This window comes from Amphibalanus amphitrite, unplaced genomic scaffold, assembly GCF_019059575.1.
Source record: "Amphibalanus amphitrite isolate SeventyFive unplaced genomic scaffold, NRLGWU_Aamphi_draft 000427F_arrow, whole genome shotgun sequence".
NCBI lineage: Eukaryota > Metazoa > Arthropoda > Thecostraca > Balanomorpha > Balanidae > Amphibalanus > Amphibalanus amphitrite.
Genome location: NW_024881921.1, coordinates 1 through 143,090, shown reverse-complemented (window position 1 = coordinate 143,090; position 143,090 = coordinate 1). Strand labels below are relative to the sequence as shown.

The 143,090-nt window shown below is 48.0% G+C and overlaps 8 protein-coding genes and 1 long non-coding RNA gene across 64 annotated transcripts; 4 read left to right on the top strand and 5 right to left on the bottom strand.

Annotated features, from left to right (window-relative positions):
• The first annotated feature begins 18,047 nt into the window (after positions 1 to 18,047).
• Positions 18,048 to 20,909, top strand: LOC122391235. The gene is made up of 2 exons (XM_043384976.1): positions 18,048 to 19,468; positions 19,849 to 20,909. Exon 1 carries the CDS (start codon positions 18,415 to 18,417, stop codon positions 19,213 to 19,215), a length of 801 nt encoding a protein of 266 aa, XP_043240911.1. The 5' UTR covers positions 18,048 to 18,414; the 3' UTR covers positions 19,216 to 19,468; positions 19,849 to 20,909.
• A 22,836-nt stretch (positions 20,910 to 43,745) lies between these two features.
• Positions 43,746 to 51,044, bottom strand: LOC122391233 (putative glycerol kinase 5). Of its 3 annotated transcripts, none has more exons than XM_043384973.1 (5): positions 51,016 to 51,044; positions 47,702 to 48,306; positions 47,216 to 47,346; positions 46,713 to 46,818; positions 43,746 to 46,270 (listed from the first exon to the last, which is right to left on the bottom strand). In XM_043384973.1, the coding sequence occupies exons 2-5, from the start codon at positions 48,239 to 48,241 to the stop codon at positions 45,170 to 45,172; spliced, it is 1,878 nt and encodes a 625-aa protein (XP_043240908.1). In that variant the 5' UTR covers positions 48,242 to 48,306; positions 51,016 to 51,044; the 3' UTR covers positions 43,746 to 45,169. The 3 variants fall into 3 exon arrangements, with proteins under 3 accessions (XP_043240908.1, XP_043240909.1, XP_043240907.1); XM_043384974.1 differs by lacking the exon at positions 51,016 to 51,044 and adding an exon at positions 48,563 to 49,031; XM_043384972.1 differs by lacking the exon at positions 51,016 to 51,044 and adding an exon at positions 48,575 to 48,810.
• An 863-nt stretch (positions 51,045 to 51,907) lies between these two features.
• Positions 51,908 to 63,467, bottom strand: LOC122391255. 5 transcript variants are annotated; one of them, XM_043385005.1, is made up of 3 exons: positions 63,447 to 63,467; positions 61,349 to 61,473; positions 51,908 to 53,752 (listed from the first exon to the last, which is right to left on the bottom strand). In XM_043385005.1, the coding sequence occupies exons 2-3, from the start codon at positions 61,405 to 61,407 to the stop codon at positions 52,588 to 52,590; spliced, it is 1,224 nt and encodes a 407-aa protein (XP_043240940.1). In that variant the 5' UTR covers positions 61,408 to 61,473; positions 63,447 to 63,467; the 3' UTR covers positions 51,908 to 52,587. The 5 variants fall into 5 exon arrangements, with proteins under 5 accessions (XP_043240940.1, XP_043240938.1, XP_043240939.1 ...); XM_043385003.1 differs by lacking the exon at positions 63,447 to 63,467 and adding an exon at positions 62,765 to 62,805; XM_043385004.1 differs by lacking the exon at positions 63,447 to 63,467 and adding an exon at positions 62,738 to 62,748.
• A 243-nt stretch (positions 63,468 to 63,710) lies between these two features.
• Positions 63,711 to 73,629, top strand: LOC122391253 (spermatogenesis-defective protein 39 homolog). Its single transcript, XM_043385001.1, has 10 exons — positions 63,711 to 63,735; positions 66,614 to 66,768; positions 66,992 to 67,067; positions 67,279 to 67,434; positions 67,853 to 68,085; positions 70,953 to 71,117; positions 71,428 to 71,826; positions 72,102 to 72,278; positions 72,520 to 72,624; positions 72,912 to 73,629. Exons 2-10 carry the CDS (start codon positions 66,643 to 66,645, stop codon positions 72,930 to 72,932), a joined length of 1,458 nt encoding a protein of 485 aa, XP_043240936.1. The 5' UTR covers positions 63,711 to 63,735; positions 66,614 to 66,642; the 3' UTR covers positions 72,933 to 73,629.
• Positions 73,630 to 73,876: 247 nt separating this feature from the next.
• Positions 73,877 to 127,772, bottom strand: LOC122391227 (broad-complex core protein isoforms 1/2/3/4/5-like). 50 transcript variants are annotated; one of them, XR_006258311.1, is made up of 9 exons: positions 127,528 to 127,767; positions 125,575 to 125,769; positions 125,035 to 125,211; positions 124,034 to 124,700; positions 123,695 to 123,754; positions 96,139 to 96,358; positions 95,336 to 95,586; positions 93,863 to 94,176; positions 92,337 to 93,316 (listed from the first exon to the last, which is right to left on the bottom strand). XR_006258311.1 is itself a non-coding variant. In XM_043384968.1 (7 exons), the coding sequence occupies exons 2-6, from the start codon at positions 125,761 to 125,763 to the stop codon at positions 79,893 to 79,895; spliced, it is 1,260 nt and encodes a 419-aa protein (XP_043240903.1). In that variant the 5' UTR covers positions 125,764 to 125,769; positions 127,528 to 127,766; the 3' UTR covers positions 73,877 to 74,200; positions 79,884 to 79,892. The 50 variants fall into 50 exon arrangements, 42 of the variants coding, with proteins under 42 accessions (XP_043240903.1, XP_043240902.1, XP_043240862.1 ...); XR_006258310.1 differs by having other exon boundaries at positions 95,340 to 95,586; XR_006258309.1 differs by having other exon boundaries at positions 95,340 to 95,586; positions 127,538 to 127,767.
• A 344-nt stretch (positions 127,773 to 128,116) lies between these two features.
• LOC122391246 (SNW domain-containing protein 1-like) lies at positions 128,117 to 141,367 on the bottom strand. Its single transcript, XM_043384991.1, has 6 exons — positions 141,345 to 141,367; positions 141,010 to 141,145; positions 139,143 to 139,259; positions 131,142 to 131,286; positions 130,042 to 130,414; positions 128,117 to 129,722 (listed from the first exon to the last, which is right to left on the bottom strand). Exons 1-6 carry the CDS (start codon positions 141,350 to 141,352, stop codon positions 129,530 to 129,532), a joined length of 972 nt encoding a protein of 323 aa, XP_043240926.1. The 5' UTR covers positions 141,353 to 141,367; the 3' UTR covers positions 128,117 to 129,529.
• On the top strand, positions 132,720 to 138,774 carry LOC122391248. The gene is made up of 4 exons (XR_006258318.1): positions 132,720 to 132,812; positions 133,012 to 133,204; positions 133,483 to 133,582; positions 138,098 to 138,774. It is a non-coding gene; the product is annotated as an uncharacterized LOC122391248 (long non-coding RNA).
• On the top strand, positions 133,589 to 138,054 carry LOC122391247. The gene has a single exon (XM_043384992.1). It carries the CDS (start codon positions 137,371 to 137,373, stop codon positions 137,929 to 137,931), a length of 561 nt encoding a protein of 186 aa, XP_043240927.1. The 5' UTR covers positions 133,589 to 137,370; the 3' UTR covers positions 137,932 to 138,054.
• Positions 141,368 to 142,085: 718 nt separating the features above from the next.
• LOC122391244 (neuronal acetylcholine receptor subunit alpha-7-like) lies at positions 142,086 to 142,889 on the bottom strand. Its single transcript, XM_043384990.1, has one exon. It carries the CDS (start codon positions 142,887 to 142,889, stop codon positions 142,086 to 142,088), a length of 804 nt encoding a protein of 267 aa, XP_043240925.1.
• Positions 142,890 to 143,090: the final 201 nt, after the last annotated feature.

Below are 143,090 nucleotides of genomic sequence, written 5' to 3'. Positions count from 1 at the left end.
ATTTGTTTTCCGCCGCACTGCCGTTCGATTTTCCCGGTGGCGATGTAAAAAGGCAGGGCACCAGGTCTGCGCACTCCTGACCTTATCAGGCAGAGGGGCTGGCCACCATCAGTCGTGGGTGTGCCGCCACGGGACGGGCCCTGCGGCGGATGACAGATGGGTTACCGGAGAGCTGTCACCGTAATGACCGCCATATCTGACAGCCGCTGTCATATGTCACCGGAACTCCGCCTGTTGCGGGCGTCACATATGTAATATCGAGCAGTGCACTGGCACGAATGAGCAAAAGGGAAAAAGAAACAGAATAGCATACACATAAGGAATGTCTCAAGGAAACTCAGGGTCTACGACAAAGAGAAAGAGCTTAATTCGGCTTGCCGTGTCAATGAAATCGTTTGGTCTTATCTTGAAGATGAATATGAGTTAGCTTGTCTCGAACCGATAAAAGGGTACCTCCAGTCCGGTCCACCACTCCGATTCCGTTAGATTCTAGTCCTATCACGTTTAGATTACGATTTGGCAAAATGTAGCGTGCTGGAGCATTCACCAATGAAACATTTACTGCATGCTGAGACAGTCAGCTCTCAGGTTTTCCATGTCAGCTCAGTCTCACAATGTTAGTAAAGTCTACTCACGTTTCATCTAGTTAACTTCGTCACCCAATTGAAGGAAGGCAGGACGGGAAACTCTGAGGCCTTCTGACGACCAGCTCGGGGCCGGTGAATATAACATCAGCTCCTGACATGTCGAGGGCAAGAGGAACATAATTGGTGCGACATTCCGCCGAATCGAGTTGATACAGTATTCTCACGACGCGACAGCGGCCCCAGAAAGCATGCAAGAATAATCAGCTCACCGCGCTTGGTTCGATACTTTGACATAAGTGGGCTAACTTGTGGGGGATCGTGTTAAAAGTTTAGACAAGTCACGCTCTCGGTTTCACAGGAAGGCGACCTTACATTAACTACATGGTTCTTAGATGACGTCCTTCCTTGAAATATAGTATCATTCGCCAATTCAATATGATTTCTTACGATCGGTGACTTCAATTCTCGGAGGCTAAATTGCTGATTTATAAGTCAAATCCAAAACCAAGGTCAAACGACAGCATATTCAAAATGACTAAATCGACAAGCTCATTCACTTGGTAAGCTTTTACTACAAATAGAGACGCTAGTATGTAAGGAATTCATGAACAAAAAGCCACCACCTTTATTTTAGGACATTGGACATATCGCCAGTTCGACTCTGTGACATTTTCAGCAGTCGGCCGGTGCAGGTGGAATCCGTTGTTTGCTCGGAGGTGTCCGTGGCTGATTAAGTGGCGTGCAGTGAGGCGTTCCGGCCCGTTAGCTCCACCCACAGTTTGTCAGTTACTCTCGGTAGCAACAGGTGAAGATGGAGGCGGAAAAACAACACCCGGCCCGAGCGGCCGAGCTACTGCCGACACAATCAGACACCGCCGAGCCGAGGCGGCCGGGTGGAAAATGAACGCATTTGTCACACGGTGACACGGTCTCGCGAGTGAGCTTCACCCGCCGAGGTTTGAAGATACGCCTTTGTTTCTTGGGGCAGACGATAAGCGGTTATCACGATTATAAATGCACAAAAGATTGCTTCTTCACTTCACATAATACGAGTAGAGCACGGATATCATTCAAACTGACAACGGAAGGAACAAGTTGAGGTCATATCCGTTTAGCGATTTTTGTTTGAGAGGCGACTCAAGCGAAACTGATTGTTCTTCGATAGTTGAATTACGGTGTATCTTCGAAGCTAATTCCAGAGCAATCGAGACCAAATAATTCCCGGCCAATGCATCTGGTAGCACCAATAGGCTGTCATTCAACAGCTGAGAGTCATCGTGAAGGAAATGATGACTAACGGCGAAGGGATTCCAAGCTTCCGGAACGCGGCTGCAGCTGGAATCTGTGCGTCTCCTGGTCCGAGGATGTTTATCGGTCGACCAAACAGAGACGGGCTCCGGCACGGGTCATGGGCGTGGCAGTGAGCTTACAGAGGAGGTGGCCCCCGTGGAAAATGTACAAACAATCCCCCAGTGCCAGCTGAACGCACCACGGTGTGACATCAGCTGGTAGCAAGACCTTGGTTTGTAGGAGTCGGAGAGGAGTCAGTTTAAGTCAGGAGAAGAGTTGTATGCCACATCAAAGTAAGGTCAGAGTCTCTCAGAGAAATTACGGAAGTTATGAAGCCACGGATGTTATGAAGGCACATGGTAATTTCACAAGTCACCGCATTATTTGGCCATATGCGTATTATAAGACCTGCTCCTGCTCCATTATGGCGTTCAGCAAACACATGTTATCACATCCTGATTCCTGAACCTGCCAGCACGGTGCCACAAATGTGCAGAAGCGATGCATGCCCGTGGCGGTGGCCGTGCCAAGTCGCAGTCATGGTTGTAGCGTGCCATAACCGAGGCCATGGATCCGTCAATCCATGCTTGTGCCGTACAGAACTCTTGGATCACCTGCACCAGTGGCAATTCCTTGGTCATTGGCGAATCAGCTGTATCCTACTGAAATCGTGCTGGAGTCCAGCCACGATCGCGTATTTACAAATTGCAACCGAGCTCCGCCGTAGGGTGTTTTATTTCCGCCGTAGTGTATTTCACTTGGGGGATTTTCTACCATACATCTGCCTGAGCTTAGGGTAATTACAATTTGTCGGCGACGTTAAAAAATGATGCACTTTTTTCGCAGTATAGGATATCGCATGTGCATATTTCTGCCTTTTTGGGTGCGCTTTATCGGTTTTTCGTGAGTAACTCACGTAAAAACCGTCCGATCGCGACGAAACTTTCAGTGCCCCCGATTTTATCAATTTTACACCTACCCTGAAAATTTCACGACCCTGACCCAAATGACCTTTGACCTGTGACCTATTTCTCGAGACCATGTTTGGCCCGAATCGCGATTCGGCGTATGTCGGCTCGCATTAGCCGCGCGGTTGCAGTCTTCACGTGGTTTCAAGCGTTGAAACATGTGATATGATGCTGGTCCCATGCATTAGGGTAGGTGTCAAGGTCACCTGAAGGTCTTATAATTATACGGACACCTTTCTTCCCGCTGTAATTAAAAAGCAAAACAATCTGGTACTTGTTCTTTTAACTGAGCTTGTAGCCACCTTTCATAAAAACACAGTGGTGATTTGTTCTGGAGCATTTCAGCCAATGAATTCTCCAGCACACTGGCTTTGATGCGGACCAACGCCGTCTAAAGTAACCTGTGCCTGCGGTTGAGCAGTGCTTATGGCGGGTGGCTCTTCGAGTCTTCATACACCTCCTGCTGAACAAGAACCCACAGGTTTTCGATTGAATTGGGATCGCGACTTTTTCCAAGTCATAAGCGTTAGCCCAGAATGATTGAAGAAGGTTCTATCGGCATCACTTCCCGTTCTTTTAGGGACTTTTACGTAGCGCGCCGCCCCGCATGAAGACAGCGTGGCTTGAATCAGGCATCAGTGCGCGTTCAGAAATCGTGCCCTCCTATGCCGTCTGGTTGAGCGCCTCCAATCATGCTCCACCACCTTCCCTGAAAAGACTCCACCCTTGCCTATGGGGCAAAATACCTATAAGGGACAAAAACACAAAACAAGACAGATAAAAACAAAGCAAAATTAACTCAATACCTAATGAAATTCAGGCTGGAGCAAAAACATAGGTAATAGGTATCTATGTCAAATTAGAATGAAAGATTAAAATCAACCTGACCAGGCCTTACGGTCTGACCTGGTTCTAACCACCTTACTTCGCCTAACTTAACCCAATTCAACCTAGCCTACCACCGTCCACCACAACACCTGCAGAGGTACCTTGCTGGAAAAATGACGCCCAAGGAGGTGACTGTCCAACTTATTGGAATTACTGCCATGATTGCTTGTCAAAATGTGTGTCATCATCAATCATGCTCTTGTTTGACAAGTGATGTATAATAAATGTGATATTCAAAAATTATCTCCTGACTGTTGACTGTTGAGTGGTCAAAATATTCAAATAATCAGGGTACAATGCTGTGCTTAGTGCACACTAATCATGTTGTTTTTGTGTAGGTCCTGTGCACATTGTTGTGTGCACTGCTATGTGTACCTTAAGTAAAAAAGTGACTGGTGGTACATGACAAAAGGTTGTGCAACTGTGAAGTTCATGCCCTTGGTCAAGCTGGTGCCAAATGCCTATAGCTATAGCAGGATCAGTGAGGGTTGTAGAAATGCTACATACATTGTGCATTGAAGATATTGGCACAAAGTTCATCCGTAATTACTATGCTTAACACCTAATGTAAGAAGCGACATAAATGCCCAGATGATAAAACTCTCTGGTTAACATCACACAAATTTATTGACATTCTTTGCAGGTAGGTACATATTTACATTCATGGCAAATACTTTCGATTTGATTCAGAAACTAGTTGCTAGTAAGCGTGCATTTTAGTAGGTACAACAACAACCATATATTAAATCATAAAAACCTCATGGCATTCATCACATACCTTTTTACCGAACAAGTACCTAGCTACCATGCAATGATTCTAATTTTTTTCTGCAATCCATCTATATCTCAACTGACACAATGAATTTGAAATACCCTAACAAAACCTATAACTGTACAGTGTGTCTAAAAAGAATGTACCGTCGCCACTACGTGGCGCTGGTGTCGCGAGCCGGTAGTTGGCTGAATCCGCACCAGACCACACATTCCCAGGCGCTAGGTGACAGCTGCGCAGCGGCCGGTAGTAGCGTAAGCCCGAACCTTCGTGACACGACCCCGGGGGGGGGGGGAGGGAGGGGAGCGGGCGGGGCAGCGCGTGTAGGGAGGGGTGCTCCAGCAAGCTGGCAGTTGTCGAGGCCAAAGGTCAAGGGGTCACACACCAAGCGAACGGACGCTGATGTGGGTTCGTGGGGATCATGAACTTGTGTGTGGTAGGTGCGTCTTGCGATGCACGGGTGATACGCCAGGTCTAAGCCAAAGGATTCAGGGGAGAGCTGAAGAAAACACCTGGTCAACTACGGCGAATAATAGTGCTGAAAAATGGAAAGTATGGGTCAATGCAAGCCTTCATGACTATAACCCGCGCACCGACGGGGGGGGGGCGGATATCCGCCCCCCCCTGAGGTTTTTCGCGAATAGCGGGAAAACCGCGGCGCGTAGCGCCGCGAAATTTGGTATGACTATAACCTCATCAATTTTACACATGGTGTGCAAGTTTGAACTTCCTACCTTTCAAGGTCAGGTCACCAGGTCACTTTGAATGACCCAACCTCAAGTCACTTTTTTGCAACTTTGTCACCGTGCCAGAGCTACAGTAGATGTCGGAGGCCTTTGAAAGTCGCAGGATATTATTAGGTCATTAGTAGCTACAATTTGTATATCTCGGAATTTTGATATCGGTGACCTAAGGTCAGGTCAATTTCGCGACCTCCCCATTATAAGTCAATGGGGGAAAAATCAACTCCCTGTTTTTACCACTAAAACGGGTCGGAATGGCCCCATATACCATACATGACTTCATATACGATCAACCTTCACTACCTTGAGGTCTGTTTTGCTGTTGGGCAGCTGTGAGGTCATGTGACGTCATCAAAGGTCACCAAAGGTTTTTGGCCAATAACTCCGTACAGGAACAAGATACAGACGCGTGGATGGTCTCATTCTGTTCAGCTCGTCAAGACGCATCGAATGATATACAAGATGACCTCGAGGTCACGTGACCTGAGGTCAACATTTGACCTTGACCTTTCGAGGTCAAAATATATATCATTCGATGCGGATTGACGAGAGGATCACGATGATGCCCTTAGTTTGTTCCTATCTTGACTAATTCGAAAGTTATTCGAGAAAAACTCTCTCCATATCTAGCGCCGCCATTTTGACTTTTTCGACCCCTGTGACGTCATCTTTGACCTGACCTGAAAATGACCTTAGTAAAAATTGTAGATCTTGGCCGTGCGTATCCGATGCCGTTTACCGCTTGTCGCTATCTTGCTTCGTTCTCGAGATCTCAGGGGGGGCGGTCATCCGCCCCCCCCCCCCCGTCGGTGCGAAGTTGGCGCGGACCCCCGTCGGTGCGCGGGATAAACAACTTTCTGAGGACGCAAAGGCCAGCATTGAATAACGATATCCGGATCGAAATTAGCAATGATTTATAATTAAATGCCGAACTGCGCTGCGCTGCAAAACCCTCCTAGTAAATTGTCAAGTCGGATTATACCCACTTGAATTAAACTATCCTAAATAAAATTGTTAATTAACTTTCTAACACTGACGTTCTTTATCATACGATAAGTATGGGGTTAACCAAGATTCAGCATCTTCCGCGTTCAAACAATCACCTGTAAGGCTAGAACATTAATGGCCAGGTAAAAACATGGTCGGGATTTGATTAACCCGCGAGTTGCTGGGGGGGGGGGCGTTAAACGCCCCCACTTTTTTCGCCGGGCCATAGCATAAAAACGGCGCGCCGCAGGCGCGCCAAATTTTGGGTACCTGTAGGGAATTGATTGAAGCTTATTGTGACAAAGTTTCAAAAAAATCGGTCAGAAAATTTTTGAGATATCGAGGTTTTAGTGACGTCATGATTTCTGAGTTTTCGACCAAAAACGGCATATGTTCAAAAAATCATATAAAATCACAGAATAAACATACAGACATTCCGTAAACGCCATTAGACTGCCAATACCATGATCAATCAAATGGCTATCTTCGATTATTGATTATCGTTCCGCATTTTCCATAATCTTGAACTGAACCTTGGCAATTTTTCGTGACTACTTCACGACCATGATACATGAATTTATTAAATTGAACTTTTTGAGCCAAACACGTACACATATGATAAAATGAATGTCACCATCGTGTTCTACGCCCCAAATTACCTATAAAACATGTGTCACAGGCTGCGAATATCAGTTTTGATTTTCGGGGATATGTGCCTACCCGGTTGACCTGACCTTGACCCTGACCTATGCTTGACTGACCCCTACATGGAGCTGACACTCTTGTAGGCCTTATAAGATGGATTGTGCACCGTTCTGACAGAGTTTATGGCGAGAGGCGCCCATTGCGAAGTCCTGAAGTCCATGCTACTGAAAGCCCGATTTTGGGTGTTTGACCTGACCTTGACCCGACCTGTGACCTCAAAATTCAACTTTAAAGTACTCATCTGAAGCGTCTCGTCGCGCTCTTTCGTTTGCCGCCTCGTGCGTTTCGCTGCGCCTATTGGTTCTCGAGTTATCGGCTGGGGGCGTTTAACGCCCCCCCCCCAGCAAACGGTGGGTGGCGAAATACCCCAGCAACTGCCGGGTTAACCGGATTATAAGTTGATTTTTTTAGTCGGGATTTGATAAGTCAGATTTTTTTACACCAACCGCATTTTTAAGTCAAGTCAGGTCACTGATCTATGACGTCATAAATGAGCAGTCCTAAAATGAACTGTGTGAAACTGTCCTAAACTGTCCTCAACATTTTAGGACTGTGTGCACACTCCTAAAATGTTCAACTTCGCTACACCCTCAGTGCAGAGCTTTCATAGGGAGATGAAACTTACAGGATCTTATAGTATGATCGAGAGTCTCACAACTTGTATAAATGTATATCTCGGATTTTCTGAAGGGTCACCTGAGATCAGGTCAGTCTCTCACCATTAAAAGTCAGGGAAATATGGAAATTGCTAGTTTGGTCCGGAAATGATATACAACTATCTCAAATTCTCAAGCACACGGAATCGTGATTTCATGCGCTCCTTGCAAGGTCTGATGCTTTAATTTTGCTTTGTTGATCTTGCGTGACGTCATTTATCACGTAACCAAGGGTATCAGTTTTTCGTCAATAACTCCCGATCAACTAAAGCTACCGAGTCGATAAAGCCACTAATGGACATGAAAAGACCTGCCGAATCGATTGATATGCAATATGACCTCCTTTGACCAGCTTCGTGACCTGACGGGCTGTGACCTGACCTTGACCCGAGGTTAACACCTTAACTCTCGCCCATATTGGTGTTTTTTTTTTCCAGCCGCAAACGTATAAGGGGGGGGGGGTCCGTTGGACCCTCCCTTGCCGTTTCGCCCCTGATCGAGCTAGAGCTTCGCGGAAAAAACGAGCGTGTTGGCCGTGACGAGAGGAAGTCGATGATACCCAATTTTAAGGTCCTAGGTCATCGGTTGACTTTCCAGGTCAGGTCAATGACCCAAAAGTCGGGAAAATCGGGCCTGTTAGAAAGTCGTAAAGCGTGGCTGCTATGGGGTTTTCGGGGTGCTGATCACGAATATCATGGTAGTTTTGATCACAGATGATGTCTTCATGCATTTAGGCCAGGTCGAGTCAGGTCAGGTCAGGTCAACCAGTAAGGGTATTCGTAGTAGGTGGCAACCGCCTCTGACAGCTTCGCAACATGTTACGAGGGCACCAAAACTACTTCGTAAATGTTCATATGACTGCTAAATTCGAATTCAGCTCCTAAAACTGGCCTAGAAACATGTAAAACTCGAAAAAGTGAACCGAGGTCATCAAAGGTCAATGACCTGACCTGACTTTCCGGTGACCTTGACACCCACCCTAATGCATGGAAGCAACATCATATCCCATGTTTGAACGCTTAAAACCACGAAAAGACTGCAAACGCGCCGCTAATGCGAGCCGACATACGCCGAATCGCGATTCCGGCCAAACATGGTCTCGAAAAGTAGGTCGCAGGTCAAAGGTCATTAAGGTCAGGGTCATGACAATTTCAGGGTAGGTGTAAAATTGATTAACGCGAGGGTAACGAAAGTTTCGTCGCGATCGGCCGCTTTTTGCGCGAGTTATTCGCGAAAAACCGAGGGAGGGGGTCCGTTCGACCCCCCTCTATACGGGCGAGGGTTAAGTTGATCTCACCCGAAGAAAAAGTATACCATTCGACACGCCTGAGCTAGACAAACACGATGCTGCTAAAATCGCGGATCTGCGATCATTTTTAGCGAAGTTATTTACCAAAAACCGAACCTGTGCCTTGGGCCACTTGACCTGACCTCCGAAGTCATCGGCTGTCCCTGGTCCTTAAATCGGAGACCAATCGCTGCATTTCGTAACGACGCACACGATCGTTTCTTTCGTGAGGCTCTAGCTCAATTAGGGGCGAATCGGCGAAGGGGGTTGCTTCCTCACTTCCAACCCCCAACGTCCCTCGGTATTCAGAAAACCTGAAGGTCCGGTGAGGGTTAAAACGTTTCTCATGAACGAGGAAGAAATGTAAAAGTCAAAGCTCTATAGACGTCCTGTAAAAGTGGCCATAGTAATAAATTCGTTAGAAATAAGATGCTTTTTAAACGACTTCCTCATATAAAATCGGGTGCTGGGACCAATCTTATAAACGCTTTAGAATGGACAGGGCGTCACTGGCTAAAGTTTGGGTGCAGAAAACGGCTATTACCTAAATGCAAAATGGTTTTCATGCATTTCAGTCAATTGTAGGTATATTGTCGGTCCCAGTGGCCGAGCTAAAAAAAATCGGTAGTGTTTTGCATCTTTTACGCCCTAAGAAACTACACCATCTATAGAAGTGGGCGGGCTTATTTGAATGGGAGGGCGCATTATGCACGAATCGAGTGCTTTCGTTTATTTTGGACTGTATTTTACCACATCCACTGCTGGTATCACTATTAATATTATCTAATGCCGTGAATACGACAGCATTCCATTTATAAGATTGGGCCAATGGAGTCGCGCCCCGCGAGCTCGGTTTTCCGCTGGGCCGCTACAAGCCAGGAAGTCGGTCTTCGCCTGAGGGCAGGACAAAGGTCAGCGAGGGAGCGCGGGGTCAGCCAGGTATCGCCAAGTGCCGAGCGGATGCCGCTCCCTCCCCTCTCTTCCCCTCTTCTCCCCTCCCCACCTCGGTATAGATGGGGAGGGACCGAACTGCCAATGACATGCGAGCGGTCAAGGCCGCTCGCGCGGCAGCGACCCTGGCGGCCGGATGCCGCAACTGGGATTCAGCCAAGTTACCGATTCGCCTCCTGTGGGAGAGCCAAACCAGGGGACATACTTTTTAGATATACTGTACATAAGAAGAATGCAATACTACAAGAACTATGAATTTCTGAAGTTATTCTCACATGCTGGAATGTTGAAACTCTACTTTTGTCGTCAATTTCCACGTTTGATTGAGCCATCATATCAACTGTTTTCGTTCTTCAGTCACAAGCTTTCGCACAAATCTTGAATTTTTACGCATCATCTTGAACCATGCTCCAGTCTTTCCAACAAGGTACTATGTAACATCAAAGCAATTTTGATTTGTTACAACAGCTTCAGATCATGATAGGCTTGGTGTATCAATTCCCAAACTAAGTAATTGATCATATCAGTATTATGTTTATATAAAGAAACTCAAATAATCCACAAATTGTTATTGAAACACTCCGACTTCAACTTCAAGAATAGAATTCACAGCAATAACAGTACAAGTTGCAAACAAACATTGCGCCAGATTTCGTATGAAATGCGCCATCATCCTGAAGTTTCTACCACAGACGGTAGTTCCCCAAGTTCAACCGCAGCCGTAGTGCGAAAACCCCTGCCCATCTTACCCCACGGCGGAGCTCGGTTGCAATTTGTAAATACGCGCCACGATCGTGGCACAGACAGCCGCGCTCAAGGTGCAGCCTAACCGCGCTCTCAGTCGATCGGTGATGCATGAGTCGTAGCCGTGCACGGCCGTAGCATGGCACGGCCGTGGCCAACTACGTCCGCACCGCGCCGTGCCGTGGCCGGCGGGCCAGGTGCGGTCACGGTCAGCGTCGGCGGGCGCCGGGAGGCCGCGCTGCGCTCCAAACAGTTGGCCCGTTTGTTTACCGGAGCTGGTCGAGGCAGCCGACACAGCCGGCCTCAACGGCGCCGACGGGCTGAGCGGGCCGACGGGCTGAGAGCGCGCCGGGCCACTCCAAGACGAGCGGCCGACCGGACCGAGCTGCTGCGAGTCAGCAGGGGATGAAATACACGGCAGGGAGAGGATTGCTGACGTGGGATCCTGAGGAACACGGCACAGAAAATATTTGCAATGATTTCAGAGGTGCAGGTATGCAGGTGCAGATATGTAGTTAGGCTTGAGTGATACGAAACATTGGTGAGGCCGTGTGGCCCGGTGACACGGGTTAAACAGATATTTATGTGTGCGACGCAGCGATGTTGCATCACCTATCTATCTGCGAATAAATGAAAATGTGTGTGAAGGTTCAATCCACGCTAGTTTTTAATCCTCGCCGGTCCAGCTACGTATTGATAACGTGAACGGCCAGGAGCCTCCCCCCGGGTATTGGCTGCTCCTGCCCCTTACAGTTTCGTAATGTTGCTATTTAAGGCAAATATTTAGGAGATATGACCGGATATCGAATTTGAAAAGCTCGCTGGTCTTTTTCAGTAATTTATGACCAGCAGCTTTTGTTCCTAAAGATACCTAAAAGTCCCTCCTGCCAGCCAGAATCGTGTGTCCGGCACGGAATGCCTTTCCAGCTTCTGCATCGGGATGATCGATGTGAAGATTATCATAGCCGTGTGCCGTGCAGCTTGATCAATACCATCTCGACCAGGAATTCAAAACACATTTACTGAACTTTATTCTAAAAACTCGATTGAATGTCCTTTAGGCTCTAGAACGTCTCGAAGCTAATGGACTGCCTTCCCATTTGACCTTTCCAACCAGCGGCGAAAACACAAAATATACCTATAAGCATCAGTGAGGGGTAAAAGAAAGAGCGATCATCTTTGAATGGACCTTGTCTTTATCATCGAATAGCAGGGTATTATATATTATCCCAGCATATAAGAATTGGTTTCATTTTTACTTTGCTTCAAAGGATGTGCAAAATTATGTGACTGAATTAACAAAATGCCTATAAGAATAGTTTTCTGAACGTCACCGACCCTTTCTGTGCGTACCACTCCTGGCATCCCGCAGGCCCGGCTCGTCAGGGCTGGCTGCTGATTAATCCGCCAGTAAATGATTCCCGGATCCCGACCGGCCGTCCGCGGCCATCGGATCACCGCCCGCTAATAAATACCCAGACCGGACCGGAATCGGATGCTCGAGCTTTCAGCAGGGCGGCGGTGGCGGCATCTGAGCACCGCCTGCCGAATGGCTGCCTAGAATTGTTTCATTCCCAGCTAGTTTTTGCGATAAGGCTAACGTCTAAAAATGATACCCACCTTCAGGTAAGATTATAGAATAATAGTAAAATACATAAGGCACGCAGCAGCGTTTATTACGATCATCTTTGTTAAATTTCAGCTGGCTCAATGTCAGTTTATAGATTTCCGATTAGGGAAAGGCGCTGAACAGATAAATAGGTACTGATTAGATAAGTCTGTAAATGAATGGACCACATGAGGTACCTTGGGGGATTGCACCAATGGGCAACGGAGTGCAGAGGGGCTTCAGCTGCCTGCGCTTACTGCATTGGCTTTGATTCGCGCCGTGCCAGCTGCCAAATTATTATTATAAGATGCTTCATAATGTGTTTCATAATGTAATGTCAATGTGTTTTTGCTCTATGGTCGCGCAGCAACAAACGGCTGAAGACGCGTCAAGGTCCGTCAAAATAAGTTCAAAATTAGTTACGCTCTTCATATTTATAGCTAAAGGGACTATCCCACCTTTAACATGGGGTTTGAGTTGAGATAGTCAAGTTTGCGGCGAGGTTCAGAAACCACTATCTATCTAGGTTGCAACCTCCGCGGCCTCTTGGTGCTGAAGAAATTCGTTCCCTTCATTTGAAAATGGGCCTTGTGCAAGGCCCTATCTTCAACATGGAGCGACCGTTAGTGTGACGTCAACTCGTTTAGTCATTCTGATTTAAATGGGTTTGTTCGCTGAAAAATCGCTTAAAACTTGGTCTGAACTTTGTTGTGGTGCCTACAGAGTAAAAAGAATCAGCTTTTTGACAGTAATGTGGCCTGGGGAAGGAGGTAATTTTAGGCTGTGACGTCACATATTTGAAAGTTTGTGTTTGGAATATGGGAAGCCTAAGATGTTTTATGAAAAATAAATGCCAGAACCGTGTTCCTGGTCATCCAATCTATAAAGTCGGGCACAATTTAACTGGTTTTAACTTATAAGGTGGGATAGTCCCTTTAAAGGGTGGCGTCATAAAAGCCAGTGTCATCAAAACACTTCTTAGCCTTCAATCGTTAGCCCGTCTCCTTATGCTAGGCCATAATACATATAAGTCATTATGGAAAAGTTTGCGTACCTACGGGCAGTGCCGTAAGAAAATGCCACGCTTTATTTGAGCTTCAATTGCTGTGGCCGCCACATTTAGCGCCACCCACGCTGTGATTGGTTAGAGTGCCGCTGACGTCATAGATGGTGCTGAGCTCAGAACGCTCTGGCAGGTGGCTGGTGGGAGAACCGCTCCGGTCACGGGTGCATCTGTCAGATGAATGAGCGTAATTCCCCGTGCCACCAGGGCAGCCCAGTGCTGCACTGGCATTACGTGGGCAGTCCAGTGCAGCACTGGTACCTATTAGGTGGAGGTGGAGGTTCAGAAACGGAAACTGACCTTTGACGGGCTCGTGTTTTAAAAGAAAGCGGTTCTGTTAGGGTTTCAGCGTAGGTTGGGTAGGCCAAAGTGGTTTAAAATGGAGAATGGAATCGACGCATTGATCTTTATTTAAACATTCCCTTAAAGCTACTTGCAATTAAAATCTGGCTTAACACCTTCGGCGAGAAGCTCCTGTTTGAAAAAAAAACTAAATATAATCCAGGTCTATTGCCCAAAACACCAATAATGCCCATAGCCATGTGAGATAGGTGGTACCGTCCTACTCCATTGCCTTTTTTCTTTGTTGACTTTAACGTCGTTGACACAAAGCGCCCGTAATGCGACGGAGCTTGAGCAGGGAAGTGTAATGAGCTGGATAATCGACTGGGCCTTACGAGTCCGGTCACGAAGACCACACGCTCCGTGAAAGCCGACCGGGTCAATGGCTCTAATGGCTATGGCGCCGTGAACCGAACGATTAATGCCAGTGATTCAGAAACGCTAGTGCTACTGCTGTGATTTGATGGATTCAAAAATAGAACCACTTGTTCCAGTGTGCCCATCGTGACTTCAGGGTGACTTTGCAATACTTTTAGTTGACGTTCTCGGTCCGCTCTGCACGGGCATCACGTTCACATATTTGGCTGATGTGAGGTCGATCCCCCGCTGACGAATTCTCTCAAGAGAATCGCCGCCTGCGGGTTCACAACGGTGCCCCCTTAGACGAGAAAAAAACTAGTTACCTAATAAAAAAAATCACTGCCGCGTGGCTGTTTGTCTCCACGGTTTCATCTAATATCTGTTTCCATGAATTATTCGCTTTATTTAACTTCGTACTAGGTAGGTGAAACGTTTCTTCTTCATTTATTATAGAGCGGACTGCGGAGCCTACAGCACCGATGGACAAAATTTGTGGGAAATAACGGTGGAGCAGAGCGATTTAGGTGAAATATTACATGCTTAGTAAGCACGTGTGTTTCGTGCACAGGAGGCCGGCGCGACCGTTCACGTCAGCTACCTGAACCAGCGGTCGGTGAGACGTCCGACGGCATTACTGCAGCTCTGGGGAAAGGCCGGCAATCACCGCAGCTTGTCCCGGGACTGATTGCCAATCGAGAGAAGCCGCCTCCCGCATTGCGTCTCTCACAAAAAAAAGCGAACGAGGTTACATAACAGAGGTTACGAGAGTCGTGTAACATATCCAAGGGCGAGGCGCGTGCCCAATGATCCATTCACGTCTACACAGTTCATAGTTGCCATAGCTGGCTCTGACTTTATGTGAATAAAAGGGTAGCCAAGCCAATTATTTATGTTACGATGGATAGATTGTAGCATAGACCTCTGTATACCGAGGTATACAGAGGGTGGCTGTGATTGTAGACATAAGTAGGATGGCATATATGAAACATTTATCAGCTCACAGCTTCATTTCAGTATAATTACCTTCATACAGGAGACTAAATGCGAACGGCGGGTGAATAACGATTTCCGGAGCCAGCAAAAATAGGTTAGTTGTCATTGACTTTGGTCCTCTATATTACCTATGCTGGAAAAGTTATTATGAATGAAATGCAATGTCATAAATACAAAATGAAAGTAAATATCATCTAGCTATGCATGATATTAATACCACTAAAAGGTCGGCCTGAACTTTTTCATTAAAAAATGTTTGTCTGGTTTCATTCATTCCCCTCTATCTATATAAGCAGTTTATTGATTTGTGCAGTTTTAGGGCATTGTGAAATGAGCGCTACATGCAGGTAGAACATGCAGTAAGCCTATGACGTAGCAATGTAGTTTTAATATGGCATGAACTGCATCAACTTCCCTTCCCTGCATGAACTAACAGCAAAGCGAAGCCTTGTTTGGTGGAAAGTCGCTGCATGCGTGAAACATCCGTAATGTTGCATTCAGCATTTGCACATAATTAATACCCTTGATATATATGCCTATAGGTTTATCTTCTTTGACGATAGCAAATATTATGAAAACGGTGACTGTTTTACAAACATTCCTTACGCCGAAGTTTTTTTTTACCACTAACAAGAGTATTGAAATAAGAACTCTACATACAGTCTACACTCTACAGTGTTAGAAACCTTCAAATGATATAGGGATTAACACGTTGGCAGCAAACGACAGTGTCGCTGGGTTCAACAACCCAACCGTTAAGTACAAAACATGACATCCAGCACTCACTTGTTACGTGTATCCTACATCGTCCAGGAGCCACATCACGGCCACAAATCGGTCAGCTCCCCCACAGTCCTCCGCCGACTGACCACCCCTGGCTGCGACAGCCGCACTCTGTCCTCCCGCCGGGAGCCGCGTCTGTCGGCCTCCGGAGCCGCCGCCGCCCCCGCCGCCGCGCCGACCGTCACAGGTACACTGGCCGCCTATTGACCGGCCGCGCGCCGTCACCGACGACCCGCCGACGACGGCGACGCGGTGCGTCGGGCGGCGTCGATACGACCAGGTGCGCCGCCGGAGACCTGTGGCACGCTCCAGTTCGACGGGCCGGCGCTCGGCAGCTCCACCGCGGTCGACCCAGACCCGGCTGACTGAGGGAAGGGGAGACGTCTCGGTTAGTTCCGCCGTCAGACGAGCGTCGGACGGCGGCGGCGCTCGTCTGACTTCGCGGAAGGGCTCGTTGCGCCTCGTCTGATGGATGTTTCGAGGAGTTGAAGTGGGCGGAATTCGGCGTCGGTACGAGGAAGCGGCTCCGTAGTTACGTGCCAGCTGCGACTTCTGTGAAGTTGAGAGCCGAGAGGCGGCTGCGCTTTTGTCAGACATGACACGGAAGTGCAGTCGGAATTGTCGTCGTTCTTGTGGGATATGACAAGTCGTTGCCGTTATAAGGCGAGCACACAGCCAGTGATGTTAAATTTGGAGAAAAAAAATGTCGTCGATGTGTCGGCGGAAACCCATGCAGTTGGCGTCAATTAACACCCGTCTCAAGGTTCCGAAGGGAAATCAAAGCATTTTATGCACCCTGCCGAAGCAAAAGCGTGACCAGTGTCAAGTTGTGTGCTTTGCACCGTGTGGCGAATCTTCAGGCTGCAAAGCTGATCAGTTGAAATTGAAAATCCACCAATGTGCTAGCCCGCATTTCATTTCATTTCAAAACACTAAAATGGTCAGGGTTTTTGTGCTCAGACGGGTGTTTTCAACAGAAGAGTTATTGGTCGAACAATCCATTTACAAGCGAGCTATCACCCATCTAAAATTCAGTTTCAGCTCTCCGAATTGGCAGAGCTGACTGCAAAACGGTCGGCACGATAACCCGTCCTAATGTGGGCCGGTCAAAATAACACATAAATGAAAACGCATGTTTCATCTTAACGCCCATAACAAGTGACAGAAATCTATTCGACCCTGACCTTTACGCAACTAGTTGTTTATGCACCTCCACGAAATGAAACTGACACTTGACAGGCTTCCTCTTTCCTGCTGCACGACCCAAACATCCTCGCTGCGTGTGCAGCTAGTTTCGCTGATGCGTGTCTGGCTTCAGCCGTCCTGGCGTTTCACTGATGAGCTCGGGACCCCTTTGACCTCTGGCAGAGGCAGTGCAGATTCGGCCGCCGGCGCCGCGGGTACAGACAGCCGACTGATGAGGTCGTGCCCGCCCGCAGGCCACCGCCGGCTGAGCGGCGCACCGCCAGTGGTGTTCCAGTAACCAGGATCCATAATGATGAACAAGTGAACAAATTTGATATGAGCTTTTATCGTACCGGTACCTACATAACTATATGTTTTCTTGTTGTTTGGCTCAGAAGAACCTACGTATTCAACCTTTTATTCTTTTACATAGGTACACATACCTAAATTAGAAGCCAAGACAAAAAAGAGCTGGCAAGTCCTCATCAAAAGTTTATTTTTGACTGAGCGATGTCCATTCAGTGGCAAACCGCACATCAGACATTTCTAATGCATCATTCAATGGCAGGACGTCATTCACGCTCTCTAAAGGGCCGCCATTCATCATACCATGCTCTGCTCAGCGGCCTACATCGAGCACGCATTCAACTTTTTCGCCATTGCACTATTCGATGAAGCACTGACCGATTGCCCCCCCCCCAACACACACACACACGTACCTTATAAACACAAATATCATGGTACGGCAGACGACAGCGAAACCAGCTCAGCCGGCTGTCCACAGAAGTCCATAGAAGGAAGGCATTCAATAAATAAGGAGCAAATGTAGTAAAAGTAGCATTGGTACCAGTCTACCTGTAGATCTACGGACAAAAACGAAACATTCACGTACGCTCCTGGCATTTGTGTATGGTATCCGAACTCGATAATTTGGTTCAAGTAGGAAGGCTATTGCTATTGCTACGCCTGCCCTCTCTCTCTCTCTCTCCCCCCTCTCTCTCTCTCTTTCTCTGTCTCCCCCCCTCTCTCTCTCTCCGCCGATCCTCTCACAATGACGTGTGAATGGCGTGCACGGCCCGACAGTGCAGTCAGTCGCCAGGAGGCTGGCCGGCGCCTCTCACTCGCCTCGCGACCGGTCTGAGGGGCGGACGGTGCTGCTCCGTCTGCGCCCACATAACACCACCAGCTCAGCCTGCAGCTGCTCAGCCTGCCCAGCCCGTGGAAACCGCACTCGACTCACCTACACAGGTCATTGGAGAGAAGTGTCACCTCAGGCGTGCGCGCTGAGTGGCGAGTCGTGTGGCAGTTCCCGTGACAGGATTAAGCCATTTCCGTTCGTTCGTTTTTCAGTGAGCGGCGCAGAGATTGGTTCGGCACCGGAGTGAGAGTCTCAGCTGCTGGTCGATTGCGCGTTCCAAAGCGGTGTTTTTCCCTAAAAAGTGGTGACGCTGTGACCATTTTGACGCGTGGTAGCCGACCTGCAGAGGTCCGTGCACTGCCATGGATCACAGCCGAGCAAAGTCACTATCTCGAGTGACGCTTCTAGCAGTGTTTGTCGCCTCTATCTCTGCAGCCAGCGCCGACCCGACCACCATCACCATCATCCACTACGAGTTCTCCGCCAACGACACCAGCGACTCGGTGGGTCTGATGCGCGCCCTGCAGCGGGCCCTCGAGGCGTACCCGGGCGCGCTGCTACTCAACCCCACCGGCCACCTGGGGAAGCGCCTCTGGATCCAGCACGACGCCACGGCGCCCAACCTCGCCGACATCGTGCAGCGCAAGCAGGCTCGACCGCTGAGCAGTCGCTCCGACCCGCTCATCGCGGCCAACATCCGCATCCCGGGACGCGCGCACGTGCGCCCCTCCACAGTGGCCACCGTGGGCGCCAGCGGCACGCGCGTCGGCCTCGTGGGCTTCGTGTCCGAGTCTGAGGGCGAAGAGCCGCAGGCAGCAGCGCTGATGGTGAGCGCCACTCCTCCGGAGGAAGCCGTTCGACGGGAGGCGCAGCGGATCAAGGGGAACAGCGTGCCGCTCGTGGTGGCGCTCGGGAACGCCGGCTACCCGGAGGACGAGGCGGTGGCGGCCAGCGTGGCGCAGGTGGACGCCGTGGTGGCCGCCCACGGAGGAGGGGACGGCTACCCGGTGGGAGTGCAGCAGGCCGGCGGGAAGGTGGTGCCACTGCTGCGCGCGCCGCCTGACACCGTCTGCGTGGCGCAGCTGATGTTCGGGGAGGATGGCGGTCTGCTGGACTGGGGAGGGTTCGTGGTGCCGATTGGAGATGAAGGGAAGGACGCCTGAGGGCGGCACATGGACGCAGTGGGTGGTGAGGAGTATGTACAATCACCGTGGTGAGGAGATTGCAGAGTGTATGATGGCTGCAGATGACAGGTGAATTGATGGACAAGATGCGAGGACAACGGCATTGTCAGCGATTTAAAAGTGATAGCAGTGAAGTCTAGTAGTCGCGATAAGTTTAAGCATGACTGAGCTTTTTCATCTGCAGCCTATTCCAAACCATGGCCAATCAATGACAGCATAAGTGAACTTCCAATGTACAGCCCTCAGCAGACTGCGTGGTAGGTATTCTTTTTCCGACAAAACTGATAATAATTCAAAAGCCATCTTATCAGTCGGTCGAAACTCACTGCAAATAGATGCGCCATGCTCCACTCCTTCGATTGGGCCTATCACTAAACAAAGTATACGCCCTTTGTGGCAACAAAATGTAAAAGTTCGTTTTGGGGGCAAATATGAACTTTTGGGTTTTGTTGCCAAACTGGATGGAAAATGCATACGGTGATGATGCCAATCTAAGCTGCGGAGTCCCGCGCATCTTGCTGTTACGATTTCCGAGTGGCCGATAGCATAATATTCGCGTTATTCTCGGTTTTGTCGAAAAAAAGAATTCCTACCACGCAGTCTGCAGAGGGCTGTACATGCATGTCGCCTGATTTGGACGTCGCAAACTCCATTTAGTGCCAATTGTTATTATGTTACGTGACTCAGTTCCAATGTCACATTGTTTCCCACGCTAACTGCGTTGTTGTTGCACCCATTGGACTCTGTTGTGCTGCCCTGACAACTGACAAGTTCCACAGAATCTGCCACGCCTCGGCCATGAGGCTATGACCAGATCGACCCACATCTGTTCCAAGAACCGCACGGCGACACGCCCAGTTTACGATCCTGTATAAAGACGGCTGTCTGTGATATGGACCGTCGTTTTTACATGAGTCATCGCAGATTGACCGAGACCAGACCGAGACTTATGCCTTAGCAATACTTGACACAGCGAGCGATGTCTTAATGACGTGTGACGGCAGATAAGTCGGCTTACCTAAATCGCATGGCCATGACAGAGAACCAGTCTCATATGAGCTCTCCTCGAGGACGAGATGTTTCTGAGGAGGCGCATGACGGCCACGTGGTTGGCGGGCGTCAAACTCCAACAAACACTGAGTGGCGAGAGTTTGTTTTGTGATCCCATTGAACATTCTCGTCTTCTCTGATTACTTGGCATGCTAAAGTGCTCTGCAGTTCCAACTGACGATTTTCAAAGCCTGTCCATCGGTCACCGTGATTGAACGGTAATCAACTCCATCAAAGCCTCGGCAGATGAAAGACGTCCTGATAATGCCAACCACCGCAGACGGCGCTCCGTCTAAACCGCCTTTCACCGCGGCTCGGTTCGACTGGACGCAATCGGGTCGTGTCATCCCTAAATGGCAGCTGACCCAGGCCAATTCGGAGGGGGTGTGTTACACAAGATGGGCGTGCCGCGGCCCCGGCGCTGAGCTAACGGAGCCGCCCGCACTTCTAAAGGAGACGGGTGAAAACAGTGCAGTGTCGGTGGGCTCCAGGGATGGCAGCAGTACGGTAGGGTACGTTACACACTGTGACATTTTGTCATCGTGCATTACATATGGTGCTTACGAATATACGATGCACGGTGTTCATGAAGTTATGAGCGTTGTCACTGAATATAATCGCACAGCTGAGCTAATGTTGGAAACACGGGTTGAAGCCGTACAAAGCTTAGGTCTCACACGGCCTTGTGCGAGTTCATAAGGAGCATTTGGTACTGCAAAAAATAGGTATACCTCTACGTATTTTTCACACAAATCTTATGCATGCAAATTACAGGGTAGTTATCTGCTCTAGCGTTTCCTTTTGATCGAGGCTTCCCTACTCATTGAGTCGTGCAATGCTGTCATCAGGTTTTCTTTCATCGCCGTTATAAACAATGTCTATTAATTTCATCATTCAACAAGGGCGCGGGAACTATACTTTCAGACTTGGGGGGGGGGGGGGCACACCATAATAGAGAATAAAGAATAGAATGAGGGAGAGGTGCCATGAAATGATTCCCATACGAATGAGCTTGCCACAAAAGAGCTAGTGTTGTTTGAGCTATAGCTCATTTGGGCTAGTGCCACAAAATGGCTAGTGCGATTGTAACTAGTCCTACAAATTGTTTATTGATTGTTTATTGAACACTTAAGAACCCATCCATACAACATGGCTATTCCTGAGTTCGTGTCATAGGAGGTGAAAAAGTAAATACAAGGGGATGGTGACGCAATCAAGCACACATAAAAAAATACATAGCCCACAAGCACGCATACTTTCTAAAATTGGCCCAGACGCCGTTTCACATTCCTTTTAAAAGCGCCCGGTGGTTGCTCCCTGACAGCGAGAGGCAGGGCATTGAAAGCCGACACAGCACGGTACAAAAATCTCCTTCGGCCGGACTCGGATCTTATCCGTGGAAGAGCGAGGTCTGCGTCCTGCCGTGTGTTGCGCTCTCTCCCCTCTCCTACTGTGGAGAGCTGCTCGGCGATATCCTGAGGAGCGCCGGTCACCAACATGCGCTTGAGTAGGCACAGAGTGTGGTAAGTGACCAGTTCACGAGCCGGGAGCCAGGTGAGAGTTCTGAGTGCGTCACTCACGCGGTCATGCTTGCGCCGCCCCGTAATAACTCGTGCACCGAAGTTAATCACCTTTTGAACACGAGACATGTTTTTGGCGACCGCAGTACCATAGACACTGATACAATATCTCACGGTTGACAGAACCAATGCGTTGACAATAGTGATGAGAGTCTCTTTCGGTAGTCTATATCTGGCATGACTAAGACCTATGAGAAGGCCAGTACATCGTCCGACAAGCTGATCTATATGGTACTCGTAAGACAGCGTGCGGTCCATTACCACGCCCAAGTTTTTGACGCGATCACTCTCGTGGATGGTACTGCCGCTCACGGTAAGGGTAACAGGCGGAACACCTCGTAACATTTGGCGCGTACCCAATACTATAAGCTGCGTCTTGCTGGAGTTCAGTTTCAAGGAGTTTTGCATAAACCAGCGATGCAGGGTGTTAAGTGCACACTCCATGCGATGGACCAGTGATGCGATGTCACTTTTTCTGCCCGTAACGAGGAGCTGAGTATCATCAGCGTATTGAACGATGGTCACCTCGCTCTCTACGTACAAACTGATGTCGTTCGAGTACACGGTGTACAGCAAAGGTCCGAGCGAGGTACCTTGGTACACTCCAATCGGGTTTCTCATCGGTTTGGAGGTCACCTGTTCGTTCTGTGGCGAGCTCATCCGAACGTATTGAAAATGATCCGAAAGATAACTTTGGAACCACTCAGTGTTCACTCCATAAAGTTCGAGTTTTTGAAGCAGTTTGGCGTGATTCACAACATCAAAACATTTACTCAGGTCTAACAAGACAAGAAGACAGATATGACCCTGATCCATGGCCTGATGGATGCGATCGGTAATTTGAATAAGTGCCGTTTCGGTAGAATAGTTTCGGCGAAAGCCATGTTGGGCGGAAGCAAGAAGGCAGTTGTTAACGAAGAAAGAGTACAACTGTTCGTGAACTAGCCGTTCTATGATCTTTGAGAGACAGGGCACAAGCGATATAGGGCGAAAACTAGATGGGTCGGTGAGAGCACCGACTGACTTGTAAATGGGCTGTATCACGGAGAGCTTCCACGGCGTAGGTACTGTACTGGTGACCAAACTAGTGTTAATTACGCAAAGGATCACATGTGCTATCGCGTCAAAGCAGGATTTCAAAAACTTCATCGTAATCCCGTCTGCATCACACGCCCCGCTGCCGTTCATGCACAGTACCGTAGCACGCAGCTCTCCCATAGTGACAGGTCTCACACGGAACTGAGCGGTGGAGACACGGGGGAGTCGAACAGGCAGCTCACGGAAATCGGGGGGACGCGCGACAGTAACAGATTGGGCCGTTTTTACACCGATCTCCGTAAAAAACGCATTCAAGGCGTCAGGGGCCACATCCGGTAGTTTGTGGCCGGCGGCCTTTCCACTTATAATGCCCCGCACGCAACGGAACATGGCCGATCTAGGAGCAGCTAGGAGCAAAGCAGCTAGGAGCAAAATGACTAGTGTTGTAAAGGGCTAGTAGATCGGCTCACGCCGTACCTCTTTGGGATTTTATAAGCAAAGTTCAGTTCAGATCAGATCGGTCACTAAAAAGGTCGTAATATTGAAAAGACAGAAACATACGACTCAGATTTTATTCTCAAACGTTCATCGAAATGTGGTATGCAACTCCGCGAAGAAACTCCTGCCTGTCTAGTGTCTATGATGTCTTTTGTGAGACGGCGAATGAGGGCCTTAAATTCGTTTATTTATATCGGCATAATTTCTCTCTTGTTTTTGAACTTCGTTTCCTGCTTTGAATTTGTAAAGTTCGGCAGCTTGCAGCGCTTCTCCTTTTGGAATAGCGACCAGAAAACGCCAAAGTGACGGGTGTGGCGAGTCCACCATTCCTTGGATTGCCCTGTGCCACCCTTCAATTTTGTTGTTGGTCCTCGGCATTCCCTCTTTGGTGCGAATCCTGACATTCCATATGTCTTTTCCGAAATATTTGTGCTCTGCTCTACTCCCTCCGTCCCTGCCTCCCAATGTATCTTCAAAGTAATTGTAATAGGTATCTTCAAAGCTCTTTGCGCCACTAGCTCTCCTTGGGACTAGCTCTTATAAGTTACTAGCTATTTTAACATTAGCTTTTACATCACTAGCTCTTTTGTAGCACTAGCTCAAACGTACTAGCTCAAATGACACTAGCTGTTTTGTCGCTAGCTATTCGGACACGAGGCCCATGAAATAAGCTGAATAGCTTTTGCACCAATCCCACACTACCTTATGTCTATATATGCGAAAATATTCAATAAAATCGAGCAAACAACAACAACCTAGGGTACCCCCAAATCTAGTTTTCTCATCGGTTTTAGGCCGCTTATTTTTCATCTCTTGGTTTCTTCAACAAAAAAGAAAACATTTGCAAAAAATTGCGGTATTTCGTTTCAAAATTGTGGGGGCACCGCCTCCACGGCCCCACTCCCAGAGTTGAGGGGGAGGACAAGCTGCCCCCACAGACCCCCCCCCCCCCGGTCCCGCGCGGCGGGCCGCGCCCTGCCATTAAGTTCAGATATTAATCAACATTCAAGCACTGACTCTCCCTGCGCTGCCGACCAGCTATGCTGTTGCTCAAGTCTGTATGTAGGTACGCGTTTTTCACACGCCAGGTTTGTTCGTCCGACCTGCCCTAGGTACACTGTAAAAAAAGTTTAGCACCATAGAGGTACTTTTCAATTGACTAATTTTCAGTACCCTAGCGGTGCTAAGCTAAGCATTTTATTCGTACTTAACTGAGATCTAGTTTAGTATCAAGGTGCTAATATAAGTACCCATATGTGTTTAGCACCCGTGTACTAAATGTAGTACCCTACAACTGCTAGACCAATTTTCAGTACCCTAGCGGTGCTAAACTTTAAAAGGTACTAAGAATAGCATGCAGTTAGTACCTTCCGTACTCACATACAGACATGTGCATGGATCCGAGTGATGGATCTATGATCTCAGTGGATCTCGAAGCAAAGTACAGGTTGGGATCTATGATCCCACCGGATCCGGCGTGAAAAATACATCTTGGATCTATGATCTCATATGATCTGACGATAAATTAAGAACATGGATCTATGATCTGAGTGGATCCCACCATGCACCACATTTGAAACCACGTTTTAAAGGGTTTCTATGCCAATAAGTGAAACAAAACTATGGATTATGACGTGCGATCACATAAAATCACTAAAACAGAACGTTTGTGAGTTGAAACAAGTGCTTTTTTGGGATAGATGTGTTAACAAAAAATAAGTGAGGATCTATGATCTCACTGGATCTCAAGCAAAAAATGAGACTCGGATCTGTGATCCCTATGGATCTCTCGATAAATTACAGAGCTGGATCTATGATCCCGACGGATCCGAGATCAGGATCCGTGGGATCAGATCCCAGATCCATTTTCTCGGATCCATGCACATGTCTGCTCACATATGAACCGTTTTAGCGCTATTGTTACCCCACGACAAGTAGAATAATGCTAACGAAAGCATTGGGGCTGAAAGAAGAATATCTATACTAGTTAAAGCTGCTGCATGGAAAGTTCGCAAAAACTGCTTTCTTTAGCAGCACATACTTTCACTAGTTACTGCAAAAAGGACTAATCAATTACCAAAAAGGAAATTGTGTAAGGCCGAAAAGACGTGCAAAAAAGTTTATATCCTAGATAAGTGATAACTACAAGTCTCAATGATTGTGTTTTGCATTCTGCAATATTCCCGTGTAAGTGCATCTTTCAAGCATCCAACACATTATAAAATTAAAAAATAATAATGGAACATTTATTAACACTTCATATCATCTGCATGAAAAACAAATGTAAATATATACACAAACAAACGCACGGGAAATAACGAAAGGTCGCTCATATAGGTACCTGCACACTCGCAGTGACCGACGATTAACGTGAGATCGACTGGGGGAGGCGGGGGGGGGGGGGTCGTTGAACCGACGTTCCGTTCTAGGTATATAGGTATATAGGTATATATAGGTATAGGTTCTATATATATATATATAGGTATATAGGTATACTGACTCGGGTGGCGACTTTTTGTCGAAGCTCCGAGCAACGAACGATAGGTTTATTGTTGTCACTTGTCGGTAATCGGTTTCCCGCGACTTGTAAAGCCCCTGGACAGTTCGTGTCCGTCAGTTAGGTCGGTCCACCAACGCACACGTGATTTAGTAACGAAGCGTGCGAACGGATTGGGATCGGTCGATGAAGAAAAACAGTCGATGTCGATGCGGTGTCGATGCGGTGCTAAGCTAAGCATTTTATTCGTACTTAACTGAGATCTAGTTTAGTATCAAGGTGCTAATATAAGTACCCATATGTGTTTAGCACCCGTGTACTAAATGTAGTACCCTACAACTGCTAGACCAATTTTCAGTACCCTAGCGGTGCTAAACTTTAAAAGGTACTAAGAATAGCATGCAGTTAGTACCTTCCGTACTCACATACAGACATGTGCATGGATCCGAGTGATGGATCTATGATCTCAGTGGATCTCGAAGCAAAGTACAGGTTGGGATCTATGATCCCACCGGATCCGGCGTGAAAAATACATCTTGGATCTATGATCTCATATGATCTGACGATAAATTAAGAACATGGATCTATGATCTGAGTGGATCCCACCATGCACCACATTTGAAACCACGTTTTAAAGGGTTTCTATGCCAATAAGTGAAACAAAACTATGGATTATGACGTGCGATCACATAAAATCACTAAAACAGAACGTTTGTGAGTTGAAACAAGTGCTTTTTTGGGATAGATGTGTTAACAAAAAATAAGTGAGGATCTATGATCTCACTGGATCTCAAGCAAAAAATGAGACTCGGATCTGTGATCCCTATGGATCTCTCGATAAATTACAGAGCTGGATCTATGATCCCGACGGATCCGAGATCAGGATCCGTGGGATCAGATCCCAGATCCATTTTCTCGGATCCATGCACATGTCTGCTCACATATGAACCGTTTTAGCGCTATTGTTACCCCACGACAAGTAGAATAATGCTAACGAAAGCATTGGGGCTGAAAGAAGAATATCTATACTAGTTAAAGCTGCTGCATGGAAAGTTCGCAAAAACTGCTTTCTTTAGCAGCACATACTTTCACTAGTTACTGCAAAAAGGACTAATCAATTACCAAAAAGGAAATTGTGTAAGGCCGAAAAGACGTGCAAAAAAGTTTATATCCTAGATAAGTGATAACTACAAGTCTCAATGATTGTGTTTTGCATTCTGCAATATTCCCGTGTAAGTGCATCTTTCAAGCATCCAACACATTATAAAATTAAAAAATAATAATGGAACATTTATTAACACTTCATATCATCTGCATGAAAAACAAATGTAAATATATACACAAACAAACGCACGGGAAATAACGAAAGGTCGCTCATATAGGTACCTGCACACTCGCAGTGACCGACGATTAACGTGAGATCGACTGGGGGAGGCGGGGGGGGGGGGGGTCGTTGAACCGACGTTCCGTTCTAGGTATATAGGTATATAGGTATATATAGGTATAGGTTCTATATATATATATATAGGTATATAGGTATACTGACTCGGGTGGCGACTTTTTGTCGAAGCTCCGAGCAACGAACGATAGGTTTATTGTTGTCACTTGTCGGTAATCGGTTTCCCGCGACTTGTAAAGCCCCTGGACAGTTCGTGTCCGTCAGTTAGGTCGGTCCACCAACGCACACGTGATTTAGTAACGAAGCGTGCGAACGGATTGGGATCGGTCGATGAAGAAAAACAGTCCCGTAATTGCTTTCGTGATATGTGGTCGGGTCGTCCATGTCACTATGCATGCATTGCATTTCTACTGACCTGTATTAGCTGGAGTTCAGATAACGTACAAATTAATCTGACCTTAGGCCATGGAATATGGATACAAACAAAATCCCGGAAAAAAATTGTACGTCTTCTCACCCTTTTCAATCGGTGAAAGTTTCAAAGCAATCATTCAGTCAGTGTAGCTCTGACCAGCAAAACTTGTTTCCAGTTTTCCCAGCCCAGAGCAGATGTCCCCAGCGGCGCGGACGAGCCATATCCTGTTGTCACCGCGCGTGGGTGACCGGTAAAAGCATCGCGGTGGCACCCCGCCACTTGGTATGCCGGGCCGGCAGCCGCGCACCGACGCCAAAATGAGGCACGGCAACGCCCCGGGCATATGAGAGCGGCACCTTTGAGCTAGGACCGCACCCAGCACCGCGCCGCGGGTCGCTGAGAGACCCCCAGTTGTCCCGCGGTGACCCCAGGTGACCTCTGCTGCCTCGGTGGCCCTCCCGACGACCTATGATAAACAGATGACTCAGTGCCGCCACTGAAAGCTGAGAGGGTGGGACGTCGGCTCGTTTGCCAATGGAATACACAATGCACGTACCGCTGAGAAATGCAGGAAGGTGGGGAGTGTTGTTACCGGATGGCTTCGAAAACAGACGAGCGAGTGTTTGGTAGAGAACGGAGTCTGCTGAGCCTTCGGAAGAACTAGAATTCACTCTGATCCTTTAGTAATATGGAATAACTACAAAAAGGGATAGGAACTTGTGCGAACTTCAAATCAAGAACTGAACTCTTGACTCAACGAAATTACTGGTCGGCCGACGGGACGGTTGGCATTCATAATTGCAGTACAGAGAAGCTCGTCAAAATTGGCAGAAATTCGAAGCATTTATCGCCAGTGTGTGGCATCTACCGCCTCTAACGGGCAACAACTTGGCTTGTTCTGCCTCCCGACACGTTTTCTAATTAAAAGTGCGAACAAGTTTGTCAAAATAAAGGCGAGCTAGCAGCGTTATGCCGGAATAGCGTGCACAAATTAACGGTAAACGTTTACATACAATTGAGTCATCTCAATGTTTGTTAACCCTCGCCCGCACATGCCATTTTCCCATCCTAGAACGCACATGGGGGGGGGGGGGGGGTTGCCACCCCCCGCGCCATTTCGTTCCTGTTGGAGATAGAGCTTAGCGGTAAAGACCAAAAAGATTCTTTGGAAGACGAATCCAATGATACCCAGTTTTACCTTCTCAGGTCAGTCATTGACCTTCCAGGTCAGGTCAAACTAAAAAAATGTTGCTGTTTTGGGTCACCGTTGGATATCAAGTGCGCTGCTTATCATATACCGATGACGATGCTGTTTTCTGGTGCCAAGCCAGCTAGAACCTCTTTCTCACACTACCCGACCATATTTTTGCTGCTGAGGTTATTTCAGGTCAAGCTAGGTCAAGGTCAATTATATGTGTTTGTATGTCTGTGTGTGTCTGTGTGTATAGGGGAGAGTGGGGTAAGATGCCCAGGGTGGGAAAGACGCCCCACCCCCTCTAGCGGGGAAGCAAAGAATCGAACCTGGAAATTAATATTCTTAGCGTAAAGCGGAAGCCTGCCTTGTTAACTGCACAAAAATTTGCGAAGCTCAGTTGGGCAACGGCTGGCTGGTGATCGCATGTTTTTTATTTGCTGCTTTCAAAAAAATATTTTGGCGTCAAAACATTGTAAATATCAAAGAAGGTAGATAATTTTTGCGTCCCTTGCTATAGTCGTGATACATTAACATGCGTGTACTGTGTCCCAAACAGTTTGTTTCAGGGTGTAGTTTTATGACTAACAAATGGTGCTGATTTAATGTTACTTCGGTACCTTGGGGTAAGATGCCCCCTGTCCTGATGGGGAAAGACGCCCCCCTAAATCCGTAGGCTGTTCTTCAAGCAGCCCGTCAAATCATTTATTACATACTTGTGATGAGAGACAAAAGCCGATCTGGGACTATTGAGAGTCCGGTACGGTCGGGTGCTCCCCATGCCGGTCTTTCGGCCCACACAGCGACTTTTTGGGCGGCATCTGACTCTGAGAGCCCTCACGACGACCTCTGTGGGCCCCATTATTGGTTCCAGGGCCCCTCACGACATCCTTTGAGGGCTCCCACGTTGGCTCCACGGGCCGCGCTGGCATCTGAGGTCCCCACGATGGGCTCGAGGGCCCTCAAGCATCATAAAGACCTACAAGGGCCCCACAGTGGTCTCCGAACGCCACCACGGATGCTTGTTTGGCCACGCTGGACTATGATGGCCCTAACGATGACCTCTGAAGCCCCTTACGACTACTTTTGAGGGCCCTTACGATGACGTTTGGTGTCTACTGCAGGCTCGAAGGGACTACTGATTCGTTCAGGCGATTCACGTGCCTATTTCAGTAGGCGGAACTATGGTCAGTACCCAAATATAGGAACGTCCCCATTTTTGGGAACAGAGTTCCCAAATATGGGAACGGGTGTTCCCATTTATGGGAACGGAAGGTAATTTTTCGGCCGTTCGCCCACTAAAACTCATTAGTGCATCACGTCTCAAAAAAGTGCACGCTAATTTAAGTATCTACTAAGTCTCTATAAAATTATCTTTAATCTGACCGTTGCACAAGGAAATTGACCGTCGAATGATATTTTTAATGATTTTTTGAAATGGCGGAATGGTGAAAACATGGGTTATACTACATTTAACTTGCAATTTTAAGGAAAATGAAGCGTTTTTTTACATTTTGAGGTCAAGTATAATAATTTTCGCCCGGTTATGAAGTTTCATACTAGCGACACCAGATGCTGACATATGCAAGCGAACACGCGGACAGTCCGGGGGTAATATTGGTGACATTTGGTGTCGGGGCGCACGACCGCATGGAACGTCAGTGATTTTACCAAACTACTGTGGTATACTCAGTTTCAGTGGTTTAAAATTATTCAGCTGTATTATATCATCCCAGATAGACATATTTTATTTGGATGCTAGCTGTTTAGAGTTGCTTTATAAGGAGCGTCATGAGCGTGGTTTTTGTCTTCCGTGTTTCTAAGCGTGATCGTTTTGGGGGAATTTCTCTTATATAGGTCGCTCTGTGTGGCTTATTTATAATTTTTATGCTGATTTTGATCATTCCTCGTGCCCATCCTACCAGGCCTTTTGCCACTTACACTCATCAAGAAAGGAAAAAACTAGATTTTCATTGGGACTAGGTGTTTTGAGGTTGTAACATATTCAGCGTTCCCATTTTTGGATACTTCCTTGTACTCGTCAACTATCGGTGATAAACAGACAGGTGCTTGACATGTCTCCACCCTCGGCGCGGACGGTGGATATAGGCATGGAAGACCTTGTTGAACATCGCTGAGCGTTGTGAGTAATCCTGCAGAGGGGGGCGTGCCCGCTGCGAGATCGACGGGAATAAAAGCGCAGAAGACCGGGCGAAACATGCGACGGTCTTGCCGGAAAGGTCATCTGATGATTGTTGCGTTAACAATAATTTGCGGCGTTGGACGTGATGCTTGTTAATGAAAAGAGCCCCTGAAAGGCGTCGGTGAAATCGTTCCCAATTTTGGGTACGCCGTTCCCATAATAAGGAACGCTTGCAGCGCCAGTGTACGAGAGCGTTCCCAAATTTGGGCTCGCGGCCCGGATGATGGACTGCTTTAGAAATAGGGGAACGATTTGAAACTACGATGGGCCTTACAATATCAAACTCTTTCCCAACAATATTGAGACAAATATCAGGTGGTTCACGATCGTTTTATATTTTTTGGACGTCATTTAACGGTTCTTTTTCTTGTTTTAAATAATGCCTACATGGCGTTCCCATATTTGGGTTTATCGTTCCCAAACATGGGAACGAAAATGCGTTCCCGAAAATGGGTACGCTTGACCATAGTTCCGCCTACTGATTTATGTCACTTATAGTGCATGGGGCATCTTACCCAACGCCAGGGGGCGTCTTTCCCACCCTGTGGGGTAAGATGCCCCCTTTCACTTCTTCAGGAAAATGCTGAATAGCAAAAAAAGTTATCATATTTCAGGCTCGAAAGTGTGATATATTTGGAGAAAAATGATGTCGGCTTCCGTTGAAACTCCAAGTTTTGGCTTTCCGATCGTCATTCTCGAATAATATATGACATAGTCAAACCCTGGGCATCTTTCCCCACTCTCCCCTACTGCTGTGTGCACCGATTGTTTTTGTGTCCATATTGCATGAAATCATGATCTGAGAAGCTTTTACTAAAAATGCAGTCAAAAAAATTCACAAAAAGTAAATTCAGCTTGCCTAAAACGCAATTATCTTAGATGACCTAGGTTGACCTTGACCCTGACCTTGACACCTGTACATCGTCGAACATGTTCCATGATAGTTGGGGAGGTGAAACTGGCAAAAAAGGCCGAAATCAAGGTGTCAAAAGCTCACAAGGCCCATGGCAAACGAAAGATGTTGAGAATTGGCCATTTGGGTCATGACATGACCTGAAAAACAAGGTCACATCTCCGAAACCAAAAATCACAGACACTTGCAATCTTCAGTGAACATCAAGAAAGGATAGACGAGCAGCTATACGAAAAATCAGCCTTCTAGCTCCAAAAATGTTGAGTGTAGAGCAGAAAGACTATCTGGGGGGGGGTGGCAACCCCCCCCATGTGCGGGCGAGGGTTAACTGAGCACGGCACACTTAGTACACTCAACACTGGATATCTCGCGTTTGTGCTAGTTTTTAGCGAGTGACACGAAAACTTAGGAATAAAAGCAATTGAGAGCTGGTAGAGTAGTGCCTATGATTGAGAGAAATACCACTGAGCAGCATTCTGGCATCGCTGTTCGGCTGCCAATCACTCTTGTAACTAGCCAGACACTCGGTACAAAGCAGCTTAACCTGGCAGCCACGTCGAGAATCCCGGCAATAACCCGATTATTTCGGACGGTAGGCGGAGTCCATCATCCGCCTCACAAAACAGGCTGTTCGGCAATGCACAACAAAGCGGCCTTCGGAGTCCAAATGCCAATGGGTGACGAACTGTACGCTCTTATTGGAGGGGTTTGGTATGCCATACCTTAACGACACAGCTTTCCGGAACGGATAATTAACCTTTCTAATGTGAAAAAAGTCACATAATGCCTTATGAGCGTCTTTCAGCTGAGAAGTCAGTGGATGGCTCACACCCGTCAGTAAACGAGCGTAATGATTAGGATGTAAACAGGCACAGCGAATGGTTCGTTTTTGCTCATTTAGCACGCGCACTGCAGGGGGGGTTGTTTTCAACCCCCCCTGTGGTTTTTCGCAAATTGCGAGAAAACGGCGGCGCGTAGCGCCGCCAAATTTTGCATATCTGTTCTCCCAACTTTTGCACACCTTGAGTAAAAATTTTGACCCCAGGTGACCTATGGTCAGGTCACCAGGTCAGGTCAAGTGACCCTACCTCGAAACGTAAATTTCGAAGTTTGCAATCCCACCAAGCCCACAGTTGTTGAGATATGATCTTGAAACCCACAGGAAATAGTAAAGTCATCACGAGCTACAACTTGTATATCTTGGAATTTTCATATCGATGACCTAAGGTCAGGTCATTTTTGCGACCGGCCCATTATAAGTCAATGGGAGAAATTTCAACTTACTCTGAATGCCATCCTATGACTTCAATACGCTCAGGATCATAGTATTACAGGTCGCTGTTGGTGATTTCACCGAAACATGTCACTTATGACCTCTGGAATGTGATCTCCAAGTCATCTTAGGTCACCTGAGGTCACCAGCGGTTTTTCTTCAATAACTTGAGATTGAATAGAGATAGAGACTCCGTTCGACGTTTATCGTGTTTTTCTCGTCAATGCGGATCGAATGATATGCAACATGACCTATTTCGGTCAGGTCATGACCTTGACCTGAGGTCAATTTTTCAACTTGACCTTTCGAGGTCATATCATATATCATTCGATGCGCCTTGACGAGCTAAGAACGATGGCGTTCGAATCGATCCTCTGTCTTGTGTGCAAGACCAGTTATTCAAGAAAAACTACCGCGAAATTCCTGTTGTGAAAATCGTAACATTTTGTCTTCGGTGACCTCTGGTGACCTCGTTTTTGACCTGACCCAAAAATGATCTGAGTATTTCTTGTAGATCTCATCTCAACCTATCCAACGCCGTTTACCGCTTGTCGCTACGTTGCGCCGTTTTCGAGATCTCAGGGGGGGTTGTTTTCAACCCCCCCCCCCCCTGCAGTTCGTGTTCGGCTCAGACCCGCTGCAGTGCGCGTGTTAGCAGGCATGCAACATCGCCTTTTAGTCCTCCCGCGCTAAGGGCCACTAATCACTTGTTATGGCCAGGCTTTGCATTTTACTCAGCGTGGCCGGCAGCCTGGGATGACTGAAATGCAGCACTAATTGCAGCACTCTGCACTGAGGTCCTCCCTCCATATCATGAGTGTGTATGCACAAGGGTGGGTGCGTTACGCACAGCTGTCATCGATAGACGATAGCAGAAGATAAACGGATCGGAAAATCCGCTATTAAAAGCATCTCATCTCTCATCCAACTCAACCCCTCTCCGTAATAACACTACCGCGAAATCTTCCCTCCGTCATCTCGATCCCGTGGCGCCCGCACCTCAGGTGACCCAAGGTGCCCTCCAATGACTCAGCCGAACCTCCGCGTGCATTGTGCACAGCTCTTTGTGCACAGACACGGTGCAAACGTCAGTCTGTGTCACACCTCTTTCTCTTCGCAACAACATCCTGGTAGGACGCGCCGAGGAAACAGCGGCTAAAGGCTGAAACAGACTCTTTCCGCATCAATCGCTCGCTCGCATCGCTCGCACGACTCGGATCTGAAAATCGTATGTCCCGCAAACACTTCTCGCACGACTCGCTCGTCCGCATCACCCGCAGTTCTCGCATCGACTTCTCGCATCGATCGCACTGTCCGTGCGAGAGGGAACTCAAGGTATCGATGTAGGAGAAGTACAAGTAGGTATCTAAATTTGTGTGAAAATTTGTTTTCATGCAATGTTCTCATGTTTATTATTCGATGACTACGGACACTTGTTAGTTGTTACTTACTTATGTCTAAAAATTGAGAACAAGTGATGGAAATATCTAAATTTGTGTGAAAATTTGTTTTCATGCAATGTTCTCATGTTTATAATTCGATGACTACGGACACTTGTTAGTTGTTACTTATGTCTAAAAATTGAGAACAAGTGATGGAAAGCTATGGCAGTGGGTAAGGTGTCCCTCGCCAGCCTAATTGGCTTTCCAAATACAAAGCGGTAGAGTTGAGCAGCACCCCTCAACGCTTCACTCACAACTGAACGAGAGTTTCGTGAGAAAAAATATACCGTGTGCGCTCAGCATTATCATGAGATACAGCGGCAGGCACCAATATCTTATGACATCCGGTTACCTCTTGCGGTATAGTCAAAGATCAAATGGTCGTAGTACTGTAATATTCTACATAAAATGGTACTTGGTAGGATAAGCTCCTCCAGCCATCCAGCACGTCACGTTTTTTCAACAAGTTTGAATGATCAGCGAGTATTGAAATATGTCGAACAATAGCTAATGCTAATATGTAGGTATGTCGAGTAACTGCACGACCATAAATTGTCATGCAGGGGTCAAGCCGTCCTTCTGTCGATGCATGTCAGCTGGATAAATCAATTACGCAGGTCAAACGGCTTAAGTATTTCCCTCCAGCCTCGAAAGCTCTGCCCTGAGTTTAAGACAGACGCCTCACCTTTTGACGGCAAACTACAAACGTATATCGTACTATGTGTCGGTTTATTGTAGTCCAAATTCAACCGCTTTGTTCTAACAAGATCTGACATCTTGCGCCGGCCCGTTGCTCGGCACCACAGGGGAGCAATGCCGCTTCAACCCTATTGGCCGTAGTGTCTAACGGTGGCGGCCATATTGCGCAGACCAGAAACCGGCTGCCGCCTGTGTTGAGGAATAGGGAATTCGGGACCTCGATTTACGTTTGCGGCCGCCGTATCCGTTACGTTCAAGTTACGTAGATACGGAACCCGGCGTCTTACGCAGAATTGAGTGGGGAACACGATCGTATCTTCAGAATTCCTCAAATTCACTCGCCTGACCTACATTTGCCCCAGCCGAGGGGGTTGATTGAACCCACCTCGCTAATGCACCGCTAATTAAACTAGAATTAAGCGGTAAAGTGGTCGTATGCGGCAAAGTATAATGCAGAGTGACTGGTAGGAACCCGCTGTAAGGGTCTCAGGTCAACCGGTGACCTCTGAGGTCAGGTCAAGTGATCTAAGGCACGGGTTCGGTTTTTGGTAAATAACTTCGCCAAAAATGGCCGTAGAGCCGCGATTTTGGCATCATCGTGTTCAGCTAGCTCAGGCGCATCGAGTGATATACTTTTTGTTCGGGTCAGGTCAACTTAGGGTGTTGACCTCAGGTCAAGGTCAGGTCAGCACCCCCAGGTCACGAAGTTGGTCGAAAGAGGTCATGTCGCATATCATTCGATTCGGCAGGTCTTCCTGAGTCCATTGGTGGCTTTCCCGACTCGCTAGCTCAATTTGATCGGGAGTTATTGAAGAAAAATGGTGACCCTTGTGACGTCACAAATGACGTCACGCAAGGGCAACAATGCAAATATGAGGCATAGAACCTTGGAAAGAGTGCATGAAATCATGATTTTATATGCTTGAGATAGTTTCAGATCATTCTCGGCGCCAAAATAACAATTTTCATATTTCCCCATTGACTTATAAGGGTTTAACGTATTAGTTCCTTATAGCTGATGATTTTTTAGGATTTCATCTTGTTCTCCACTCAATTCTGCGTAAGATGCCGGGTTCCGTGTCCACATAGCTTGAGCGTAACGAATGCAGCGACCGCAAACGTAAATCGAGGTCCCGAATTCCCTATTCCCCAGCACAGGCGGCGGCCGCTTTCTGGTCTGCGCAACATGGCGGCACCGTTGGACACCATTTGGCGGCCGATGCGCATTCCACATTATAGAGTTCAGTGCTCGGCACCAATAGCGCCGGGCCCTGGGGGACCGAACATGACCCGTCTTACTTGATTCCTGGCCCACGAAGCGGTAAGTGGCATTCCAAATAACGTCAAAAATCATGACGAAGTCATTGCAGCCATTTTTTAGGTTAAATAGATCAACCGGGGTCACGAGAGGTCATCAAAGATAAAATGTTGCCTATTTCAACATTAGAAAACAACGCATCACTCGGAAACCAATAGCACGATGGAAAAGCGCACTGCCTATTTGATAGCCCTTTCAGCGCTTGCTCCGGTATGCGGTAATGACCAAGGTCAACTTCCGATCATTAGCTTAGCCTACAGAGGCCAGAACTCCTAAAATAGCTTTAAACATTTTTAACTCGATTCCTCTCGACGAGAAGTGTCATTTTGAAAAGTTGGCCTCAGTTCAAGGTCATGAGCTGTCAGGTATTAGTCAGATGATGACCTCTTCCGGTTAGGTTATGACCTTTACCTGAGGTCAAATTACAGTTGATTCGACGCGTCTCGACGAGAGGAGTGCGATGCTGTCATTACAAATTTAACCCTCGCCCATGTAGGGGGGGTTGGTGCAACCCCCCCCCCCTGAGGTTTTTCTTAGCTACACGCCGAACCGTTTCAGATGCGTGCTCAAATTTTCAGTACCCTATGGGGCATCCGTTGCGCAACTTTTGGTATTTTTATTTTGTCAAGGTCATGTCAGGTCACGGAGTTATAACGTCATAAAGGGAACAACCTCCGGCCAGATTTACGCTAAATTGGAGATTGCTTCACATTGGTATAAATGCCGACTGACCTGACATTGACATGATGGATTGTTTTAGAATCATAACTGGCTGATTTGACATTGACACAATGTCCGTTGACCTTTTCAAGGTTACTAAAGGTCAAGGTCAGGTCAGTGACCTAGGTTGACCTGTAATGACTTCTTGCACCTGTATGCCTTTTCGGGGTATTTTGATGCCCTGAATTCGAATTTGCTATCCATTTCAGGCATCGTCGGTTGTTTCTTGTAGTTCATTTTGGGTCAGGGTCAGGTCAGTGACGTCACACGCCTGACGTGACCCAATGCACAAATGACCTTGCAGACTTCCGATGCTCCGATGCTTCCGAGGCTGTTGTGGACAGCGGTTGTGGGCTGATCCGAGTGCTGGAACGTGCTGGAACAATGGAAACCCACAGGTTGATAAGATCATGAATAAATACCTAGCTAGACAGTATAGACGATTGCCCAATCAAGCAAAGTTTGGTCACTCGCCAATGAAATGGCATTCACGGTAAAGTGCGTTTGAGTATAGGCAGCAATCAGCATGATCTGAAAGGTTTGTCGGTAATAGAAACAATGTTCGTTCTGAAAAATCGTATTAATAACTCATAAACTTATGAGATTAAGAAAGAAAATATTGTTATGGCTATCAGAGAAAAAAAAAACAAAAAGAGAAAAGAGGGGACAGAAAAACAAAGAAATGGTGCTGACCTTGGGGAGAAGGGGATGGGAAGAAGCCAGAAGGAGCAGGTGGAAGATGGACATAAAATATAGATTCAGCACCCGTCCCATTCTTTTGACAGAAGCCCAGTTTTCATGTCAATTGTCTCCGTATCTTCCTACATGAAATGAGTTTCCTGCCTTTGATTCAAGTGACTAAGAGAGCTCTTTAATGTGCAATCATGACTTATTTGAGACCAATTCTATTAGGTATCATTTTGGCGGAATTTATCGGAAAAGGCATCAAAGGCTATGCAAAACCCTTTCTAGAAGGTGTTTTTATCTATTTCAAGTAGGCCAGGAACGGTTAGCACTAGCGATTTTCCTGAAGTTTAATGTAGCTAAAAACAACGGAAACTTCATCCTGCAATAAAAAAGATGAAGTAATTATCATCTTTATTAATCACGAAGATAATCAAAAACTAAGGTTACTTTGGTACTTACCTTCTTTTGGCTAGGGTGAGGAGGTAGGTAGCTGGTACTTGATTCCGTCAGGCAGATCTTCTTTCAATCATTTTGCAGATGTTGACGCACGAATAACGGCTAAATTTATAGAATTACGAATGTCTTTAGAAAATAGCATTAACCTATGCCCAATTAAGTGCTAATTAGACCCTAAGACATGGAAAATACGCACTAGCATCAATCGCATCCACCAATGTAAATTGCCAAGGTCAAGTTTGTTTACATTCCAAGATGGCGGACGTGCTGCCCTCTGCAAAATCGCATCGCCCGCACGGAAAAGTTGACTGAACTTCAACTCTCTCGCATCCCGAAAAGATGTCGCTGCGGGCGATGCGAGCGAGAGGTGCGGGCGATGCTTGCGGGTGATCCGGGCGATGCGAGCCATGGATGAAGTATTTACTGGATTGGCAACTCTCCCTCGATTCGCGACCAAATATCGCAGTGCGCATGCGCCAACTTCAGATAGGACGCCGGTGTTTGGCGGCTATGCGTTCCAATGATGGGACGGGGTGGTTGGGTGGTTTTTGAGCAGTTTATCTTCGAAGTTCAACTGATAAAGGATAAAGGCACTGTTTTTCATAATCTTTATGAGTTGAGAAGGATTTAACTTTAACCCGCGCCCTGGTGGGGTCTGTTTATAACGCGACCTGGTGGGGGGGGGGCTATTTTTTGCCCCCCCTCGTATCTCCGAAACTACTGGACGGATCCGCAAAATTCAAACGGCGTTCGAAAGGCCTGTCAAATTTGTCGAGGGAAACCAAATTTCATTGACCTCGGGGTCACCGATGACGTCACAGGTCAGGTCAAAGATGAAATGTTTCACCGTTCACGGGTCATCTAGGGAATGCGCTATAACACCGAAGAAAACGCATTTTGTCGAGAATCAGCGATAGGGCGTCAGTTGCCTAGTACATATATTGCTATAAGAGGTCACTGACATTACCAGGTCAGGTCACAGGTCAGGTCACCAAGGGTCACAGGTCAGGTCACATGAGCCCAACTTTACTAGGGTTGTGTGATGCATGTTTTATGGCCAATTTTTCATTTCCAACTCAATGGTGTTGGTTATAAGACTATCAGGTACGACTTAGGTCACTTTCTGGTGAAGTTCAAGTCAAGGCCAGGTCAAGGTCAGGCCAAAAAAGGTCAAATTTTAAAGTTGATAGTTTTGCATAAAATGGGTATTGATTCGATGCAGCTCGTCACGGGGAGTCTAATGGTGGTCTTTGTTTTGCGCTACGAGGTCTAGAATTGCTAAAAATTGAGTTTGAAAATTTGACGTCATCAATTTTGAACAGTTTTTTCGCTGTAACTTGGCCAAAAAAAGAGGTATCGATCTCAAATTTGGTATGTAGATAGAAGGCGGTAAGGACTATCACATATATTCCGGTTTTTTCGAAATTCAAAAAACTTTTTGGATTTTTCGGCTATTATAATCAAAAAAATCTATTTTTTGATTTTTGGGGGTCAAAATCCAAAAAATTTAAAAATCCGAGATAGCAGTTTTGTAGCCCTGTCAATTCTACAGCTTTTATGTCTTTATCGTTTTTCTGTATTTGCAAAGCTATAGGCCTGACAGCTCTTCCCGCGAAACCCTTTTTTGGGTCGAAAACGGCAGAACATGACGTCACTCTGACGTCATTTCCGGCCAACCTATCATAGCCTTTGGAAAAATTTTTGGTCACAATGTGTAAAATTGATGTCCGGGAGGGTACTGAAAGTTTGGTGACGATCGGCGCAGCGGTTCTGGAGATATATCGAAAAGTCTGGAGGGGGGGGGGGCAAAAAATAGCCCCCCCCCCCACCAGGGCGCGGGTTAACACGGGGAGGGGCCGACGGGGAGGGGGGCGGGTCACTCAGGCGTCGCCGCGGCGAAAAGGCGTCGCCGCGGTTTTTTCGCGATTGATCGTATGGCGCTGGGGATAAAGAGCTGAAACTTGGAACACCAGGCCTTTGATTGAAGCCGGATCTTGTGAAATCAACCACATTTTCAGGTCGGGTCAGATCACTGACCTATGACGTCATACGTAAACCTCTGCCGTTCTGCACGGTCCTAAAATAGTTCAGTGCTGCAACTTCGCAACGCCCTCAGTGCCAGACGATTTTCACTGGAAGATGAAACTTAGCAGGGCTGCAGAGTCGATGGATTTTCGATGACTCCGACTCCCACTTCTACTCCCACTCCGGGCAGATCTGTCGACTCCGACCGACTTCAACTTCGACTCCGACTCTGCAGCCTTGCCAGTTGCCAGGTCTGCGGAGTCGATGGATTTTCGGCGGCTAGACTCCGGTTCGCAAAATCGACTCCGACTCCGGCCCCGGTCAGAACTGTCGACTCCGACCGACTCCGGACTCCGCAGCCCTGCTCCCAAGACCTCTTAACTTGTATATATTGGATTTTTCTTAAAGGGCACCTGAGGTCAGGTCGCTAACATGACCTCACCATTATAAGCCTCTATGTCATTGCGGGGAACTATGGAAACTGTTATTTTGGCGCCGGAAATGATCTCATCAAATCGAGTTAGCGAGTCGCAAAAGCCATCAATGGACTCAGGAAGACCATTGAATCGAATAATAGGTATGCAATACAACCTCCTTCAACCAACTTCGTGACCTTAGTGACTTTGATCTGACTGACCTTGACCTGAGGTCCACGACTCGAGTTGACCTTAGGTATCCATCCACCAAGCAAAGAATATAGCATTTGACGTGCTGAAGTAAGAAGAGCCCGTTAGTGCCGAAATCGCGGCTCCGAGATTATTTTATAGCGAAGTGATTTGTTTCTTTGTTTGTTTTGTTGGGTTAGGCCCTTTCGGTCTGACGAGACCAGTTCAGAGCCGGAACGATGATAGGCAGTGGCGGTGGGACAACTTCAATTAAGGGGAACTGCCGACTTTTGATCCCATTCTTTCCATGCAACGCCCATGGGGCTAATGTTAAAATGCCAAAATCAAAGGGGGTACGGTACTCCCCCCCCCCCGTTCCGCCGCCTTTGATGATTAGAATTAGGGGGAGACATTGGTCTTGGCAGGCACTCTAGTGAGTCGCCGCCCGCCGGGGCTGAGCCCGTCCGAATGGACGGGCCGACCAGCCTCCCAAGTAGGTACGGGGACCCGCAGTTGCTACTGTACACGAACCCCAACTCTAGCCGTCTGTCGTGTCCAGTAACAACCGATAATATTGATATCGACTGCCGATCCCTATACAAGAGCAGCTGAGGTTTTCTGTGCGTGCCCTCTGACAGCTATCTTTGTTCACTGTGAGGGTGCTGAGACAATTTACTCAGGGTCGCTGTACAGTAGCAACTAGCAACTGCGGGTCCCCGTACTCTCTGCACCCGGTTACGGGTGTGCTCTGGCGGAGCTGCCCGCATGGGATAAAGTTGCCCGTCCAGCCCGGATCAGGGGGTTGAGGCGTGGAGGAAAAGGATTTGACTATCCTGAGGATGGAAAACATGGAACAGTATGTTATCAAAAGATGGTGATGCGTGCATTTTACGCCGGCATAAGAGCTTGGCGACTGCGCATGCACGTCCTCTGCCGAGACAAAATGTCTTACCCCAATGGTCCGATTAATTCGTTGAGGACAAATATGGACTTACTGGACGTTCCTGACACCAGTATAACGCCTTTTGGGGCGACTAACGGAGCGAGCGAGAGGGTGGGCCTTGCACGTGCGAAATTGCAAGGGGGTACCTCCAACTGACTTGTGCACGGCACCCTACTAACTGGTCTCTAGCGATGTGCCAAATTTGGGCACAATCGGCCCAGCTGTTCTCGAGATCTGGAAGCGGCACCCTGCACGTGCGCACGTGCAAGATACGTCCCAACTGACTTGTGCACGGCACCCTACTAACCGGTCCCTAACCGTGTACCAAATTTGAGCGCAATCGGTCCAGCCGTTCCCGAGATCTGGAAACGACCCCTGCACGTGCGCACGTGCAGCAGCACCCCAACTCTGGCACATGTATATGCAGTGCCTAGTGGGTGCCTACCTACATGCCAACTTTCAGCGCAATCGGCCAAGTAGTTACCGAGATATTGCAACAATTACAAAATTGACACCTCTTCGTTTTGCACGTGGCACGTGCATAAGGGGTCACCCACATGCATCGGGAATAGTCCAGTACTTGGTAGAAGGAATGAAGCTACCCTACAAAAATTACCGCGTGTAAATCGGTCAAGTGGTTGCTGAGATATAAGCCTCGCAAAAGCGTGACCACGGCCGGCCGGCCGGCCGGCCGGCCGCTCATACAGGAAAGACTACGCTCGCTTCGCTCGCTCCGTGACCATAACTTCGTTTAAACGCACCGCACCCAGCCGTTCAATCCCTAAATTCGATTGATCTTGGCCCGCAGTTTACCACAGGGATTAGCGCCCAACCCTCCGCCGTCCTATCTCACCAAGCTTCACCACTCCGCCGCTAGGTGGCCAGCCGTGGTCGCTTACATCAAAGGCGCCGACGGAGAGTTGCCGATCCAGGAAATCTCTAATCCATGTGCGAGCGAGGCGTCAGGACGACGCGGGAAGACTGTCAGGGAGATACGATTTCCTGATGCGGGTAGTGCGAGAGATGCGTGCGATCGATGCGAGAGGAAACTAATGTATTTGAATAGGCTCTCGCATGCGATTTCCTGAACGCGGAAAGAGTCTGTTTCAGCCTTAAGTGAGAACAACAGGATAGGACAGGGCGAGCGGAACAACATTGCAGGACAGGGAGAACGGTCGAGCTGCCAGATTATCGGATTTACCGGACACGGTGAATTACGGCCAGTTGGTTTTAGGCCAAAATAATAGGATTTCTCTCGGATTACATTGCGAGTTTGTCGCATGCAGATTATGCTATATGACGGCATTCTCACCAAACGTGGAAAATATTCCAACATTATTCAAAGCTAGTGCGAGCCTCATGCCACTTAGCAAAGCTAAAGCAACTCAAGCGCAAAATCGTTCTGCAATCAACCCATCGCAAGCGCTTCAGATGATGGTAGATGACGATTCCAGACTAGATAAAAATGATACCACAGTTACATCAAAAGTCGCAGGCACGCCGTCCTATAACACACCTGCCGCACACTCATGATGAAAGAAGGAGAAAACAAAGCATCGAAGCTGCATTTTATTGCATCGACGTGGATAAGCAGTTGAGCACGACAGAAATTGGATTCACGGAGTCTCCTGGCCGACTCGCAAGTCGCAAGTGAATATCACTGCGACAAGATCCACACGGCAGAGAATGTTACGCGATACAAGAAGCATGAGGCGAAACGAAAAATATTGTTCAGGAATCGATCAAAACAGACGCAAAGCAAGAAGCCACATATTTTGATACAACCGTAACGAACCATCCAATGCATATTATGACCATCTATAAATATCATTGCGTATTATGTTGATTGCTCTCGTTTGTACTCCCGCCAAGGCACATTGCTTTTGATTCATGTTACATGCATTCACCTGAGCTCCGACATGGACTAGGTATCCGGTTAGATGTGAAAATACGAGTAAGCAAGAAATACGAGTAAGTAAGAAAGACGAGCCAGGAAGCATGATTTGATAGCATGAGTAGGAATACATGGGCAACCATCCAAGCTTATGTATGTAATAGCTGCTACTAATAGACATAGTCGATAACGCACGCGGTATATTATATCACTTATCACCTATCGATATATATATTTCAATAAATAATTACCTGGGATCGAACAACCTTTGTCGAGCTACCTCTCCTGGCCGACTCGCAAGTCGCAAGTGCATAAACCAGACTCGTCATGCACATTAGTTATGTAAAAATATCAGCCACCAATCACCGTGATGAGAAGCCTAATAACGAGCTAGTGGTAGTCTTTCCGAGCACAGTCCGGGCAAAATGTGCCGGAAAAACGATAATATGGAAACAAGTTTTTAGAAGCTATATAACTATTTGCATATTCTGCCAAATCTGATAAATATGCATCCATTATGCAAAATGCAATATGCATACATTTGTGCTGAGTGATTAAACGAGCATTGGTCAGCCAGGTACGAAAATAGGTCACTTTTATGCATTTTCATGCCTGATTATGGATAATCATTGTTATGCGGATCAGAAATATTATGACTGCTAATCAGTAAATATACACCTACCCACTAACACCCGAGTTCCTGCTGTAGGCAAAACGCCCATAACACTAGGCAAGAAATCGTACCGGCATGAATTACCCTGGCTCTTTACCCATGTGCATTAACACTATGCAAGCTTCTGAGAATCACTTAAGCCCTTTTACGAGACCCTTCTCTCTAACGCTCAGACCCCCCTCCCCCTCCCCCCCACAACCGTTCCTTTCACACATAAATCTTCAAATAAGCTAAGCTGAGCCCAAACACCACAAACGCCGCTCATCATTCCACATCTAAGCGCTGTGATAAATATCTACTAGGCCCCGAAGCTGCCTAGAAATGACAGCCGTCATTGGTCCCTAATGTCCTCAACACACACCCCCTCCCGTCAGCCGAACCCTGACTGACCCCTGGCGAACCCCCTCTCCCCCTCATTTGACGTCGTCCGGGTACCACTCTCCGAACCTCTGCAGCGCCCTCTCCCACTCTGCCATCTCGGCCCGCAGCGCCGCGCCGCGGCTCGGGTCCGGCTCGAACACCCGTTCCGTCTGCCGCAGAGGCTCCAGCTCGCTCCGGTCGCGCCACACGCCGGCCGCCAGCCCTGCCAGCATGGCCGCCCCGCGTACAGAGGTCTCCACATCGCGGGGCCGCTCCAGCCGCACCCCCAGCACGTCAGCGGCCATCTGACAGAGCGCGTCGTTGCGGGCCACGCCGCCCGAGACGCGAATGTGGCGCAGAGGGAAGGCGCACTCGGCGCGCATACTGTCGTACAGCTGACGTAGACGGAATGCAATCGCCTGGAGAATAGCTCGAGTCAGGTGCGCCCGGGAGCTCTCGGCTGATATCCCGATGAAGCCGGCCGCCGCCTTGAAGTCATTGACCGGCGCCGCTATTCCGGAGAAGGCCGGCACGAAGCGCACGCCGCCGGCGTCAGGGACGGACTCAGCCAGCGCGGCCGTGTCCTCCACGGCGTCATACAGGCCGATCCTCCGGCCCCAGAGCACGCTGGCGGCGGTGTCCCCGGCGGCTCCCTCGGCCATAAACACCACCTCCTCGCCCAGCTCCCAGGCCACCGCCGGGTAGAAGCCGCGTACCGACGTGTGTGGCCGCTCGCCCGTGTTGACATCCATGAACGATCCGGTGCCGAGCGTAACCGCCACGTCCCCGCGCTGCCAGCACTCTGCGCCGAACAGACTGGCGCTCTGGTCTCCGATCACACAGCTGATCTTCAGCGGGGCGCCCAGCACCTCCGGAGCCGTGATGCCAAAGTCGTACGTTGTAGAAACCACCTCGGGTAACATACTCGGCGGGGCGACGCCGAAGAGGAATCGTGGATAGCCGGACCACTGCATCAGGTATGGGTCGAAGAAGCCGGTGGCCGCTGCGTTAGTGCGGTCTGAGACGTGTAGTCTACCAGCGGTTAGGCGGTAGAGAAGGAATGTCTCCAGTGTGCCGAACAGCGCCCGACCGCGGCCAATGTCCTCGCGCAGGGCGGGTATGTTCTGCATACACCACAGCAGACGCATAGTTACCTGAGGGATACCGCGGGCGGCGAGGGTCAGCCCGGGAAGACGTCTAATGCAGTCAGCGACTGGCCAGAACGTAGACCGAGTCCGGTCGAAGCACTAGTCTTGTTAACTGTGACCTTTGAAGCTATGCGAAGCTTTCAAGTTTTCAGTGCAAAAGAATATTGAGCAGCATAAAGTGAAGCACCATGCGTCACACTAGCTACTAGCTAGCCAAAGCGAAGCATGGCAATCGGTAAACTATGGCTACATAGTGCACCACACCCTACCTTGAATACCTTCCAAGCAAAAAGGTCATCAAGTACGGTCCATGTTACTCATACTGACGAGCTACCAAACCAGCGCCAGAGTGCAGCATCCTGACAAAACTCGCTTGCCTGCGATCTTGTCGAAGCAAGAGTGTCTGAACTGTGTGTTCACCAAACATAATACACGGTCAGTTTCTTACCTGAGCGTTCATCAGCCGGAGCACACTGACGGCCTGGAGGCGCGGGTTGCCGGTGACCTTGTGGAGCAGCCAGCAGACGTGAGCCGGGACGCGGAACATCAGAGAACTGCAAAACAGGCGGACAGTGAAGGGGTGAGAGTGACCGAGAAAAAAGTACAGACAAAGGCATTGGCATGCAGGCAAACCTGCTCGTTCCAAAGCAAGAGTGATTGAGCACCATCGATAGAAATTAGAATGGGGCTAACTGGTAGGTGACTTACTTCGTTTCGCATTTTACACCGGTTTTTGCGTTATTGAGCACAGCACACTATCATGCTCCATTGTCTACCGTGCAGCTAATGCACTCTCAAAAAGAAAAAGTACAAGAACGAAGCAGATTCAATGCGAACATATATTTGGGAAACCCCAAGTACGCCATTTAGCTATCGCCACTACACTAGCGCCCTCGTCCCGTGTTGATACAGCAATGTGGGCGATCAACACCAGCTCCCGTGTCCACTCACGCATTCCACGCCTTGACAAGGCCGCTGGCTCGCCGGTCGCTCCAGCAGACCACGTTGTGGTAGCAGCGGCCCGTGTCCCGACTCCACGTGGTAAACGACGACCGCTGGGTGCTGATCCCGAGCGTGGTCACCTGGTGAAATGTCGCGAAGGTCATTCAGCCGGTAAGGATGCGAGGCTTGTTGAGAATCGACTCACTTGGACGAGATTTGCAGAACAATATGGGAAAGAGATGAGAGAAAAAGGTGAGAGGCAGAACGAGGGAAGAGCGAGATATACAGAAAATAAATATATGTCAATCTGAATGGATGTACGTATCGTCATAAAATCAGCATTAGAAGTGCACATGTTATATTTCACTTTCTTTTTCAGTCACCTATGCGCATCAGCAACATCAATGTACATTTCTGGGGCAGTGCAGAAATAATCCAGCAAAGACGGCGGTAAACTAAGGCGACATCACACCACACACAACCCCCACAACCCACCTGTTGCAGTGTGAGACCCGCGTCAGCGACAGCGCCCTTGATGACCTCGCAGACCGCCTCGAACAGCTGATCGGGGTCGATCTCCACGTGTTCCGGTACGGGGTAGAGCAGCTGGACGGGCCGCCGGCAGACGCCGCGCACCTCCAGCCGCCGGTCCAGCACCACACAGCGTACGGAGGTGGTGCCCACGTCCAGCGCGGCCACGAACGGACCGCAGTGGGCGTCAGGCTGAGCCGAGCGGCTGGTTGGATTTGGGCTGTCTGCTGTTCCACCAGTCCCGCCGTCGGGAGTGTTTTCCGACCGTTCTGCAGTCGATTCACCATCATTACTGGCGTTTCCGCTTCCCAGTTCACACATGACTTCACTCTCATCGACACTGTCACTGCGTCTGTCTGTTCTCCCGTCGGTCATGGCACCACCCCCGACGTTCTGCGTCTCACTGGATTCTACCGTCGTTCTCAGTCGACCCTCGGACGGCCCCTCTGACCCTGAGTGGGTGTCTGGCTGGCCAGAGGCACGCGCTCGCCGTCTGACATCCATGGCGGGCCTGGCGGGTGGTCACCGCGTCCCGCCGGCCACCCGCGGCGACGAGGGACGAGACGGGCCTGAGGACAGAACGCTGCGGTCACCAAAACGCGGCTAGTTCGCACGAATCATAACAGTCGTGGGTGGCGCTGTCCTCAGAGTGTTTACGAAAATTGGATGGCGGTGAACAGACAGGGAGCATTGAAAGAAACTTAGAACCTTGAAAGAAACCACACATTGAAAGAAAATGGACAACGCAAAATAGTTTTTAGGTTTTTAGGTTGTTTTTTTTTTTTTAGGTATCTGCATGCGCAGAAAATAGCATATGGCATATACCTTATATCTGACCTGTCGTAGCCTGAACAGTTCAGCCAGCACCGCACCGCAAACCACCACTTTCACCGCAGACCACCCACTGCCCAATTGTCTGTAACACGAACCGGCGCCGCGCGCCCCGTCCTCACAGATGACCAATAATAATCTCCGACTGCTGCTGTGTGTCAGAGGCGAGCACAGGGCCGGTCCGGGGGAGGTCACTTGGCACCATACCCCTCCACGAGCCTTCCGCCCACTCCCAACCACGACCTCTTAATGGCACCCTGTCGGTCTGACTCGGTCCACCGCTGTGCTCGCAGTTCTGTCGCTGAGAGGCGATCGACGCGGCGTATCGGGCCCATCTTGATAGCAACGCTTCCGACGACCCGTCTGCCCTGCCGCGAGGGTCGGCAGATTGGACCGGGCTAACGTGTGTGAGGGCGGTGACGGGCGTCTCCCGGGCGCGCAGGGCAGGGCAGACGCTCGGCGTGGTGTGACACCGAGAGCCTCTTGACGGCTATCGCTGTCTCCTTTAATCCCCGTGGCGCCACCTCGGCAGTGCAGATAGCGCCGTTGAGGCCACTCCGCTGTGTCGATATGTGCTCCAGATTAGTGACGGCACAAGGCTAACCCGCGCCCTGCTGAGGGGGGGGGGGCCTTATAAGGAGCAAATATCTATTACAAAAAGATGGTTAGATGTGTTCGCTATTTTTGACACACCACATCATATTTCCACGCTCGTTTTGGAAATTAGCGGACTGGACGCTAAGGTCGGGTCACCAGGTCCCTTACTCTGGCCGAATCTATACGTTTTCTTCAAAGGCCTCGGCCGAGGGAGGGAGACCTGGTGGTGCCCCCTCCCCCACCGTTTCGCCCCTGATTAAGCTAAAACTTCGCGGAAAAACCGAACGTGTGCACCGTTACCCAGTGTTAAGTTGCGGTCGTGCCGGTCCCGTAGCTCAGTCAGTAGCGCGTTGGACGTCATGTAGTGATAGCACACATCCCGGCTGCAAAAGTCCAAGGCTCGAGGCACGACGGGCGCTCGATGTTTAGAAGCTTCATGACGGGTATGGGTTGCTGTTGGTGGCAGGCCGTAGCCAGCCAAGGCCAGTGGGGGGCCCAGCCGTGCGGTGTGCACAGCTTTGTGCGTAGGTTAGCTTCACTTCAGGCTCTAAATTCTGCCGTAGACTAGGAATCGCGTGATCGGAAGGTAGGGGCATGGCTGACACAACAATGAACAAACTCTGCTTAGAGAGGGTTCTGTCATCGTGAATCCTTCCATTCAAAAGGCTCAGACTTACTTTACAAATAAAAAAAGCTACAAGACACAGCAACTGGTAGCCTCTTTTAAGGTCTTGGCCCAGTTTGTCCCCTATTGAGGTCAGGTCAAAGGCACAAATATAAAGATTCAGTTCTTGGTGAAAAGCTTCACCAAAAATGGAATTGCTGAGCCACAAATTTGGCAACATCATGCTTGTTATGCTCATGCATGTTGAATGCTATACTCTTTTGTTAAGGAAAGGTCAACCTAGTGTTGACCTCAGGTCAAAGAAGTGGTCACTAAATTTGCCAAGGGGTAAAATTGCATGTGTACGGGGACCCGCAGTTGCTACTGTACACGAACCCTTACTCTAGCCATCTGTCCTGTCCAGTAACAACCGATAACATTGATATCGACTGTCGGTCCCTGTACAAGAGCAGCTGAGGTTTTCTGTGCATGCCCTCTGACAGCTTATCGTTGTTCCCTGTGAGAGTGCTGGGACAATTTACTCAGGGTCGCTGTACAGTAGCAACTGCGGGTCCCCGTACCTAGGTACTAGGTAGGTATTCAGGGCTGCAGAGTCGAAGTCAGAGTTGACCAGAGTCAACATTAACAGTTCTGACCAGAGTTGGAGTTGGAGTCAATTTTGGTCTTTACTCTTTGAAAGCCAGAGCCGAGGGGATCAGAGTTACCAAAAACCCATCGACTCCACACTCCGCAGCTTGGTCAGGTCTGTGGAGTTTGGAGTTGTTCAGAGTTGACAGTTCTGCCTGAAATCAGAGTCAGTTGGTTTTGGGAAGCTGGAGTCACAGAAAATTCATCGACTCCACTGCCCTGGTCCTATTCATCAGGTCTTGAGGAATCTTATTAAGCATCAGCATCAGGTCGCTAGGGGACCTTCGTGTTTCGTAATATTGTTTCAAAGTACATCACTTTAAGTTAATATGGGAGATATGCTCAAACAAAGAGCTCAAATCAAAATGGACTTCAGCAAAGAACATACCACAGTAGAGTCACCTGATTGTGATGGCTGCAAGCAATGAAACTGAAACGGGTGCTGGCCAGTGGCCGTTGACTAGTTTAGAAAGTAACGACCATGACCTTGTTAGTTTTAATTAAACAATACAGCTTCGAACTTTTTAAGGGGATCAACCTTTAGGTACCTATGTACGATTTTTTCACGTTAAAACGTTGAAATTAATTGTAACATTACCTATCCGCCTGCAAAATTTACAGGGAAGTGAGATTGTTTGTTTACTTTCTCCACTGCTCTGTTAATGCCGCAGCTGCGCAGGAAATGTACGATGCTCTGTAATAAACTGCAGACATAAGTTACATTTGAGCTACATTTTAGGTAAATGCTTTATTGTACTTCTTACAAAGTCTCTGCGGCACGAAAAACTTGCATCCACTTCTTCACAAGGCAAAATAACCTATCGGATAGGAAAAAATCGACAGCTGATTTCGAAAGCACTGATTTGAGACTTGAGTTGTAGCGATGATTTATCGATGGTAGGTAGCCTATAAATACGACAGATGTCGCACCCGTCGCACCACCCAATCGGAATAGTAGATGGCGCTCGGGATTGCCATCCTAGCTCAACGCAGAGAATCATAGGCCGGCTTTCTTACTGGCTTTCCCATACACGTGTTGGCGTTTCCCGGCCTGTCATTACTCAACCCCATGCATCACATGAGTTTCACCGCTGAGAAGACGAGAGACGCCAGCAGGCTGGCAGCATGGTGATTAAAAAAAAAAAACGCGACCAGACAGCACTCTGGACCGTGGCTCTACCATGTTCATAAGCTCTCATAGAACAGACCGATGCAAAACCGTCCGTCGATTTTCGTCAGTAAACACTAACGCTTGTGCATGTTGCACATAAGATGAGACTATTCTTTGTCTTGTCTATAGGCAAATGCCTTTCCAAGCAGTTCTTCGTTTGAAATTACTATCTGAAATTACTAACACCACGCTTCGAGTCAAAGTCGCTAGCAATAAATAATGTGTTCTACCTAATGCACAAGGATTTCACGTCTCGGCCTCAGACGGTCAAATCATCGCATCTTTCGTACAGTTCAAGGAGCACGCAACTACGAACACGTTTCCCAAATATTTACGTATATTTGGCATGTCATGATTGGCAACCGCAATAAAATAGCATTTCTGTGGGCACAAGTCAACTGTCTGCACTCTAATCAACAAACATCGCATCTCTTCAACCATTATCACTAGCAATTAAAAAAGGACCTCTACGAAAACAACAACAAAAGGAAACTCGTGGAGTAAACAAGCCACACACATGGCGAGCGGCCGGACGGCCAAATATCACATCAGAGGGATCGCGGAGATCTCAGCGATCGTCTTATGGGAGATGGAGCAGCAGGACTACATCACTTATATCACTATACAGGCCCGTTGGCCAAGATCTCTAGGTACATTCGACGGACGGTGGTGTAACATTCGGAACACCCAGACATGGTCAGGCGAACAGCGGGGGGGGGGGGGGTGAAACAAGGAATAAGCCGAATAAACAAAAACCCGAAGCCGCAAAATCCCAATGCAAGAAAATCCCAATGCAAGAGCGTCTTCATTGCATGCAGCTTCATACCAGTGGATTTTTTTTTTATAATCGATAAAATCATGACCGAAAGGGATCAACAATACTATAGAACGAAGGCTTTGGATTGTACCCCGTTTCACCTGTGCCCTGGTCACTATTCGGCACCGCCTCCCAGGCCCTCCCCCGGCACTCCTCCCTCCCCCCCCACACACACACGGCGCTCACTGTCTGGTGACCATCCAGTGGTGGTCACACTGATGCCGTCGGGTCCGCTCCACCGGCTCCCCGCCGTCCTCGGGCAGCTCGAACCGACGCACGCGCACCGGCTGCTTGTAGTGGTACTCCTTCAGAAACATCCTCAGCACACGCGGCAGCTTCAGCTGCGCCACTTCATCGTAACCGACACGGTCGACGATCGCGGCGCGGCACAGGTGTGATAGGGGGAACACAAAGGAGCGGGGCAGCGGCCGCGTCAGCAGCGGCTCGAAGAACATGCACCGTCCAGCGTCCTTGTAGTGTTCGATCAGCGCCGTGACGGTGGCCGCCGCGAACACCGCCGGGTCGTGCGCGTCGAACGAGAAGCGCCGCTCCCACTGTTCCACGCGCGCGTGCAGCGAGCGGCCGTAGCGCCGAAAACTGACCGAGAACAGGTACTCCTCCTGCGCAGAGTCGCGCAGCAGGAACGTGCCCTCGGGTTTGTTCTCGAGCAGTCGCTCGGCCTCGAACCTGTCCATCTCACCCCAGTAGAAGGGACTGTTGACGATGTGCAGCAGGTCAGGTACCAGCCGATGCACAAAGTCCACCGTGGTGTGCACAGTGCGCTGCACCAGCGAGCCGTCGCGGCCCAGCTCGGTGAAGTGTGACACCAGCAGTCTCGACTCGGCCGTGGGCGCGTCACCGGCCGCCGCCGCCCCTGACGCCACCGCGGCCGGCGCCGTCACCGGCGGCGGCGGGGACACGGGCGCGCCGCGACCCGACCGGCAGCGCGACATCAGGCTGCGGGTCATGCGCAGCGCGCGCAGGGTGCGTCGGAGGCGGCCGTGGCGCGGCGGCGCCGGCTGTGGCACGTCCTGCTCCTGGTCCGACTCGGACGAGTCCCACTCGCGGACGGGCCGCAGCGGCAGGCGCGGCAGCCGGCGGCGCGGGGGCCCGCGCTCGTCCGGTGATGAGCCCGCAGTCGCCGCCGCCGCAGAGGCGTCCGGCGGCTCCTGAGAGCGGGCAGAGTCGGCGGCGGGCGCCGGCGCCGCGGCGGCGGCCGCCAGAGTGCCGTACACGCCCTCAGCGGCTCGGGTGACGGCCGGCGGCGTCACGGCGGCGGCCGCGGCGCGGTCGGCCCCCGCCGCCGCCGGCTGGCCCGTCCCCGGTCCGCTCATGTCCGGGTCACGTCTGAAACGGAGAGCAGGCCAGCTGAGAGGAGGCCGGGGCGACGCGACATTTTCAGCACATGTTTGACAGGCATGCAAGGCCGAGAAACGACGCAGCAGGCTTCCAATGGCTCGTTCATCATCCAGCCACCGAACTCCGGCGTCGCATTGAACTTAACAATCGTGAATGGGGACACACAGCAGCCGCCCGGCTGACATGTAACATTTGGGAAATAAATTGCTGTAGGAGAAGCATTTTCACTTCCTCATCCCAGCTGAAGCCTGAAAGACATGCCGTCTTATAGCACCGTGCCCACGACGACTGAACAACGTAAGAAATTAAATATCCGAGGCTCTGCCCCGGTTAAGTACTCGCGAACATGTCCAAGCCTGTTGAGCGGATGGAGCGATAAACAGAGTAAGTCCGTCCCGGGAGGCGATTCTAGTGCACGTGTGCGGCGTGTTTTTATAGTATACACACTATGTTCCCAGACAGAGGCGGGGCTGATATAGGCCCGACTTGTCGCGGCGCGTCCGGAAAAGGACGATACGCGCTCGTCCACTGTCGCCGGTGCAAGGTGCGTGGGATGGGACGAAGAGCACTGGAGGCTGGCTGGCCGCGGCTACCGGCTCGGTACATGTTCAGAAGACAATGGTGGTCTGCCTGTCTGTCCGTCCCCGTGGGTGTAGGACGTAGGTCACTAGGTATGCTCCATTCTATTCAAAGCGGGAGATGCAGTAAATCAACGGGACACCACTGGGTAAGTACAATTGCACTTATGTACTCAATCAGAATACACAGAGACGGAACTCAACTAAAATAAGAGGTTCACCGAGTTTCGATGTAATGGATGGACCTTCAGAAGTGCGCTGACTTTGTAGTCCCTCCCAAAAAAAGAACATCTGAAAAAGCTAAAAGAGGTCCGTTGATAGGCACCCTTCAGTACTTTATTCTCAAGTCATTATTGCAAAGCTTGTCATAAAATAATCCTAGTGAAGATCCATAACTTTTAAAGGCCTTTGTTACGCATACAGAAGCTCGAACTTTGAGCTTCTTAGCTCCAGTCCCTTAGCTCCCTTCGAACTTTCTTGGGTCTCATCGCTGCCTGTAGTGGCAGCGCGTTAGGCCGCGCCCCGTTGTAAGTATATGCTTGCGCCGCAGTTCAGCGGACGCGGTGTCATGTAGGACACGCCTGCCTGCCCTGTGCGAGCTGCATGTATGCATCAGAAGCCAGCCGCCCGGGGCCACTAGTCTCCGACCCCGGCCGACCAGCCGGATCGGAACAAGGGACCGCTCCAGTGAGAGATGTACCGAAGAATTATTCCAGGTTAATTTCGAAGGTCTAAACGACAACTTTGTCGAAAACTTTACAGCTAAGTTGCAAAACGACCACAATGCTGTTTTTTTAACACCATCGCTATTGCGGCACAAAGCCGTGTGTGGGACCGAGATAAACAGCGGACATCCTTGTCACCGCACACATGCTGTGACACGCAGCCAGCGGTCGGGGACATGTGGCCACATCCGCTCTGCAGTACCCGCGAGCCCGGTCCCGCGGGGGCCGCCCGACCGCCGCCCCGTCCGGGGAAACTGTGCAGTAGGGTTGTTCAAAAAAACCGAATTTTGGAAAAGTATATGGGCTCATGGCTCATGTGGTGCGGTATTCTTTTCTGAGTCCAATGATACCCTTTTTTCCGAAAAGTATTACTGCTAGGCGCTGCTCATACGGCTTAAAGAGGACCATGTCACGCCCGCCGACCGGCCGGTGTTAATAAGGGCGAGAATTCGACGCCGCGCGGCGGCGGCAGCGCCTTATCGGCACCGCGCGCCACGACATCTGCCGGGCGGCCGGCTGGGCGGTGGGAAGTTATAAGTGCGTGGTCTTATTGCACACGATCGGGGTGAGCTATCCCATGTTTTCGGGGCGGAAAGTTTCAGTGCAGCATCGGTGCGTCTCCCACGGTGGTCTGTGTCGATGGTATAGAAAATAACTCAAGCAGACCTCAGAAAATACTGAATGATTCCGGGTAGTTGCCTCGAAGCAATCCGTTTCAAGAATACAGCTGCCTTCTTAACGTACTGTATCACTTGTTAATTCTTCAAAAAGCAAGCTCTGAGCAATAACAGACTTCTTTGCATTGCTGTTGACAATTTAAGTTGCTTTTGGACGGTGGCTCGCAGCCCCAATATGCTGCCGCATAACTCTATTCCAACGACGAAACGGCAACTTAGCGAGAATCGAAAATTTAACGAAGTAGGTACAACAGGAGCTGGCAAGGCTCCTGCATTGGTCTATCCGTCATGAGTGACACACCGGGGTAATGTGTCACGTCAGGGCAGAGCTGTGTTCTATGCCGGGTCTGGATTCGGGTCTTGATCGGCATCGGTGGGCACGGCCGCCCTGGCCGGACTGCCGGCGTCGCTTATGCTCGAAGGATTGGATAAACGGCGCTTGATTTATATGAGTAGGTACTCCGGCTAATGTCTCTACTCATGTCTCACTTCGTCACACTGTCAGGGTGGCCACCCTGTCACTCCCAGACATGTTATGTTTTCTTTCGACCCGCTAATCTAAGTTAAACCTGGCGTCGATTCTGTTGCCCCAGCAGCTGACATCAACGTATCTGAATAATGACGTTGGTGACGCCTATGCTCGTCAAAGCCACCCCCAAACTTGGGCCGATGACTGTCGGGTATCCTCCATATTCTGTCCTTGTGCATACTGCATTGCCAGCCCCTGCTGTACGTATATCGTGAATTTTCGATTCTCGCAAAGTTGCCGTTTCGCCGTTGGAATAAAGTTGCGCGGCAGCATATTGAGGGTGCGAGCCACCGTCAAAAACTAACGTAAATTGTCAACAGCAATGCAAAGAGGTGTGTTATTGCTCAGAGTTTGCTTTTTGAAGAATTAACAAGTGATACGGTACGTTAAGAAGGCAGCTGTATTCTTAAAACGGATTGCTTCGAGGCAACTACCCGGAATCATTCAGTCTTTTCTGAGGTCTGCTTGAGTTATTTTCTATACCATCGACACAGACCACCGTGGCAGACGCACCGATGCTGCACTGAAACTTTCCTCCCCGAAAACATGGGATAGCTCACCCCGATCGTGTGCAATAAGACCACGCACTTATAACTTCCCACCGCCCAGCCGGCCGCCCGGCAGATGTCGTGGCGCGCGGTGCCGATAAGGCGCTGCCGCCGGCGCGCGGCGTCGAGTTCTCGCCCTTATTGACACAGGCCGGTCGGCGGGCGTAACATGGTCCTCTTTAAGCCGTTTGAGGAGCCCCTAACAGTTAATACTTTTCAGAAAAAAGGGCATCATTGGTCTCAGAAAAGAATACCGCACCACATGAGCCATGAGCCCATATACTTTTCCAAAATTCGGTTTTTTTGAACAACCCTACTGTGCAGTGCAGGTCACCAGCCCGCGGAGCGGACCCGACCGGCCGCGCCGACCGTCACAGTCCCGATCGAGACGGGAGCAAGGCCGGCCGGCCTGCTACCGATGCATAGCGACGCAACTGTGATCCTCCTGGGGGGACCGTCTCATACATTATGGAGACGCTACCGAGCCAGACAAAACGCCCTTCACATCGCTATGCGGCCACGTCGGCGACGAGACACCACGCTCGACGGCGAGAGTTGGGAGCGGTATTGGTATTTAGCTGTCAGGTTCGATTTTGAGACGAGCATCCAAATGTTGCGTTGAATATTCACACTTGCCCCGGTCGGTGCTCAATCATCTGTTTTCCAAGTCAGAAACGACCGAGGAATGCCATGAGGCCCATCAAACCGAACGCAACTCGACACGAGTATGCATAATACGATCCAGCCCGATTGGACACCGACTCGGGCGCCGTCAGAGCGGGGTGCGGCGCGGACCTCACCCTCACCGCCTGGCGACACGGTCACGACGGCGTCACCTGGCGAGGAAAACGGGCTCCTGTTGCCACCCCGCCCCGGAAACAGCGGCACCTGACCGGCGGATCGGCGCACGCCGCCTGTCCTCCACTCAGGAAAGTGGCGACCGGCGCGGCCGACCGGGGGACACGATAGCGTGGGCGGGGGGTGGACGGGGATTGGGGAGGGGTAGAGCCAAGCCGCCACACAGCGCGACACGCGAGCTGTCTCTCAGGGTTCACCAAGCCGGCCGTCACAAACCCCGTCTTAGCATGGCAAATTGCAGAGATAAGGGCACGATGTAACAAACGGCTGGAAATTTAATCCGCAGAGCTTTTGTAAACGCTTATATCCGGAGACATTAATGCTACTGACAGTTCAACAGCACGTCGATATGACGGTATTTGCCACTGATCCCAGCTCAACGTCGCAAGTGTGCCATGTCACTGCGGACCTTTTGCTAATGCATTGATCAACTAGTGTCCATAGTAGGTAATCTAGATTACATACAGAAGGTTTCAGAGAAAGAGTGACATCTACCATTGAATACCTCTTTCAAGCCAACTCCGGCAGCGGTAAGAGCAAAAATTGTCTCTCGGTCAAGCCCACTTCCATCGTTTCCAGATGACCGCAGTTACAAGCGGGCACAAAATATCAAACGTAGTAAAGCGTAGCTAAATACCCATTAGTCCATAAAGTACACCATTGGGACGTCCCGAAGTCACTCAATCAAGAAGTAGATCCGGTAAAACTCTGTCACAGGCGGTGGAGTGAACGAACTATTCTAAATGAGTAAAGTTGCGTCGCGCAGCTCGCAACCACACGACACTGGACTTATTATTACTGACAAACACTGGCACTGGACGACACTAGCAAACAGCGTTTGGTCACAATGACGGTCAGTATCCGCTGACTGCATGTTTCGGATTCCCACTACCTTACTTATCGACCCTGTCCACCAGAGCTGGTCTGAGAGCTGAGATAAACTGACGCGATATAAAAATTCCAACTAAGCACCTGAACAAGATCGGAAGAGTCTGAACAAGACGTGTTTTCCCTGCATTCCATCTATCAGCTGACAACATTCCGTTGTCGAGTGCTTCTGTTGCACGCGCGACCTTCGCTCTCGGCCGGAAGATGAACCGCGATTTGAAGTAGCCAGAAGTAGCAGTTGTTGAGCAATTGAGCATACCACCCACTTATGTGCTGACACTGTTTAGACTGCGGGTCATCTAATCCAGCCGGAACAAGCTATCACGCCTGACGTCAGCTGGAGAATAGATCATCACCTCGGGACTAACTCGCTTTGTCACGCCGAATCCATCACGATACCGACTTTAGTGACATAGCTTACCTCGGACTTCATTCAGTGCCTACGAGCTATGCACGCTTCCGAAACCGTAACCAAAGATAATTTTCACTCACCCGTTACTGATACAAATTTTACACAAGTTGTTATTGTAGCCACAAGGTGTTACATTCATTCAAATACCGACAAAGTTTCTGGTATGAATGGCAAATGGAAATGGAATGAGCTATCCGATCAAGTAAAACCCATTTACATACAGCTAGCATTTACTTTCGAAGATGTAAGCTCCAACTTTTACGCCAACCGAAAGATCATCAACTCGAAACCCTGACGGCCGTACCGTCTCCCCGTCCTGACAGAGCACTGACCTGGGTCTGAGTATCCTCGTTACGTGACCGCTCTTCTGCCGACACCCTTTCATCCCACCCACCGGTGCCGTCCCCACCCACCCGTCTCCCGTCACCAACTGTCGGACTGCGGTCGCCCGCCGCCCGCTGGCCACCTCGGCCCGCCCCCCGCCCACGTGACCCGGAGTCGCGCACAGAGCGACGGCCCGATTCCGGCCCTGTCTACGGAGTGCAGCGATGACTCAGAGGTGCTCTTGGTCACGTGGTGAAGGCCCGCAGCCCCAGCCCGCCCCCGCCCCTGTCCGGTCCCGCAGAGTACGGCCGACACGTCCCGGCATGAATGAACAGCGGCCTTGTGACGTAGAGAGGTCCAGTGCTTGAAGCATCGGCGTTATCAACTTATCGTACCCACATATCTCCTCCATTTTTTTCCTCGAAGGTTATGAATGGATGGGCTCATAAAGCTCGCTCTGAAGAAAAGTTGTTGGGCGGCATCTGGCAGGCCCGGCTACTGCTGGTAGATGGGAAAAGAGGGATAACTTACAATAAATAATTTAGCGTCTTCATGTCCAAGCAAGACCCTCTGAACTGTCACCTCGAATTACAGCCAGAAAGCGTACCTATAGCAGAGCATTTTCATGAAACTTTATTATTATCGACATTGGTTTGGTAAGTATGTTGTTATTGCCTCCGTCGAAGTAAAAAAAGAAAATATATATCGGACTTAAACCACCGGGTACAGTTGCCTAACGCTACCGGCAAGTTTGCCCGCCACACGTAGTCTTGAGGCTACGACTGTCTAAGATTGCCAAACGCTCGTGTCAAGCTCGCGCACTAGACATAGTCCTGAAAGAGCAGCTAGCTGCAATCACCGACACTGTTTCCTTGGATAAATCTCCTCCTTGGCTGCCCCGTGCAACGTCTAGAGCCGCATGTTCGGTGGAACATCCGCTCACCACAATCGGCCAGCCAGAACAGCCAGATCAGAGCGCTGGTGGGTACTTTCAAGGGCTGCGCCACCGGAAGGACGCGGGGGAGGGGGGGGGCGAGCCCCAAGAGCCCCAACCCTGAGACCGTAGCGGAGCCCCACGGCCCACAGACTTGAATATTAATCCTTACATCATGGAGCGCGAGGCAGGTAGAGATAAGAACGTCAGCTCTATCGAAATGCTTCGCTAACTTTTCCAAACTCTACCAAAATAAAATGGCTGTAATGGATGTGCTGGACGTGCTGGATACGGAGCAGGCTTTCCTAGCGATGAACAGCTGTTACATCGTAAATGGTAATGTAGATCTCATTCTAGCCTGTCCCGTAGCTCAGTTGGCAGAGCGTTGGACTCCCGGTAGTGAAAGGCCGGTTTCGAGTCGCTCCGGCGCTCGATATTTGAGTCTCCTGACGGGGATGGCCTGCGGATGGTGGGAGCAGCCGCAGCGCAGCCAGTTGAAGTCAGTTGAGAGGGACGGGCCGTGCCCGGCATTGATGGGCACGTTAAAATTTGGCCTCTAAATTATCCCGTTACCCGGAATTGCGCGATTGGACGGTAGGGATCAAGCTCTACTAAGCCTGGGCTTTGACCTCTATATCCGTCCATTCAAGCATTCGAGCTAAATTCATAAAAAAAAACGTCTGGCTTCGCGATTAAACGTTTTTGGTGGATTGCTGGATTTCGAAACCCCATTTGCCCACCTCATGCATTCTGTTTAGTTCTAGTTTGCGTAGCAAAAGACCGATCCTATTCATTGATAATGAATGCTAACTTCTTAGCAGTAAGTACATGAACTGACTCAAAGGTAAAAATATTGGACAAATGAGCTCTCTCAGAGGTCAACGTTCCGTGGTGCTGAGAAAAAAAAAATGTTTAAAGGGGAGATAGAGGGAAGGAAAGAGGGGAGAAGAAAGGATGGGGATTGGGGAGGGATGGGAGGAGAGAGTTGGTGGTGAGATGGGAAAAAGGGGAAATAGTGAAGCAGATAGGGAGATGTGTTGAAAGGGGAAGATATTTCCAAAAGCACTTGAACCTAGTCTGCAAACCACAGATAAAAGTATTATACCCTTACCTGCAGTTAATGTCCAAACCCTCCTGCTCCTGAGAATCCATGTCTTCATGACCTGTCATCTTTTTATGTGCATCAGTTGGTGCTCCATGAAGTCAAAACCAGTATGTTCATCAATTGGTAAGCCCCTGAAATTCAAAGACAAATGTAACAACACTGCAGTTTCATGTGTGGGGCATAGCAGGGTAGGAGGCATGTCTGGACACATTGCAATTGCTACAGATTTTTGTCCCTTGTTTTTTTTTTTTTTGTAAAACTTGCACAATGGGTCAAACTAAGACTATGAACTGAAGCATTAGGTTAGATAGGGTTAAGTCAGATCAGGTTAGGCTACCTTATACCTATGCTGTTTATTTCATTTTTCTGGTTGAAACAGCCATACAAAAATTTGTCCAGACAAAAATTCATCATGGAACTGGGTGGGAGGAGGTAAAAGACATGACAACTATGACTTATCACACTTGAATAAAACAGGTTCACCATGAAATGTAGGTAACATACAAATCAGTACAATGGTCAATAGCCAGCCATGACCAATTCTGATTTACTCATACAATGTATACAAAGCATGCATCTAATGCTCTTTGGCATTTTATGAAACACCTAGCAAAATTGTTAAGATCACTGACCTTAATGGTTTTTGATTTGATAGCTGCCTATTCAATATTCTGATGATGTTGTGAGAATTGATACTATTGGCTGATTTTATTCTGTGTGTAGGCATTCAAACACAGAGCACATACCTATAGTCACAAACTACTATGCACTCTGAAGTTAGTAATGATATCAATATAGATATTCAGGCACTCTGTAGGGAAATAATGAGGCTCTCAAATGCTAAAAAACTTGAACCACAAGTTGTGACGTCAGACCATCGGCATCCAACGTGATTGAGAAACTGAAAATGTGACGTCAGAGTGCCCCATTGGCTTCCATGCCCGGGTATTATGATATGATTTAGACATGTTTTAATACCCCGCATTCATAGTCTCTCGGACAACAAAGATTCTATGTCATCCGGCCCTCGACCAATCCCGTTCAACTTCAAGGTCAGCGTTATGACAGATGACTTGACTGCGGTTATGGAACAGGATTACCCTGGCCAGACGGTCGTAGAATCTTGTTCGTCCTGCGTTTGAGAGACTCCGAACGCGGGGATAGCTTGAATTAGTCTTGCTTAAAAACAGTGGACCAAAAACATAAGCAGTAAAATCCCTTGTCTCAGAACAGTAGAACCTCAACACAATGCAAAACCTGCCAATGCTGCCATAATATGTGTTTGTATCAAGACATGGTATCAGTAGACAGTAGGTACATCTAATGGTGTGAATTTAACTCGAAAACCGCCCAAATGTAACAAATAAACTACACAGCATTCAGCAACAAACAAACACAACTTCAAACACGGTCATTGAATACCTTCAAAGCTGTTTTTTATTTTATTTTTGCTCGGCTCGCTCTCTCAACACAACAAGCCAATAGTTGTTGTTGTTGTTGTTTTGGTGTAGGGCGCATAGCCTCTTGGGCTCAGAGCGTCCAGAAGTTGTCTTCACATCTTCTCTTCCTTCTTGTCATGGCCAGGGAATGGAACTAAGCGATCCATGGGACAAGGAAATGCGTTGCCAGGATTTGTCCAGTTAGGATTTATCAGTTTAGGTTGGTATTGCCGTAGTTAGATGTTAGTGATTGGTCAAACTACACTAACTAAAAATAAAAATAAAGTAAATTAAAGAGAAAGAAAAACAAACATCATACATTTCACAAGTTTAACATCAGCTCATACTCATAAGGCCTGCACTCAGCCATCACGCCAATCGTTCACATATGATCAACATATCCGCACCACAACAAGCCAATAGACAACAAGCACAGCGCCACAAATGTATCAAAATACACCATCAGTTGAGCTTGTAGGTAAAATCCTCAATAAATGACGTCATTCGAATAAAACTCAAATCTAGAAACAACTACTCAAGTAAGCATCGCAACAAATGCTAGAGAAAGGCAAAATAAAAATCATGAAATCAAATCCGTAGTAAATCATACTCTCTGCATCCTTGCCCATTGGACAAATGCTAAATGGCCAGTTTCACTTATTTACCTATTTCGGGACATTTGTTCGCAAGGTTGATCGCGATCAAAATAAAAAATCCATCGATACCATGCACATTTCTATTATTATTCTAATACAACAACCAGCAAACATTTTACAAAAAAAAATCCATTTAAATTGCAATTCTCTTAAAACGGTTTTATTTGACGTCATCAATATTCGAAAAAATAGAGGTTCTCCATAAGCACAACCTTGAACCAAGGCAACCAACAACCTGCCATTTTTTAATAATTATTGTTATTTTGTTGCAGTGGGGGCAAAGTAGGTGTAGAGGAAGGTCGTGTTTATTTTCTTTTTTATTTTACGAACGATATTTTTAGAGTGCTTCATATATAAGTGATGCTGCAAACTGCATTTTTAAGTCAGATGGCGACAAATTTTCATTGCGCAAGTTTCAACCAACAAAGGATTTCAATTTTGATTTATAATTATACTGCCTTGGCCTTTCAAATTTCACTTAGGCTTGCCACTATAATATTATTTTGCCAGTATTTATGTCCCTAATATGGTGCAGATCCCCCTGCTTCACGACTCTCGGTGCTCCCACGATTATTTCCCTGAAGGCCTGAAGTGTCCGTGACTGAAGCCAATCCCTAATTCCCGGCCATATGATGGTACATATGTTGATGTTGGTATTTTTATTTGTCAAGATGAGGTCCGATCTACAACTGGCGCTTGTGATACAAATACGAAACAGCGGAAATTTTAAGTTGTAGGTTAGGTTAGGTTGTAGGTTTGTAGGTTTTAGGTTATAGGGCCTGTTCCAGCGCCTCCAGAAACCTCCAGAAAGCTCCAGAAAGCTCTAGAATCCTCCAGAGAGCATTCCAGCGCCTCCAGAAAGCTCCAGAAAGCTCTCGCCAAAGCTCCAGAAACCTCCAGTAGCCTCCAGAGAGTTGGGAGGTCCAAATTTCTCTGGAGGCTCTGGTTTACAATTATGGCGCACATGTGACAATCACGAATGTAAACAAAGGACTTTTGACTGATTATTTTACAACTTGAATGTAAAGAAAATTACATTGCTATGATTTTGTTAATCTTTCTTATTAAAATTGAAAATAAATTTTGTGTTACAAGAGAGAACAATTGTCATTCTTTTGGTATCTGTGATGCCATTCTCCAGAAATCTCCAGATTGCGTTCCAGCACCTCCAGTGAAACCTCTGTAGAGCCTCCAGTCAAGAATTTCTACTGGAGGCGCTGGAACAGGCCCTATAGATTGGTAGGTGTGTAGGTTGGTACTTGGTAGGTTGTAGGTAAGGTTAGGTCAGGATTGATTGTTATTTCCTTTTATTTGCAAGGCATATAAGTGTCATTTTTGGATTCTGGATGTCAAATAATTTAATATTTTGAAAAATTATTCTTGAATTCTTTGTAGGACTTTATCTTGACCTTTACCCAGGGGGGTACGCTCCGGCTGTTTAGCATTACGAAAAGTGGTGACAGACGTTTGTGGAGGATTGTCGACGAACTCTTGTTCCGCGAGCAGCACTCACGCGCTAGCGGAAAATCCACCAATCAGCGCTCGGCAGTGCTCGACGCTGATTGGCCCGACGCTCGTGACGAAATTGCGGGGGACCGCAGTTGTTCTCTATGGACCCGAATAGGCTTTTGGATTTCGGAGGGGTTTCTTTAAGATTATATGCTGTTTCGAGCTGTTTTCGAGTTGAAATATATTTCTTATGACTGTTAGCTATATAATGGCACCATAAAATCATGATTTTAATTAATATTACCGATGTAATATCGGCCGAAAAGTCATGCTGTCTTGGCACGGACTGCCCTGCGGCTGATGTGGGGGCTCTAGTGCCAGCGTATGGTAATATAATGGGCTGACGAAGGATTATTGGAGACTCTTAGAGCCCCATCAGGATTCAGTATAGGGTCATCAGAGGCCGGGAACGTCCATCAGGGGTCTGAGTAGGCCTGCCATAGGGGCATACATGACACATCATGGAACATGGGTCAATCTAGATCCATTAGGGGCCGCTGAAGGGCCATCATTGTTCAGCGTGGGTCCGCAATTACCTCTGATGGGCATATGCCGTGCCCCGATGGACTAACACTGGCCCCTGATAAACCATCACCAGCCCCTGATAGGTCTACAAAGCCCCCTACTAGGTCTAAATTGGTCACTGATATGCCCAAATGGGCCACTGAGAAACCCGTACAACATCCCCTGACTGCACCTGATGGACCAATGCCGTCCCCTCATGGGCCCACCACGGCTCTTGAATGGCCTCTTCAAGTCTCTGAAGCGCCTTTATTGGCCTAAATGGACCCCTGATTGGCTTATGTGGTCCCTAATGGTCCCCCCATGAGCCATCAACGTCCCTAGACAGCCTTACATTATATGCCACCGGCCCCTGGTAGGCCTGCACTGGACCCACTGGGCCAATACCGGCCCATAAAGGGCCCATGTCGAGCCCTCATGGGCCTCCGATGACCACACGCCGGCATGTGTGGCCCCATCAGCAGTGGTCCGTCTATCCCATGTACTTACGGTCTTTTTGGCCGATGTGACACCGGTAGTATATAGAAATCCATAATTAAATGTCGTTATTATATAGTCAAAGGTCACGAAAAGAATATCCAAGCTCAAAAATGGCCTCAAACCCATCAAAAACTGATACAAATCCCCTTCAAAAGTCATAAGTCAATGAAACGCCATAGGGGAATAGCTGCAGTCCCCCGCAATTTCGTCACGAGCATCGGGCCAATCAGCGTTGAGTATTGCCGAACGCCGATTGGTCGATTTCCGCTAGCCTGTAAATGCTGCTTGCGGATATAGTCTTGAACAAGTGAGGGTCGCGGCAACTAAATATTGCTTGTCACCACTTTTTCTTCGGGAGCGTTCTACCTGGTTTATATAGCCTTGCCTTTACCCATGTGTCTGTCTATTATCCTGATGGTATACACTGCCTTGATCCTGATATGATGATACCCACAGATTCTTGTGTTTTTGCCAGTTGACTAGTTTTAGGATTTCGTCTGGAAAAAAAAACAATATGGGCCAGCCAAAGTTATATTTTCAGTTCCCTGTGTTTTGTTTTACCTGTTTCAAAGTGATGAGTTTATGACAGTTTCTTTTTTAAGATTTCTGTAGACAAATGAATAAGTATATGGTCATTACTTTTATGTAGTGGTGCTCTGTTTCAGCCAAGCCCACTGTACATTTCCACCTCTTCATGATGACATCCAAGAACAAAAAGAGGGACCTCTTCATGGGTGATGAGTACTGGAATGAATCATCAAGGAAGGTGACACCATTTGACTTTGATGATGACACTGACACCGATACTTTCATGACGATGGTGAGTCTGGAATGGGAGAAGCATAATCCCCCATTTTTTTTGTGTTTCATCAATGTTAGCAGTCAATTCTGCAATGACTTGTTGGCTATTTTACTACTGACTGGGACTGAGGCCAGTGTCACCCCAGTGGTTACTGGTTAGTGTTACACTGTATGACCCTGCTCACTGCAGTCAGCACTGCCTGTGAGTTTGTATGAATGCCTTGTTTTTATGTTGTTCACAGTTCAAAGAAATGCAGGTGCATGGTGAATCATCAGAAGAAGACAACATCATTGGATGGGATGGAAAGCCCATAAGTGGTTAGTTTTACAAATGTTTTGACAGTGTTTGAATGAAATGAAGGCTGAGACAATGTGGTATGAGCTGTCTATGTACTAATATAATTGTATATTTTTCATAAATTGTGCAGGCATTAATCATATTATTTCTTTACTTTCTCAAACTGCAAACATAGGTACATTGAAATGTTTGGTGTTCTAGTAGCTGAGTCTCATCTTGTCTGCATCACAGTGTCAGACTCCATCGTCAGTGCTGCTGCTGCAGCCCGACATCCCAACTCAGTCTCCGCGACAGTGCAGTCTGGTGGTGCAGTCTCGCCAGTCTCCAGTCCACTGGCCCGCTCTGCTACCCACCACTCAGCAGGGGACAGCCGCACCATCTCAGATGGTAAGTTGAAGGGTGTTCTGCAGAATGAAAGACATTGGCTCTCTCTCTCTCTCTCTCTCTCTCTCTCTCTCTCTCTCTCTCTCTCTCTCTCTCTCTCTCTCTCTCTCTCTCTCCGTCTCCGTCTCCGTCTCCGTCTCCGTCTCCGTCTCCGTCTCCGTCTCCGTCTCCGTCTCCGTCTCCGTCTCCGTCTCCGTCTCCGTCTCCGTCTCCGTCTGTCTGTCTGTCTGTCTGTCTGTCTGTCTGTCTGTGTCTCTCTCTCTCTCTCTCTCTCTCTCTCTCTCTCTCTCTCTCTCTCTCTCTCTCTCTCTCTCTCTCTTCTCGCTCTCTCTCCCTCTCTCTCCCTCTCTCTCCCTCCCTCCCTCCCTCCCTCCCTCCCTCCTCTCTCACCATCTGTCGTCGTCTCTCCCGTCTCCGGCAGCGCTGATCTCCGTTTCGGCGGCGCCGCAGGATCCCGCTCAGCTGGCTGCCGAGGTGGCCTTCCTGCGCCGCCGGCTGGCAGAGGCGCGCGAGGTGGCGCCGCCGCCGGCCGACACGGCGCGCCGACTGGCGCTCGGCGAGCCGTGCACTCTGGAGCTGTACCGGCCGCTCGCCGAGAAACGCCAGCTGCTGGCAGAGACGGTGGCGCTCGGGGATGGTGACGCCGTACTGGTGGTGAGTCGTGGCTTACAGAGGGAGATGGAGGGAGGCGACCATTCATGGAAACAGAGATGGAAGGAGATAGCCCTTCATGGTCACAGAGGACAGTTAGCGAACGGGGTAGCGTTTGACAGTTTGGGATCTAGCTATTACGGTAGGAAAATGAGATAGTGTGGCTACATTGTAGTCTTCTCTGCCGTCGGGAGGAAAAAAGCCGTAAGTCGCATTTTTATCGATTTTTCGTTTTTGATATCGTTGGAAAGCTCTTTTCATGATGCGTTTAATGCTACTGCTCAAACGTGTGTACACTCAAAAATGAAAATATTATATATAATATAAAAATTCAAAAACGGATTTGTTACATCAGGGATAGCAAAACACGCAGGAAGAAAGCCGTATCCTTAAATTCGGCAGATACGGCATTTATACAAAATTTCAAACAAAGAATGTGGAACTGATAAGTCGGGAAGAAAGCCGTATCTTGTAGTTACGGCTTTCATTTGATGGTGGCCTGTGAAATATGAGCCGAATCGTTGGTCCAGGCAGTTTGGAAGAAAGCCGTATCTACTCATTTAGCATGGCTTCGGCATATCCTGGACGGAACAGTTGAACATTTACACAAACATGCTACGTGATCGTAGCAATATGTGACCATTTATAGGGGAATTTTGATTGAAATAAAATAGGGAGTGAACTTGAGAAGTTTGAAGCCAACAGAACTTTGCCAGCTCGGTGGTGTCAGCAGAGTGCCGGGCATTCAGTATTTTGATGTGCTAACCAGCCGGGAGCGCCAGTATAATCCGACCGTTCTTTTCCCAACTTCGTTTAAAATTCCAATAAAAAATACCCGACGTAGCCTCCCCCATGATTAATTTGGCCTCCCTGTTCCCACCCCACCCCACAACCAAAATAGCATCATATTAAGTTCGACATCATAGACAATAGACATGCAGCTCGTACTCGTAGCCGGCACGCTTAGTACGACGACCTACAATCTTTGTCGTAAAACCGTTGAAGATATAGTTGAATACCGTGAAAGGTCGATTGCTATTGCCAACCTCGTCACATTCATTGTGATAATTGTGACCACGCCCATGTATCTTTGTGACCGTCATCCCCTGTCACTTCCATTCCTGGTCAATGACTTTACCGTCTTCTTTCCGGCTCCCTCATACCCATGATGCTCAATCATATTGGAAATTTAGGCTACCTTGTAGCACCCACACAAGCCCAACATTGTCATATTCTACGGGCAGCTGCCCAGAGCCTACCAGCACAGCTGTGGCCGGTGGAGGATGCAGCAAGGCGTACTGAATAGCCCTCTGCTCTGTTGCAGTAGGCGCTATAATCAGAGCCCTGTGAATACGAGTGCACATTGGGGGGCCTTTTGAGGGTGCGCCCTCTAAAGGGTGTTCCCGCAGACGTGTGGAGCTCTCAGCAGTCTAGCGATCTCCGACAATGAGGCGGCATTTGCTTGCTTACACCCTCAGCCGCGGCACAGTACTGTCGCCCTAGATGTTTCGCACAGGCTTTGTAGATGCAGTTTCTTTACGGGAATTCCTGAAGTTCTTACACCATCCTCTATTTTGGTTTAGGAGCCGGGCGGTTCCGTGCTTGTAGCTGCGCACCACGTGACTTAACAGCGTCCCTTTTCCGGGAACCTTGTGTCCAGCTAATCAGCAACATTCCCACTAATCGTCTCTTGCCCCCTTGAAGTGCTTTTAGGTCTGCAGATCGACGATGGGGAACTACACTATCTCGGTTCTCTCGACATTGTCGCCGTGGCTCCGGCGCAGCGGCAGACCGGCACACCCATCTCTCCGAATATATCAGTGGCTCAGGATTAACTCTGGAGCCCAGTGTAATCGAAAATTGAAGCACCGTACAAAGACAGCATTCGTGATTCCCCTTGTCGGTTGCAGGCACGTAGCCAGGATTTTGCTCAGGGAGGGGCCACAGGTCGCGGCCTAGTGTCGTGCCCCTCCAGAAAAGGAAAACTCCTCGGATTTGGCCCACTATCTTTTGGGGTGTGGTGCAGCTGTGGTTATTTTTTTAAGTTTTATTTTATTTTTCGCCTTTAGAGGGGGGCATGGCCCCTGTGCCCCCCCCCCTTGGCTACGTCCCTGGTCGGTTGGTCAAGCTGTCTTTTGATGGCACCCTGCGCAATCAGAATCCAAGAGCCTAAAGTTACGACAATAATGCGATTATGCATGGATGATGTAGTTTAAAATGGGTATCATGTTTGTCTTTGTATTGAACGTTCAATTAAATATCCATACTTGAGAGCTGAAGCAGTGGGACGGAACCAGCAGCGGAACTGCTTTAGTACTTTTATGAACCAATATGCAGTGTCAATACCATGCACCGATGATACTGCTTTTTGACGACAATATGATTAAACAAAAATGGCGATACGGCTTTATTCCCGATCGGTTAACCAATGTATCAGACATACGGCTTTTTTCATGACAGTATTGTTCAGGTGTCTCGTACGATGCGGCTTTCTTCCACGATACGGCTTTTTTCGTGAAAGAAAGATTCCGCAAACTCGGGGTTGAATTGGAAGTAAAAAAGTTTTCGCCTTTTGCTTTTAGGTTAAAATAATTTCCCTTTTATAACCACTTTCATTGGATGTAAAATATCTTTCCGATCACTGCAGTATGTTTTGTTTCGTTATTGAGCAAAGTTAACGAATTTTATAACAAAAAACGCGTTTTTGCCTCTCCTGAACAATTTTCAATTCGAAAAAGTGCCCCAGATACGGCTTTTTTCCTCCCGACGGCAGTTCTGCTGTATGACTTTAAGTCACATTTTTTTGGAAGCTGTGTGTGGAATGCCTGTACTCTGGTTTTAATCAGGTGTTGTTTGTTTTGCCTGCTCAGGTGGTGCTGTTCCTGAAGCGCACGCTCAAGCGTTCGCTGTTCGTGGCCGAGCTGCGCCGGCAGCCGGTGGCCTGTGAGCAGTACCTGGCCTACCTGAGGGCCCGGTTCAGTCACGCGGACGCGGCGGATCTGCTGGCAATGCTGGGTCGAGTGGAGGAAGCCGCCGTGAGTACTCGTTGGGAGAGGGATACCGCTGTCCTACGGAACCCTGTGTACTCGCGGGCATGGTCTCTGCAGATTATTGGCTACTGTTTGATTGATTTAACCCTTTTATCACGGATAGATTAAGGCCACATATCCGTATACACACTGATATATCGGAAAAGTATTCAGGTTCGAAGTATATAAAAGCGCGCCACTTGCAGTTGTTTTACCTACGTGGCCGTAGTATGAATCTAGCTATTTATCATGCTGTTTGACGGTACCGTTTTATGCACCGTGCTGTGTAGCGCTGAGGGTGTGTTCCGGCCGCCAGATGGTGCGTTACGAGTCGGCGGTGCGTGTGCGCGGCGGCGTGGAGCCGCAGCTGCGCGGCCTGCGCCACTGCCTGCAGGCGCACCTGGCGCCCGACCCGGAGCTGGCGCTCCACACCGGTCTGGTGCGCCAGCAGATCGACCTGCTCGAGCGCCAGCGGCCCGTCGAGGCGGCCGACGCGCCGGCGCGGCCCGACCTACAGCTGGTGGGTCGCTCGGTGCTGAGCACGCTGCACTACTGCTGTCTGCACCACTACAGCGAGCCGGCCAACCACCTGGCCAGCCCGGCGGCTCTGCGCGAGCGGCACCAGCTCACCGAGCGACAGTACACGTGGACCGCACTGCGCGCCCGCGCCTCGCTGCAGGCCTGGGCCGACGTGCAGGCACTCTTCACCAGCAAGGTAGGCGAGCCGTGAGGACAAACTCGGCGCCTATACATCATATGTTGTTAAAATTAAGTCTAGAGAATTTTTGACTGCCGATTGAAACATGCTTCTTCCTCCTTATAGAAGTGCTTGATTAGAAGTGGCTTTTTGATGCCTGCTTATTTCAGTCAACAGTTCTCCGATGAGAAAGTCACGGACATTCAGTTTACTACAGCTTTGCCTTGCATCTCGACTCCATGCGTTGTTCAGCCTCATAGGCTGTCAACTAACATCTCCGCCCCCTCTCCCAGACCTGGTTCAGCAGCGGCAAGCTGCGGCCCGTGGTGCCGTTCGAGGCGGCCGCAGAGGTCCTGGAGAGTTTCGGCGCCACGCTCGAAACACTCAGTCTCTACATCGCCTCCATCGACGGCACGGAGAAACGGCTCGAACACGCCAAAAAGTTCGGCTGCTACAAGATCGTCGTCGATGTGAGTACGGGCGCCAGTGGCAGCAATATTTCAATATCGATACTCGATAGCTATGTTCAGCAATTCTGTATCATGATAGTATCCATGAATATATTGCTTGTTTTCTTAATTATTCACTTATTCTTAGGATAACAACATTGATATTGTACCCTACGCTCGAAATGGTAATACCCTCTCCTCGCGGGTACCGTAATCTCCGCAAACACTAGACGACACTAATGGCCCGTCTCCGCCGTCTCAGGGGTACCTGTCGCAGAAGGACCGGGTGTCACTGGAGCAGTACCGCGCCACCCTCAAACCGCACTCGGAAGCCCACCAGTATGCCTCGGACGCACTCAGAGCCACGGTGAGTGTGAGGTGATGGGACTCAGTGTTGGAATTAACAGGTCTTTACATAGTTGGTGTAATAATTATAGGTATGTGCATAATTTCTCCTTGAGTGAGCTTGGGAGAATACATTTATTATCGTATAAGCATTTCAATAAAAAAAAAATGTCTATCGTATGTAGTTTCGGCTTCCCATCTCTTTCTACATTCGGTTTTCTGATTGCACAGCGCTGTAAGACCGGAACGTCTGTATGCTTACGTGAGGGATAGCAGGCACATTTGTGACCGGTTCGCATTTCATTACAGACGGTTCGATGGAAGAACTAGCCACTCAGATGTTGCCCTACGCCAAACTGACGGCGGGAGGGACAGGACCGGTGCCGTTTGGGTGACTCCTATACTATCGTTAGTGGGTGGATCACACTGACCAGTGATACTGTGATACCGTCCGTCTGATGAGTGATACAGTGATACTAACTGAAAAACGCATTACATCATTCCTGTATTTGTTCATGGGTATTCCGGCGGTTTTGCAATATTAATGAAAATTGATCTGAGGCCAGTTTTACCAACAGAAAAATAGCCGCCTGCCGGAATTTTTCGACTAAAGACCGCTTCACATGCGGAGCGTAAACGGTAAAGCCCTATTCACGTACGTGCCCATCGCGTTTGTGAAACGGTCTGTAGTAAAAAAAAAAATTCCGGCAGGCGGCTATTTTTCTGTTGGTAAAACTAGCCTCAGTGAAATTAAATTATGTGGTGGCTGTGGACTGTGGTATAGACTTATGCGTGTTGGTGAGGAGTGGGGACTTCTGATTTATGTTATTTTCGTTACCTATATGCTTTGCACTGCCATATATCACTTATCAGCTCAGTTATACATATTATGGACATGTTTATCTTTTGCACGTTTCTGATGTCTAGTTATTGTTGTTCGCTCTCGGTATTTTATACGCGTTGTTACCGAGTGGGCTGGTTATTCGTCATTCTGAACATCGATGCAATACGATACATTGCCTTTGAATTGTGAGGTTGTGAAGTGTGCACTGCGCTGTCAATCTGGCGGATTTACATAGTGAATAGTGATTCCGGGAAAACGGACAATTATTCGACTATGGTTGGGAAATCTGAAACCTTTGACGACTATGTGTCACTTCAGTCTAAGTTTTACCGCAAAAAGTTGTTTTCTGTGTCCCATGCTCTTAAAAGTAAAAACGAAAGATAACTCACACAAAACAAGTATCCTCTGCCCTGCAAATATTCTGAAATCCAACCCCTATATCATTTACTTGCAATATAAACAACTATTAGAAACTCAAATAATCATACAAAACTCCACTCAGATCCTTCGATAGATCCTTTCCATAACAAAACAGCATCACTCCCAGGCTTCAAAGCCTGTAGAGTGTGTAAAACAAATATGAGAGTTGACTGGTCACACGCCGTCCGGCTGTGTTGTGCGTATTATGCGTCGGTTCCATTTGTACGAGGGCTCTTGTCGCTGTCATCCGAACCCCGGAGTAGCTCTGTCCTGTCCGTCTCGCTCGGCAGGTGATTCTGATACGCTGATGATTCTCCGCCACTTCGCCGCCAATCTGCAAGGAACGAGGCCAATTATTGTCCGAACCCCGAGGTGTCCCCGCTCCTCGTCCGTGTGGGAATAATACCAGACTTTTTGGGGGGTCCATAGAATAGATCATCAGGATTTCATGACCTACAAGGCCAAAATCACACCAACAACGTGAACGGACACCGAACGAAACAAATGTCTTTTCAGAATATCGAAGTTGTATAGTGTATTGTAGGGTGAAGTCGTATAAGAGTACGCACTTAGTGGATTTCTTGCTCTCGTTTGTTTAATATTTGAAGGAAAGAAATCGCAAATAGGGAATATTTAAGTTCATTGAATTAGCCATGAACCCATGGGGCAACGATCCTTCAGCGTAAATGGAAGTGGTCTAAAACTGACATTTTCTGAACCGTTGCACTTGCGTACTCTTACCATATGGGGTGTGTAAGAGTACGCACGCCAGGCGGGTGGAGTACGCAAGCATATGAACACACACCTATGCAGCTTGCACTGTCCAAATGCTTAAAGGGACCCTCCCACCTTAACATTAGATTTGAGTTGAGATAGACGTCTGTCAAGACAGCCTCAGATTCAGATTCACTTTCAGAATCACATTCGGACCCCCTTAGATTTTCATAAAAACTGGTCCATGGGTACAGTTTTGGACGCTGATTCCAATGGTGAAGTCTGTTTTTCGCCACATATTATACTTTGTCCCCTAGAGGCATTCAAAGTTTTTTTTGGGTCGAAGGGGGACCCCCTTAGATTTTCATAAAAACTGGTCCATGGGTACAGTTTTGGACGCTGATTCCAATGGTGAAGTCTGTTTTTCGCCACATATTATACTTTGGCCCCTAGAGGCATTCAAAGTTTTTTGGGGCGAAGGGGGACCCCCTTAGATTTTCATTAAAACTGGTCCATGTGTACAGTTTTGGACGCTGATTCCAATGGTGAAGTCTGTTTTTCGCCACATATTATACTTTGGCCCCTAGAGGCATTCAAAGTTTTTTTGGGGCGAAGGGGGACCCCCTTAGATTTTCATAAAAACTAATCCATGTGTACAGTTTTGGACGCTGATTCCAATGGTGAAGTCTGTTTTTCGCCACATATTATACTTTGGCCCCTAGAGGCATTCAAAGTTTTTTTTTGGGCGAAGGGGGACCCCCTTAGATTTTCATAAAAACTGGTCCATGAATTGATGAAATACTAGGACTTACTCCACAAGGAGATCGAATGGGTCGGAGCGCTTTCAATATGTATTATACATATCGTCGTCAGCGAATCAATAACAACCTCTTCGATACCCGACTCGATTCGACCCGTTATTGATTCGCTGACGACGATATGTATAATACATATTGAAAGCGCTCCGACCCATTCGATCTCCTTGTGGAGTAAGTCCTAGTATTTCATCAATTTAATTCCATCTCCACATCATGTCATTACGTCAACTGGTCCATGGGTACAGTTTTGGACGCTGATTCCAACGGTGAAGTCTGTTTTTCGCCACATATTATACTTTGGCCCCTAGAGGCATTCAAAGTTTTTTTGGGGAAGGGGGACCCCCTTACATTTTCATAAAAACTGGTCCATGTGTACAGTTTTGGACGCTGATTTCAATGGTGAAGTCTGTTTTTCGCCAAATATTATACTTTGGCCCCTAGAGGCATTCAAAGTTTTTTGGGGCGAAGGGGGACCCCCTTAGATTTTCATAAAAACTAATCCATGTGTACAGTTTTGGACGCTGATTCCAACGGTGAAGTCTGTTTTTCGCCACATATTATACTTTGGCCCCTAGAGGCATTCAGATTCACTTTCAGAATCACATTCGGACCCCCTTAGATTTTCATAAAAACTGGTCCATGGGTACAGTTTTGGACGTTGATTCCAATGGTGAAGTCTGTTTTTCGCCACATATTGTACTTTGGCCCCTAGAGGCATTCAAAGTTTTTTTGGGGCGAAGGGGGACCCCCTTAGATTTTCATAAAAACTGGTCCATGTGTACAGTTTTGGACTCTGATTCCAACGGTGAAATCTGTTTTTCGCCACATATTATACTTTGGCCCCTAGAGGCATTCAAAGTTTTTTTGGGGGCGAAGGGGGACCCACTTAGATTTTCATAAAAACTGGTCCATGGTTACAGTTTTGGACGCTGATTCCAATGGTGAAGTCTGTTTTTCGCCACATATTATACTTTGGCCCCTAAACGGCATTCAAAGTTTTTTTGGGGGCGAAGGGGACCCCAAAAAAATTTGAATGCCTCTAGGGGCCAAAGTATAATATGTGGCGAAAAACAGACTTCACCATTGGAATCAGCGTCCAAAACTGTACACATGGACCAGTTTTTATGAAAATCTAAAATCTAATCCCTTCGCCCCAAAAAAACTTTGAATGCCTCTAGGGGCCAAAGTATAATATGTGGCGAAAAACAGACTTCACAATTGGAATCAGCGTCCGAAACTGTACACATGGACCAGTTTTTATGAAAATCTAAGGGGGTCCCCCTTCGCCCCAAAAAACTTTGAATGCCTCTAGGGGCCAAAGTATAATATGTGGCGAAAAACAGACTTCACCATTGGAATCAGCGTCCAAAACTGTACACATGGACCAGTTTTTATGAAAATCTAAGGGGATCCCCCTTCCCCAAAAAAAAACTTTGAATGCCTCTAGGGGCCAAAGTATAATATGTGGCGAAAAACAGACGAAAAACAGACTTCATCGTTGGAATCAGCGTCCAAAACTGTACCCATGGACCAGTTTTTATGAAAATCTAAGGGGGTCCCCCTTCGCCCAAAAAAAAACTTTGAATGCCTCTAGGGGCCAAAGTATAATATGTGGCGAAAAACAGACTTCACCATTGGAATCAGCGTCCAAAACTGTACCCATGGACCAGTTTTTATGAAAATCTAAGGGGGTCCGAATGTGATTCTGAAAGTGAATCTGAATGCCTCTAGGGGCCAAAGTATAATATGTGGCGAAAAACAGACTTCACCATTGGAATCAGCGTCCAAAACTGTACACATGGACCAGTTTTTATGAAAATCTAAGGGGGTCCCCCTTCGCCCCAAAAAAACTTTGAATGCCTCTAGGGGCCAAAGTATAATATGTGGCGAAAAACAGACTTCACCATTGGAATCAGCGTCCAAAACTGTACACATGGACCAGTTTTTATGAAAATCTAAGGGGGTCCCCCTTCCCCCAAAAAACTTTGAATGCCTCTAGGGGCCAAAGTATAATATGTGGCGAAAAACAGACTTCACCGTTGGAATCAGCGTCCAAAACTGTACCCATGGACCAGTTTTTATGAAAATCTAAGGGGGTCCCCCTTCGCCCCAAAAAAAACTTTGAATGCCTCTAGGGGCCAAAGTATAATATGTGGCGAAAAACAGACTTCACCATTGGAATCAGCGTCCAAAACTGTACCCATGGACCAGTTTTTATGAAAATCTAAGGGGTCCGAATGTGATTCTGAAAGTGAATCTGAATCTGAGGCTGTCTTGACAGACGTTTGAGATAGCCAAAATGGGGTCCCTGGCTCACAATTACCGGTTTCGGCACTCACAACATCGAGAAATGCCTTAAATCGGAAATATTGAATTTCAAAATTGCAGCATTTTGATTCAGAGGGGCTAATGCTTAGGAATACCCCTCTGAATGTGTGACGTCAGCGCAAATATCTAACGATTTTTAAATGTTTGACTAAAACGTTTTGTAGCACGCGGTGGTATATGCTATTTGCGCGCAACATCTGCCGCAAACGCCGCACTTCTAAAATAAAGTCGCTAGAAACAGCGGAGATCCCAAAAAAGTAAACAAAAGTAAAAGTCTAATATCTTGAAAACCGGTGAATATTTTTCGGTGAAATTTGGTAGATATTCGTTTTCGCTCTTTCTGAACCGAGCGACATCACTTTCATGCCAATTCATAAACTTTTTTTGAAGGTGGGAGGGTCCCTTTAACTTCAAACTCAGAAGGCATTTAAGTTAATTCAAGTATCCAAAAAGAAAAACATAAAATAAATCTTTCAAGTCTATAAATCAGGAAATAATCATGTCGTGTGTTAAAAAAAATGCACAATCAAAAAGGAGAATAACTCGTATTTGGAAGAATTTCGGGTACGCATCTGCATCACAGTGCTCCATTGATGATATACCTAAAAAACAAACGTCATTGAGCGATAGATTAATAATTCTATATTTCTGTATATTCGATTTTATGTATAATTCTGCGTACTCTTACCCTCCTGAACAGTGCGTCCTCTTACCGTACATGCAATTCGCGCACAAAACAACCCCGAAACGTTGTGCAAAACTTCGCAAACAGAATATTGCACTGTACAGTATTTCCCCAGATTACCTCACAAGTTTCCGACAACAATCACGGAAATGTACCTTATCTCAACCGCCAAGTATCAAAATTATTGTACCATATCATAATAATATCATAACGCTCGAAAATAATATTCATCGCCTTAAAGTCAACAGCGTCGCCGCTCAACGCCCACGTTCCGTTGGTGACATGCACGCACTGGCGGCTTCATGTCACTTCATGAACTCGACAAACCCGCGTTGCTAAGCAACCGAAACAGCTGATGCGTACTCTTATCGCCCGCGTACTCTTACCCCAAGATTACTTTACTTATACTCTTACCCGCCCTTACCCTACCTTTTCCAAAATCAGCCCGGCTGATGAAGTGAGATTACGAACCCATGGACCAATTTTGCTGCAGTTTTCATCTACCGAAGTATGCAGTCTAATCGTTCTCTTATGACTATACATTGTGCTTATGACAAGTCAGTTCATCATTTTATGTCGCCATTTGCTTTGAAGCAAGCGCTTGCGCAATGCTGCGCCGCGGCGCATTGCAGCTTACATCTCAGCCCATAGATGTCGCCTCAATCGTGCGCCTGCACCATGCTGTGCCGCCGAGCACATAGGGAATAGCTTTAGACCGCATTTACGAGCGCATATGCCACAATACCGATATGTGCATTGTGCAAGTTGTTATCCTAGAATCGAACTGCATTTGGACTTTGTAATCAACTATTTTTTACTATGACGTTGAAGCTAAAAATACACCTAGTAGCCGGTACAATAGATATGTAGGCGTGCACTTTCATTAGGCACCTACCTAGGTACCCTTCATCTCTCCGGCAGCACTTATGTACGTTCAAGTCGAGAAAGCAATGCTATCCTACACCGTTCCGTGCTTCTATCCTCAGGATACTGAAATCCTTCTCCTCCACGCCTCAACCCCCCTCCGGGCTGGACAGGCAACTTTATCTCGTGCGGGCTGCTCCCTTGGAGCGGCACCGCTGCTCCCGAGGGAGCGCACCCCGTAGCCGGGTGCAGTGAGTGCCTTGGGGCTGGGTGGCCTGTCCTCTGGACGGGCTCAGCCCCGGCGACTCACTAGGGTGCCTGCCCAGACCAATGTCTCCCCCTTTATCCTATCATCCTCCCGGCTCTGAAATGGTCTTGCCAGACCGAAAGGGCCTAACCCAACAAACAAAAAACAAAAAAAGCAATGCTATTACGCTAGCAGCACTGGTTTTAGCCGTCTCAACGAAGAACTGTGTGCACAATAGAGACAAGAAACATGTGGAACAAAGCATTAACTACAGACAACCGACTGCTTGCCCAGCGCCCAAGATTTTCCCAATCTCGCTCTGAACCAAAATTGCCGGCTAACTGAACAAGCTCTTCCTCACCTGTGCCGCTCACGTGATGCCGTGCACGTTGCGGATGTGGATTTTCTTGGAGCCCTTCTCGGCGAACACCCTGCCACAGATGGGGCACGTGGTCTCGCCCCGGTGGAGCGCCAGGTGGTTACGGTAGGTGGATGGTGCACGGAACGAGCGGCCGCACAGACGACAACGGTACTGCTCTGCTGGCGTGGAGAGCGAGAGAGAGAGAGACAGAGAGAGAGAGACAGAGAGAGAGAGAGAGAGACAGAGACAGAGACACAGAGACAGAGACACAGAGACAGAGACACAGAGACAGAGACACAGACAGAGACACAGAGACAGAGACAGAGACAGAGACAGAGACAGAGACAGACAGAGAGAGATAGAGAGAGATAGAGAGAGAGAGAGAGAGAGAGAGAGAGAGAGAGAGAGAGAGAGAGGGAGAGAGAGAGGGAGAGAGAGAGAGAGAGAGAGAGAGAGAGAGAGAGAGAGAGAGAGAGAGAGAGAGAGAGAGAGAGAGAGAGAGAGAGAGAGGAGAGAGAGAGAGAGAGAGAGAGAGAGAGAGAGAGAGAGAGAGAGAGAGAGAGACGATGTCAGATTGGGTGAATTTCAGTGACGCTCACTGCAGAAATTCGATTTGCAAGAGAGATAAGCTGTGAGGCTAGTAGCAAAGTTGCTGGTTGAGCACGAAAATGTGCTGTTCTTGAATGTGGCTTAGAATGACATTCTCAGAACGGCATATGCCTGGGTAGTTGTTATAAAAACGTATGTATGTAATAAATGCTTACCTTTCTTTGCATCAATGTTGAAAAAGTAACACAATGGCCTTGGATTAGACCATTTCTTTCCGAAAGAATTATTGAGTTCATTTCGGTGCCGCATTCGTTCCAGTAAAAGGATACCGGCAAGCCGATTGTCGTCTAATGACGCCATGAAACCTCGAGATGATATTTTATGCCCACTGATGTTAATTGGTGATCAGTTGCTCGATAAAAGATACCACAACGTACCGGCACCACAAGGACCAGCGCAGGACTATAACCATCCAACGGACAAAGACGGACCAAAAGCACATGCAATGCTGTGCCGTAGTTAGTACTTGCCTGCTAAAAGGACCAGGCTGACTTGCAAGATGGCTCCAGCAAGGATATTTATTAGAGCTTCCACTCAGCACACAAACTGTAGGTATGCTCCAGTTTTGCACACCATCGATATATTGTGAGGTCTTGACAGTGATTGCCGATGGGGACTATGCGCAAGGCCGATAAGAGAAATACCTTACCGAAAAATCGATGCTTTATTAATCAGTCTCAACTCTCAAATGAAAACTATGTAGAATATCGAAAGCTCAGCAAATGACCACTTGAGAACAGCATATTTACATTCTGGGACTATGGAACACCAAGTAAACTGATGATCAGAGAACTGGCCATAATGGCAACTGTGCTTATTCATGAGTACCTAACTTCTGCCTTAGTGTTAGCACTAACACTTAAGATTGTCCTACCTGTGAAAATATGCGTGAATAGCCTAAGCAGGCTACTGACAACTAAGGGGCACCGCAGTGAGTAAAAATGTACAAAGTGTTAACTACGCAAACACGCTGCACCGTCCTTCTGGTCACTATCCCTGCATCTTCCCCGTCGTTCGCGTCGCACAGCCCAGGTATTTGACGTAAATCAGCGAGGCCCCGTGGTGGACGAGCTGTCGGGCCAGTGACGTTGCTCGTCATGACCGCCATCCCTAGGATCGCCCCCCATGACGCCTCCGCTCTGCCTCCAGTCTCCACCCGCTGCGGGCGCGCTCTGCAGGCGCCCACCAGCCGCAGCGACGTTCAGACCACGTCCGACGACCATCGGTGCTGACGGTCCTTGCGGTCCGACGGGGGACCGCGGCTCGGCCGCCGCGCCGGCCCCGCGCCGACCGTCGTCAAACACCATGCCGTGGACGGCCATCATGTGATTCTTGAGGTTGCCCTTGTGGCTGTAGACCTTGTGGCAGACGGTGCAGGTGGTCTGTCCGCGGTGCAGCGACAGGTGGTGCCGGTAGGTGGACCGGGCACGGAACACCCGGCCGCACTGGTCGCAGCGCAGCTCTGCCGACAGAGGAGCACCGGGCGCGCTCTCACCATCCTGCTCTCACCAGGCTTCGAGTGTACGGGCACGGCTCAACACAGAGTAGGGCTGCATGCTGAGCAGCAATACAACACAAACACAAGTAACCAATCAGCCATTGCAAAAAAAGTAAAAGAGGACGTTCGGTGGCAATTAAGCATGCACGTCAAACTTTCCTCCAAGTGCTTAAAATGGAGTATAGAAGACAAAGTATTGCTTCAAGCAATGACATACCCGTTGAAAATTGTATCGAAACCATCAAATATGTCTGCAAACTGCATGCTTAAGTACCGCGTAATGAATTTTTGCAATATAATATTATACAACGCAACGGTCGTTGTGAACTGCTATTTCGAAATTCGAACTAAGGCCGTACAAAACTCTCAGCTGTCAATAATCAGTATCAGGTTAATACAAAATAGTAAATTTGGGTTTGAGGTATAAGAGGTCATGAAAGGTCAGTTTTTACAATTTTTGACAAGGTTTCACGGTTTTGGCAATAAGCGGAGAAACACGCTATAGCAATAAAACAGCTTTAGAAATTGAATCATCAACAATACGAAATACGAATCACTTGATGTCATAGCACGACTTTTTCCGGTCATGTCATGATACATGTTGAGGGTCATAACCTAAGGCTAAGGTCGCAAACTATACGACTAAATTTTCACTTCGGCGTTGTTATTTATGATTCCACGAAGCTCGACCAAAGAATCAGGGTGCACATTGAATTAAAGTGCGAATTTGGATAAAAAATATAAAATCCACAAAAAGGCAACTTCGGCAGATTTTGTCTTCTGGTGGCCAAGTCGCTATCACAGGTCAAATCTTCGAATAAAAGCGAAAGAGTCTTCAAAGATATATCAAACGCTTTGTTTCACGATGCTTTAGGTCAATTGGTTCACGAATTATGAGACAATTTAGGCATTCAACAATCTCAAAAGCTGAGCTTTGCTGACCTCTTGGCGAACTGACCTTTAGCGTGCAAGCTTCACAATCGCCGACGTACTTTCTTCAAGATTTTTGTCGCTCTTTCGAAAGCTGGCCATAGTTTAACTCTGTGTGACTCGGAGGACGTAACCCTCTACCCGCCTCCTCGTAGGTATTACAATCGGACCACCTCTTGGCGTGGGTAAAACGACGAAGCCGCTTGATGAGCAGACGCCATGCCTGTATTTCTGAGCAGACGCAATGCCTGTATTTCACAAACACCCGGCTCTGATAAGGAAGTGTCGGCCTTTTGTGCACTACACTCACTTTCGTCCTGTTTGCAGTATCATTGTAGCTTGTGACTTTGTTCCTTTATGTCATACCTGTTTTATAATTGCGTATGACGTTGATTGCTGGAACCAAAGCTCCAACGATGCAGCTCCAATCGATGCACTGGTACACAGTTACCGGATGCAGTGTCAAAACAAGCTGAAGTCGTGAAAGTGTGCCATATACCTAGTCATCTATTAAACTAAGATCAGAGTAGGTATGTACCTTCCAATAATCGGTGCCACTAAAATTACATGCTGCCTTGATTACCTATTTACAATCTGCATTTCTTATTTGCAAAAGACTCGTCTTTTTGCATGCTAAGATTCGCCGTATGTGTACGTACGGCCCTGGATTTAGGTATCATAAAGTTGCTCAACGGTCTTCCACCACGACGCACCGATTTTCGTTGCATGACTAAAATCAAATCCTCAAACGGAAACGTAGGGGAGAGTGGGGTAATTTGGCCGGTGGTGTAAATTGGCCGCCCCCACCTGTACGATGTCTAATAAAAGTGAGTGAAATAACTCTAGTCTCTATTCATTTGTCATGGGTAGAAATAACTGGAGGACAAATGTCAAAACTTTGCCCCTCGTAGTTTTATTTAAAATTAATAAAACGTTAATTTCATTAGAAAATGGTAACTTTTACTTCTGTTTACAAAGTTGTATAACATGTAGTATTTGGGCTAAAAACGAATTCAGACATTATAGCGCCATTCTTGGGGGTGTTCAGCGGTTCCAAGAGCAATTTCATCTAATTCCGTATAGCCGTGATGACTCTATACACAAAAATTTTCAGAATGGCAATATGGGGTAATTTGGCCGGGACTAGTGGGGCAACTTGGCCGGTGCGCTCATGGTCACTATGCTGGGACGGCCGAGTTTTCATGGTCAATTGTACCATAAATGACATAATTCATGACCAACTTTGACTACTTTGATGCCTTACTTCCGATTGGTCAACTGTAAGAGCATGTGACGTCATCAAAGGTTACCAAACGTTTTTTGCTAATAAATCCTTACATAAAAAATGGTACAGCCGCACAAATGGTCTCATTCTGTTCAGCTCGCCAAGGCGCATCGAATGATATGCATGATGACCTTGAAATCACGTGACCTTGAGGTCAAGCGACCTGAGGTAACGTGACCTGAGGTCAACCTTTGACCTTGACTTCTCGAGGTCAACACATATATGTTTTGATGCGGAATGACGAGATAATTACGATGGTACTCGAAGTTTTGGCCTAGCTTGATTACTTCAAAAGTTATTCGTAAAAAACTGTCTTCGCATCTAGAGCCGCTAATTTGGCTATTTTGACCCCTGTGACCCCATGAGTCAACCTCCAAAATGTGGTAAATGCGTCATAGGACACACGTCATTGCTGAATCTGAAGCTGACTCGCAATATAACAGAAAATCCTGACCGCAAACTAACACCGGCCAAATTGCCCCACACCCCCGGCCAAATAACCCTGCTAGTGGGGCAATTTGGCCGCCTTGCAGACCTTTGTAATACGTCACAATTTCAATATAAGTAATTACTCTATCATTTCAAGTTCACTGTCCAGTAAAGTAAAATGAATGCGACACCTGCCAGCGTTGAGAAAATGCAGAAATGTGTCGTCAATTTTAAGTTACATCGTTTTCTAAAAAAAGCGGCCAAATTACCCCACTCTCCCCTAAACAAAAAACGAAACCAACAGCCGCTAGACTTTTGCGGAAAAGTGCGCTCAAATTTCCTCGCGACTTGGACGAATAACGCTTCGTTCAGTACTGGCTGAGTCATCTGACGGTGACACTCTTCCCAGCCAGCAAATTTGGTCTGGGCCGTAGCTGGTTTTACTCTGGCTAGCTCCAGCATTTGCTTCGGCTTAAGTACAGCCAAGGGCTGGGGCTCTACTGGATCTGACACACGATCCCGGAGCTCGCCCGCACCACAGCCGAACTTATGCTGCATCAGCCATGCCGTACTTCAACCGTACTTCATCCACAGTAAGCCAGAGCAGCTACGAGGCAGCCGGGCCTGGCCGAGGAAGCCGGACTTGAGCCGTGTCAGGGAACCGGACTTGGGCCAGACTTGGCGATCCGAAACCATACCAATTCGGGAGCGCTACAACAAAGACTGGCTAACCGGAATAGAGCCATATCGACCCAAACCCCGGTTCCGTTTACACCGCCCCAAGTTTGGCATGTCGGAGTTGCCGGGGCAAAACGGACTTGAACCGAAGCAAATTGCTGGCTGGGTTATTGCTGCTGTGAGCTCGGCGGTGCGTGCTGCTGCGGCTGCTGCCCCCGGGGCTCGGCAGTGTCCTGTTGCGGCCAGCGCGGCGCGGCCGGCGACTGCGCCATCGGGGCGGACCAGCGGGCCGGATCGGCCGGCGGAGGTACACCGTGCACCGTCTTCATGTGGCACTTGAGGTTGCCCTTGTGGCTGAGCACCTTGCCACAGATCGGGCACGTGGTCTCGCCGCGGTGCATCGCCATGTGGTGGTAGTAGGAGGAGCTGGCCGCAAACTGGCGGCCGCACTGCGGGCACTGGTGCAGCCGGGGCGAGCCGCCGCTGCCGCCACCTGTCGGCCACACGGCGCACCTCAGTTACACCGGGTCGCCGACAAAACGGTCAGGTAGAAACGAGACAAACAAGACACTTCAATGCAAAAAAGGTAATAATAAATAATGATGTCCAATTGCAACAGCAACTCTTGTGAAGCATTTTACATAAGCTTGACGGCCAAAATTGGACTTGCCAATCAAAATTAATGCCACCTCCACAGCCCCTCGACCATAACACGATGATTATAGGTATGCTTGACTGAAATTTGCCGCAAACGCGTTTTTCGATAACTGACAAAATATAGCTGCATGTCAAACAAAGAATAAGTCAGATACTCACGCTATTCATCGATTCTAATTATTCAGAAGACTGATTGATCCACACGTCCTTCAATCTCCCCGCTCAGATCAAACACATTTTTGAGTGCATTATCGTGTATTGCCGGACTTATATTTGTATTGTTTCATTACAAGAGTGCCAATAACACACGCTAGTCGCTACGCACAAGCCATCAGGTCGACAAGTCCAGACTAGATTCATCAAGATAACCATTGAACACATCAACGAATTACCAACACGTATCCCCCAAACCATCACTGTCTGGCGAAGGGGTCGAGGCCGTGTATCCGCTTGAGGTGCACCTTGAGGTTGCCCTTCTCGGAGAACACGTGACCGCAGATGGGACAGGTAGTCTCCCCGCGGTGGAATGCCCGGTGGTTGCGCAGGGTGGACGGCGCTGAGAACTGCTTCCCGCAGATGTTGCACTTCAAGCTGGCCAGCCAGGCGGCGTCCCCTGCAGATATAGGGATCGCTCGTGAGGGGACAGCCGTCACTGAGGGGTGACAAAAAAAGGCGCGGGGAAAATTAATGCAGCAAAGCAGCGTCATTTGCACTCTAATTTCTAATTATCAAGTGGTGCTTAGCAAAGTAGACTGCTTTGTCCGTGCTTTACCTACCTAATTAAGTCGTAGGTAATAACGAACATAAGCAGAAGCATCACTGCCGTTTTGTCCAAAGCAAACGCAGAGAAGGTGAGCTGCATTATTGTCTTAGCCAGGTCGCTTGAGAAAACGACTTGATCGAAGACGGTAAATTAACGTCACATAAATCAACTGACCCGTCAAACTCACGCTAAATTTTCACCCAGGAAGGGCTCTCGCCTTTCTGGAATAGGCTGGTATTTTGGGGCAAGACGTGTGCAGCGTAAATGAATATAACGTCTTCGCCCGTTTCGAGTTGTTTCATGGTCAGCATCGTCCACGTTTGCGTTGTACTTCAACCTAAATCTGGTTTCGCTTGCGAACAACGCAAAACGCTTCATGAAAACATTCATATCATTTGTTTGTTTTAGCGCCGAGTGCAGGCTATTTTCAAACATGTCATTGCGTTACGGCTCGAACCACCAACTTACCTTACGATCGCTGGAACTGCCGAGGCGATAGTTTTGTTCGCCTGACCGACCATGTGTTCTACTTCTGTGTGACCAAAGAAGTGGGGTACCTACGATAGCTTCAATCATATTATAAACATCTTTTCAAAGGCATTATTCAAGCCATCAAATGTGTATTTATATCTGTTCTGGGCAGACAACGAAAGACGGCCTATTTATCAGAAAAAATATAGGTAAGTAAGCACGCAAACCTTGACACTTGGTAAAGATAAGCAGAGGCTACGACTCATCAAAATGATTCAGAACAAAACATTTTTTAAAAGAAATGTTGGTGAACAATCCTTCAAAAATAAGGTGAACATAACGCTTCATCTTTTTCACAACAATGTCCCCAATTATCCGACGATGCTAGTTGCAAAGTGCAGTGAACTTAATATCCACCAACAGCACATAACTTAGAATGCACACTTGCAGAAGCACTTAAGCGCCGAAACAGAACATGGCTATATTTAAGCCTAAATCAGTAAATTTACACCATATTGACATACGCCTGAAGCACACAAGCCATAAGTTGCACCAGGAAACAGCCCCAGACACTACAGTGTCTGCGGCTGGAAGTGACGCTTCTGCCATCCGTCATCACGAAACAATCATGACCAACTCACTGCATTTCCAACTACATAAACCCAGTTTGCAAAAGATGACAAGTCGCCATGTGTTGTTTTAGACTGCTCTTGCAGCTGAAAACCTTCGAGCAAATAGAACAGACCGTCTCTCCGCGGTGGAAGGCCCGGTGGTTGCGGAGGGTGGACGGCGCCGAGAACTGCCTCCCGCAGATGTTGCACTTTAGACTGGCCAGCCAGGCGGCTCCCCTATCTGCCGAAAGGGACGACAGTCGTCACCACTTCGACCGCAGAGTTGATGCGATGCATCATGCAACCAGGTAGTACAGCGACCAACGAAGAAAGGAAGCATTAGTGCGGTATGGAAATCGCAAAGCGCAGAGAAAAAGTATAGCACCCTTTCATTATCAGAGTAGGTAACACGTACTTGTCTTATACGTTTCAATGACTATGTAAATAAAGGACGATGGAAAACGAAAAAAAACAGTTATTTTGTAAAACGTCAGCATCCGTCAATTTTCAACCGTATTATTCGTAGTCTATTTGTCGCAAGAGAAATAACGCTGATGCAACCAGAGGCAATGGTAATCAAAAGAGTCGAACGAACAGCACAATTATTGAAGACACAACGGTCCATAGCACTCTCATCCAGTGAATTCATCGCCTTCCTTATAGACGGCCTTGAATGAGCAGTGGATTGAATCAATGAGACTTCTCAGAGTCGATGCGTGTCTCAGAGCGTTGTCATGTAGTCAGTGGGGTCCGTGTTCGTGAGGTGCCACTTGGCATTTACATCTGTTTCCGCTTTCTGACGATGCCCAAGATGCAGCTGGCTGGGTCGTTGTGTCCTTCCGCTGCGATGGAAGGGACCTTTCGTCCGTCTGATCATGCGCTATCTCTTGGCCTAGGAAAATTGCCATGGTCGTATCATTCATTTTTTTAAAAAGCAATTCTAGGCTAAACGCTGGTTGTTTATTTTACATCCAAACAAATGTACAAGAAAACAGGGTGGGTATCGCTCTGAAGTCCGTAGGCGTCTAGCTTACATTACATGATCTCGCTTTTCATGGGTCGTACTAAGCAGTTCGCTGAGAGTACTCGTTCCGTGTTAGTTCAAGCGCAAGTTACAGGGCCCACATCGATCTCTGGGGGCCCAGTGACGGTCTAAGGGGATCTCGCACCGGTCTGAGAGGGCTCCGGAAGTTTTGGTGCTCCGCGAGCCTTGGGTCCAGAACCCCCCACCTCCAGAGGATCTCTACCCTCCTAAAACGAAAATTAGTGCACCATACCGCGAAGTTAATGTGTACATTTCAAGCGCAGATAACGCCAAAGATGTTCATTTATATACATGGCGAAACACTCCGGTATATACATAAAATTACCAAACAAAGTGACACTCCAGGCCACAAGAAACAGCCCACATCTTTATCCACTGCATCTTCCTCTAACTGAGCCATATTCAAGTGGAATGACGAGTGGCAATGTGCTGTTTAAGGTAGAACTTGGTGCACAAAACCTTCGAGCAAAAAGGACAGGTGGTTTCGCCCCGGTGGAGGGCCCGGTGGTTGCGGAAAGTTGACTCCGCAGAGAACTGCTTCCCGCAGATGTTGCACTTCAAACGGTCAGCGTCCTCGCCTGCCGAAAGGAATCGCATGTGAGGGAAACGACAGCAATCACTGCTTCAAGCGACTAGTAGTCGCAAAGTCGATGTGGCATAGAAATGATACAACAAAGAGTTTGTGCATTAGTGTGGCACGTCATAAAGTTTAGCTGAAAATCAGCAATGCATGTTCCTTCACGTTACCTTCTGTAAGCGTTGCTCACGCATTTCAACGTCATCAGCGTGCGCATCAACTTGTAAGCTAGTGCGAATAATATCAGTGCTAGAACAGTTATATTGTTCTCATCCGTACCTTGGTGGGTACAGACTAAATATTTTTAACTGGATCATGGTCTCGTCAGAAGAACTGGTACTCGAACTGGTACTCGAATGTGGTGCTAAGAAAAATGAATATGTCCAAATATCATCACATCAGGACGTTCCCGTGTTTCACCTTCTTGGCTTATCTGGCGACACGCCAGCGTTCAAGTGGTACTGGTGCTAGTAGAACTGGTACTCGAAAGAAAAGAACGAGTCATTTGAATGTCCGGTAGCCCATCACAAGGCTCAGTGTTCACCCAGCGAGTGTTCTCCTCGACATCCTCCGACATCCTCTAAAAACCAGTGTAGCGTGAATCGATGAAACTTGTTCTCGTTCTCGAAATCGCAAGAGTGTCCTTGAGATATGTAAAGCAAATTAGGTATTGGCTAACTTTTTATTCAAACGACATATCTACATAAGCAGCAGTGATTATATCAAGAAAGATACCAGACGAGACACGTTGAGCGCAGCATACCTAATAAGCATAAGCACTAGGTCACATAAAGCCAACAAAAAGAGCCTTAAGAAAAAGGAATATGTCCAAATATCATCACATCAGGACGTTCCCGTGTATCACCATCATGGCTTATCTGGCGACACGCCAGCGTTCACGGAACAATGGCATTTCCACTGCACCATCCAATGGCCGTAGAGTCTGTGTTTACGTATATTGGGTATGTCGAGACGCCATGTGATATTTTAGACAGCCCTTGGTGCTGAACACCTTTGAGCAAATGGGACAGACTGTCTCGCCGCGGTGGAAGGCCCTGTGACCGCGCAGAGTAGACATGGAGTTGAACGTTCGATCGCAAGTTTCGCAGCGGTGCACAGGAAGGCCGCCAACGTCTGAAAAGAAGGATTGTCTGATTTAAAAGCGGAAGTAGTTTTATCAAGCCCAAATCGTAAATACCTATTGCTAGGCAAAAACTTAGGAATATGCCGTTTGAATTTCAGCAATGCGGTGACACGGGTGTATAAGAATTCAAGTCTGCAACACCGATTTTACCGTATACCTACACATGCGTATTGATATCTTCGTTTGGCTTGGCTAAGTTTTTTTTATCTCCGGTTTATGCAGATTAATTGGTGAGCTATTCCAAGGAAAAGATATGCTGCCATTTAGGACACGTTGGGAGACGATTTACTTAGTAGCGTTATTTTTTTTCACAGCTAGCTTTTTTGCTGTTTCTTCACAGCTTTGTAGCTTCACTTCTTTTCGTACCGTTTTTCGTAGACCTAAGAATAAGTAAAAGCAATGCAAACATACAGTTTTGCACTGGAAATTCAAAAAACAATTTATCATTTTTTGTTTATTTTACGTTTGAATTGAAAACAACGGGAAAGGTAATTTAGCGAAGTAATATAACTTGGTTGTTGGGATGCATACTGACTTTAGAGTGAAAGGAAAAGTAAAGTCAATACCTCGGCATTGGCAAAAGGGCAAAGGCAAATGCCTATATTCAGTAGAGGTTTCCAAATTGCGCTAACATATTCCGGAAGAGGAAGAATCGTACCGGCTTATGGCTGTACCTGTCTAAAACCTGTCATCTTTGAATAATCATATGTAGGTACTCGTTTCGTCTCGGTAATCGATGCAAAAATACATGACTGTGTAGTGTGTAGGTAATAGCTATATTTAAGAACACAGTAAATCAATAACAACGACCGCACAATCACACTGCTCAATCACAATCACAGAACTCGGCCACGGGTGGGCCCGTTTGCCCAACCCGCCGGCTACGGATAGCCTTGACCGGTCAAAACCGATTGAGTACCGGTCGGTCGGCTAACAAATATAAAATAGTGGACACAAAACTATACGTAGATAGTATCGGACCCCTGACTCTTCCCTGACCAAATTCCGCGTCACAGAGAGTATGTTTCTAGACTCTGCGCTCGGCACTACTCCCTCCCATCTCCTCGCTATTACGCAGCAAAAGAGGTCACCGACTCACCAATCTGCCCACCGAGCTACTAGGGTTTTTGGACAGTAAACATACACACCGGCATCGCTGCCTGGGACCGTGAAAAAACGGGCATGAACAAGTGGAAAAGACATGTGTCATGAGCGCAGCCCTAGTCAGTTTGGACAGCGATGCACAGAACGAACGTGAGCCTGCATGTTGAACTTGTTGCTGAACACTCTGTGGCAGATGAAGCACTGCGTTTCACCGCGATGCACGGCGCGATGGCCGCGAAGGGCGGACGCAGAGCTGAAGACTCGTCCACACACTTCGCATCTATTGCCTGTAAAGGGATTAAGTGATTAGAGCCGCATGCAAAAGGTCTAACCTTAGCGTTTAGCTCCACAACAGACTTATATTGAACAGTCCATCTGTGTTCAAAGCCAAAGCAATGTGTCAGCGATCAGATAGGTGATTGACGCAGTTAATTGTTTCGACGCGGTAACATCACCTGGCTCCGATTAAATTAACAGAATCAGATTAGAAATGCCTACAAAGCTGCCGATACTTTTCTCAAATTTACATATTGCAATATTAGGAGCAAATCATGTTATCGCGAAAGTGTAGGAACGTGAATGCAAATACCCAAACCCACACCAGTGTAATCATACCACAATTGCAGTGCCCCAAAGGAGGCAAGAAGCGACAAAGTGTTTCATCAAATGTATTTACAAATAACCACATATTTATTTACAGTACAACCTTGTCCACCAAATAGCAGGATTCACACTTCCCAGCACAGCCGAATCGTCACTGTGTCTGAATTGCATATGTGCAGGTCAAGTCAATGCAACGTCTACGCCACGCACACACAACGTTTAGATTGACCAACAAATGAACTAATTCTAGATGTGCCCATCAGCATGAATATGATTACAGTTACCTATGCACCAGCTAATTGCAAAAGCAATATGCAATGAGCGATCGCCTTTTATGCAAAAAAGGAGCAGACTTTCTTCGCAGTTCGCACTTACTGCTGTCAATGAAACTCAACTCATGAAGAGGAAAGAACTAGCGAATGAAACACACAGGTATGATAATGATAACACTGCGCTTTACTTGTCAGTGACTGTCACTAATATAAAGTATTGATCAGTTTCAATTATTGCCAGGGAGGGCGGAAGCTAGGCGTTATCTTTCGAAGCTGTATACATATTGTTTACATCGCGTCAGGATATCACCGCAAAACGGAACTTCAGATTCAACAAGAAGGTGACCTCGTATCCCAAGCCTAGTCAAGCTCTTCGTTACGATCAGAAGTACCTACCCACCAGCGTGGTTTACCTGACAAGCGCAACAATTGTAGCATAAAAACACTTGTCACATGTATATGAACTTTGAACAGTGTGGCAAGTAACAACGCTTGTTCAGAGTCCAGCCATTCGTCCTCCCGCGCTTCTAGAAGGATGAGTCACTGCGTCACTTCACCGCACCACTCGCCAAATTAAGTCACTGCGTATTGTGCACGAACCGTTCGTGCGCCTGAAGGTTGAATTTGGTGCTGAAAACCTTGTCGCAGATGAGGCAGCGAGTCTCGCCCCGGTGAACGGCCTGGTGCCTGATCAGAGACTTGCGAAGGGAGAACGACTTGCCGCATTGCTCGCAGAACCAAAGACCATCAGACGGTTCTGGAAAAGAGCAATGTACATATCGTGAGCGGCATGAAAGAGACTTAGCAGACATGCAGAACGCATAATTAGGCACGACTTGCATCAGATTACAAAGCAAATCATCAACTTCGATACAAGGGCACTCGTGCGCCTGTTATGGCGAGTATATGTAACCGCTTATATATCTTCAGTAGATTTAGTTGGCCAAACAACTTTTACATGGCACCTGGGCTTAGCAATTTTCTTTTTCTGCTGAATAGATGTCGATTGTCGATGATATAATATCAACAACCGACCCATCAGCGCCAACTCATAAACAACTCGTCGAAGAGTTAGTGCTGTAATGAACGCTCTGCGAATTCGGGACTGGTAATTTCACATTTACAGGTATTCAATCGTAACATAAGAAACAGACCCATCAAGCCCTCAGTTCGCTAAACCTTACTGAGCGATAACATTATTCTAAAATGTCTTGGCATGCACGGCAAAAGCTTCAGTACGAAGAAATCACCACAAACGTAAGGAAGTAAAACAGAAAGACAAGTCTTTTCCACCAGTCAGCACCTGTAGCTCAGTCGGGCAGTCCGCAGTGCTGATCGGCGTCGTAGACGGTGCCGGAGGAAGAGAACACTAGATCGGAGGAGGTCCGCTGGATCCAGGGTAGGCAGCCGAGGACGACACGGCGGCGGCCGCCGGCGAGGCGGGGTGCGAGGCCAGCAGGTGCCGCTTCATGTGGCCCTTGGTGTTGAACATTTTCCGACAGACGGGGCATGTGGTCTCGCCGCGGTGCACGGCCCGGTGGCCGCGCAGAGTCGACTGGGAGTTGAACACCCGGTGACAGATGTTGCACCAGACCTGCGGCGCCGCCAACTGAGCATCTGGAACACCCGGCCATGACCGGACAGTGGTCAGGACCGCACACAGTGGATGCCATAGGGTGATGTCATTTGATCCAGCGTGCATACTGGTGGTGATAGTAACAGGTTCAGACTGCTTTCAGCCTCAGTGGCAATCTCAAATCACAAATAAAAAATGTGTACCAAAAAATGCATATCTGTAATATATCAAGACTGGACAGTGGACAGCCGCGTAACTCGTGCGCCCAGAATATCGCGCAATGGAGAAAATAGACCATGATGACATGTATTATGCATCGCAGAGCAAAACATCCAAACGACAATCTGGTTTAGTCCGGCAGGCGGTGGGCCTCCCGGCCACCTTCCGCGCGGTAGGGGGGGGGGGGCATTTTTGCCTCCCCAATCTCCGAAACTACTGGACGGATCCGTAAAATTCAAACGGCGTTCGATTGCCTTGTTAAATATATCGAGGGAAATACAATTTCATTGACATAGGGGTGACGGGGTCACCGATGACTTCACAGGTCAGGTCATAGATAAAATGTTTCACCCTTCACGGGTCTTCTAAGAAATGCGCTGTAACATCGAGTAAAACGCATTATGTCGAAAATCAGCGATAGCGCTTCAGTTGTCAAGTACATATGCTGCAATTAGAGGTCACTGATAATACCAGGTCAGGTCACAGGTCTGGTCACCAAGGTTCAGCACGTGCACCCAACTTTACTAGGGTTGTGTGATGCATGTTTTTTATGACCAATTTTTCAATTCCAACTCAATGGTGTTGGTTATAAGATCATCAGGTAGGTTTAGGTCAATTTCTGGTGGAGGTCAGGTCAATGTCAGGGCAAAAAAGGTCAATTTCAAAGCTGGTAGTTTTTCATAAAATTGATTGGTAATGGCTCGATGCAGCTCGTCACGGTGAGTCTAATGGTGGTCTTTGTTTTTGCGCTACGTAATTAGCGGCCAATTATCATATCCTTTGGATTTTGGAAACATTTTTAATCAAAATGAGTAAAATTGATGACCGGGAGGGTAGCTACTGAAAATTTGGTGACGATCGGCGCAGCGGTTGTGGAGATATATCGAGAAAAAAACTCAAGGAGGGGGACAAAAAAGCCCCCCCCCCACACCGCCTGGAAGGTTAAGAGAAGAACAACCAAATCATTTGAACTTCACTCACGCACATTTCGTCAAAGTGCTTGGTCCGTTTTTTTTTCTTCCGCTAGTATGAAGTCTTGGAACTTTGGGGGTCCGCCACGTTGTGCACGAATAGCATGTGTTGCTTCATGGATGACTTCGTTGAGAAAACCTTGTGACAGATCTCACAAGTTGTTTGGCCACGATGAAAGGCACGATGTGAACGCAGAGTTGATTTAGACTTGAAAACTCGGTGACAAATTTGGCAGCAATACTCTCCGAAGTCGACTGATCCTGGAACAAAGAGGGTTTAACATCGGCTTATGTACATTCATGCCTCGGTAGCGACAGCAAACACATGCAAGTTACAAATCTAAGCTATGCTGGTTGACCTTAGCGTCGTCAACAAACCTTTATTTGGCCACAGAAAGTCAAATAAGAATAAGGAATTATCTTGAGTAGGCAAAATTCCTTCATTTTCCGGAAGTGTTAAGTACGGCCGAGGGGTTTACTAAATACGCCTTAAATGGAAATGTAGGTAATTCGCAAGACCTTGTAAATATATCTCAAAGGTTATCATTTACCAAATTGTTCATAATATTCAGATGGCTTTCCATAGGTATAGGTACAATTTTGGAAAAGCACAATGAATATGATCAAACCTGATTCTTACGTTTAACGGGCACCAGTTTAAAAAAAAAAATTGGTACGTGACTTTCATTCAAACTATTAACTAAATATCGATGCTCATGTCCCCGAGGCTCACATTAGTAAGAGTGTATAGCCAAGTTCGTAGTTAGCTACGGCTAAGACCCATGCCAGCGAAGCAGCACAAAGCAGGCGCACCTTCAGCATCAAAATGGCGAGCTGACTCCCAGGCTCGGCTCCGTTTCCGATCCGTGCACCATCAGTAGGTGCCTTTTCATTGTACCCTTGGACATGAACATTTTGCGGCAGACTGGACAGGTAGTTTCACCTCGGTGAACCGCCCTGTGCCCCCGCAACGTGGACTGAGAAAGGAACACCATATCGCACACCGGACACCGAATAGCCGGCGGCGCAGCTCCTGAAACCATGGCACAGGGGTTTGTCAGCCGTGTTACAACTGAGCTGCTTAGACTCTTCGAACTATCTAGCACTAGCACATGTGTTGAACTGTGCAAATCAACCAAAAACTACAAAAATAGATCGAGGTGAAACAAAAGTAAATAGGACAAATCATCCCATGAAAAGCAATGAGTCAAATTGTATATGCGCCGTCATGATGGTCAAGACAAAACAAAACAAACAAACCAAAACAAAAATTGAAACCCCTTGGCAGCAAAATAACTGGCGGATCCGGGGAGCCTTTGGGACAAATGTCCGGTGTCCCTCCTTTTGCAGCGCCAGAAATCGATGAAAATTTACCGATAATCAAATTAGAGAGAAAACCTAACAACTTGTATTGAAAACGTTTTGAAACTGCATAGTAGCGCATAAGAAATCCAAGTCAGAGGGGTTTATGGATTTGTCAGTCTGTCAGATCTTTTTTTATCAGGGGTATGCCCCGCAGCGTCCCACGACGGCCTTTCTGGATGATCCAGTGAGAAAAGGCAAGGAAGGCGGATTGCATTGGTAAAACAAGGAGTCCCGAATCAAATGCTCCGAGATGCAAAGCATGTGCATCATAATTTAGCGGAGAGGGATAAACTTTTACATTTTTCTCCCGAAGGCAGATAACCGGCCTGTCACGCAGTTTCTGTGCCGATATCACGCTGATCTCTAAAGGCCGCCCCACACTGGACCTCGCATGCGGGTTGCGAGTTTTTGGATTTTCGGGTTTCTTCAAAATCAAATGATAAAATCTAAGCTGAGTGACCCACACTACCGTCTAACAAGCGAGTCTGCATATTTTTAGCTTGCGAGCGACCTTGCATCGCATTCCAAGAGTTGATTTGGAGTCAACTTTCGATTTTTCTCGCTGCGAGGTCTGCGAGTTCTGCGAGGTTTGCTGGTTTTTCTTTTGAGTCGAATTTTGGTTCGTTGTGCTGGTATTGCGACTATATGTAAGTTTCTGAAGATGTACCGGCTTCACTGCATTCATGAAGTTACCATAAGGGAGCGGTCTAATCACTCTATGAATTAGTATTATGCCCGCAAACTCAAAACCCGCAAACTCGCAACCCGCATGCGAGTTCCAGTGTGGGGCGGCCTTAAGGAATTGTTTCTTGTTAACGAACATTTCACCGCCACACGATAAAAGTAGCGTAACTAATTTCACCTTTATTGATAAGCACAGCAATACAGCATACCAATTACACGCCATGTTAGCTTTTTGTGGGTCGATCAGATACATGTAAAGCACTTTCCATGGGAAAGATGTAACACAATAACATAATGGATTACAGTGATAAGCAAATTAACGCTTGCGGACACACATGAACAAATAATTTTGAAAACATACCCACGTCAATGCATTGTTCAGCTAACAGGGCCTGTACGTACAAGTGCACAATGCACAGTGCACAATCAAACAGAAACGAGACACCTTCTTCGACACAGTCAAATTATCTAGCTTCCTCAATTTTCAAACACAATAATGCACACGAGTTCAGCCATTCTCACAAAGAAAACACATCTTCCACAAATGAACGTAATCACACCCACGTTTCACCGGAATCAGACGTCGATCACCACCCCTTGGGTCGATCATCTGATATTGTGCACACAGCGCAAGTGCATCTGCAGGTTGAACTTAGTGCTGAACACCTTGTCGCACACCGGGCAGCGGGTCTCGCCGCGGTGCACGGCCATGTGGCGCGTCAGCGACTCGCGCAGGGTGAACGTCTTCTGGCACTGGTCGCACGTCCACAACAGCACACCGTCACGCAGCACGGCGCCTGCAGTCGGAAAAAAAACTATCAACACGGGGGCACAACAGTGCAGACATTTCAAACATCTCGTTGCACTCAGCGAAAGGCGAATGTGACTTGCTCAAAATGTTCAGCGTAAAAAGACACCGATCACTTTTTGATAACACATTTGTAAAAGATATAGAATGCACGTTTGACAGTTCTTATGGCATGGTGAGCATAGGCACCCTTGCAAGACGTGTTTGCAAGAAAGCGACAATAGAAAATAATCCTTCAATGAAAGCGTCGTGCCGTGATACATTAACGATTATTGACTACAAGATTGATCATGGGATATTTGGATTATGTTCAATAGCTCTTTCTCAACAAAAACACTAAGCATAAAAAACGTGAAAATGCAAAAGTTTTAACAAACGGTATCATAAAGAATTCACTTGACATTCTATAGAAGTCAGTTTCTAGGCATCCAAAGGAGAACTGCGCGTATGCAACAGTGGCACCATTTCATCTCCAAAAGAAGGTCGTTTTATCGAAATTAAATGAAACCCCCTCCGGTGTGGCTGTCTAAAGTGGACCAATACCAAAGGCATTTCGAAACTCGACGCAATTTATATAGCACGTATAGGTACAATACAGTGATGCACGACAAAACAAATAAGATGTTGACCGGTGGAAGCGTGTTGCAAAGCTAAGCACAAAAAAGCAAGAAACGAGCCGAGAATACTAATAAGTTCAAAGCCGTAAAAACGGTTGACATCACATATGCGTTCAGCCGGTTCCAGGCCACTGAACAGCTAGGTACATCTTTAGTAAATATGAGAGCATACTGTATATCATATATGCCACAGAGCCTCTCATGATCGTCGCAAATATCTCTTCACAGTTAATATAGAACAAAACATAGTCATAGGTGTCGTTTTGTATAGGCTTGGTAGGGCCCGAACCCTACCAACAATTTCATAATTTTACATCTACCAACAATTTTCGGAAAGTGACGATCGTGAACATAATCTAACCTGACAGACCCTTGCCTACACCCTACGGACCTACCAAACAACCTAAAACATCTGATGTGGCACTTATGTGGCATATCTATATGTCCCTCGTGAATATCACGTGACTATCGGTCATATCTCAAGATAACTAGTTCGGCAGTTGCCGCCGTCAAGAGCTGGCTGGCGCGTTGATGGGCGTGACAAAATCACAAATCAAACGAAATATGATCAGTATCAGTCCCAATTAGTATCGACCTTTTAGGGCAGCATTACTAAAAGGTCCACAAAAAAGACACGAGAAAATGACTTTCAGCAATCATAGACGGACCTACGGCACAACAGAGCATAAAACTACGTCTCCCACTCACAAATGCGGTATCTAGTAGAAATGGTTTGGCTCCAGTGCAATTATAACATAGCAAACATTTTAATATTCAGCCCATTGCAGAATACATACTAATGCTAGCTCACATCTGAATCTAGCTCTTTGACAATCTGCCGCCGTCGTCAACGGTTATGCGGGAGTGTCCATCCCAAACAAACTGATGAATGGACAGCATGTGCTTTTTGAGCGCTTGTTTTTGGCTGAAGGCAATACTGCAGACAGGACAAGTGGTCTCTCCGCGATGCACCGCTTGGTGGTGCATGTAAGTGGAGTAATATTTGAAAGTGCGATGACATATTTCACATTCTTTTCCTGGGAATCGGTTTCCTCCTGAAAAGAAAACAACCTGGGTCACGAAGCGGATTAACACTAAAAAGGCAAACGAAATAATTCGTGTGAACGAACAGCAATAAAAGATTTGTAGTGGCTGAAAACGTTTTAGCTTATTGTTAGTTTACCAAGTCAGTAAGATGGATTAGATCACGAGCCCCTGACGGATAAAGGTATTATTTAACATCGCGATTAAATTGAATAGTAAGAAAAGTAAGACTGCTCGTGAAAGCATATGTCATTGACACAATAAACAACATAAAAATGGGCAACTTTGAAGAGTGTGCTGAGGTGATTTACAGTCAACCGTAAGCAATGTACAGTCAGTCTTGAAAGAACCGCGCATCGGTGCGGTGGATCCATCAAACCCATCCGAGGAAGGGCTGCTGAATTTGAAAGTCACCGAAACTTAACAGACATCCTCATCCTGCATCCATTCATCAGGTCAATTAGTTCGGTGACTTTTCAAATTTAGCAGCCCTTCCTCAGTTGGGCTTGATGGATCCACCGCACCGATGCGCGGTACTTTCAAGAATGGCTGTACAAATCCTTTCCCTTTGAACTTTGTAGACTCTGAGTGTAAGTGGATGAAGACGTTATCGAGTCTCGTTGTGCTTTTACTGAAAAAGTGTTCGGATGAGAAAATAACAGGAGTTTGCATGGTTGCAGTACCACACACAAGACAAGCAAAGGTGATTCCTTTATTATAGATACGTCAGGCATCGGCGATTCAAGCGGTCTAATATCTACGCTGTTAACAAGACAGAGAAGTTCCTTAACACTAGGGACTGCGATAATTAATATCAGCGGCAGCTGAGAACAAAATAAAAGCGAGAGCACATCTCAAACGACCCATTTGGGTTCTACGCGACGACGTTTACTATACATAGGCAAACTGAAGGATTGATTCGGCAGATGTCTTGAGTCATTTAAATGGAAAGGTCGATGAGCTGCCGTCCCAGTTGAACTGGTGCTGTGTCAAAAAATGCTTTTTCAGCGCTTGTTTTTGACTGAACACAACGTTGCACATCGGACAGGTGGTTTCACCACGGTGAACCGCTTGGTGATTTTTGTAGGTGGAATATCCATTGAAAGAGCGGTGGCATATAGGACACCGCTTCCCAGGAAACCAACTCTTGCTGCCTGCAATCAAAGTGGTCGGGTATAACGTCACTAATTGAGGGCAAAGATAGTTAACTACCGTGAGGTGGGGCCATTTGAGACAGTGGGGTACTTGAGGCAGTATGTAGCGGTTTAGTACACTCGCTATAAAATGAAAACTGTTTGATATTTTTTGTTCATTATTGCTACGGCAATTCACCACCGTTCGATTCCACACCAACCTGGGCAAAAATGACAAAAATATCAAACGATTTTACTAAAACACTATAAACACTATATCCAATTCAACTCTAGAAAGACTGTTTGCATGAAAATATGTCCTAAGCTATTTCGTGATCTCTATGTTCCTACTATCTCGCTTGGTGGCTGTGCTTTGAAATTCGTTGACTCTTACAAGTATCTTGGGTATCAACTCAGCAATGTGGGCTCTAGAGTCGATGACTTAGAAATCCGACAGCAATATCGTAATCTTTGTTGCCGTGCTAATACGATCAGTCGCAAATTTGCCATATGTTCATACTCGGTTAAGAAATATTTGTATGATGCCTATTGTTCAAATGTCAGTTGCATGCATTTGTGGCACTCGTTTCATGTGTCTGTTCTGAAGAAATTTAAAGTGTGTTTTAACAATGCTGCTAGGACGTTATTTGGCTACGACAGGTTCTGCAGTGCTTCGAACATGTTCGTTCAAGAATGCTTGCCCGGCTTTGATGCCTTGCGCCGAAAATCAGTGTGGAACTTTATGACGCGCCTTCAGTGTTCCTCTAATCAAATCATATTTACATTGTTCAACAGTGACCTGGCTGTGACTTCCTCGATAAGGAAGGCATGGCGGCAATGTCTGTATTTAAGTTGAGGGTCTTATGACCTCTCATGATTCTTTATGGACCTAGAGTCTCCTAATATAGGGATCTCTCTCTCTCTCTCTATATATATACTGTGTCAAGTAGCCCCAGCTTACGTTGCATGTATTTTCGATGAGCAGATATGATCTTTCCTTATTGATAATACAATAAAGCGAATTGTTGAAAAATACTGCATATTTCTCAATAAAATAGCAAAACTAAAAAAAAAACAATGCAATGGCAACGAAAAAATCTCTTCCGTCAGCACAATGTTTTATAAGTGTGTTTTTGGAAGACGTGTAACATTCAACGCGTCATTTAATAGTACGATTTCACTGTAGAAACATTTGATGCATGCTGTGTGCTGGTGGGAGCAGAGGGGAACGCAGACAAGCTTGTAATTGAGTGTTTATTAATCTGTCATAATTAGTCATGCACTACCAAGCATATTACAAAATGATATCATAACTGAGGAATCTGGGAGCGAGTTAGCAGACTACTTCTTCATTCATCTTGAACACCAGAAGAAAACAAGTATTTGAACTCTTAAGACGGTAAGGAAATGACATAACCCTGGGAAAAACACAACCAGCTCCTAAAAATAATGCACATCAAAGCCTTTTTACAATACCTAACGAAAATAGCCAGGTTATCGTCAGAACGTCACAGGGGATATATCGAGTTCAGATATAAGTCAAACTACGCTGCGTTATCGAATCTACATACAACATGGCTTCAAGGAACTACCGTCAATTCTAAATCTAAGCATCTGAGCCACACATTACCATCAGACGAAGTACCGCAGTATGTCACATTGACAAGGAAACCATCAGCATCGTTCGTTAAGTCTAGCTCATAAGCATTTTAAGGGGTAAACGTTCTATCTCGTTGGTTGAGAAACGTTCAAGATTTAGAAGCAAGAAAACATAGCACGCGGCAGATGACAATACAATGGTCTTACTTAAATGATACAAAAATGAGACATGTGATGTCATTCAAAAACATCACAGCAATGTGAAAAAGGCAGCAATGAGGAAGACACCGATGAATTAACAATATTAAAAATAATTCTGACCTACATCGCTTATTTCTAGATACAACCCTACTTTTGTCATAAGAGTATTTAGACTAGCACGTTCCCAGACATAACGTGCGAGTTAGAAAATATGTGGGATCAAACCGCGAGGACAGCTAGGTTATGAGTTGCTCCACCTTCCTTCTCGGAAGCATGTATAGACGCGTGAATGGTGTTTGCATAAAAACTGTGCGGCACTACGACGGAAATCACAATCATTGAAGTAGATTTTAAGAAAACAGGATAGCCAACGTAATCGGTCTGGCATAAGTCTACGTTGAATACAGCTGAGGGTGGCCGCCCCTGCACAGTGCACACTGCAGTTCCTTTGGTAAGGCTAACACGCATCGAGCGGAAAAGCTTCATAGATCAAACTGATGTAGCACCGGCAGGTATCCATCAATGATAGGCTGTCATGTGCCTCTTCAGGGCATACTTCTGGCTGAACACTATGCTGCAGATGTGGCAGGTTGTCTCGCCCCGGTGCACCGCCTGGTGGCCGGCGTAAGTCGAGTAGCTGTTGAAGGCGCGTCCACATGTAGGGCACGGCTTTCCTGGGTGCCAGCTGCTCGAGCCTGCAATCACACCAGATCCCATCAACAGTGCTTTAATGTGGATCATTTTTAGACCAAATCAATAACATGCAAAACGGTAATCACTGCATAATGGCATGAAAAAACAACAGGCGATGAACAAATATCTACTAAGGTCCACCGAGTGACAGCAAATACTATAATTGCACCGAAAATACAAGGTCGTTGCAAGGTCAATAGATATATTCAAAATGCAATACCGGGAATCAAACAGCGGTGATAAAATATTAATCAACACATGGACCCACGACTTTGAAGCTTGTCAATAAGACAGAAAGCCGACGGGTAGTGTGTTATGTAACAAGTGATAACAGCGTCTGACAATCAGTCTACAGCTCATTCATTGGACCATAAGAACGAGCCTCAGCCCGACCGACGCACACACACATACACACTAACTTTGTGCGCCAAAACACTGCGTCAGTCCTCAGTCCTGCTTCTAATAAAAAGGAACTTTATTATGGTGTAACTATCAGACGTCTGGCGCAAACACACCCCAATGAAAAACGCGATAGAAGTAGGTTACTACAACTACTAGAGCCTATGATATTTCAGCCGATCTCTGAAATACAATGTTATACTAGCTAAGCTTTCGAGCGCTTACCAAACAGACTCAAAGGTCAGCTGCATGGGTCTTTTTCATATGCCTGCGAAGGCCAAGCTTCTGGCTGAACACCCTTTTACAAATTCGGCACGTTGTTTCTCCGCGGTGAAGTGCCTGGTGCTGTTGAAATGTTGACAACGCGAAGAATGGACGCTGGCATATGTGACATCTCTTTCCCGGAAACCACTTCAAATGTTGTAATGAAGCGTTGAGGCCACTAGCACCTGAAATGCAGAATAGTGTTTAAAATAAAGAATAGGCATACTTGCCCAGTATTCAAGGCAGTGTATTGTTAGCCATCACGTAATATCAACCGTTTGTGTTTAAAAGTGCAAAAATGGGTGCTTTCAGTGAAATATCTCCTTGGAGCTCACCTAATAATTGCACCAATGCATCTTGTACCAATGCAACTTGTCCAAAAGTAATGGATGCTGACTGCGTGCCATTGAAGGCTATATCATCGCTTTACGTCAAGTGTAGGTACCGAACCCTGATCAGCACTCGGCAAGTTGCCATCAACGAGCGTGGAGGCATCATCAACAAACATTCCTTCGTTCCTATCTTAGTCTTTCCCAGTCATAAACATCGCATTTCAGACATGTGCCATGTTTATTGTACGGAGACTGCTTAAAAGAAAGTGAAGTGAATTGAATCCCTCTTCCGTTTCAATTCACACAATATTGTCACGTCGAATTATAGTGTGCCTTGGCCCTATACATATTTATTTTCGACGTTTTGCAGTGCATTCGTACATCATCCGCAAAATATAGCATGCAAGAAGAGATAGATTGTGCTTAAAGTAACGCTTGCTAGTGGCATTCACGAGCCACAATCAGTTCGCAGCCTGTGGCCACAGCACAACTAATCGCATATGACCAAATAATCGCACTGGTCGTTTACGATCGCATATGAAGTGGAAAGGCTCTGGCGCCAAAGTCACGGTCGCCCTCAGCTCATGTCGATGTTGTGACGACTAAACATGTGTCGCTTCATGTCGCCTTTCTGACTGAATATCCTGAAGCAGATATGACAGATGGTTTCGCCACGGTGAAGCGCTCTGTGGTTGCGGTACGTAGAGGGGGCATAGAACTTGCGCTGACATAAGTCACAGGCTTTGCCCGGGTACCACTTGCTAGAGCTGGCACCTGAAAACAGCCTTCCGTTAGGAAACATTGACTGAAGATCATAGAGAAAAAAAAAAACAGCGTAGAGTGTCGGATCACTGCGTAAAACAATAACGTAATGCAGTGTGCGAACGTGATACCGCATATTCAAACCAATCATAATTTACGTTTTTTATCAGGTTTGTTACGGAGCGAGCGAAGCGAGCGGAGTCTTTCCTTAGATTAATAAAGGCCTGGCTACACTATGCGTTTTCTGCGTGCGTTTTTTGCGGGTTTGCGTGTTTTGCGTGATATCGTTCTAGAAAAAAAAACGATATTACGGTTTTGTGATGTTTTTTATATTAAATTTTAGTTAATATCAGAATTATATTAACTTTTGTATCCAACTAATGGAAAAGTTATTACGGAGCGAGCGAAGCGAGCGTAGTCTTTCCTTAGATTAACGGAAATTTCTGAGTATGAGCGGCCGGCCGGCCGGCCGGCCGGCCGGCCGGCCGGCCGTGCGGACGCTTTTGCGAGGCTTATATCTCAGCAACCACTTGACCGATTTACACGCGGTAATTTTTGTAGGGTAGCTTCATTCCTTCTACCAAGTATTGGACTATTCCCGATGCATGTGGGTGACCCCTTATGCACGTGCCACGTGCAAAACGAAGAGGTGTCCGTTTTGTAATTGTTGCAATATCTCGGTAACTACTTGGCCGATTGTGCTGAAAGTTGGCATGTAGGTAGGCACCCACTAGGCACTGCATATCCATGTGCCAGAGTTGGGGTGCTGCTGCACGTGCGCACGTGCAGGGGTCGTTTCCAGATCTCGAGAACGGCTGGACCGATGGCGCTCAAATTTGGTACACGGTTAGGGACCAGTTAGTAGGGTGCCGTGCACAAGTCAGTTGGGACCCATTTTGCACGTGCGCACGTGCAGGGTGTCGCTTCCAGATCTCGAGAACGGCTGGGCCGATTGTGCTCAAATTTGGCACATCGCTAGAGACCGGTTAGTAAGGTGCCGTGCACAAGTCAGTTGGAGGTACCCCCTCGAAATTTCGCACGTGCAAGGCCCACCCTCTCGCTCGCTCCGTTAGTCGCCCCAAAAGGCGTTATACTGGTATCATTTATGACTTTTTTCTAGAACGATATTACGCAAAAAACGCAAACCTGCAAAAAACGCACGCAGAAAACGCATAGTGTAGCCAGGCCAACGGAAATTTCTGAGTATGAGCGGCCGGCCGGCCGGCCGTGCGGACGCTTTTGCGAGGCTTATATCTCAGCAACCACTTGACCGATTTACACACGGTAATTTTTGTAGGGTAGCTTCATTCCTTCTACCAAGTATTGGACTATTTCCGATGCATGTGGGTGACCCCTTATGCACGTGCCACGTGCAAAACGAAGAGGTGTCAGTTTTGTAATTGTTGCAATATCTCGGTAACTACTTGGCCGATCGCGCTGAAAGTTGGCATGTAGGTAGGCACCCACTAGGCACTGCATATCCATGTGCCAGAGTTGGGGTGCTGCTGCACGTGCGCACGTGCAGGGGTCGTTTCCAGATCTCGAGAACGGCTGAACCGATGGCACTCAAATTTGGTACACGGTTAGGGACCAGTTAGTAGGGTGCCGTGCACAAGTCAGTTGGGATCCATTTTGCACGTGCGCACGTGCAGGGTGCCGCTCCCAGATCTCGAGAACGGCTGGGCCGATTGTGCTCAAATTTGGCACATCGCTAGAAACCGGTCAGTAGGGTGCCGTGCACAAGTCAGTTGGAGGTACCCCCTCGAAATTTCGCACGTGCAAGACTCACCCCTTCGCTCGCTCCGTTAGTCGCCCCAAAAGGCGCTATACTGGTAATTATGTTCTTTCATTTTATAATACAGTTGTTAACCTATGGGGTCAGCAGAGTGAAAAAGGTTGTACAATGAATCATGGTATAAGGCAGTGGCGACTGGGCCTTCGGGTCAGTCCCACATGGTGGTTTAATTGATGATTCAATGGCATCGGCAGTAGGCAAGACCCGAGTGAAGTAACACTTCAGAGGATGGCCGCTTAGAAACACAAAGGAATGCGAAGGATCCAGCTGCCCACATCGATACAAAACGAACTGATAGTTATAAATATATTCGGTCTTACTCGTATTTTTTCCTACCAAATGTTGGACTTATTATTGAGAGGCGTATATGCCTATTAAAACGAGTTCAAATTTATTTGCTAAAGAGATAGGATGACGAGCAGTAGGTAAGTTGTAACATTCAACTGCATTTCATAACAGGAAGGTATGCCTTTCGGAACGTTTTACGCACCACACACGCATGTTAAATAATCAAAGACCCGCTAACCATTCTCTTTATCGGATACCAGTGTCAAAGTTTTCCATTGATAGCCCCGTTCCAGACTCAACACCCCCCCCGCCACTTCCCCATCCAACTCAAGGACGTACACACGATCCCGTACATAACGCCAATAATTTCTTGGGAGTGAATATGCGCAGACATACAAGATGGGTGTCGATTCTATGCATTTTCTGTAGTATCTGTGCCATGAAATACCGAAAAAAACTAACACAACCAACCACCGCTAAATCAACATAACATCAAAATACCAAAGCAGAAACTTCCAGAACGTTTGCCTCACATGAACAGCACTACAACCCGATCCAAAGCGCCAGAGCCATAGACGCCGCGTGCATCACACATTGTCCATCATGTGCACCATTCGCATGTGCCGCCGTAGGGTGTGTTTGGTGGAGAGCACGCTGTGGCAGACGGGGCAGGTGGTCAGGTCCCGGTGCAGCTCCATGTGGTTGTGCAGGCCCTGCCGCCAGCGGAACACCTTGCCGCACACGGGACAGGCCGCGCTCCTGGCGTCGCACGGCGCCGCCGCCCCTGTGGACGGCCCGCCGCTCAGTCGGCCGCCATGGCACACCGCACTCCGGCGCTGCCACCCACCCATCCACCCACATCAACACAGCGATGGACAAATTACACCACTGCCAAGTGCCAATTCAGAAAACAATAACGTGCCGAACAACGTGTAAAAGAGCAAGGCCTGCCTGTCTGTGTGTAGTGGCATCCTCGATTTATCGGATCACCTTTTCGCTAAATCTGAATTTCGCACCATGAGTTTAAATTAAATAAGACACATTAAAATACATAAATACCTCAATTCCGTAGTGAATGTAAATATATTGTGCCCGAAGCAACAAGGCACAATTATTGACATAATGTGTCATCATATGGCTTGATGACAGGTATTTATCAAAATCGTATGGACTTCGACGAATTACAAGACAAATTTAAAGGAAATATAAAAATACACAAAATGACAACATCCATTTCAGAAAAATCAGTCAGAATATCTACCCAAGCGTCATCCCAACCAGTGTAAATAAACCAAACGGGAAACAAGATATATTCACACCGTTTTCATGCAACCTCTTTGGATACCATACGGCCATGTGCATCTTCCTATCTATTATATAAGGTCGCCAGGAACGTATGTTCTGACTATTGACTAGCAAAGCAATCCTTAATAAAACTCGAGGGGGTCTAGCTTCACCACACATGTCAACATCTGCCACTTCATCGGCAGTCTAATGTCAGCCGACGTAGCACAAGCACAGTGTTTGGATAAAATCGTGGGTACAAAGTGCAAACAAAAAATGAACAATGACGTTAGTAACAAGGGTCAAAGAAATAGCCATTCGAGAGAAAACTAGTAACCTAACACTCGAGAACAAAAAAAAACCTGATTCGGTACTCTTCTAGAAAATATCATGCAACGCAATGAAGCTAACTTATCATGAATAGTCCACTACCGATATCAACTATGTACCTATGCAGCATAGTAATAGCCATTACAGTGGGACTGCATTAACATGGGTTTTGGCATTTTCACGCGAGAAGGGCCTTCCCAAAAAGCAAAACAGCTCGCTTCTTCCAACTAAAACATGACGAACAAAGTCTGCATGGGTCACAATGGAGCATACCGAACGGCTATTCGGTACCAGCTCCAGTCCAAGGCCCTTTCTCGTGACTCGATCACCGTCGGTGCACTGTCACCAGGTGCACTCGCAGGTTGGTCTTGTTCGAGAATATTCTGCCGCAAATGGTGCACGTAGTTTCGCCCGTGTGCATCTTCTTGTGAGCGCCAAGGTCCGCCTTCCGCACATAGACTTTACCACAAAGGTCACAGCGAAAACCTTCCTTGTTGCCTTGGGCTCGTCTTGCAAAGAAATCTGGAAAATATCAAAACATTGATGTGATTCGACACAATTGTATGGGTGGAAACATATACCCCTATATTGAGGCAGCGGTTATAATTGAGCATAGCAGTCAAAACAGAATCAATCAAATAAAACTTGCAATGCAAATATCAATCGAAACAGAAAACTGGAATGCGTCAGCAGTGTGGTTAGTTTTTATTGTTAATAAATACGCCCTTCCGCGAGTCATAATTTAGTAATCCTTTTACAGAAAACATGGAACTTCTGCACATACCAACATACTTATGACATCTTTCCTGAAGTTCGACTCAAAAAAGATGAGCCGGTTCATTTGACAGCCTTTTATGATAAGTAGTTAACGTATTCAAGAGTAACTAAAATGGTACCTAATTAAGTTACCTACAATGACATTGGTCGCAGACTGGCCTCTACTTGTATACAATAATTATATCGCAAATCAAATGTCCTTGAAAGTTACATGTTCTCGTCCTATGGGTAAGTCTGCTTTTTACGTTTATCCGTCTTTCATATGCATAATTTTGAACATATTTCTATTGAGCGACGCTGTTTTTTTAAAATGTGCGTTACACATGCTTCATTTGCTCCGAACTCACAGTCCGTTATCGGCGAAGGCCGAGCATAACGTCCATCTGGTCTTTGGGTATTTGGTGCTGGCTGTCCATGTGGCGTTTCAAATTGGACACCCGGCTGAGGAACTTGCCACAGATGGGGCAGTTGGTGAGCCCCTCGTGCGTCAATCGGTGCTCGTACAGGGAGGACGCTGATGCAAATGTCTTCATGCACAGCGGACATTCCCTCCTAGGTCTGCCCCCTAGAACAAAGTGTGGCATGAGATATCGATGAAACGATCTACGTGTACACCGTTTACCAACTAGCTGATGTTAATGTTTAAATATCGATATAATGCAAAATCATAGCTTCAATAGCACGGAAAGATGTGTAGAGTCCAAGGAAAAATTTCGGCGAGCAAAAGCGTTCCTAGGTGCTGCACTCGAGGGTACCGGTCGTACCAGATCTAGCATTTTAGTTTCCTCCTAAATCGTTCCATACGCGTTGCGAGAAACTGGCACGGGCTCGACTCTGGAGAATCTGAAAGGAAAATTTTGGAAAAGGCCAGGAGTCTTAAAATTATACTTTTTGGAAGTTTCTTATCCGAAATGATTGAGCATTCAGCTGCAGCTGAATGTTCGATCTATACCGTCTACCAATAGTTCATCTATCAAGAATGAACTATACCGTTGTTCATTCTTGCGTTTCATATTGAAGCAAGTGAGCGAGAGCATTAATATCCTTCGCCCGGAGCACTGCTGCGTGACAACTATAATGTGTTACCCTGCTCAAACAAGCCGTACTTCCCATATTTCCGCTTTTGAAATATTTGAATACATCGCTTACATTGCAAGCTGCCTTATTTCTTATTTCATTTCACGTTTCCGAGGGGTACCAACAATTAGGCATGTGAAACCGCAAAAGTATTTATTGATAACAGCACATGATAATTACAAAAACCCGACCAAGAACAATAACGTCAAGCGAATGTCTTTTTCACATCAAGCAAGATGACACAAATACAATGGGATGATGGCAGCAGGGTCTCTAATTCCAACAACACAAATATGGACGATATACAGTAGGTGGTGCGAAAATTATTTGAACAAGTACACTGAACATTGATGTAGCAGTCGCTACTACACAGCCACCCCTCCCCCCATGGCACCATTCATGACCTCTACGTTAAATTTGAGTCTCTAATAGGTGTGGCTGTCCTTTAAGGTTTAGAACATATATTTAGGTGACATTTCAAAATAGAAAAGTGGCTTTGAAGTAACCCATTAACCATAACCGACTCCATTTATCTAAAGAAAACAAGCCGCCTTTTCATACACTTCTATCACTACATTTTGTTCCATAATCACGTACAATATCTCCACGAATTATTATCCGGCCTTTACATGGCTGTAACCTGACACTGACGCCTCTATTCACAACCAACTCCTTTGCCTTAACTTCTGGACCGCCCTCGGATAAGCTTTAAGATTGAAGTGCAACGTGAATAGAGTACCGAACAGAGTACCGTAAAGAATCCATCAAAATCTTGTGTTTTCCGAGCACTCAAAAATTGGGGTCAGGCAGTAGCGATCCAAGCCAAGGCGCCCACAACAAGCTCTGGTTTCGATGATCCGTAAAGTGATTCAATCTGCCGCAATCAGACACTCCGAAAATTGCAGATAACGATGTCACTTTTCGTGTTCGCTCAATAACTAGGAGGAACGTGAGGCATCGCCAGCAGCCGCTTCACGTCGTCCATGGGAATGTTGTGCACCTTGCTGACGTGCACGCGCATGTAGTAGGTGCGACTGAGCGCCAGGCCGCAGATCGGACAGGTGGTGCGACCCTCGTGCGCTGACAAGTGCTGTCGCCGAGAACGTTCGTTTTTGAAGCGAGCGTTGCAAAGCGAGCATGGAAAATCGGCTGCAAAGAGGAAACGATCAGGGAGATCAGAAGGCCATCTCGGACGGCACAAAAGAACATTTCGAGCACAAAAAGCAGCTTAATTATATTCGAGAACAATGTTCAGAGAAACAAACTTCTATAGCGAAGCTGATGAATGTATAACACTAACGTAATATTACAACATACCCCAGTAGAGCAAGTGATAGCAAAACAACGTCATCCATATTCTTTTTTTCGTCGTGGACGAGAAAGAATAACTCATGTTTGAAAACAAAATAATAGCGTTATATGACTAATCATATAACGCCGAACTGAGCATGACGCATCATTATTTGACTTCGTTTCGCAAAGTCATACTTCAATATTCAGTTTTAGCTCGTGGGATGTCAAAACGGTGAAGCATGGTTATTGGTTACCAATTGCATTTTCATCGACACTTCTTAAGGGAATAAAACGGGTCGGTACTACTTTGCTTATAACACCAGAAGAAAGCTTTTTTTCTGTAATTGAATAAGGACAGAAATAAACGTTAAAACATAATCCCACGAAAATTTATATACAAATGCAATACAAATGGGGACAAGCGATATAACAAAAAAAAAAAAAAATGACCAGGAAGCAGAAACTCCCGCATGAGATCACTACACCAATTACAAATTACGAAACAATCCAATTTATATGTATTCATAGAAACTTGTACACAACGGTAACGTGTCAACCAGATTTTGACAAAATGACGGAAGGACAGAACAACTTGCTAGAGGACGACAATAATAGGAAATCCATTCAACGAAGCATAACACACCAATCCGCTCAACAGCACGTAAACCAACTTCAACCACATCAAAACAGCGAATAGCCAAAACGTGAGGACTCGCAAAAATATCATACGATCCATCCCTCCAGGCACATCAGGCCGGGAACATATTCACGGGGGAGCTCCATGATCACCGCCGCTGCGCCAGGAGCGTCTGAATCTGATCGCGCGGCACCTGGTGTTGACAATGCAGGTGTCGTCGCACGTCCGAGAGTCTGCTGAGCCGCCGACCGCACAGCGGACAGTCCGTCAGGCCCTCGTGCCACAGGCGATGTTCGTACCACGACGACACCGACCTGAACGACCGAGAGCACAGTGTGCATTGGTGCTCGGCCGGTGTGGGCATGCCTAAAACAAAGGACAGGAGAGGTGGGCGTGGGCAGCCACTAACGTCACAGGCAACAAGACACAGTGAAAAGAACAAAAATGGAAGTAAATTATGAAGATAATCGATCAAAATATCATGTGTATACATAGTTGAACGTCTATGCAGACGCAGAGTGATTCAGTGATTAGGTTTTTGGTGATGGTGAGCTAATTCAAGCAGTATTTTCTTGACAAGTAAAACTATTTCTTTTTTGTACAAACAAGTAAGGGTTTAAGCAAAATTTAAACAAGCGGTTTTTTGTAGTAACAACCATATACCTACAAAATATATGGAAACATATGTAAAATGTAAAAATGTCAAACTGTGTATATACAGTCGGAAGAGTTCTTTTTTCTTCTTCTAATAATGGTCGTTTATCTTTTCTGCGATTTGTGTCGGGGATTACATTGGAGGGCCAAATGACTGTTATAATTAGGTAACTATATGCACACAGATGATACAAAATGTATTATTTGTACAACGGCCACACGACAGAACCATTTATAATAGTGATAGATAACAATAAATAATTATTGCAAATGAGAATTAAAGAGAAATTGAAAGAAACTGCAATATCGAAAGAGAAAGACAGCTAGCGCACATCGACATAACCTGTATGAGCTGAAAGATGTGAAATATCCACACTTGTTAGGCAATAGTAAGACGCCTTATGTGCCTACAATCGTACGTGATGATTCACCCTCATTAACAAAAAAACAAAGGCGTTAAATGAAAATCGTTATTATACACATCTAGCGTACACAATGCCAGACAAGATACCGATAAAGGTATTCCACGGAAAAAACATGCTACCAAAACAGACAACGAGGGATTCCGCTCGCTCATTCGGCATGAGCCGCCGCCTGCTGCCCAGTCTCACACCGTGGTCCATCGCACAACACGAACCACCCAACCACTGCCGTCCGGTTCGGCTCAGACGCCGGGCCGGTTGTGCACCGACTTGACGTGCAGGTTCCTGGCGCTGGGCGTGCCGAAGCACTTTCCGCAGACTGGGCACGTGGTGCGCCCCTTGTGCAGGCCCATGTGGTTGTAGAGTGCCCGGTCGCTGCCGTACACCTTGGAGCACACCGGGCACACGTGCTGCTGGCGGCCCGTCGCCGACCAGGCGGCCGTCACAGGCGCCACTGAGAAAGCTGCACGAACCGGACACCGACCGTCAGGCCAACGTCCTCACCTCACACGAGCATACAAACCCAACTGTAAAATGCAAGCTTTCATAGTCGTTCAGAAATTGAGCATAAACTAAGCAACAGGCATCCGACTAAAAGAGAACAAATGCGGTATTAAGGGTTCTCCAATATTTCAAACACATTGATTGAGACATCTTGTTCTATTCATATAATAGAACGGCCCAAATTGCGTAAAGCAACGTGATTCAATACATGTTACGAATCTCATGGGCCTTCAACAGGACAGGCAAGAGCGGCAATCAAATATTGTGGGTTGAGGGTAAGCGAAGGCCAGGTGAATTTATACATTATACCTACATGCTATTTATCTTATGTCCATGTTTTTTTAAGCAAAGTAACAGTGAGCACCTACGAGTGCACCCTGTATCTACAAGCAATGTACAGCGATTGCTGTCCTCAACGGATCCCAGCCATCCCATCATTAATTTGTGTGTTGATCACACTCACGATACTGTAACACAGCGTTGCATAATACGGCTACCAGTACACTGAACGGCGAACGCGATGCAGACCACTAGTGTGTGATAATTTTATTCCTCAGACGGTTGGCAGACCACGAATAAAGTCGTTAGTACAATCGTGAACTGTTCGCAGATGCATATTCCTGGAACTGAATGTGCCGAAGCATTTCCCGCATAGAGGACATTTAGTCCGGCCCTCATGCATGGTCTTGTGGTTATCCAGGGCCTTTTTGCTGCTGTATCTCTTGAAGCAGGTCTGACAGACGAACTGATTGGGAGATACTCCAGATGTAAAGGCTGCCCAGAAAGAGACGAAAGTTAGTACCCCCGTTACGCGGATTCGCAAGGGCAACGGTCTTTACAAAGTACGCGGCAGGGTATTTCACTCTCCTTAGTAAGACAAACGATTTAGAATCACCTCAACGAAGTTTTACACCACCTCCGTTTCACCGATGACCATGCAGGGATGTTATATGAGGCAACCATTTTTGAAGTAAATGCAGACGACACGTTTATTGAAATGCATGTGCATCGTACATCGTGATGTCAGTCAACAAATACGCGCATTTAACGCAAAAACTCTAAATGAACACAAAACACCTGTGAGCTACCAAACAACTCAACTTCGAGCATAGCAGTGTCGTACTTGTAAATGACCCGTGCTGCTCTAAACAGATCCAGCATCAGCAAAGAACAATAGATGCAGATACTCGTCACATCAAAACACAGAAAGTGGCTATCGGAGGAGATGAAGCCCAAAGCCGACATGGCAGCGTAAGGGTTCCACTTCATGAACCAAGCTTCTGTATGTCTTCCTTAGTGAAATTGTGCTTGTTCCTCAGATGTGTGTTCCTATTGCTAAAACTGCTCAGGCACTTTCCACAGATGGGACAGAATGTTCGGCCCTGGTGCATTCCCATGTGATGCTTCAGCGCCGTGCTGCTGCCGTAGGTACTGGAGCAGATTTGGCAGACGAAGCGCCCGTCCGTGGATCGTCTAGGAAGCGACCTATACGGATCCACTGCACAGAGCGAAAAGGTTCCGTTAGAAAAGGCCGAATAAGAGCACATTTGCCGTATGGAAACCAGAAACGGAATGGCAATATGAAGTAACGGACATACGCAGAGACAAGCAGCTGAACCCAGTAGTCTGTAGCACAAACGACAAAAAAGAAGCAAAAATCGGCAGAATCAATGAGCATGATAGAAACATAATTCGTGGAAATCCCTACCAAAATCGTTGAGCTTATCAACCTCAACAAACGTCCAGAACGCCTAGTAGTTGAGTAGTGGCACATCTGCTTGACCAACGATAAAGTGTACCCATAGGCCACCTAAAGAGAGTGTCTTTGAATTATGGTGAGTTGTACCGACATCATGGTTTATTATTTTTTTTCGTAGTGCTCTGATTGCGTTTGGGAGCACAATAAAGTAACCTGTGCCAGACTTGATTAGATAAACGGATTCTAGAACAGATCTCGTGAATCATGCAAAACTTGCGTGAAGACCATTGCCAATGACCCACATGGGCGCAAAGGTTAAGACAGACATGGAACAGGTTGTTAAAATGTTGGGGATGGGGGGGGGGGGCGTATACGAGTCCTTCACAAACATAAATAAATACATCATAATGTGATCTCTTGATGCCGCTGAATCCAGCATGCAATGAAAGCCTGACGAATACTGTAGCAACGCTGCATCACTGACGACAGCTCAGAACATGAGGACATGGAGTGCAGCCTTCGAAATGGACAGCCAATGTTTACAGCAAGGCGGACAACCCAATGAACATTGGACTGACCGTTCTAAAAACACATCAAATCGACAATTAGTGTTTTTAACGCCTAGTTCTACCATAAATAATGAATAAAATAGCTGCAATATAAAGCTATCTTCACCGACATAAGCATCCGTGCTACTGCACCATGCAGAGTTGATGAAAATTGATGTTTACCGTTTTTTTTTTGTCTCGGCACGTAAAACAGAAAGGTTGCAACGTGGATAGATAGTTTGATAAAATGATGATGAATAATAAAATTGAATACTTTTGCTAAAATGTTTCATGCTATTAGGATAAGTGCATCACAGCATTAAATCAAATATGAGAATGGCGTCAGAAGGTCGTGCTATCATCTTACACCCATTGCATTGGCTAGTACGTAAGATTCTTAACTTTCACTTTACCTGCAGCTATATCAGGCGTTCAAAGCCCTAGCTATTGCAAGAAAACTCACCAATAAACGCCTCCAACAAACTCCAACCGAAACATGCGACGAACACTCAATGAAAACAACGCTTTCATGTGCAGTCCATCGTTTTCTGGCACAATTTCGGACGTGTTAAATGACAATTGAATAAAGCCAACCCATGAACTGCATTTACTTCACAAAAACAAATATTTAGCATAATTAAGTACCAAGCATAATTGCAAAGACCAAGGAAGTTAAGAATGTCTAGGAGATACTAAATAAAATGACGCATGGCTCGCAAAGAAGAAACATCTAAAAAACATTGTAATCCCTATAGACTTTGCTTTTATGACAGCACTTTGTAAGCAAAAAGTTAACCCACACCAAGAGTAGCCTAAGAATCAAGTGAGCTTTATATATCGTAGATCACTAAAAACATATAGATTATGGACCACTAAAAACATATGCATTCAGCATCATTCAGCTAATGTGAAGTGCTTCATTGGTGCACCACTATCATTTATCAACAACAAAATGAATGATATAAGGTATAGCACAGTAAGAAAAATCTGCTGGCTTTTATGAATGACTATCATCATATAGGTGACATGCATCGCGCACGTCGTACAAGTGTGTCTTCCTACGAGTAAAGCAGGACTTGAATCGAGACTTGATCGAATATGAGTGCATGCATAACAGTTGATGGTATTCTCGCACAGATTTGGACCTACCTTATTGTTTTGATCACAATCCATCTTCAACGCCGCATCCACACAAAATTCAATGGCAGCAAATTACCAAAAATCGCGATATGCCAAACCAAACGTCGCGAAAAGCCAAACAAAGTAAAGTAACCTCACGAATACCTTAGTCCGTATTTTGGAATTTTGCGTACTGCAGTTTGCATTCTGGGAAGTTAGACAGACAGACAGACAGACAAAACTTTATTCCAGACCATACTGGTCCATAAAAAACCCTTCACATCATAAAAACACACACAAACACACATGCTAAAAAAGACACACACTGCAGCCTAAACACAGGGGAGTCAGGTGACATCCATGTCTGCCCTTGTATACAGCCTTCCCAGCCATGACCTCCTGATCCTTGACTGGTACCTCAAACTGCTCAAACATATAGCTGCCATGATACCGTTATTGCTCAGATCAACCCTTTTCATGAATTTATATATTAAGCCTCTAATGACAGCCTCACATGAGGGTACTCTAAAGTATGCACAGGTAGCACTGGTACTCTCAAACTTTGATAGCCCTAAGGTCCTTTTAAGAAGGTTATGATAACTAGTGACAAACCTCTTCATAGTTCCTTTTTTGAAACACCACCACAACTGCGAACAATACATAGGCTTACAATGAGCATTAAACAATTTCATCTTTACATCAGTACTACACATGTGAAACTTCCTTAACATTGCGTTCCCTTGGCGAAGCAAGACACGAGTCTGATTCTCTATGTCTGCATCATCGGACAAGTTATCAGTTATGTAGTGCCCTAAGTACTTAACTCGATCTACATTGGCAACCGGCACCCCTCCCACATAAAACTCTCGTTTTCGTACATTCCGCAGAAAATCTGAACTACAGCACATTGCACAACTCTTTAGGGCATTGTACTTAACATCATGAGATATTCCAAACTCAGTACACACATTAAGCAAACGCTGCAATCCTACACTGGACGGTGCCATCACAACTAGATCATCTGCATACATTAAGTGGTTTACAATTCTTTCTCCAATATAGCAACCTGTACTACACCTATTGAGCAGTGAACTCAGGTCATCCATATAGACGCTGAAGAGATATGGGGACAGAATCCCTCCCTGCCTTACACCATTTGACACTCCAAAGAACTCTGAGTATGTGGATCCCCATCTCACACACATCTTTTGACTAGTATACCAAAAAGACAATATTCTAACTAAACATGCTGGTACTCCCCTGCGGTTCAGCTTATCAAAGAGTAGACTGTGGTTTATTCTGTCAAAACCTTTACTGGCATCAAGGAAGCATAAGTGCACATTGCCCTTCATAGATCTATACATACTCACAACTTCCTTTAGAGCATATACACATTGATCTGTTCCCATACCCTTTTTATAAGCAAATTGATTATCTTGAGTACCTAAGAAAGGTTTTAACTTTTTGAGCAAAATGATCTCATACACCTTACTGATGATACTGGCTAATGCTACTGGCCTGTAGTTATTCATCGAACTGATGGAACCAGCCTTATTCTTTATCACAGGGACTAGAACTACTTTCATCAAAGAATCTGGCAACTTTCCATGAACCATGCAGGCTGTGAAACACAGACTCAGTAGAGGTACAATTCGACCTGACGCATTCTTTAAATGCTCAGCAGAGATCCCATCTAAACCACACGATTTACCTATAGCTAGCTCCCTGATGGCAGCATCTACCTCATCTACTGATACGAGAGCACTTTCGCAGTCCCCTGAAATATCCTCACTCAATTCATCCATCTTACTCACAACAGAGTTAAACAAATCTTGAAAATGTTGTTTCCATAAAGAGGCAATATCCTCTTCTCCACGTACCCCTTCCATCATAGTAGGTCTAGGTACCTGTGAGCCACTCATTACCCTCACTTCCTTCCAGAAACCTTTGGTGTCCCTCTCAACTAGCTTTTTGGCCAATGCTTCCCTGCGTAACTCATTTTCATGCTTCTTAATATATCTCAAGGCACTTTTAAATCTAACCTTGGCCTCCCTGTGAGCTTCATAAACGGGGTCCTGTCTCGGCTTACCAGCCTCCTTCCAAACAATGAAATTCTCCCTTGATATCTCATATAACTCCTCAACATAGTCATTCCAGCCAGGTTTGGAAGATTGAGCACCATTCTCCCTCCTTCCCGCAAGTAGCTCTTGCCCAGCTTTGCTGAGACAATTCACTACTCCTTCATACAACACGAATATGTCCTGTACATGATTTACCTCTTTACAGTTTCCATCTGCACATTTCACAGCCTGTGGGATTTTCACTTTCTTTAAATAATGGTCTGTAGCATTTCTATACCTCGCTATGTCCTGTTTGGTTACTCTATCCCAATCAACATTCTTACTTCCAGCCATCTTACTCTCCGAATGACTAGGCAATTTGGGTATATTCAGATTTACACTAACAGGCATGTGATCGTCTTGAGCAATGCCATATCCTATCTCAATTGATGATATGATCCTGTGCATGTCCGCACTACACACTGCATGGTCTAGCCAGGACACAGTTCCCCAGCTACTTGAGACGAAAGTGAAGCTATCTGAAGGCAATAGCGCTTGACTAGTGTTAATGAGTGAATGTTCCTCACAGAACTCAATCATATACTTTGCAAACATAGCTTGTCCTGTCCGTCCTAGATTTGCATTCCAATCACCTACAAGGATATATGATGTTGAGCTTATCCCTTCTATTATGGAACTTAGCTCTCCTAATTTCTCGATATAGTCTAATTCATTTTCTACACACTGATAAGGCAAATACAAACTAAGAACAAAGAACTGTTTGTCGTCAATGGATACTTTAGCTCCTATGCACCAATCAACCTCAAAATGAACTGGTTCGATACAGCTCTGCAGAGACTGTTTGAATAGAATTGCAACTCCTCCAGGAGCATGCCCAGTACACAGTCTACTCTGTAAGTCAGCAGTAGCTGTTCCAAAACCAACAAAGTCTGGGTGTGCATTATTGAGGCTATACAAATCCTCTTTAAACAACCAAGTTTCTTGTAGACATATCATATCTGACCTTTCAAGCAAATATTCCATATCCTTACGAAGGGAAAGTGCACTCCTGTTCCTTGGAAAACCATGACAATTGTAAAAACTAAGTTGCAGCATAAAAAACTACTCTAAGAATAAAAAAGTTCTAAAAGTTCTAAAAAAGTTCTAAGTGTTTGAAGACTGTCTACTTTCCTCCCGTGTGAGATGAGTCTCCATCCCCACCCATAAAACTGCCCTTCCACCAGCGTACGTAAGCTCCCTCTGGCCATACTGCATCATCCATGAACACCTTTGGGTTTACACATTCACACATGACATGAAAGGAGTGATAGGTATCATACCTCGTTTTAACTGGGCTAACACTCACTTCCAGATGAAGTCTCTCCTCCAGATACCTTTTAAGCATGTCACTACTAACACTGGTATCAAAACGAGAAGCAAAGACACTGGCATATTTAGCCTTCACCACCTTCTTCACCGTTGTTTGACCAGACTCTTTCACAGAGCCACTTACGTGCCTCTTTCCAGCTGGTCTCAGCTTGCCACCGGATGCATCACTCTTTGCATGTGCCACTCCATTCATGGGCATTGCCCTGAGTTTACCATTTACCTTTTCCATTTTCTTCCACTCATCCACTTTACTCGCATAGCTCTGCTGTTGAGGTCCACTTGTGTTACCCAAACCCAGAGCGGCTGTCACTTTCACAGTTTCTTCACCTGCCTCACTGGCACGCTCGATGGCAACTGGCATCTTCTCAATCAGGTGGCCAGTGACTGCCGTCCCTGCATCACTATAGATGTTTGGAGCAGAAGTAGGTGCTGCCTCAGTCTGGGTTGCGGCCACCACCCCTTGAGCCGTCGCTCCGGTGGGATCTTGCCGGCCTCCCACCCTGGAAGTGGTCTGCTCACCCAGCACCGATTGCAGGTCACGGATTGTCTGAGCTTGGGTGTTGAGCCCCTCCTTCAACAGGCCGACTTCTGCCTGTGTCTGCTTAATGGTATGTAGCAGTGACGACACGTCCAAACTATTAAATGTGACTGGTGGAAGCGCCTGCAAGTTATGAGCCACAAACGTAGGCAGGTCTGGGCCTTTCTCATGTACAAACTTGACGATATCGTCCATATTCTGTGTTGCTTTCTTAGGCCCCTTCCTTGTTACCATCCTTGGCGAAAGTTACCTTCCTTAGAGAAAGAAGTTTAAAAATGATTTTGTACGCGGTTTTACTGATCGAAGCGCGAGTATTCCCATTAACTGATTGGGAAACTCAAAGTGATGTTGTTCTTTATTTTCAGTATTCTTCTTTTAGAACCTACACACAAAGGAACAATTTGATTATGATTGTGCCAGCCTGTGCTCCAAAATAACGGCAAGTCAAGATTATATTATCATTTTTACCAGTGAAACATGGTCGCTGCTGTCTATGTCATGCTGTGCTCCTCATGCCAATCACCGTAGGTATCTAGTATATCCGAAGAGATTTAAGAGAAATAAAGCATGGTACACCGATAGTCCTTTTAACGAGATCGTAGCGTGAGGCAGTAACGTAAGCCCCTAAAAATTGAAGCCTATAGAAATCTTTTTTAACCGTGCTGGCAGGCTCGACTGCCAAAGGACCAGAAAAGTATGAATTGCATAAAACCAATAATTACCGTTGTTTTCAAAGAGCGTTCGTCTGTCCAGCAGAGATTGTTTGGAATGCAGTTTGAGCTTTATGCTTGGAAATCTAATTAATTTTCCGTTATAATAACTCCTGGCAAATATACTTCCGATGTTCCGTTACTTCCGTTATTCATTCTGCCCTACCCACAGGCTGGCACACGGCATAATCCAACGGCAACACTCGACGGCGCCCGGTAAGTTACCGTTACGTTATCAAGTCCCGTTTACCGTTACGTTACCAGGTTGTCAGTTACCGTTACGTTACGAGCTGTGGGCTGACCGTCGTAACAAACGTGCGAGAATACCGCCAACAGGCCTACACAGTACACACACGTATGGTGAACAGGGGAGCACCACCCGACCGCGGACCGGGGGCGGGGGAGGGGGAGTTACCCACCCATCTGGCTAGACGTGAAGGCCCAAAAACGGCCAAAAATACAAAGCTAAGAAAAAATGACGAGATCTGTAGAAAGTATGAATGAAATGAGAAATTATTTCATAGTTTTAGATCTCTCGTCTCCCCGAGGCCCAAGATCTTGGGCACATGGTTAATAGGCACATTGCCATTTATATAATTCAGTTATCAGCTATCAACCGTACCTGTGCCATATCATGTCAATTGTCAACACATCAAAATCAACTTTTTCATTTTTATCATATAGAACAAATGCGGCACGCATCTCTTACTTCTGATGACGGTAGCATGAAATACGTTCTGACAATCAGTTGACCGAAGTATTTTTGCAATCGTTATGCCGGAAGGAGAATCCATCCTATTCACGTAGTTAAGTCTACCGCAAGCCAGGTGGGTAGGAACTCTGTACAGCCGATGGGTTTACCCCAAATGCCCCATACCTACGAGGCACGTGACGCACTGAACTGACTGTTACAACCGCTATTCCCACTGTCCTTGTTCATAAATCCATTATTACCTACTAATCATTTTTTTTTTGTAACAACGAAATTCAGCCAGCTTCACTTTTAAAACGGAGATAAAGTAAAAGTAGTATAAGTACACAATGCGCAGTCACAAAACGACTCGCTGACATAGATCAAGATGATAATGTAAAACTGGGCTTCATATTTTTTCCGATTCTTTAATACCTATGCTACCATGAATGGAGCCGCTAAAAGGAGTCCAACCACAAAAACAGCCAATCTTTATAAAACGGAACTAAATTAATGAAGGGAATTTAATTGCAGAGTACGATCAACGTCCACTACACCATCGGCCGGGGATGCAAGTCGAGTCGGGGGGGGGGGGGGGGCAGGGTAGGGCGGGGCGGTGCTCCCCTGTCGGATGTCGCCTCCGGGGCACCCACCTGCCGCGACTCCGGCCGCCGACGCGTCAGAGGTGCCCGGAAGGGGAAGGCCACCGCCACCTGCCACAGGAGCGGGACGGGCGAGCGTCAGACGACACCAGCGACCCTTCCCTCAGCGCCAGACCCGAGTACGGGATCGGCTGTTTATAATCATATACATAACAAGTAGTTGCAGTCATTTGATGGAGGAGGAAATTTGGTCATCTTTCAAATTTGATAACGAGTTACAGTTTTACTTGTTACAACATGCTCGCTGTACTAAAATGAAGGCATGAATGATTAAGCAAAACGATTACTATAAGACTGTTTATGAACAAGAATTAAAGGTTGAATGCTTACCTTGACTCAGGTCATGGTGCATCATCCCGGACATCGAATGCTCCGAGTCATAGCTGCCCTCATAGTTCACCACCTGGCCCAGCGCCTGCTCTAAGCTCACATCATCGTCCGTAATGTCCACTTTTTCCACTTTCACCGCCGGGTCCCGTCCTTCCGGGCCGGCCGGCAGCGGCGACACTGTGTCCGACATCTGCTGCTGCTGCTGCTGTACCGCCGGCTGCATCTGCAGCGGCGGCAGCTGTGACGGCGCGGGCGGCGGCGGCGGCTGGGTGGCCGACTCGGCAGGGGACGGCACGGCGTCTCCGGACGGCTCGGAGCCGGCCGGCGTGGCCGGGCCGCCGCCGCTCGAGCCGGACGGTTGGCGCGCGCGCGCCGCCGCTGGGGAGGCCGGCGGCGGCGGCTCGGGCGAGTCGGACACCACCACCGGCTCCACGTACACGTCTGAGTCGGTCGGCGGCGGCGGAGGAGGCGGCGGGCGCTTGGGCGGCGTGGGGGCCGGCTGCGGCGCGGCCAGTGGCCTCTTCATGGGTGTTGGTGGCAGCACGCGCGGCGCCATGGGCGGGGCGACCGGCCCCGGCCGGTGCCTGGGAGGCGGATGGTGCGACATCGGCTGCATCGGTGGGTGCCGTGCCACAGGTGGGGGCGGCTGTGCAGGTGTTTGTGATTCCTGAAGAAAGAGATGGAAGATATGTCATGGGCAACTGATCATGGTGATAGCCATTTGGATCTAAGGAAAACAGCCCCTGATAAGGCAGAGTAGCAGCTTCTCATCATACATAAGACCAGAAATTACTTTGAATATGCTGGAATGTCATTTGCCCATCATTTGACTTTGACTCAAGTTTCAACCAGCTTCAGATTTAAGTGAGTTTTGCTTCAGCAAAATTACAAAAAAAGGAGAGTCTCCATCTATAATGGACTCTCCTTTTAAAAAGGAGTCTCCATCTCCATTATAGTGCAACCAGTTTGATGGTTAAGATTCCATCTTGATCTGAACCCACCTTTTCATCATCACCAGTCAAGCCACGAACTTGCAGCATTTCAGCAGTCTTCAAAAAACTGCTCAACTGTCCTTGTGTGACGTTCACTTCACCATTGTACACAAACTCTACTACAGCTTTGAGATCAACATAGGTTGTGTCCTTGAGAAAAAAGACTGGATGTTGACAAGGATTTTCCTGAAAACAAGATACATTACCTTTTAGTAAAGCAGAACAGGGTGAGAGAACAAGAACAGATGTCATCTCATTCTGCATAACATTGAAAATGGAAACATCCATGCTGTTGATTGCTGAGGTTAATGGCTGGTGTCATTGTAAAGGTGATGGTCATGCCCCAGCCCAAAGGTTGCATTGAAAAAAAAAATCAGCAATTTATAAGTTGAAGGTTTGACTGACATTTTATGTGTGTACAACAGTTCATTGTCTTATCAAATTTCTATCCTTAAATGGCTTTAACAGCTCTTCAAATATCATTAGCACTTGATGAAAAATTGAATTGATTGAAATTGAAAGTAATTGACTTCTTTACAATTGACATACCTTGAGAAGCTCCCTGAAGTATGGACTACATGCTGAAAGCATCATTCTGTGGGCCTTCACCTTCTTGCCCTCACAGCAAAGCGTAATGTCAACCAGCTCTTCATCCTGCCTCAAGTCTTCAAACACAGCAGTGACACTGTTCCTGAAGTCATTCCACTTCAGGCAGAACCTCTGGCCATCAGCTGCCATAGCTCACTGAAACATCAAAGATTGGTTAGGAAACAGAACCTACTTTCAACAGTTCTCTGAAGACCACTTATACCAAACAGACTATTTAACACCTATGTACTTGTAAGAAGGTGAGGAAGGGTACAAACAATTACAGATGTCTTAGGAAGTAGGCCATTTTCAGTGTCATAGCATTTAACAATTTGACAGATGGAAGAGGTGGGCTACCTATCTCCACTGCAGTCATAACAAGGCCCAAAGACCAGTACTGTAGGGTGGGGCTATTTGAGACAGTATGTAGTGGTTGAGTAAAATGGGTATAAATTGAAAACCATTTGATATTTTTGTGTCATTTTTCCTCAGGCAATTCACTGTTTAATTCCACACCAACCTGAGCAAAAATGACAAAAAATGAAATGGTTTTCATTTTATAGACATTTTAATAGACCAATACATACTGTCTGAAATAGCCCCACTGTCTCAAACAGACCGACCAAACGCCTTACAGCATGATAGTGAGCTGTCAGGCTTTAAAGCTATTCAAGTCATTTATTTCAAAGAGTAAATATGATATCATAGTATTGTCCTGAGGGGTGTTCACGGGCACCGCACACTGCTGCGTGCGGTGTGTGCGGAGCGTCCAGCAGGCGTGGGGGTAGGGGATGGGTAGGCGGCTCTGACGTCACGGCTGCGTGCGGTGGACGGTCCGCTGTGGCCAGTCCCGACCGGCCACAGCGGTCGCTGTGTGCGGTGACGGAAGGCTGACGTAGGGACGCAGTGGGCGGAGCTTGGAGGCTGTGTGCGGTCCGACCGCACACAGGGCCCGTGAACAGCCCTCTGGTATAAATGAATTGTTGAACACCAGTAAAGTTTATATAAAGGTAGCTTTCAAAGGCTACTGCCTTCTTCATCAGCCATTCAAGGGTTTTAAATAACAAGACAATACATATTTGATTACTATTGTCCTGTAAATTGTTCATTCTCCCTAGTACATTCAGCAGCTTTCCGCAAAAGAGTGGCCAAACTTTAAGAAAAGTTTCTTTTTGTTTTCAAACTGCACAGGTAAACCTGAGGAGACACTTCTGAGGAGCTAGTTAGGTCAAGTAAGATAAGGTCCAATCTCCCGCAACTGTGGCTGGAAATGGGCAGGTGGCGATTCAGCTAGAGCCGCAGCTCTGCTGAACAGTCTCCCACCTCATGTTGTGGCTGCCTCCTGCATGCTGTTAATGCCGAAATGGTGGAAGGGAAAGCAGCACCTTGTCGCTGACCAACAGGGTGATTCGTGGACTGGAGGGGATGTCCATGCTTTGCCATGAGTAAATGTGAATAATCAGATAAGTAACCACAGATACAGGTCCTGAGCAGTAATTGGCACCAAATTTGAGAATATGGATTGCTTATGATTGTTCAATATCTATCATACCAATACCCTCAGCCACAATGCAAATACACACAATACAATTGTGTGGTCTGTGTGGTGACCCTCTTCAAGCTCAAAAGTTCTTTCCTTCATGTTTTTAAATTGTGAATTTCTCCATCTTTAGAGGGTGCAAAAGGTAGTAAGTCATCCAATGCCTCCCTTCTTGGTACACAAACTGAAATACTGAAATGCATTATCGCGGCCCGCGAACGCGAGACATTTCATTTTCAGAACAGGCACCTACCTTGCAAAATTATGCTTTATGATTTCTGCAGCAAAAGCTGGGCAGAGAAAATACAAACTACAACACATAGAATGTATATTACATGCACAGCCAGGCTTGGGCAGCGCCGGCGCGGACAAACCTGGACAAACCTCCGAGGCCCTCCTCTCCACTCTCCACTGCAAGGCCGTATAAGTTCTCCACTGCTCCTCCTGGTCAAGATGGCGTCAGCGAGCGTCCTCTCTGGTCCTCTCAGCGCTCAGCGCATCCCCTCAGCGACCAATCAGCGCCCGAGTTGCAAGATATATTTTGTAAAACAATTATTCAACCGATACAAAGGAAGCGAAGCCGACCTAATTTTTGACAAACAATAAAAAAATCATTGAAAGTTTTTTTTTTCAAATAAATGCTAACTGCTGTGTAATGAAAAAACAAATAAATGAGCTATTAAAATCACAATTTTCGTCTGCTATCACGGAACAGAAACAGGCGCTGATTGGTGGACATGTCAAGTGTCCTCTTATGAGGAGCTAGAGTGGCAAAAATGGACAATCAGGAACGGATGGATAAATGCCCCCGAAAACAGCGATGGATGACGCTTGGCGTAAGTTGTAACAAAGGTGACTGCTTTCCAATATCTATCTTTCCATAAAGTCGAAGATCACGAACCCAAGAAACCCAATCTGAACAACTTTGAAGAACCCAAGTTTTTTTCGGAACCAACCAAGCGATGAAGAAGTCTGTTTATTGGCATATGAAAAGTCTCGTCACAGCTCGCAGCCGAGCAAGACAAATCAGACAGGATCATACGCATACATGGTGCAAACAATGAGGCCAAGTCATCGTCGCGTCCATTCTTCTACCACAGACACTGACATGCATTCATAGTGAAACGACGGTTGCAAAACGCCTACTTCGATTTCCAAGATTGTTCCATGACTTTTCGTTAATTTCGACCTATCACTTACGGCTGGATGTTTTGTTGGGCGCTCGTCTCGGCTGAGCCCTGAGCAGTGAGCACCCAATGTGTTTGCAAATGTGTTCGGGCGTGACTCGAATTTTTAGGGGTGGGGGAGAAAAGGGAAAAATTGAGTCGGAAAGATAAACAGACAGCGGAAATAACATTTCAAACTATATATATAGTAATTAAGGGCTAGGAAAAAAAATGAAATAGATAGGCACTTCTTTAGGTCAATAATATGAAATGGTTTACAGCAGAGTCTAAAAATAAGAAATGGCCAATTTTGATGAAATGAATGCACATCAAAGACACAACAGACTTTGTACAGACGCCGATTGGCACCAAACAACTGCACCTCTGTGGATGACGTCACCAAAACGACATCCGATGTAGTACGTGAGGACCACGGCAGCCTCCATATGCGATCGTGCACCCGATCACAGACGTCAGTCACCAATGGGTCCACATTATACGACTATCAAAAACAGCGATGACGAACTCATACAACTCACGCACACTCGAACACACATACTCCCACAGCATGAGTCTGTGGAGACTCATGTACGTTTACACGCGAATTTACGCGAGCATCCATTTGAAGCAGGTAACTTCTGCTTTTCACGGACCTCGACATTACGCGGTGTTCCTCCATCCTTATTCGTCAGAGGTCTTAATTCCATTTTCTGCCGCTGGCAGCGCCACTATCGCACCCAGTGCGATGCAGCATTCGTCTCTGCCGGACCGGCGGTCACTCACAGGGCGTCGGCAGCGGCAGCTCCTGACCGCCCTCACCGCTCTTACCGCTCTCCACGACACTGCGGGCGAACCTGACGCCAGCACGCAACCGCACCGCCAGCTCCACGGTCGGCCGTATCTGACCAGGTCCCTGACAAGTGACCACAGACCGGTGACCACTAACAGGTGACCACTGACCGGCGACCACTAGCCAATGACCACTGACCACTGACCACTGGACAGTGACCAGCGACCACTAACCATTACCAGAGACCACTGACCGGCGACCACCGTCCTCTGCGGCCAGTCGTAACCCAGATCGGCCGCCGCGCGCCAGAGATCCTTCCAGTCACCGGGTGCCGCGGACAGTCCCTCCGCCGGCGCCGGCTCGTGCACCAGCCGCCGAGTCTCCGTTCCCGCGTCTGACACCTTATCCGTCCATTGTCCGTTAGTGTCTGCGCCGCTTGTCCCTGTCGTCGCGGCGCTCGTCGCCGGGCCGCTTGCTGGCCTGTTTGGCTTTGGAGAGGAACTGGTCGATACCGAACGGATCGAACTCCTCCTGGCGCTCGAACTGGACGGGCCCCGTGCGCGGCGCGCCGCCGGACCGGTCGGCGCCCTCGAAACCCTTGTCGGGAGCGAACCTGAAATGGATGGCCAATGTGGTGACGGTGAACGTGGCAGCGGTGGAAACACGTTTTGGTGCATGTTAAACAAACGACACAAATAAACGTGCCTTAGTGTGAGATTTGAGTGTGTTAAATACACGTTCATATGTACTTGGAGCAATGTAAGCATTTGCAATTTCGGTGACAAACGTTTTCTTTTTTTGTAAACTGTTGTAGCAGTATCTGCTCCGAGACGTCACGCTCACGCTGCCGGTCCTCCATCCAGTCGAGTATGAATACCCGACCGTCATAGCTACGGCACCCGGCCCAAACCATTCCCGCCGCCACGACTCACCTGTTGGTCTTCATCAGGCTCTCCAGATCATCACCAAACACCTCCTTCTCGACATTCTTTCCCGGCCGGTACACATTGGAGGCCATCGAGGCGCCCTGGCCCCACGGCTTGTCGTACACGTTGTACGCGTCCTCGTCGTTGAACCCGCTGTCCATGCCACGGCTCTGGTTGAAGAGCCGCTGGTCGAACTGGGTCTCCCCGGAGCCGCCGGGGCGGGCCGGCAGACCGAGCGCTATCTGTTCGGAGATGTCTCGCTCACGCTGCCGGTCCTGGCGGCTGCGCTTGTCGTTGCCGGTGCGCGCCAGGTTGCGCTCACGCGCGCGCTCCTTGTGACGATCCTGACGCAGCGCGTCACGGTCGCGCACCGCGTCATCTGGGAACAGAGGCAGAGGCGGGGCCGGCGCCCACTGAGACCGAGAGGTGGTGAGGGGTGTCCGACTTTTACTACTGTGCTCGGTAACGATAAAAGTGCAGCGAATTCCTCCAGACTGAAACTGAGAGGTGACTGACGGGAAATAGGGAGCCAGCTGGAACCTGTCGGCCGAGCCGGAGAGGGGTTAAGCCACGCCTTCCAGCGCCACCTGTTGGCTCAAGGGGGATTTTCGTTACGTTCATCATGACACTGACAGGTCTCTAGAATCGATTGGGACCTCGCCAACCTGTCACCTTACAACACTGTGGGATAGCTTGTTGATGTCACATTCAGTAATTAGCAGATCAACAAAAGCAATCTAACTCCAGGATGCCCCCAATCTACCTATCTAACCCCTGATAAGTAATAAGAGGATGTTCTATTATTTGCTCGCTCGCAGTCAGCCCGGACCCGGATACCGTTCATCCCTGGTCCTATCCCCACTACTGTGTACTCACAGAGCATGGACGTGTATCCGCAGAACCGCTCTACAACCGGCTCAATTTATACTCCCAGTCGCCAAGGTCAGTCACTACTACGCTCCACCGCCCACCAGCTCTGCCACTTAACCAATCAAGTAGCACTCCGCCCTAGTTAAATTTAACGCACCACATCCTTTCAGCGCGCCCGCACGCAGTCACTCGGCTACGAAAACATCATCCAGTACCCGCCCAACGCAGCGTCTCACCTTCTTTGGCGGTGGCCGTGCGGATACCAGCGCGCTCCTCGCGGGCCTTCTTGGCGAGCTCGCGCAGATTCTCCTCCTTACGCTCCTTCTCCTTCTGCGCCAGTCGCTTCTCGAGCTGGGCTCGCATCTCGACCGCCTCGCGGGACTGTTGACATAGGCGGCCGTCATTACATGTGTCATCATGAGTACCGAACGCTGGCAGGATCTGCATTGAACAGCTGGGATAAACAATGTCATCACTTTACCACCAAGTATGCCAGCTCGTTTATACAACACGCACATTCGCGCTGACCTTTGCTAGTCTCGCTGGGTACGGTTTATCAAAGTTTACAGCATCAGACGCTACCCGCCAGTCTTGGTCTTGGAATGTGATAAGCATATGAGATGACTGATATGCGTACATATGTGTAGCCGTAGCAGTTACTGCGTATATTTCTGTGGCGTGGCCCCGACTCTGTCTAGACGAGTGGTTTGGCCGGTCGCGGCGCCCGGGGCCCTGTGACGTATTGGACCACGTGACCTCGCCGAGACCGGGGATGTGCGGGCCGATGGCCGGCAGAATGGTGCTGGCCTTGATGCTGGAGTGACGGCCAATACAAATGCAGTGAGTGACTCCGAATGTGAGAGTGCGGCAGTGCAGTGACTGGCTACATTTGGTGGCAGCGGGTCCGGACAACGCTTTTTCGGACGCCTGTACGAGACCAGTTTGTCTCGTGCCTTCTGCGATTTTCAGCGCTGCATGTGTCGTGTGTCGCCGTCTGCACTCCGCGATCACTCGTGACGCTGCCTGTCGTCTTCGCTGCCGAGTACCTGGTGGCGACGCGTCTGCTGGTATCTACTGGTGGCGACGTGTCTGCTGGTGTCTGCTGGTATCTGCTGGTGGCGACGCGTCTGCTGGTGTCTGCTGGTGGCGACGTGTCTGCTGGTGTCTGCGCGTCTGCTGGTGTCGGCGCGTCTGCTGGTGTCGGCGCGTCTGCTGGTGTCTGCGCGTCTGGTGGTGTCGGCGCGTCTGCTGGTGTCGGTGCGTCTGCTGGTGTTGGCGCGTCTGCTGGTGTCGGCGCGCCTGCCTGAGCCCTGACTTGGTGTCTGTGCGCCTGCCGGACTGGTGTCTGCGCGCCTGCCCGACTGGTGTCTGCGCGCCTGCCCGACTGGTGTCTGCGCGCCTGCCCGACTGGTGTCTGCGCGCCTGCCCGACTGGTGTCTGCGCGCCTGCCCGACTGGTGTCTGCGCGCCTGCCCGACTGGTGTCTGCGCGCCTGCCCGACTGGTGTCTGCGCGCCTGCCTGACTGGTGTCTGCGCGCCTGCCTGACTGGTGTCTGCGCGCCTGCCTGCCTGGTGTCTGCGCGCCTGCCTGCCTGGTGTCTGCGCGCCTGCCTGCCTGGCGTCTGCGCGCCTGCCTGCCTGGCGTCTGCGCGCCTGCCTGCCTGGCGTCTGCGCGCCTGCCTGCCTGGCGTCTGCGCGCCTGCCTGCCTGGCGTCTGCGCGCCTGCCTGGCGTCTGCGCGCCTGCCTGCCTGCCTGGCGTCTGCGCGCCTGGCTGCCTGGCGTCTGCGCGCCGGCCTGCCTGGCGTCTACGCGCCTGCCTGCCTGGCGCCTGCCTGATTGGCGTCTGCGCGCCCGCCTGCCTGGTGTCTCTGCCCGGCGGCTCGTCTACGGACGCTTCTAAACAACCGGTAGGTTCAGCCCTGCAGTTTTTTACCACCCGTGTCCTTGTAGTGTTTTGCTGTGCAACCTGTCATAATGGATGAAAAACCATGTTCTGTGTCGCCCGGTGCCACATCGGGCCCTGTAAATGTGGGGATGCCTCGATTTTCGGGAGAGGGATGTGTTCGTCGTTTTCTGGATGATTTTGATCGGTATGCTCGCCTACAGTACTGGACTGATGAGCGGAAAGTAGATATCCTTCCACTCTGCCTTTCTGGGATCGCCAGAGACGCGTTTGACGCTCTGTCCAGGGAACAGCAGCGGACGTTTCAATCGGCTGCAGATGGTCTCCGGGCTGCTTTTTCGCAGCGCAGTGCCATTGACTATCACCTAGCCTTGCGAGGCCTGCGATATGATCCACGTGAGTCACTGGATAACTTTGTAATCACGTTCCGCAAGCATGTGGCAAATGCGTTTCCCAACCAGCCTGCGGATGGTCAAGGCGAGCTACTCTTTAACCATTTTCTGTCTGCTCTGCCTGATGATTATTATGCGGCTGTGATTGCTGACGGTATCACCTCGTTCGATGCCGCTGTCGCTAAGGTGCGAAACAAGCGCAATGCTACCAAAGGCGTTCCGCATGACGCCTCGGTGCGTTCTCTAGCGGTAGGGGGCGACGATGAGTCCATAATTGCTCAGTTGCAGCGCCGTATCGCGGAGCTCGAGTCACAGCTGCAAAACCGGCCAGTGGGGTCGCGTGGCGCTGGCCCCCGTCAACCGCGAGACTGTTTTGCTTGTGGTAAGTCTGGTCACATGAGGTGGCAGTGTGCCAAGCGGGACCATCGTTGTCAGCGGTGCGGGTCCCTGGGGCATGTGGAAACTGTTTGTGGCAGGTACCCTCAGGCGGAAAACTGGCGGGGAACCGTCCCGGGGTCCGGGGTCGGGTCCCGCGATCTGACGCAGGGCCAGCCGACGGCGTAATCACGTTGCAACCGGATATGACATTCACTGCGCTGTTGAACGGAGTCAGTTGCACATGCTTACTGGACACTGGCAGTAACATCAGTATAGTCAATCGTTCGGTGTTTGACGCTCTCCCGGGCCGGCCGTCGCTGCGCAAAACCACGGTGCGTGCCAAAACTGCCTCTCTGGATGATCTTCCGTTGTTGGGAACAACCGTCTTGTCGTTTGATTTTGGGGTAACTTGTGCATCGGTTCCTGTATTTGTATCGGAGTCCATCGATGTGCCGTGTCTCCTTGGGCTGGACTTTTTACGTGTGTGCCCGTGCGTCATTGATGTCCGACGGAGCCGGCTGGTACTGACGCCAACAGCTGCTGTGCGTTCGGTGTCGGCCGAAGCCGTCTCTGTGGGGAATGTGGTGGTGAGTCGTGACACGGTGATATATCCGGGTGATGAGGTACTCGTACGTGGTTTTGTGTCCCGCTGTGACTATCGTGGCCCAGCTGTTGTGCAACCCCAGCTGGAGATTGTGGGTCTTGAGTTCGTCAGTACGCTAGTCGAGGTGTCCGGGCCATCCGTACCTTGTGTGGTTCGGAACATAACGACTGAACCGATATCGATTCTTAAACGTAGTGAATTGGGGCAACTTGAAGTGGGGTTTGCTGAGGAGATTGCGGACGCGCCCATTAGCCCTCACGGTAGAAATGTTTGTGATAAGTTTGATTTGAACACATGTGGGCTATCTGATGAGCAAAAGGACCAGGTAAGGGATGTACTGAACAAACACGAACAGATGTTTGACGGACATATTGGTTTTACCACCCTAGTTAGCCACAGCATTGACACGGGTGACAGCCCGCCGGTGCGTCAGCCACCGAGACGCATACCTACCCATCTTGCCACTGAAGTGAAGGCGCAGATAGAGGATCTTGTGAGACAGGGTGTGCTGGAGGAGTGTATGGGAAGCTGGGCTTCCCCGATCTGCCTGGTGAGACGGAAAAACGGTAAGATTCGCATATGTGCGGATCTCCGGCGGCTCAATTCCGTAACTCGACCATCATCTTATCCCATTCCTCGTGTGGATGAGTCACTTGAAGCGCTATCAGGTTCCAACATGTTCTGTGTCTTGGATATGAACAACGCGTATTTTCAGGTGGGAGTGGATCCGGATGACAAGGACAAAACTGCCATAATCACTCCTTTTGGCTGCCATCGCTATTCTCGGATGCCGTTCGGCTGTTCGGGAGCCCCTTCCACGTGCGCTCGGCTGCTCGATGTGGTGCTCAAAGATGTGCCATCTTCCAGTTGTGTTCACTATTTTGACGATGTGATTGTTCATGGTTCTGATTTTAAAGATGTGCTGGCCAAACTAGACTGTGTTCTGACTCGTTTGCAGGATGCTGGTCTGACATTGAACCCGGAAAAGTGTGAGTTATTTCGTTCCAGCGTCACATTTTTAGGTCATGTTGTTTCTAGTGAAGGAATTGGAACCGACCCAGAAAAGGTTAGGAAAATTTTGGAGTGGCCGCAGCCGTGCAATGTGAAGGAACTTGGTAGTTTCCTTGGGTTGGCATCTTACTTCCGCAAATATATTCCTCACTTTGCAGAAGTGGCAGCCCCGTTATTCAAACTTACCCAGAAAGATGTCACGTTCTCTTGGTCACCAGAGGCACAGTCTTCGTTCGAGGCGCTGAAGACTGCTCTGACGGACGCTCCAGTGATGGCCTTTCCACAGTTCGGAGACGGTGCTGGTGTCTTCACGCTGGACTGTGACGCGAGCGATGAAGGCGTTGGAGCGGTCTTGTTACAGGAGCAGGGTGGCGTGGATCGGGTCGTAGCCTACGGAAGCCGCCGACTGTCCAAGGCTCAGCGAAATTATAGCACGACGAGGAAGGAGCTGTTGTCGTGCGTTTTATTCACGCAACATTTTCGGCACTACCTTCTTGGCCGTAAGTTTCGGTTACGTTCAGACCATGCCAGTCTCCAGTGGCTTTTAAATTTCAGACATCCTACTGGAGTGATTGCCAGGTGGTTTGAAATTTTGTCAGAGTTCGATTTTGATATTTTGTATCGTCCAGGTGCAGAGAACGTTGTCGCCGACGCGCTGAGCCGACGACCGGCTGACCGGGTGGAAGTCTCCACACAGACCGACGAGCCCACTGTCCGTGCAGTTTCAGCCCTTTCGTGGTCGTCCAGCTACCTCAGGGAACAGCAGGATCAGGACGGGGCTGTTGCTGAAGTAACGCGTTTTCTGTCCGCGGGTGTGAAACCTCGAAGGCGTGAGGTGTCTGCGGCGGTGTCGCCGTTCCTCGGGCAGTGGTCTAGGCTGACTCTTCTGAATGGTGTTCTTTACAGGATGTACAAAAGACGTGCTGGTGAAGCTGAGAGACTGCAGGTTGTCGTGCCTGAGTCGCTGGTTCCGGGAGTGCTGACATCGCTCCATGCAGGTCCGGCTGGTGGTCACTTTGGAGCTGAAAAACTTCTGGAACAGATTCGGGCCAGGTTCTGGTGGCCTGACATGGCTCGCAGTGTTGAGACGTTTTGCAGGAGCTGTGAGCGGTGTAACACCAGAAAGGACCCGGTCCCTCGACCTCGTGCTGGCATGGGGGAATTGTATGCAGCTGAGCCTTTTGACACTGTGTGCATTGACATTTTGAGTGGATTGCCGACAACTGGTAGGGGAAATAAGCATCTGCTTGTGGTGTGTGACGCGTTTACACGCTGGTGTGAAACATACCCTCTTCCTGACATGAAGGCCACGACTGTAGCCTCAACTCTGGTCAATGAGTTTTTTGCCAGGTACGGCTGCCCTCGGCGACTGCATTCTGATGGTGCTGCAAATTTTACAGGTGCGATTCTCGCGGAAACCTGTCGGTTGCTGGGGATTGAAAAGTCGAAAATATCGTCCTATCATCCAGAGGGGAACGCTAAGGCTGAGCGCCTCATGCGTACCATTCTCGGCATGCTCTCAAAGTACCTCGACAATAATCACACGGAATGGGATCTACACCTCCCTTTGCTAATGCTGGGGTACCGCGCCCAAATCCATTCTTCGCTGGGGTACTCACCCTATTATCTGATGTTTGCGCGCGAACCAAAACTGCCAGCGGAGGCGGTGTTGGGTGCGCCAGTGCCGACGAGTAGTCGATCAGTGGCAGAGTATGTGGACGGGCTTTGCGCTAGTCTGCGGTTGGCGCACCACTTTGCCATCTCTGCATCTGATCGCCGGCACGCTCGCAACAAACGAGCTTATGAAAGTAAGTTGAACGAGTTCACATTTCACCCAGGCGACCTGGTTTACCTACACAAAGCGGTAGTTCCCGTTGGTCAGTACTACAAATTCTTGAGACCTTGGAAGCCCGCTACGATACTCCGGAAAGTGGGCGATATGAATTACAGGGTAAAGCTCGATGGCAATGGTAAAACGATTTTGGTTCACCATAATCGGCTAAAGCCTCGAGCTGTGTCCCCGAGAGACGTGTCTGAGGAGCCCGAGTCCGAGTCTGTTGGACCTGATGTTGATGGTGTTCCTGATGTGCGTGCCGAGCAAATTGTCCCCAAAGCCGGCCGATACGGAACGCACAGTGCATTAGATAATCGTGGTTCCCTTGAAGTTACAGCGCCGGATGTGTCTACCTGTGTTGGTGTTGTGTCAGATGTGTGGAACAATGGAGGGGAGTGGATTGTGTGCAGTGGTGTCCCGTCTGACGCCGCCTATGCCCCGTCTGACGCCGACGTTGTTCCGTCTGACGCCGCCGGTGTCCCGTCTGACGCCGCCGGTGTCCCGTCTGACGCCGCCGGTGTCCCGTCTGACGCCGCCGGTGTCCCGTCTGACGCCGCCGGTGTCCCGTCTGATGCCGCTGGTGGCCCTCTCGACGTTGTTGTGGCCCCTCTTGACGTTCCTGATGCCTCACCTGGCGCTGCTGGTGCCCATCCTGACGCTGTTGGTGTCCAGTCTGGCGCCGCTCGTGCCCCTCCTGACGCTGCTGGGATCCCTTCTGGTGCTGCTGGGATCCCGTCTGACACTGCTGGTGTCCAGTTTGACATCGTGGATGCCGGTGCCACGCCTGGTGTTCTGGGTGACGTTGCTGGTGCTCGGGGTGACTCTGGTAATGCGCAGGGTGATTCTGTTCATTATCATGAGCGGGGTGACTGTGTTCCGGGCTCTGATGTTGGCGCTGTTGTGAGTGGGAGTCAAGGTGCGTCTGTGGACTCCGATGCAGGTGCAAGTGTTGAGTCTGAGTTGGGTCCGGGTGGTGCGCGGCGGCGTCCGGTTCGGTTGCGTAAACCACCCGATTACTATGTGCCATGAATTTAGTCATTATGCTCGTTGATAATGACTTTCTGTTGCAGTGCCCTGCGATCAGACGCTTAGTGCAACTGACTCCAGTGACCCGGAGGCCCCGGACTCGTGGGTGCCGAGTCTGACCGTCTGGTCATGCCCGCAGCCGGCGCTCGTCTTCCTGTGATGTAGCTCCGAGAAGATGCGCGGCATGCGCGGCCGCGATCGTGAGCGCCGGTGGTTGTGCGCCCTATCCTACGGTTTCGCCGCGATTTGTTGCTGTGTGTCCTGCTGGTGGCTGTGGCCGTGAGAGTTTCTGTTGGTGTCGGACGTCTCCCCGCGATGTTGCGCCGGTCAGATGCGGGGCCCGCGCGGCCGCGCTTCTGGGCGCTGGTAGCTGTGCCGTTCCGATCGACTGTTTCGCCGCGATATGTTTGGCGTCGTGTTGCGCCTGCGGTTGTAGCCGCTAAGTTTCTGTTTTGTTTCACGGTTCTGATTGCGGGAGTCCGACAGCTTGCTAATGTATTTATGAGGGGGAAGAGTGTAGCCGTAGCAGTTACTGCGTATATTTCTGTGGCGTGGCCCCGACTCTGTCTAGACGAGTGGTTTGGCCGGTCGCGGCGCCCGGGGCCCTGTGACGTATTGGACCACGTGACCTCGCCGAGACCGGGGATGTGCGGGCCGATGGCCGGCAGAATGGTGCTGGCCTTGATGCTGGAGTGACGGCCAATACAAATGCAGTGAGTGACTCCGAATGTGAGAGTGCGGCAGTGCAGTGACTGGCTACATATGCAATGCTTAAAGAAAAGGTCACCTTTTTACGTTGCAGTACAAATTTAGAAACAGCATATTAAAGTGTTTACGCTACAAACCAGGCGATGGCGAGGGCACCTTCTTTGGTGGTGTAAGTGTATGAGTACTTTTTTGTCAAGGTAGGAGGAAGCTGAAGGCCAAAATATTTCATTTCTTTTAATGCACTGTCCACTGTCAAATAAGATAAAACTCAGGTAGGTGCGCGGTATGCATTTTCGCGTGACTTATTTTTCCCTTAATTAACCCTTCAGATCCACCAGTGCGAGCGGTGACATCCCGGGTACAGTAGCGCCAGGGACCGACCTTTCTGTCAGCGATGTACAGCGACTCAGCCAGCTTGGCAAAGTTCTCGTTGATGTGGACCTGCTGGAGGCCACGACCGTCGGCTGCCAGCCGCTTGTCCAGCGGGATCGTGTAGCCCTGAGGGTTGGAAATACAGCGGTCAGAGGGGAGGTTACGGCGGTCAGAACACAGGTCACGGCGGTCAGAACAGTGGCCACAGCGGTCAGAACGAAGGTGGCAGCGGTCAAAAAGCTCACAGCAGCCCGAGGAAAGCCACTATCTTCAAAACACGAATAGCAGTGAAAGAGTCAGGGAGGACATTGAAGACAGAACAGATGTGACCATAATCAGCGTAAGTCACATATCTAACAAACAGATGGCTGACTTAAAGTACATAGTTATGGTCAGAATTACGAGCAATGTGCCACTGCATCAGAGACAACAGACTCAAATGCAGTGAACGACAACCCACGCGGCACGACACGCTGGTCTGATTGGCTACATGAAATGGCATCCAAAGCAATACAATGATGGTCCCGCTCGTCTGGAAAGATCATCGTCAATGATTATGACAAATACGACCGATGCTCATCGCACCGTGTAGCATACGAAACTTAGCGATAGTTGCAAATTCAAAGACAGAACGAGAGCACCGATAGAATGCCCGAGGCCCCGAATTCCAATAAAAAGTTTATACTAAAGATTAATCACTTTCTAGCTGGTTCACGTTTCATCTAAATTTTACAGTCAACACCGAAATTTGTAAAGTGCAATAGCAAGTGCGAGACCGGGCGATACCCCTTCTCGAAAACAGGAATACGTCACCAAATAGCCCAGTTTCTATCCGCTCTGTGTTAGCATGTCGGGCGTAGGCAGTGCGCTCAGCTATGTGTAAATTGATGGCCTTGGAAGGCCGAGACTCAGCCAGCCGGCGCAGGTCGCTCCGTCTCGGCATAGCACTACATTGAGCTCAATTGTGTTCACCGACTGCACGGTACAGTACACCGCGGCTCCGCGACACAGCCGGCCTCGCTTCCTGTCACGCTGGTCCCCGGTGGGGGTCCACGAGCCACGACCGGACCACCCGGCCCAGTCGGCAACAGTGCCACAGCCGAGTCATGTATCCATTCACCGTGGGCGCAATCACGCTACACCACGCCCAAAATGCCTGAAACCCTCCAGCAAAACAAATCCAATGACTGAACGGTGACGGTGAAAATATCGTCGCTTTAAGCGACGATATAGCGACGATATTTTATCAGGTACCTACCTACTACCTAGTGAGCTCTGTTCACAGCGGCAGTGTCCGCTACACAAAACGCGCAGCATGCCCGCCGAAGGACGCAGTCACGCCGAAGGCCGCAAGCCGCTCGCCTCATATAAACATAGAGCGCTGCCGGGTGGCCACAGTGACGCGGACAGAGAAGAAAGAAACAAATAAACGGCAGATCGCTTCCAAACGCGGCCGACGTTTTGTAACTCCAGTTCAGAATAAACGTCAGAAAAGTCGCGCCAGATTACTGTCAATTATTCTCAGCTCCAGACGAGGACAATGCGCTTTTGCCCATGTTTTTGCGCAATGCTTATGTGCATACCACCACTACACACTGCCTTTCAGACACCAGCGGCCCAAACTGCCCAGCATCTAGATCTAGCCTTTTTTGTAAGTCCATTGCAAAAACTACTATAGAACTAGGTGTGAAGTTCAAATAGATAAGTGCGCAGTTGTATTATTTCCGGTGCTCCCTCGCAGCTCTCCTTCACCGCTACATGTCGTAGCAAAATACCCAGGATCTGTGAGACAGACAGTCGACGTGCAGCGCCCTATCCTCGTGACAGCCCACGACAGCAGATCACAGCGCAAATAGCCTACAGGAAGCGCTCTGACCTTGGCGTTTTTCCAGTTTGAGATGCACGGAGGGATCTTCCAGTCCTGCTGCTCCTTGACGGTCACCTTCCGTGTCGGAGAGTGCATCACAGGCGCCGGCGGCGACGGAGGACCACGAGGGATCTTGGCGTTTATTCTGAAATAGACAAGGAACGGGATAAAACTTAAATAAGTTGCCAACACATGTTGAACAACACGGCTACGGTGATAAATTTCGGCCTGTGGAACATTCACAATTCACATCGTAAGTACCGCGCTATAATGTAGTAGGCGTAGCTTGATACACTGCATTTAGCCATACCCGATGTTTGTTTTCAACCATGATAGTATCTCACCCATTCATGATCCGCCCACATATAGTGGCATTACCGAACAGTCAAGCCGGAATTAATCTTGCTCCCTGTGTATCATACCAGCCAATACCCTCGCCTTTCACCGCGAAGCTTTAGCTGAATTGGAGCGAAATGGCGAAAAGTCGTATGAACCACATGCTCTTGTCTAAAAAAATCGATACTTTTATAGGGCTTTTTATTCGCAAGAAAAATGGCTGAGGATAACAAACTGCTGTATTTGTCATGTCAAGTAACAGGCCATCCATCAACAGCATCGTTTAAACCAAAATTATGGTGCAGCTGACGGTACACCATAACCAATAACCATACAGCAATAGCCCACGTTGCTTGTAAGTTGCATCATAATTGCCAGCTGGCAAAATACAGTTTTAGTTTTTACGCACAAGCCTGAAACTGGTAGTCTCTGAAGAGCGTCAGTGACTCCCGAGTGACGCAAAGCACATCAAACATACCCTAATATCAGTACGAAATATTGACATGATATGAATATTCAGGGCAGACAGAATATTGACAGAATATTCCGGCAGTGGGTTACCGGCTAACGGGCAGTATGAAATGCGTCCACATCAAAGGCAATGTATTTGGAATGATTCAGGTTGTCTTTACAGATTTGCAACTAATTTTAACGACATTTCTGTATGAATCCAGCCAAAGTGTTTTAACTCCAACGTTCAGTAATCACTACACGGAATGCCCCGCCGCCAGCACAGCCCACGGCCGCTGCTAGTAGCCCATGGAGCTGGCGGAGCCCACCACGATCAGCACCAGGAAGACGAGGAACGCCAGTCGGTCCAGCAGTCCGGCCAGCGCGGTCCACTCGTGACAGAGGCCCTTGGCGTCCGGCTCGGGCGGCGCGGCCAGACAGCAGACACAGGCCAGGCAGCCGGTCAGCAGCCGGCGCAGACAGGCGGGCAGCCGGCAGGCGCGCGGCCGGCCCAACACCACCACCAGCACGGTCCAGAGCAGCACGGCCACGGCGATGTACGTGTAGGCGTGGTAGGTGCGCAGGTAGTGCGCCCGGTACTCGGCGGTGCCCACCAGGCCGAACTCGGCGAGCGCCGCACCGCCGGCCGCCAGCACACTCAGACAGGGCAGGGTCAGCTTCTGTGGCGAGTCGACCGGCACCAACAGACCGGCCAGCGCCGTCAGCAGCGACACGGCCACCGGCAGGTTGGGCCACGCCGACAGCGAGCCAGAGCGGCGCAGCTTCACCTCCAGTGTCGCATCCACGTACGGCTGGCAGCACTCGTAGTACACGGTGTTCTTCTTAATGGACGCTCCCTGCAGCTCCCAGATCTCACCAGTCTTGATGAACGATGACAGGTCGGCGCTGTCATCTTTAATGTCTATATCCACCTGGTGTCCATTGTAAGTCCAGGAGCCAAGTTTCAGCGTGCATCGGAATTCCTCAAGGTGGGGACCGGCGTGGTAGTCTCTCCTACAAAACACACGCAAAGACGACGGCGGCACGTACAGCATCGAACCGTCCGAGTTCACGACGATTAACGTCTTTCCCATCCACGACATATCCGGTCGGGCAGCATGTTGTACGGCATGATGTCCGGAATCCACACATCATCCGGCGGGATGCGCAGGCTCTCCACGCCCCCATAGTCCTCCGGGTCCCAGACGAGTTTGTCGTCCTTCCACTCCAGGTTACCCCAGATGTTGAGCGTGGCCTCGTGCGTGGCCTCATCGAGCACCACCTGCTGCAGAGTCAGTCCCAGG

Coding starts and splice junctions, on each gene's coding strand:
- LOC122391235 (XM_043384976.1), top strand. CDS start 18,415: ATGGATCACAGCCGAGCAAAGTCACTATCTCGAGTGACGCTTCTAGCA.
- LOC122391233 (XM_043384973.1), bottom strand. CDS start 48,241: ATGGATGTCAGACGGCGAGCGCGTGCCTCTGGCCAGCCAGACACCCAC. Junction 46,819..47,215: donor CTTGTCAAGGCGTGGAATGC/GTGAGTGGACAC, acceptor CCTGTTTTGCAG/TTCTCTGATGTTCCGCGTCC. Junction 46,271..46,712: donor TCCGGCTGATGAACGCTCAG/GTAAGAAACTGA, acceptor GGTATCCCTCAG/GTAACTATGCGTCTGCTGTG.
- LOC122391255 (XM_043385005.1), bottom strand. CDS start 61,407: ATGACAGGTCATGAAGACATGGATTCTCAGGAGCAGGAGGGTTTGGAC. Junction 53,753..61,348: donor GGTTTGGACATTAACTGCAG/GTAAGGGTATAA, acceptor TCTCCGTTTCAG/ACGTGACCCGGACATGAGCG.
- LOC122391253 (XM_043385001.1), top strand. CDS start 66,643: ATGATGACATCCAAGAACAAAAAGAGGGACCTCTTCATGGGTGATGAG. Junction 66,769..66,991: donor CCGATACTTTCATGACGATG/GTGAGTCTGGAA, acceptor TGTTGTTCACAG/TTCAAAGAAATGCAGGTGCA. Junction 67,068..67,278: donor GGATGGAAAGCCCATAAGTG/GTTAGTTTTACA, acceptor TCTGCATCACAG/TGTCAGACTCCATCGTCAGT.
- LOC122391227 (XM_043384927.1), bottom strand. CDS start 125,763: ATGGCAGCTGATGGCCAGAGGTTCTGCCTGAAGTGGAATGACTTCAGG. Junction 125,212..125,574: donor ACTTCAGGGAGCTTCTCAAG/GTATGTCAATTG, acceptor TCTTGTTTTCAG/GAAAATCCTTGTCAACATCC. Junction 81,955..123,694: donor GGCGGCCGGAGTCGCGGCAG/GTGGGTGCCCCG, acceptor CTCTGTCGGCAG/AGCTGCGCTGCGACCAGTGC.
- LOC122391247 (XM_043384992.1), top strand. CDS start 137,371: ATGTGTCTACCTGTGTTGGTGTTGTGTCAGATGTGTGGAACAATGGAG.
- LOC122391246 (XM_043384991.1), bottom strand. Junction 139,260..141,009: donor CAAACTGGAAAAACGCCAAG/GTCAGAGCGCTT, acceptor TCCAACCCTCAG/GGCTACACGATCCCGCTGGA. Junction 130,415..131,141: donor CACGGCCACCGCCAAAGAAG/GTGAGACGCTGC, acceptor CTCTGTTCCCAG/ATGACGCGGTGCGCGACCGT.
- LOC122391244 (XM_043384990.1), bottom strand. CDS start 142,889: ATGTCGTGGATGGGAAAGACGTTAATCGTCGTGAACTCGGACGGTTCG.